Genomic DNA, 144,179 nt, shown 5'->3' with positions numbered 1-144,179 from the left:
CCCACATTCCAAAAACATGCTAGGTTAATTGGTGACTCCAAATTGTCCATAGGTATGAATATGAGTGTGAATGGTTGTTTGTCTACATATATGTGCCCTGTGATTGGCTGGCGACCAGTACAAGGTGTACCCTGCCTCTCGCCCGAAGACAGTTGGGATAGGTTCCAGCATGCCCGCGACCCTCGTGAGGATAAGTATAGAAAATGAATGAATAAATGTTATGCCTGGGTTAGTGCTTCTGCAGTCATCAGTGTACAGAGTGTACTGATACATATTACAGTGCCCTGTGGGGTTCCTGTTGAAACAGGCTCTTTGTTGTCTGTCAGTCAGCAAAGAGAGGGCTTTTTTGTTGAATAAATTACTTTAATCTGCTAACATACTGTATTATTCTTGTGAAGTTATGACTTTTTTATGGTGAGGATAAGCGGTAGAAAATGAATGAATGAATGAATACATGACAGCTTTGTAGTCACTGTTCTTTTTGCCCTGTGCTGAAAAAGACCTTCAGTCAAATGATGGCCTGGCATGAGTAAAACAATTGATTAGTCATGAAGAAAAGTAACCCATCACTTTTCTCCAGTGTGACTTATTGTTGCAGTAAATAATATAATATACTGCAATATAACACAAAACCTTTTAGCAGTTGATTTCTGACACTCAACACACAATGTTTCCTTTTATGCTCTTACATTCCATCACATGAATGTCCTCATTTGGCACATAAAAGTGTCAATGGGAGGACAGGGGATCATTAAAGGCAAAGCAGGCCGTGGAGACCCTGCTGACTTGATGATGAATCAGTGAGTGTGATTCTTTTACGAACATCAAGTGGAACAAATAAAATTAAGGGTGTCATCTGAGGCCTGATTGTCCCGGGTTGGGGAAGAAGACGCCAACAGGCCCCCCACCTTCTCCTCGTATCAAAAAGGAGCTGACTGTCTTTTCCTACAAGCGCCTGGAGGAATGCAGCTTGTTAGGAATGACTCTTTCATTTCGTTTGTCTCCTCCTGGTGACGGACGACTCTTCAGCCCTGCACGCTGTGCTTCACTAATTGTGTTGCGTCCTTTGTATCGGTTCTGTATTTGTTGAAAAAATGGATTCACACACACACACAGAGTGAGCGTAATTTAATCACCACAGAGGATGACTTCTTTCATGTGTTGCTGTGTCATGTCATCAAAACCACAGCGGTTGTTTGATAAAGACAAGATAAGGCAATTGGATTGTGACCCTCACTTTAGGTCAGTAATGATTTTTGTGTTGAGTGCGTCATTACGAGTCCAGATGAGACAGATGAGGCTGTGTTGTCATAATCAATAGTAACTCAAAGTGTTGCTGTCTCACTGAGCAGAGGTCACATATCAAAGTGGTCCGTGATATTTATGAATGGGTTCAACACATGCAATAATGCACAATGTCAGCAAACTGCAGCTCCTCTCACGCTGCATTTTCAATCCAGTCAGTTTTCTGTATAAACACCAACTAGCATTGAGTGAGGGAAACATTTAATTCTAATTCTATGAGATAAAAACTCCTATGTTTAGAGAATGAACTTTCTCAAATACATAACTTAATTCTAGTTAAAGTATGATTTTATTCTCATAGTGTTATATTATTCTTGCATTTCATTCTCTAAATGTTTTTTCCTCAAATAATGCCAATTAATTCTTGTTAGATTATGACTTTCTTAAAAAAAAACACAATTGTATACTTACGAAATGATGCTTTTTTAATAAATATGCAACTATTCTTGTAAAATTCTGTTTGCCTCATATATTTTTTAAACTGCTTTATTCTTGTAAGCTACAACTTTTTCGACAGACTACCTGATTCTCAAAACGTTATGACGTTATTCTTGTAAAAATACAACTTTAATGTCATAACACTACAAGATGGCTTTCTTAAATAATTCCACTTTAGTCTGGGGTTGTTATTTTCTAACCAATTAGCATAATGATAAAGTATGTATTGGGTTATTGTTTTTTGGGTTACTGTACACTGTATTGGGTTGTATTAGGCCACACAGTCAGGACATCAGGAAGACCTGGGTTCGATTCTCTGCTTGGGCATCTCTATGTGGAGTTTGCATGTTCTCCCTGTGCATTCCAAAAACATGCTAGGTTAATTGGCGACTCCAAATTGTCCATAGGTATGAATGTGAGTGTGAATGGTTGTTTGTCTATATGTGCCCTGTGATTGGCTGGCGACCAGTCCAGGGTGTACCCCGCCTCTCGCCCGAAGTCAGCTGGGATAGGCTCCAGCATACCCAAGGACACACCACCATGTCATACTTTTACTGTTTTCTACAATGTTTTGTGATCACTATTATGTCGCATCTGTAAACACATCAGCGGGAGGTTTACACGGAGGACCAACAAACGCTTCATTAATAATGTGTTGATATTTTCAGCAGAGGGAAGGAAGCATGAAATATTAAAAGCTGCCATTTTCTTTGTCAGCTGATGTTTTGACAGCCACTGAAAGTTGCTGGTAAATTGATCGTCTTTGAGTGGCAAATTAAGAGAGTGGTGAAATTTTAAGTAGCTTAAGAAGCTTGCGACCATTTGAATAAGCCGACGTTTAAACGTTTATCTTAAATTACAACATGCAAGTTTTTGTTTATCCTCAAGGATCTCCATCTCAGCTTGAGGCCTCCAGATTGGGGCCGAGGTACCACATCTCATTGTTTGACAATCTCGCAAAGTCACACCTGAGAATTTCAAATAAACCCACAGAGAATGTTAAAAGTCTTATTGTGGAAATGAGATTTGCTTTGTATGCTTAATACCTATTGCAGAGATTCCCCAGACTTTCATTTGAATTAATATCTGCCTCTCTTGTGTTTACATGTAGTGTGCAAATGGAATGCAATGTTTCCTTGCACTCGCTGAATAGAGGAACTATCTCTGTGGTGGGTTTCATGATGCTGAGATGAAACCAGGTAAATCTGCAATTCATTTCACACCTCCCATCTGTGCTAATCAGTTTTGAAAATATTGCAAATTAAAACAAAAAAACAGTTGCTGCGTATAAAAAGAATATTGCAGCATATTCTCATGTGTCATGTTTTGTCTGCTGATTATTTTTTTAAGCTGAGTTGGTGGCTGCACAGCATGACTTTAAGCATGAGATGAGCCCTGAGAGTCCAGCAGACCGTGCTCGTGACCTAATTATGAGGAATCAGCGAGGAGAATAAAGCCGCTTCTCTGTGCTTTTTTCCACTGCACAGCAACAGCTTGGCTACGCTTGAAACAAAACACAAACCTGATTCAGGTAGGGTGGCAAACTGAACAAGAGGGCAACCATTTCAAATATGACCTAAAATGCACCTATTAAAATACATACTTTTTGTCAAGTTGGTCTTATTTGAGAATATATTGTGTTGATGTATATTGTTCATCATAGACTATGACAATTCTTATGACAATTATGCATGTCTTTCAAATCCCTGATATGGATATGATGCAACATGGACTTATTTGATGTGACATACTATGTAACATACGTACATACTGTACAACATGCATTACATGATGCTAAGTGGTTATCCAGATTAAATAACTGGTAGAATTGCTATACTGATTAAGAGATGCCACTGCTGTGTACTGAGAGAAGACTGGAGAGACCACTGGTATTTATTTAACTATTGGTGCTTCTAACATACAGTACAACTGGGTTTAGTCTGAGAAGTTTGATGCTATTCCTTTTTGATTCCAAGGTCATCAGACTAATGACATGCACCTGTCAAAAGTCCAAAAAAATCTGCCCGAGTTAATAAAGCATCCTCTACGGTCTTCTCAGCCTTTTCAAGTGCAGCCTGGCTTTAGTCCAAAAGAACTTGACACAGATGAAACAAGTCTTCTTAAATATGGGTTGGGTTTTTTGTGCATATTTTAAGATTATTAAAGATAATTTCCTGGTTTTGGGAGGCCAGGCTAACAGTAAAAAGGGGCAATAAACAGACTGCAGACTACATGGTAAATAAAATAAATATATAAAAAGTGAAACCTTTTTTAATCGGGGAGTGGGGGAGTGGGGGGGTGTACAGTTTTAGTGTGATTTGTTTTTTTTTATCAAAAATTTCACTTTTCACACAACATTTACAGCTTGTAAATTTGCCTTGTACTTTATCATTCAACCCGAGTGCTTCTTGCTGCTTCACTTGAGTGTGACTGCCAAATAACCCGCCATGGGGCCAAAGAGAGTTGTGAGTGCTAGCAATTTCATAAAGAAAGAGAAATACATATATTGAATTTTATCTCACCGGGATGTAGTATGGGAAGTCATTGTTGACGTTAAAACTAATTCTGGGTGAATAATTTTGGGTCATATTCAAGAAAATTCCATAAATCCATCCATTTTCTATGCCGCTTATGCTCACTATGGTTGCTGGGTTAGCTGGAGCCTAGGACTGGTCGCCAGCCAATTGCACATATATGTGGAAAAAAAAATTCTTAAGCGAATATTATGAGGCCTTGGACATGTATTGGGGCGCAGGTACTGGCATCAAAGTGCAGCTGTTCAGGGAGTACCACATCCACTGTGTGACCTCTCTTAGCTTAATGGGTAAACAGTGAAACTGAATACTGCAGCGCCTTGAGAAAGGCCTGCCCTGCAGTTTGGCATGACATCGAGCCCCTGAATCGTTTTAAACGCCATCCACCGCACACAGAAGGCTTTAAAAATATTCTTTCTTGTATTCTTCCTGAAGATACACTAGCTTCGCGAAGGAAATACAGTATGAAATCAGTGTGAAATATCCACTGGGCTCAGAGTCCACTGGCAGAAAAGGCCAGTTCAGCAGATAGTTTGGATTTCTCTGCCTGCCTGTCTGCTGCTTATCTGATAATCAGTGAAGGGAAAAGGTGAGCATGGAGCGCAAACAAAAGGTGCTTGAATAAACTAGCTCGCGGCCACATTATTCAGAGTCGTGGTATTGTACTCGCATGGCAAGCCTCAACAGGACATTCACCTCCGGAGAAGCTTCCATGCTTACTGACTGGACTCCTTTTGCTCCTTGAAGGAAAATAAAAATGTTATGTGTAATCTTGACTGTGGCATAACCTGGCAAATCACAGCTTTAGACGGCAACTTCTTGCAAGTGAGCATGAATAATTAGTGTCTTTCATTGAGCGTATCTGTGTTACCTTATTGCATTATCAATGAAATATTTTTTTACTCAAGCAACTTTCAACATTTAATATTCAAATTTCCTTATATATGCACATTTTTCATTAGTACCATTGCCTTTATTTACTGATTGGCTGGGACCAATCACATCATTTCCCCCTAACAATATCTGATCAACCTCCATGTGCAATATTAAGGGCTCTAAATGCAATATACTAAGTTCTATGTAAAGTATTTCCATAATTCCTCATATTAACTCTCTAACAAGATCTCAGTGTATAGACTGGTCATATATCTCATCTCGTTTCATATTATCTACATACTGTATTGTATATAACTCTGGGAAAAACTGTTGATTTTGTTAATACTTGGGTTGTTTATATTGTTTATTTTCTATATTGTGTATTTTGTACTGCTTAACTGATTCTGTACTCTTGCTGCTGTGCAATACAAATTTCCCCACTGAGGGACGAATAAAGGCATATCTTAATCTTAACATTACGTTACCAAATATGGTTCCTTGCACAATAAAGGGGTATTGAAATAAAAAAAAAAATCCATTCATACAGCATATGATAATTTAGAAAAGCATATGAATTGTACATTTTTTGTATTTTTCGTTTTGTGAACCACCCAAAATGTGGTTCACACACTCATGGTTCGAATTGGGCTATGTGGAGTTTGCTTGTTTCCTCCCACATTCCAAAAACATGCTAGGTTAATTGGCGACTCCAAATTGTCCATAGGTATGAATGTGAGTGTGAATGGTTGTTTGTCTATATGTGCCCTGTGATTGGCTGGCCACCAGTCCAGGGTGTACCCCGCCTCTCGCCCAAAGACAGCTGGGATAGACTCCAGCATACCCCCACAATCCTAATAAGGATAAGCGGCTAATGTCACCAATTCCCAGCATAGGTCTCACTACTTCATGTTCATCTTGAGCTGAAGTCACTGTTGCTATTTTGGGTGCATCACAAGAAGGTGGAAGTACGTCCTCGCAAGGCAGCTGACTATTTGCATGGATTGACATTTTCCAATTAAGAATGCCATAAACACAGCCTCCTGCCCCACTCCCACTCACAGAAACAGACTTTGTTTGCTTTTCCGAGTTAGAAGTCTTTGCCTTGCCATAAATATCCTCGGTCACTGGTGCATTCCTCCGCCTTCTTCACCTTTTGACTGTTCTGGTGGAGATGCTCTGGCCTGCACTGATGCTTTCATGATCACAGGGGAGCTGATCCACATCCAGTTGTGTCCGAGGCTCCCACAAGACATGAGCAGCCCAGCTGATAACAGGACACTGACTGATGTGGGATAAGGTCCCAGGCTTTAAAGGCGGCAAACGGCGTTTGGCCCTTGCGTGCAGATAATGCTAATGATACTGAGATTAGCACTAATTTAGCGCAAACCAAGACCGTGAACAACGCCTGGCCTGAGATCAGCCATGATAGCGTTGGTATGAGCCTCTGACATTTGGAATCATCCTATGTACTTATTGTTTGATGTATTTCTATACCAAATTCTACAGCATCGGAAATGTAATTAACACTATTTGAACTATCTAGCAAGGACAGCATTTTTCCATGTCATACATTCACATGACCAATGGTTGCCAATGGCAACCAATGGTTGCCAGGCAGAATTCACAAAGCTGAAGCATAACTACCCCACTGGCCAATGACAAAATCATCACATGACAGCCACGCCCACACATTATATTGCTTATTATGCAGTTGTGTATGTACAGATGTATAAAATAAATTTTTCTGTATTATACATTAGCCTTGGTTAGCGGCATTAATCAGTTTCAGAAGGTTTCAAAGAGGAATGTATTCACCGAATACATTTTACCCATAAAAAATCATGTCCATCCAATTAATCTGTTCAGCAAGCCAAAAATGTTAACACAAAACAGGTTTCTATGGTTTTACAATTATAGTTTTACATGCAAAAAACAATTCAAAATGTATTAACATTTAATGCTACGTTTATCTTCACTGACAATGTGAAGGTAAAAGACACATGGCAGCGAGATCAACACAGACAGCACCTTTGTGTTTTCCTATGAATTATTTCTTCAATTCAAGAGTGTTTCTCACCTTGAGTCTCTTATGGAGGCACAATGGAGGCAAAGAAAATTGCAAGTGCCCCATTTTGATCAAGAACATGATCCGAGGAGGCGGAAGAAAAATCACAAAAGTTATATGAAGTCAGTTGACTGTTATTTTATTTTTGCATGCACTACACAAAAAAACAGATGAGTGAATTCTATCTGCGACATGTTTCATATTCACATTATGCCTTTGCCATTTAACATTCATAATATCACAGTCGTCCAAATATCCGAAAGATAGTAAAAAAATGCATTTTTCAGGAAATTCTATGTATTTTCAAGGGCCAAACTGACTTCATTCATTCATTCATTTTCTACCGCTTGTCCTCACGAGGGTCGCGGGGGGTATGCTGGAGCCTATCCCAGTCTTCGGGCGAGAGGCGGGGTACACCCTGGACTGGTCGCCAGCCAATCACAGGGCACATATAGACAAACAACCATTCACACTCACATTCATACCTATGGACAATTTGGAGTCGCCAATTAACCTAGCATGTTTTTGGAATGTGGGAGGAAACCCACGCATGCACGGGGAGAACATGCAAACTGGCCGAGGATGGAATTGAATCGGTCTCCTAGCTGTGAGGTCTGCGCGCTAACCACTCGATCACCGTGCCGCCCCAAAACTGACTTAAATATCTAAAATCCAAATATATAAAATTCAGAAAACACACACATAGTGACAAGTGTCAATAATGTTATATTTAAGAATGCTCCGATAGATTGGCCACCACTCACTATCGGCTGATTTCCGTCATAAATCACGATATCGGCATATGCCGTTATTCGCCTTTCAACACCAATCGCAAAAGTGGATCACCTATAGCTAGCCCACAAAACTCCTGTCATCCTGTCATGTAGTGTCTTGCTTTAACTGACATCTTGGGCAGTGTGGTCATCCCTTTCTGTCCCTCGAAACAAAAGCAATCATGCCGTGGGGAACCTAACTACCTTGCGGGGGTAAAAAGCTTTAACACCTAGCCACTCACCCGTATATGTGTGACGGCCAGATGGCTAAGCTAACAAGATGAACAAACTTTCTCAGTGGTGGAAATTCGCCAAAGTCTCCGTAAATAAGCCGTCTCATCCTCTGGAAGTTTCAGGGGTTGTCTAGTGAGTAAATGTTGTTTTTTTGACAGATTGTTTGACAGGGAAAAGAGGTCACTCCGTTCATTCCGTTGTTCTAAGGAACAAACAAAGGTGCTGATACCAATGCAGCCTCCTTCTGCCTCTTTGAGGCGAGAGACGAGGAAAACAGACATACAAGACATACATGTTTTCATATTTTAACTTGAAACATTTAATCTTGTGAGATTTTGCCACACCGTTGAGATAATAGCCACTGCAGGAAGTATGTTACAGAAACAGGAAGTGAAAAGGAACAACAAAAAGGGACTCTCCCAATGCTAACATTCATTCAATTCCGTTTTCTTTCGCTTATTCGGGTCCGGATCGCTGGAGCATCAGGTTTTCTATGCAATTACTACGAAAATATTAAATTTATAAACAAGGAATTCTACTTCACAGAAATTCACTTATCACAGTTGGGTATGGAAGCAACTAACTGCAATGAACGAGGGAGGACTGCAATGGTTTTATGATAGCGACACGTTCATCTTGAAGTGGATTATTCCGTCTTCCATAATTTCCTATGTGATAAACTGCTTCAAAGAGACTGTGTTTGACTGTGCATTGATTGCTTGCGGTGGGGCACTGCACCCACTGCCCTTATTGCAGAGTCAGCACTAGCATGAGGTACGCCACTGAGCACAGGAATGTGTATAAAGTGAGTAAGAGGACACGTCAGGGTCCCTGCAGTACAACTTTTAAGTTGCCACAGACAGCTGGAATGTTCCACTAGGATGACAGAAGGTGTGTCCCATCACACGCCATTGACCCCCCCCCCCCCCCATCGCCCTGTGTGCCATCCTTTCTTAGCGCCCACTCCCACCTCCACCACACTACCCCACTACAGCAAATGGCAAGGTGCTGCCTAAAGTGAAGATCCAGCAGGTGCTGTGCTGTCAAAAACCACTTCGCACCTTGTGTCTCTCACACAACGTCGCCACAATCACCCGCTCCCCCCCCATCCTCTCCAGCCAGCCCTCTCGGCGGGAGGGACTCTGTGGGATCTGTTTTGTTATCAGCAGGCGGCAGCTTTGAAGTGAGTCGGGACAGAATCTGGACTGTGTTTACTTGAAGGCCTCTCTCTTTTAGCATGTCTCAGCATGAGGTCATTTATGAGGTTCAGATGACACAACTTGGTAAGGTGTGGAGAACAAGACTGGGGGGGCGGGGCCGAGAGCACATCAGTGTCTGGAGCACTTCTTACTCATCAGGGTGGAGTGAGTGTGGAGTTTACCCCCCCCCCCCCCCCCCCCCAAAAGGCAATGGCAGACTTGATGGCAGCTATTAAGCTATTAATATTAATAGCTACTAAGCTATTAGACTGTGCATGTGTGCTGTGTCATGTAGGGGTGCCAGTATTTAGCCGACAATGTCCCGTATTGAAGCAAGAGTCTGTAAAACATCAATGGTTTCAGTTTGACAGCTTGACACAGGCTACGCCAATTGATGCCAACATGTTTGATAGTATTGGTGTTTGATAAAACACAATAAAATCAATAAGACACAAAGTTGACATTTCTAATAGTATTAAAAGTTGGAGACCTGCATCCTGGAATTCTATTTATTCTGCTTTAAGTTAAGCAGGAAAGATTTCTACTGAAAGGGGACCTATTATGATTTTTCCACTTTTCTGACCAATAAATGTTATCATGTTAAACTATACCAAAGTTTCAGATAATGAGGTTTGCGCATTTGGAAGTGAGCCCTGAAAGAAGTTTAGGATGGCTCTGAAAGCCCAGATATAACTTCCTTATATGGAAAAAACTATAGGCTTGCCCTGCCCCCGCTCTGCTGTTGTCGAAGATTTCACCGTGTTAGCAATATTTGTTCAGGTTTGGACTTTCCTAAAGAGGCAAACATCAGGCAGAAGTGGTAGGAGTTGCTGATTCCTGACCAGCAAGAGAAGAATATGGGACTGTTTTGTTAACGTGGGCTAAACTGTTGCTGTTACTTACTTTGGGTAAGTAAGCGGTTATCCGTGTAGCATTATAGAGTGTGCATAAAGGGAGCATCTTACCAGCATGCATGGAAATTACAAGCTCACAGTGGTCTGGAGTTTCTAATAGCCTTTTCCACCATAATCGGTGGATCTACCGGAGTTTCTTTTAAATCCGAGTACTCCTACAAAAAAACGACCACATTTCCACTACCGATGTTGTGCTAAGATTGTCTGCGCTTAAACGCGGCGCTACGTTACCACTCTGAGTTCATACACGGTAATTCAGGGGTCTCCAGCCAGTAGCTCATGAGTTACCAAACCACTTTTCAAGTAGCTCTAGAAAGGGTTTATTCATTTATTATCAACTCCTATCCAGACAAAATTAGAAGGTGGGATTCGGCAGTAGTCTGAAAGTCCTCAGGAGCGCTTGGGAGTGTGACCAATCACAGCGGAGTGGATGTGCCCGGAGGGGGGCCGTTTTAGAAATCCAAGGAAATACAGCTGGAATAGGTGCAGATTCTGGAAGATCTAGAAAGCGTTCTATGCGGGTCATCGTGTGTAGCTGCTCTACAGTAGTCCACAAAGGGCTGAAAAATGAGCATAATAGGTCCTCTTTAATAAAGATATGTATATTATTTTATAGTGTTCATTTTATTTTCAACTAAAAAATAAATTATTGAACTATTCATTGGAATTGGCAGCATAAAACCCTGATGGGAGAATCCCTAGTTTATACCATTTCAAATTCAGCCAGGCAATTATTTGTTTGTTTTTTATGTATGGTGGCTTTTGAGCCTTCGGCCCACAAACGGTGTCTTTAATGTCAATTTTGCTTTTGAGCCCCCAAAAGTTTGGAATTCCTGCTAACTTCAAGCCATGTTTATCCATTTTTGAGTAGAGGAAAATACGCTTCCTCACTTTGTGGCCAGGACTGAGATGAGCAGATTAGTACCACTCCTCTATCTGGCATCATGTACGAGGTTGCACACACACACACACACACGCACACACACATATATATACATACACACACCACTTTGCTTAGATCAGCGTTAAAAAAAGAACTGGCAATATTGAGGAAGCTGCGTCCAAAGCTGAATAATCCCCCCAAGCAGCATGCAGCAGCGCCAAACCGCCCTAATTAGAAAGAAAAAGTAGAAACAAGAAGTTGTGGTTTTGACAAGGCTTGTGTTTGACAATTTCTTTGCAGACGATCGCAGGTTCTCTTCTGGCTCTGTGCAAGGGATGAAAAAAGACCCAAAAAAAATAAAATAAAGGACTGACAGGGAACTTCTAAAGATGAACTCCTGAAAGGTCGTACAATTCTGATATCATACATCATTTTCTGTTAAAATAATCATTATTATAATACAAACATTTTTTGTGATGACACCACTGTACCAGTGACTGCAAAAAGAATGAAAAGATGATGAAGACCATAGAACAGGAAATGGATGCACAACAATTACAACAATTCTGCAAAGATGAGTGGGCCAAAATTCGATTTTTGTACTTTGGATACTGCTTTGTTGCGATTGTTAAACTTCCCCCGATATCAGACTGGAGTAAAAAGGCTGGTCATGTGAAACTTTATAAAAATTTTGAACTGGAATTACTATAAAATAAATTAACCAATCGATTCTGTTGAATATTTCAAGTTAAATAAGGTGTTTTAGGTGTGCAGGAGTAGGTGGGTACATAGTGGGAACCACTGTCATAGGCTTTACATTCTAAAGTTACAGCCAAAACTGACTTATCATTAACTGACAACAAGCTAATGCACGTCTTATGTACTCAAAGCACGAAGAGGTGAGATATAATGCTAGCAGGTACATGGAAATGTTGGCGCCCTATAGGCAGCTGGAGTAATCCGCTTCATACAATCCCTTTAAGACATCGCCTGTACAGCTAATTAAAGTTCATTAATTTAACAGCGTATTTCAGTGATAATTGAGCCCTACGGAAAACATGCTAAAGAATATAAAATAAGAAGAAATGAAAACAATGTGATGCTATGTAATATAAATAAATATTCTCTGTAACTTCCCGAGGCAGCCTCAGCTTTTGCAAACCTTTCTCACATGGGAATTAACAGATCTATTTCACGTCAACCAATTTTCTGACTGCATGGCATTGAAACTGCATAATAAAAGCACATTTGTAATATTCCTTTTGGCCGATAATGCAAGTTTGTTGCACAGGATAAGAAAAAGCTCATTTTGACTACACTGGCTGCACTGTCCAAGAGTCGTATGCACTCATATATTACCTGCTTCAGGTTCAAAAATAATCTGTCTAAATATAATAGAGCTTGAAAAAATCTCATAAATATGCTAAACGTCCTCTTTGTAACAGCATTTGCATTTCTGCTCTTGCACAAAATTGACTCCTGCAAAGAGATGACATTACTAAACATGTTATGCTGTTAAAAATGAGCCGTTTCCACACAGTTGTAACATTTTTAAGGTCAAATATTGCAGTTTTTATCTTGGATATGGGAAAGACAGTTTTGGAAATACTTTACCTGACGCAATGTCCATTTCCTCTGCCCAAAAACAGTTAGAAAATGAAATAATGTCAAATACTGTATATGACGTGTTAAAATACCGATGTCGGACATATATGTCACTGGTTTCCAACTGCCCTTCAAAATGACCTCCACCTGGGAAGTAATAGAGAACGCCTCTTCAGAGTCCAAAAAAAAAAATCTATCAGTGTCGTTCCAAAAACACCATGTGACACACCACCCCGGCTCACCGGTGAGAGTCTCATAATGAGATTTTCCCCTCCCCTCCGCCAGCGTCCCTGTCTCGCTCGGAATACAAATTAATGTCTGCCGTCAGAATATTTGACACACGACATATATATTTAAAGGCTGTCACGTCCAAATGTCAAAATAGCGGTTCTGTCAAAGATCACGTTGCACAATCTTGTTTCTCCGGCGTCTAACATGCCGATGATGTCAGTGCTGGTACTCAAGCGCTCCTGGGTCAAAAGTCACATTCCGTATTATTCGGCGCTGCTGCATCCGCGCGGACTCGCTCAACTGGACCTAATGCGGTGCTGGAGGTCGGCGCTTTGCAAAGGTCACGGTGACGTCGATGTGCGGTGTAGCCTGGTGTAGCATCTCTGTCACTGCCTTCATATGCACACAAAATGACTTTGGGAGAGTAGTCTATAATTAACAATGGCACCAATTATATACAGTATAGACTTTATATTAGTAATGACCCAGCCTTCATCCCAATACAATGGATCTTCTATGGCAGAACAATATGGCTTTTATTGTTTCCATAGGACATCCCAGGTGTTGTACATCGTGGGTTTTGTATGTATTGCACGCAACAAATTAATCCATTTGTATCATTTTGCGTCATGGCGTGCAAGCATCCCAAACATTGTTCACTCAGTCTGTGCATTTAAAAAACATTGAGGAATGCTTTCTTTTGCTTTTTTCTTTTAAGAAAGAACTTTAAGCCAAGTACAAAAGTAACATATGGGTCAACGGTCTCAACGGGATGCACAGGAAGTTGGCATTAATGAGAACTTCCGTCCTGACAAAGAAAGAAGACATCAATGATAGAGATAATGTTGCAAAATGAGTAGAGTTGTTAAACCAGCGGAGTTCACAAATAATTGAAGATGGTTGTTTGTGTACGTCAACAAAAAAGGACTTCAATACGCCAATATCGCAAAAACGTCAAATGTTCATTTATTTTTAATCAGTATATGTGTGTGAATGAGAGGGACCCAAGTAGAAGAGTGAGGTTACAGGGAGACGAGTTACAGGTGGTGGAGAATTTTAAGTACCTGGGGTCAACAGTTCAGAACAATGGAGATTGTGAAAAGGAGGTGAAGAAGCGTGTGCAGGCAGGATGGAACGGGTGGAGAAAAGTGTCGGGTGTGATGTGTGATAGAAGAGTTTCAGCTAAAATGAAAGGAAAGGTATACAAAACTGTGGTGAGACCAGCCATGTTGTTTGGTCTAGAGACAGTGCCACTGAGGAAAAGACAGGAAGCAGAACTGGAGGTAGCAGAGGTGAGGATGCTGAGGTTCACATTGGGAGTGACCAGGATGGATAGGATCAGGAAGGAGTACATCAAGGAGGACACTATTTCAACGATTAGTAGTAAGTAATTGTGAAGTAAAGGAGTTCAGCCATAAATTAGCTATTTAAGGGTACCCCCACAGGGTTCAAAGTTTAAGAATAAAGTAGCAGCTTTTACAACGGAAGTTACGGTAATATGTCCTGAACTTCAATGATGAATGAGTAATTTAATATTTTGATTCGTTATATTGTTATTTATATTATATTATTATATTGTGCATTTGTCGCCAGTCACATGCAAAGTTTTTGTGCGGCTTTACAGGGGTATTTTATGGTTTCACTTCTGAATTTTTACGACCTGAGGGCATTCGACTTTAGAGGTTGCACTGTGACCAATTCCAAGCGTCAAACGTTCATCACTATAAAACTGTAAGGTAATCCTTTAAGTTAATTAGGACTCATTCATGAACAAAATCTTTCCTTCCAAAACATCACTACACAAATTCTCAGATGATCCCAATGATGAACCCCGGAAAGCTCAGAATTAACAGTGAAAGCTTTTTTCAAAGTGAGCACACACACAGACACACAGATTAAGGAGGATCTACAAAGTCTATCCATCTGATAAGACTTGTGGTGTTTTCATGTGCTTTTATCTGCTACAGCTGATGAGCTTCCCTTATCGTGTGTGCAGCAGCAGCATGATTGTCTCGTCGTCGCTGGTTAGCCAAGCACAGAATTAACACAACTAACATCATTCACTCTAATAAACTCAAAAACTTGTAAAGCTCTAAATTTGTCCTAAGCATGTGAAGTGTGTTTGAAAAATTACACTTTTAGCTCTCTGCTGTAGAAGTGAATTATTAGCATAGTGTATCACATTAATGCTTAACTATGTTTAAAAAGTACTGAAAGGCAATTTCATAGATACTGTAGAGCACAGAGGAACGTTAAAATGGAATTGTAAAAGGAAAGGACCTGATTTTATGCAAAAATTAATATACTGCTATTAATGGAAGATATTTTTAATTTCGGTAAATAATATTTCTTTACAACTTTAAGACCACAAAATACCCTAATTGTTAAATATGTAAAATATTTCTATATTTACAACACATGTATCAAACTCAGGCCCGAGGGCCAAATCCAGCCCACGCTGCAATTTCATCCAGCCCGCAAAACTGTTTGGAAAATAGCATTGAGTTGTCCCTCCTCACGGACCTTAGCAAACAAATTGCTTCCATAAGTAAGCAATTTTTGGGTATCTACTACTACCCATGACATTTTGATTTTATAAGTGGAAACATTATTGTATATAGCAGGGGTCAGCAACCCGCTGCTCCAGAGCCGCATGTGCCTCTTCAGTCTCTTTGTTGTGGCTCCCTTTGCAATGCTGGAATATTTTTTCAACACCCGAGTGGGGAAAATGCACATTTTTGTAATGAGTTTTAAAAAAATCCAACTTTGTGTGAGACCATGAATGCATCCCGACTGGTGATTGGATGAGCACGAGGAAGGCAGGGGAAGCCAGTGTTAGTTGAGATGTGAAAGACACGTATTCCCCCCCCAACCTGGTAAAGTAACCATCAATATATCCCCGTCCCCCCAAAAAAGAAACATCTCAGAAGAAAGTAGAGGTTTGAATTCTGATTAATTCTGAATGATTTCAGGGAAGAGCTAAATTTGAAACACTTATATACTAGAACTACATTAAAAAGCCATAGCATTTCAGTATGTGGAATCAAACTATGGAATGGATTGAGTAAGGACCTCAAACAATGCACAACGATGAGCCAATTCAAGAAACAATACAAGCAGTTGATGTTTGCCAAATACAAGGATGAAGAGTCTTGAACCGGTCATGATGTGCTATATATATCACTATATTGGCACTTACTATGGTACCCATTATGTCATTGGATGCTCATATCACCTCGTACTTCGGTACGTGACCAAAAAAAACAAACAAACAAAAAAAAACTTAAATTATATTAGGAAAGCAGGAAGTGAACAAATTACTGATTGCAAAAGTACCAGATGGAGGGGTAGGATTTAATAAGCTTTGCTTCTTCCTACTCCTTTTGGACATGTGGAACTGTTAACTGATTATGTGATGCATTCAATTGTAATCTGATGCATGTTCAAATGAAATAAAACCATTACCATTACCATAAGTGCCAGATTCGGACCAAAATTCAAAATAACTAAAAACAGCAGCACTTTAACTATTACGCACCTTCTGTACAAAATAACACCTTAAAAAGGCATAATACAGTCAAAAGTCGTCATTTTAACTAAAGCAAAACATGCTGAGGAATGCGTAATCTGCCCATTCCACGGATCTAAACTCTTCCAACGTCTCACAGACTGTGACATGTTTGTATACTGTTTAATATAAAAGTACTGTAGCTTTTGCCGGACATTGAGAGAATGATGAAGAGGTGGTCAATCAACAATCACTAGAGTAATGAGAGTACGTAGAAATTTCAAGCAGGAATGAATGGACCCAAAAAAATGCCCATTTCCCCCACCCCCATGTAAAAAATGTCTGTGTGGTTTGGGGGTAATGTCCTGTTCCGCCCCCACAACCTAAAGTAGGCTCTTAGTTTTGTCCCTGTGTGCGATCGAGTTGGACACCCCTGATTTATAAGATGTAATAATTTAGTATTGAGGTATGTATCTATATTTATTTTAAATGTTAATACATTTGTTGTGTTTGTGTGTGGTTTAAATAGTAAATGGTCTGTCACTTGTAAGCACTTTTCCACCTCAAAGGCACTAAAAGCACTTTGACTGTTTATTTACCGACTGATGACACAGCATCATGACCATTATCCTACCCAAGGATACTTCAATGGAGGATTGAACTCGCGGTTTGGTAGGTATATTATTATTATTGTTGAATATGAGCACTTCCCAGGATGCATTATAGTACAGGTCTCCATAAGATCTTCACTTTCATCATGCTATCTCACTGTAATTAATATGACGTTGCTCTTACAGGCCCATTTTGAACTCTTCTGAAGCTCCTGCTTGTGTTTGGGGGGGGGGGGGGGTGGTACTGTGCATGCAGTTTTCAAACTTGACAGCTTGCAGGCTGGAAGAGAGTCCAAGTTAAAAAAAAGAATAAAACCTGAAAGATGACAAGCTGAGGGTGAGGTGAAGCTCCTGTGCTTGGATGCCAAAGTGAAAGCTGAGGCCATGTTTGACCTTGTCCTCCGCTGAGGGTCTGTGGGTTTGGGCCAGGGACAGGAACTCCCCGTACAGACACTGTGTCTGCAATCACTGCTACCGCTCCACACTGGAACACTTTGTTCACTGCCACCAAGGAAAACCTAGACAACAAAAACACACACATTCTGGAAAAATGAACACTCCAGAGGGGTCGTTTTCTGCTCACGGCGTCTTTGCATCGGGTTACGTCTGTAAGTTATAGTCCTCTCAAGGTGGGAAATCATGTCACAAAAAAAATCCCCTTAGGGTATTAGACCTGTTGTTATCAAATCATTTTTAAGCATTTACGGCTAGCGAGGGGGCTTGGATGCTAGAGAGCAATATAACTGCATTGTCACTCCAGATTTAAGTTGTTCAACTTGCTTGGGGGTGGGAGGCTGGGGGGGCAGAAATGAATCACTCAAAGAGTTTATATCCGTACCTCTGAAAATATAAAAAATAAGCATTTAAAGATGATGAATGGCTAACCTATAGAAAAGGGATCCCCACATAGTCAAGACTCAGCATTCACTATATTACATTGCTGCTTTTAAGCATATTGAAATTAGGTTTTGTGTGTATAAGAGTAAGCATACACCTACTTTTGCTTGACAAACAAATAGACGCCATTATGGGCTTTGCAGGACGCTTCTGCAGCTGTTTTGCTGTCTAAAACGGCAATGATTGGGGCTGGACTCCATCAGACTTATAATTGATGGGACAACTTTCATAAGCATGTTGTTGTTTTGGAAGAATGACATGGAAACATTCACATAGCAAGATTGTGATATTCGCCTGAACATTGAAAACTTTCCAATTATATATGCCCGTGCTGGGCAACATAACTACTGTTGTGGAGGCAATTAAAAAAAGAACAATTTGCCAGAAACACAATTACTTCAGCAATGATAGCATCACAGCCAATGGAGTTCTTTCTTGACCGATAAAATGAACTACACTTCACAGCACAGTGATAATCAATATTTGCTATATTTTAATGCGCATGGCTGCCTATGGATGTGGAGATGTGTGGACTAAAAACACGGAAGCGTGGTTGTAGTGCTAGACAGATAATCATGCCAAAGGCGTGATTCAGTCTTTTCAATAAATTATCATTTCATTCATTTATTCATTTTCTACCGCTTTTTCCTCACGAGGGTCGCGGGGCTGCTGGAGCCTATCCCAGCTGTCTTGGGGCGAGAGGCGGGGTACACCCTGGACTGGTCGCCAGCCAATCACAGGGCACATATAGACAAACAACCATTCACACTCACATTCATACCTACGGACAATTTGGAGTCACCAATTAACCTAGCATGTTTTTGGAATGTGGGAGGAAACCGGAGTACCCGGAGAAAACCCACGCATGCACGGGGAGAACATGCAAACTCCACACAGAGATGGCCGAGGGTGGAATTGAACCCTGGTCTCCTAGCTGTGAGGTCTGCGCGCTAACCACTCGACCGCCGTGCTGCCTTAAATTATCATTTATTATCATTCATTGATGGCGAGTACCTACTCATTTTATACTTCAAGTATGATTAATAATGGTGGCGACGACACAGTAGCAATATCCAAGCTTTGTTAGAGTATCAAAACTAGACATTTTTATGGGTATTTGTATTACTCATATTTTTTCACTATTTACTAGTGCCGAAGAAGGTATCCTCCCCATATGGTGGTGATATTTAACCTCAGCTATCTCTGCATAAATAGGATGAAAATCTTTGATAACATTTTCAATTGATGACCTGACACAAACAGATCCAAGACCAAATCCTGGCCTTTAACATCATCTTGGCATTTTCTCCCACACCTTCATCACACAGCTGACCAACTACGGGCAGATAGTGTCACTTCCATCACAGTGGCCCCCCAAAACTGATAGATTAGCCAATTATGTGTGTTGATGCATTTCCTGTGACACTGGGGAAGTTTGTTTGTGACCTTTTCCTGATAGAAATGAGATTTTTTTCTTGCACCTTCAGGCTAAACAAAACAAAAAGGAATCACAGTGTGCTCCACCCTTACAAGCAGTCATAAGCTGCAGTCGTCAACACCACCTGCTTACAAATCAGTGGGCAGGCATCCGTTCTCTTAAACTCTCACACATCTCTTCCCAGATCGGATCATATCATGTCAGGGGGAAGGAGGTGGTCATTTGAGGGGTATAAAAAGCAAGACCAGAGAGTTTCTCATCGCTGTGGTCTCCTAGCAGGTTATCTCTGCCTGCGGCAAGCCGCCACGCGCCTGCTGCACCTGATTGTCTCATCGCCACATTCCAGGTGAGGGAGCTGCGACAAGCCCGGGCAGAGCATCCAGACTGTGATACACTTGTTCTGCAAACGCAGGTGTAGCTCTGCTCCACCGTGGCGCGACACTGGAGGAGCAGGAGCAAAAGCAATGAATGAGAGAAAGAAAGAGTTGTATCAACCACAGGAAGAGGAAGCGTCGGGTTGCCACATCACACTGTCAACAGAGTGGGCAGAAAAAATAGACACTCACTTCTGTGATCCATTTTAACCCTTTAAAGCTTACCCAAGCGGATCTCCAGAAAATAGATTGAAATCATTTTCTTTTCATTTCGTTCACCTTTTCAACATCTGTATATGAATTTACAAGAACAATATAATTTATTTCATAATAGTTATACTAGTTAATAGTTATAATAGTATAAAATAGTTATAAAAATTATTCATATAATTGTTCATAATAATTATTTTTTAAAGGTATTATCATTACCTTTCTTCTGGCTGGGAGAAAACCACAAGGTTCTACTGTCAAAATGGTGGCATTAACTACCTCTTTAAACTGCCTTTTTTTAGTGTTTCTTTATTATTACATTCATATTTTCTCCCACTGGTTTATCATTCATTCATTCATTTTCTACACCGCTTATCCTCACAAGGTTTGTGGCCGTGCTGGAGCCTATCCCAGCTGTCTTCGGGCGAGAGGCGGGGTACACCCTGGACAAACAACCATTCACACTCACATTCATACCTATGGACAATTTGTATTCGCCAATTAACCTAACATGTTTTTGGAATGTGGGAGGAAACCGGAGTACCCGGAGAAAACCCACACATGCGGAGAACATGCAAACTCCACACAGAGATGCTACATGGTGGAATCAAACTCTGGTCTCCTGGCTGCGTGGCTTGCGTGCTAACCGCTACTTACGTCAATAACGTCAAGGCGCAATAAATCAGTACAATGTAAATGACTTTGCATAAGTAGAATTATTCATACTGTGTGCCTAATGTTGTGGCCAGTGAGTGGTTGTATATCTGTGCACCTTCAGTAGACCAAAATACCAAATAATATGGGCAATTTATCTTGACAAATGACAGGTTTTGAACCAAAAGCGATCACTATGACGGCACCCATCACTTTTATCGTAGTACATAAGGGTCCTGGAACCACTCCTGTTATGAATTTGATTCCGCCCCCTCAAGCAGAATAATAACACAGACATGACATTTGACATTAATAACTATCCTGTTTATGTGCTCAGACATTTGTCACCACATGCGGGGGCGGGGCAGTGGGGTGGGGACAAAAGTGAGGTGATGATGTCACTGGTAGCACGGCAGCAGATGTGGAGGAGGATGGAGATAAAGGCAAAGGAATTCAAAATAATATCAGTTTGGGCATGCAGTGGGTTATCACACGCCGAGGGATCATGTTATGACTTTGGTCCCGCTGACTCACTGTGGCTCCACTATGTGGAAATATCACATTTCCACAGGATATTGCCCTGAAATAATAGGAATAATTAAAAAATATAGGATCTTTTGACAAGCATAATAAAATGCAGCACATCTGACATACTGGGTAAGAAGAAATCGGATATGCTAATACAACGGGTACACAATGTGCTCTGCTTGTATTATTATCAGGGTGCTTTGGAGAGCACCCACAGGAAGGAGATGTTCCAGCACGGTAATCAACAACACTTAAGACAGTCACGCCAAAGAAGGTCAACTACACATTTTTTTAAATGCCTTTTCTTAACAATTAAGAAACCAGAATAACACGGCTGAGTAAGACACAGGATGTGATGGAAGGTGGTGGTGTTTTGGGGTGGGGTGGGAGGTGGGAGAGGAGGTGCAGGTTGAAGCAGGCTGGGACCTGCTCCGGCATTAAGTTATGCTTTTGTCAGGCCAAGCCACTTGCCTGTGGCAGGTGCAGGTGCAGGTACCAGACGTGACGCTGCCGAGGTGTTTCTGCTGTCAGGAGGTCGAGCTGACGAGCTGTCAGGACACGTCAGATGACATGGTCACCACCCAGCTCAGCTCCTTGTGTTATCCCTTCCCAACGATACAGTGAGGGCTTGTAGGAAAGTCCCAGAGCTGTAACACCAAATTATAGGACTGTTGAAGCTGATAATGCATCTTTCGTCATTGAAGCTGATAATGCATCTTCAACAGCAGTTAAAATCCAGGACACTGTCTACTTCATGGTTTGCTAGGGCCCAAACTTTAGAAAACACATCACATTTAACATGGAATTTCTTACAGACACACAACGTCCTTCAATTTGCCTCTTATAATAAAAGCACAATGAATAAAATAACCTTTTTAACCCGATAAACATCGGTGTACACTGTTGGTGCAGACTTCTACCAAGGCCAAAGAATCCAAACTGGGGCGTCCACATAACTGCACACCTTCATAAATAACCACTTTCTGCTCATGCCAACATTTTATCTTTGGGTTTCATGCATTATTCATGAAGGAATTTGGGAAAATGTGGCCTCATCGCATTATGTTAGCAAAAGTAAATCCTGGATCTGCACCCATTTTTTTCTACATTGACTCCTTCCATGGCCCAGTTTTGTGGGAATTGGTTGTTTGGAACAATCCAGATTACTTACTAAGAAACAAACTAGATGCACCTTATCAACTTCAGCATCTGAAGAATGGCTCTTTGTCGAGGATTTTATAGTAATAAAAACAACTTACTGCTAACATCCGCAAGAACAAACACAAAAAATAACTTGACTTGAGTAGACCTCCACCAAGGCCACGCAATCTTGCTGTACACCTTGGCTTATGCCCCATAGCGACACAGACGGTTTTGGAAATCAGTATCTGAGTGTAATTTTGGAACGGTACATAGGAACGGTAAAAAACAATTAAAGAAAAAAACATGTTAGGTTGATTGGCGACTCCAAATTGTCCATAGGTATGAATGTGAGTGTGAATGGTTGTTTGTCTATATGTGCCCTGTGATTGGCTGGCGAACAGTCCAGGGTGTACCCCGCCTCTCGCCCAAAGACAACTGGGATAGGCTCCAGCAACCCCCGCGACCCTCGTGAGCATAAGCGGAAGAAAATGAATGAATGAATGAATGAATGAGTAACATCATTCTCATTTGTGGGTGGTCATAACTTTTGTCCTTGACTATTGCCTGTGATTGGCTGGCGACCAGCCCGGGTTGTACCCCACCTCTCGCCCAAAGTCAGCTGGGATAGGCTTTCTTCACCCACCAGCTTTGAACCATTGTTTCAAAACATGGATCTTAAAGTGGCTAAAACAGATGAGACTTGCCTCCTGTGTTCAATGAGGCACCTGTAGCTGCAAACACACACACACACACACACACAGGCAGCAAGTCCAGCCATGTCAGCTATGGGATTCTTGTCATCACAATGCAGATGTAATCAGCTGTAATCACGGAGCAAAGGGAAGGTCAGGCTGACAAAGTATACAAATCATGAATACATTTCAATCAATACAGAACATCCTCTTGGTGCTGGTTTGTGTCACACACACGTGGGCAAAAGGATTAGTCAGCTGGCCATTATTACACCTACAGGAAGTGAAAGCGGAAGATCACATTGACTTTAACTTTAAGACTTACATTAACATTATTTGGTTGAGGAATGCACAGGAATAAAGTGCATAACATTCAATATGTTTAACTTTAAGACACACTAATGTGAGAATTCTGAATTTTGTCAGTTGTTGGCACCTACATCCAAAGTCAGCTGGCATAGGCTCCAGCTCAAAGTGGTTGAGAAAATGAATGCATGCTTATGGATGAATAAATAGAGACAACAATAGGGTGTCTATGAAGGTGTACAGCTAGGATTCAGTGAGCTGCTTAATTAAAAGGCACATATTTTCCAAAAAAAAGTAAGGTATTTAGTAGATGCAGAATCAGGAATCAAAATAATTGCTCTTCCAGTCCAGGGTATAACCCCACCTCTTGCCCAAAGTCAGCTGGGCTAGCTCCAGCACACCACTGCAACCCTAGGGAGGATGAGCAGCATAGAAAATGGAAGGGATGGAAGGAATAATTGCTGTGATTATTTTCCTGGTGGCACTAATTCCGCATGGCCTTGCTATTCGGAATTCATGTGGCTCAACCACAACAGCCCAAAAGTCCAATAAAAAAAAGAAAGAAAGGCACGCTCTCACAGTAAAACATAATTGAATTGCTGCTCTGTACGTACAAGAAAACACATGAATTAAGGAAAGAAAAACAGTGGATCTGTGGCGCTGCAGCCCCGATGCAGAGTTCCCACAAAAGCCATGTATACATGATTACGAATATTTTAAAAATACATATTTTTGGGTTGCTCTCGTCGAGTACAATTTTGTCTTTAAAAGCGGAGCACTTCAGCATATATATGTGTGGACGGGTAAAACTGAGCTTCTTGGTTTGTGTCATAAGAAATATGCAAAAACCCTCCATGGCTCCGTGTGAGTTCATATTAAAGATAATGCACACATCACTGCACACCCAATCTGACTATATTGATGAGCAGATGCATTATAATGGGCAACCAAGTCAGATGTAATTGATTTTTCAAGCTTCTGATTGGTCCAAATTTTAATTTTGGAGGTGCAGCTCCAACCCTTTTGGCCATATTTGCGTAATTCTCCAGTCTATGTGGTCCCTAACAGTAAGGATCCCAAATATTTTGCAGCCTATAAAACACCTGAAGGCTTTGCCACAATGAAGGCAGAGTAAGAACACACACACAAAAAAAGCGATCCGCCTTCAGTGGGCTGTTTGCTTTGCTTGAATGACTTGCAGCTCCACCAGCATGGCAGTGTCAGAATAGATTAGTGCCACGGTCCATCTCCTTCCCGGCTTCACACAACACAATCCTCTTAAAAGCAGCGCATGTCACTCAATCTCCAGGGACGTGCAAGCGGAGCTGCGACGACTGGGAAATCTGCCTGCACAAATAGAGTGAGAATGGGCTATTTGCACAAGTGTATAACACCGTCCGCCATTACAGTGGACATTTCATTTTCAGTGTACTGTATACAGACACCGTCTCGATAGTCCGTGTCCCCACGAGGGCCTGAAAGGAGACAGTTTCAAGCCACTTTGTTAGGCTGATATTAGCTGTTATTCCACATAATCATGGCTGGAAGCTTTTACAGACCCGTTTGGGCTAAGAAAACAACAGGAAGTTTCCCAGTGAAGAGCCCAAAGGCAAAAGAGCTTGAGAGTTTGTCGCTTTGCAAAGCCACATAAGCCTGCACGCAAAACAAAACAGCGTTCTGGCATGACAACAGGCAACAATAAGGTGGCAAAGACAGGACACAAGATGGTTCTCACGAGACACTTTGAGGAATTGTGTAGGAAAAGTACTGTAATTTGTAGATGTGACTTGGTCGTGTCGAAGAGTCAGCAGTAAGTAACCACAAATTTAGAGACAATTAAAATTGTTCATATGGAGTCACTATAGAATTTGGTGAATTCATTCATTCATTCATTCATTTTCTACTGCTTTTTCCTCACGAGGGTGCTGGAGCCTATCCCAGCTGTCTTCGGGCGAGAGGCGGGGTACACCCTGGACTGGTCGCTGGCCAATCACAGGGCACATATAGACAAACAACCATTCACACTCACATTCATACCTATGGACAATTTGGAGTCGCCAATTAACCCACCATGTTTTTGGAATGTGGGAGGAAACCGGAATACCCGGAGAAAACCCACGCATGCACGGGAAGAACATGCAAACTCCACACAGAGATGGCCGAGGGTGGAATTGAACCCTGTTCTCCCAATATAGTGAATTAAAATATGCAATTCTCTATGCTATTAAAAGTCATAGTAATACATGAGCTGAGCTCTGAAAAATAAAACTACGTTAGCCAGTGACAAACATAATCAAGCCAAGTCCAATGGAACTATAATGAATGAACCTTCTTTTGCAGAAAAATATGTCTCCATATGTCTCCAGCTGTGGAGAACATCTTCTCAGCTGGGGTGGAGGATGCATGCACACACAGATCGAATATGTGACAATCTTTGAAGGTTATCGCATAGTGTGTTTGCAAATGTTTCTGCAAAGTGGTTTTATTTCCTCTGTCTGAGTATTCCAAGATGCCCTGTTGTCATCCATTCTCATGAAATGTACCCAAACTTTCTAGAATTTGTGCTGCTAGGGGGGCCATGCTTCCCTCTGCCTGTGCTAGTGAATGATTTTGTTGCAATGGTTGTTGCGTAGCTTGCGTAAGCTTTGCTGCATGCATGTTGATGTCATTCAATGCCCGCTGGAATCAATGAGGGATTTTTTTGCAATTATGATTAAGAGAAATAGAAAAACTGTAAATGCATTCTTGCTCTTTTTAAATTCGCTTGAAGTCGTTTTAAATTCTGCAATAATAACAGAGCTGTTAAAAAAATATACAGAAATACTAGCTTTTGATGTGCATTTTTACATGAATATATCCATAGTCCTTGCTATGGTGTTTTTCACAGGTCATTAAAAGTGCAAAAATAAAAGGATTCGGTTTATATGTTGAAAAGTTTGCCTCAACTTCCAAGAAAGATCAGCTGTCATCCTCGGCAAGGATTTAATACAGTAGTCTACATTTTGAGGCGCATTTCAATCCTCGCATTGATTCCAATCACTTTGTGAGCCACAACAAGGAGCTTCTCCTTTTCATCTCCTAGTCTCATTGATCATTGGAGCTGGGGAGCTACAGGGTGCAGGTGTGATCGTCATCCCAATGCTTCTCCCAGCTACGTGTTTGCACCTGATGGAGTTCTTGTGTGCGAGGAGAGGCAAACATTTCCGTGAGCGTACCCCCGCGTGCTGTGGAATACAGCAAAAGAGTGTTGACAACATCCACAGTCATCCATAATTTATATGCGGCCTAGACACTTCCCTGATTCAATGGAGATTTCCACCTTCACGTAATATCAGCTGGCAATTTACACCACACAAACGGGAGAGGTGGACTTGATGTGGACGCTGTGATGTTGTCAAAGCATTTCTGTATGTGTTTTTTTTTTTGCATCCATTTTGTCATAATGATAGACTGACAGTGGGAGTGATGGCGGCACCCCCTGAGCAAGGCAGAAAAGCCCAACATTCCTGAATCCCGACAAGGACTGCATGTTGAAACATGCGATTGGGAGCCACCAGTGTTTTAGTAAATACCTCAGGAGATAGTGTTTAGATGTCATGGCTGCTGGATGAGGCTGGGAATGATTGACTTTCGACTTGAATTGTTATTGTTTCACTGACTCAAGACAACACTATCCCTAGCTTAAAAATCAAATCATCAACTGGTCTAGGATCCCTGCCAGTACAAATATTTATCCTGGGGCATCCTTAAAAAATCAATAGGATTCTTGCTTTACCATTAATGGTAGAGGAACTGCATAAGCCTTATGTCCAGTGGCAGCGTGATGAGGCTCAGCACCTGATTCACAATCAATAGGGATCTTGCTTTAAAGTGAAAAAAGGAATGGTTTTAACTAGGAGAGGGATGTTGCACTTTAATCTTTGCCTTGAGCTAACTTGTCAGTCAAAAACCAAGAAGATTCTATTTTTATATTAAAGTAACCAATATATTAGTAACAGCATTCCGCAAAGATGCACTTAAATGCACTTAATTTCTCAAAAGTGTCTTTATAAAGGTGATAACCTCAAATCAAAAGCACAGAATGAATACACGGCCACCATCCATCAGTGCAAGCCTGAAGATTAGAACGTTGCTGTTAGCGTTGGTTGTAGATCCAACAAATATGCACATTAGCACTACATAATGTCATCAAACCTGACCTTTATGAGTACCCACAAATGTGAGTTGAAAGTAAAAAGAGGAAAAACACAGTATAGCAGTCTATATGTGCACGTTGGAGGAATGTTGGATGTTGCGTCAAGGATTGGACAGATTTGAACTGTTTTTTTTAAACAAAATACCGTATTTTGAGGAATATAAGTCGCTCCGGAGTATAAGTCGCACAATGCCAAAAATGCATAATTACGTAGAAAAAAAACATACATAAGTAGCACTGGAGTATATGTCACATTTTTTGCGGGTAATTTATTCTACAAACTACTTAACCAAATCAGACTTTACGTCATCTTGGAAGGCAAGTTCTAACAATAAAAGAATAGAGAACAGGCTGAATAGGTGTAAGATATGCTAACACAATGGTTATTCAGCTAAACAAAAAATAAACATGAACAGAAAAGGTGTCCAGTCTTTATGTAACATAAACAGTTTTTTCATTTATAAGTTGCTCTGGAGCAGGGGTGGGCAAACTACGGCCCGGGGGCCACATGCGGCCCGCCAAGCGTTTGAATCCGGCCCGCCAGTTGCTTTCTAAGTATTTCAACTTTTAACATACAAACTGGCAACATGACTTGCAAGTCGGATGTCTTATTTAGTAAAAAAAAATATATAAAATAATTAAATTCAATTAAATGACATAGTTTGATGTGTTCTGATATTTAAAATATGTCATTTTACAGATAAAATTAGACAAATAATTCAAGGAAAATTATAAGCATGAAATAGTGTGTGTTTGTTAAATATATGTTCTGCACCCCCTGACAATTTTGTTAACTCAATGCTGCCCACCAGTCAAAATATTTGCCCACCCCTAAACTACGGTGTGGGTCGAGGGTCAAACAGGACGTGCAGACGTTCATCACACTTCCAAAAAAAATTGGAAAGGAAATTCCCGCTGACAGCCCTAATTATTGAATTATATAAGAATTATGTAAAAGTACCTTTACCCAAACTAATTGCTCTAGCACAGGGGTGGGCAAACTACAGCCCGGGGGCCAAATACGGCCCACCAAGTGTTTGAATCCGGTCCGCCAGTTGCTTTTTAAGTATTTCAACTTTTAACATACAAACTGGCAACATGACTTGCAAGTTGGATTTCTTATTTAGTAAAAATAAATAAATTAAATTAAATTAAATGACATAGTTTGATGTGGTCTGATATTTAAAATGCTCCTGAAAAAATGAGAACATACACCTAATAGTACAACACTTTTACAGATAAAATTAGACAAATAAAATTATAAGCATAAAATAGCGTGTGTGTGTTAAATATATGTTGTGGCCCCCCGAACAATTTTGTTAACTCAATGCGGCCCACCAGTCAAAATATTTGCCCACCCCTGCTCTGGAGTATAAGTTGCAGGAACAGCCAACCTATGAAAAAAAGTGTGTAAAAAACAGTAGTCAATTCAGGTTTATTTATATAGCCCTTAATCACAAATGACTCTCAAAGGGTTTTACAAGCTGTCAACAATCAACGACATCCCCTGATCGGAAGCACCAACCGGGCAAGGAAAAACTCAAAAACACAATTTGGGGAAAAAAGAACCCTTGAGAAGTGACCGCAGAGGGGGGTAATCCCCCTTCCAGGATGACCAGGCTGCGACATATGTCACATTATAAATATAAGCCAAGTAAATTTGAATAACATAATGGTCCATTTCATAAATTGAGTGACATCTGGAGAGTTAGTCTGCCAGGGGTTTTGGGATGATCGTCAGTCAAAGCAGGGCCCTTTGTGACAGCACCTCTAAGTGGTGGACCATCTCAGATCTTGTCGCTCATATTTCCAAAATTGATGTCAATGTACCTAATATTTGATGTAGTTGAGCAAGTGTACCTAATGTTGTGGCTTGTAATGCCAATCGTATATGTAATACTGCATGCACATCTTACATACTGTACTATCATTGTACGTAGAGCATTTGATGGAGATTACTGACATGTCTTCACTTATGTTCAATTCACAGGATATATACGATGACACACTCACTACACAAGTGGTTCTTCCGTCTCAGACATGATCTAATCAAAATCATATAGATTGATTTGAAGCCTCACCCGGGCTGCATAGATTAGCACCTGCCACTCAAACCAGCAACACCTGCTTCCTCTGCACAGTGCATCGCCATCTGGCTCCCTGGAGAAAAAAACCCTGGAAATAAAATGAAAGTCCTGCAATATAAGTGAGAAATCAGAGTTCTGTCCATTTCTCTAAAATAATATTGGAATATAAATACGTGGGCATCACCTTTGACATTAAAATAACACTAAGATCATCAGGAAATGACAGCAGAGACTGTGCCTCCTATAGCTCAGCTCCTTTGGAGTAAGCCAGAACATTCTCAGGATGTTCTATTGCCGCTATATTAGTCCCTTATAGAAAGCATCACAGCCTTCTCAATCACCCGCTGGTTTCATTGACAGAAACTAATACTTGGAACACCTCTCAGATCCCTGCAGACCGTCTACGAACTTCTCCCATTCTAAAGTGTATCAAGTGTACAAGAGCCGCTCGCACGCTCTGTTCGCAAACTCTGAGTGGTTGCCATCAGGCCGTTGACTTTGTTGCCCCAAAGATGTGCAACTTCTCAACACAAAACATCTATAATGCACTCCTCAAAACCAGGACACTAATTTATTACAAAATACTATCTATAGCAAAAGACACACATTCCAAAGAGAGATTGTTCAGTGATTCCAAACAGAACGACACAGGAAACTGAGGTCAAATGAATTTTGTAATGTAACCAATATTTGGGGGTAAATGCACGGCGGACGAGTGGTTGGCACGCAGGCCACATAGCTCGGAGACGCGTGTTCGATTCCACCCTCGGGCATCTCTGTGTGGAGTTTGCATGTTCTCCCGTGCATGCGTGGTTTCCTCCCACATTCCAAAAACATGCTAGGTTAATTGGCGACTCCAAATTGTCCATAGGTATGAATGTGAGTGTGAATGGTTGTTTGTCTAAATGTGCCCTGTGATTGGCTGGCAACCAGTCCAGGGTGTACCCCGTCTTTCGCCCAAACCCTCGTGAGGATAAGCGGTAGAAAATGAATGAATGAATGTGTCCGCTGTTGTGATGTCAGAGGATTACATCTGTGCATACATTTGGCTTTTTCTTTGTCGTCAGTGTCCTAATGCTATTTTTTTTTTCAATTTAATGAAAAATAATGAAAATCAGGACACTTTCATCACTTTCTAAAAAGAACACAAAAATGGGGACAGGATGTGAAAACACAACATGCCTTGTCTTCCTTATCTGATCTCCCGGATTCACAATTTTTAGCATTAGAAACTGATTTATGTGCAATTTAATGTGCAATTCAGTGCTGGTGGTTTTCTTGTCGTTGCTTACAGTGTTTACAGTTTGTACTTGCTGCTCTATGTGCCTTCAACTACCACCTGGGGACAAATAAAGTTTTGGAATTGAATTAACTATGTACAGTATCCTTGCTATAGATTACTCTCTTTTCCCAGGTTTAATGCAGCCAAGCGGCGGCGAGGGAACTTTCCCCAACCCTCATCCAACTTAATTAAAGAGAAAAAGCTCCCAAAGATAATACCCAGCCCAACAGTTAGCCGCTCACCTTTCCCCCTTTTGCCTTTCTTTAATTGAAACATTCATCACTGATTTGCCTGTGTGTCCAGCGCCATATTCCCAAGGAATAAAGTGGATGGAGGGCGGTTCCACGTGGAGTCCACTAAATAAGACAGCAGAGGGTGTGAGGAGGCACTCCACCTGCAGGATTGCAGTGGACATGATAGAGCACGAGTGCCACTCGGGTGGATTAGTTTAGCTCAACGTGCTCGCCTGAATGCTTCGGACTGGACTGGATAACAAGCGCACTGGGCTCGTCTGGTCCTGTCTGCCTCACTGCGTCTCTCGTTGCGGATTTTGCTGCAGCATTCGGGACACGCTCGGTTGCACATGATTCGCGCTTCATTTGTCCACTTCTCACATCCTTCTTGGCCTCCAGGCCATTTTTTTTCTTTTCTGCTTTTCTTTTTTGTCCTTTTTTCTTTTCACATCTTCCTGCACAACTCATCTTTGGTACTTTTTGTCCAAGATATTACAATACTTTCCTTTGGGTCATTTCATGAGGGTGGAAAATTATCACCGACACCTTTAGCAGTTCTTCGAGGGTGGAGATTAGATGATTTTGATATTACTGGGGATTCATTTGCTTGTGAAGCAGCATGCAATGCTCCTCTTCTTTTACACTTACTGCTTACATCTCTCACATTTATATGATTTTTGGCTTTATTAGTGATTTCCGACATACAGATACTGGCCATCACTTCATTACTGATACTGATATTCTCCTTCACAACTAGTGTCACGTCACATTTCATGCAAAGAACACATTATGCTGGTTTTACTGTGAAGCATCTGGATGCACTTCCCAAATAAATACTTGACACTGTGCAAAATAAGCCAAATACTCAACTATGAAATGTAGCTGCTATATCAAATAACATTATTGAACATTTAATCTCAATAAAAGTCATCAAAAATATCATGACCAGTAGCCAACTATACCACGTTCTCCTATTTCTATGTGGCACAATCATCTGTATAAGAACAAAGTAACCTGCAAATTATGTGCGTTTTTAAGTGCCATCAGTCGCTTCTTATTGTTGTGTTGCTGAATAGCGCTGCATGTAACTTTTTAGTATTCACTGCCGCTTATCCTCACAAGGGTTGCAGGTGTGCTGGAGCCTATCCCAGCTGTCTTTGGGCAAGAGGCGTGGTCCACCCTGGACTGGTCGCATATATAGACAAACAACCATTCACACTCACATTCATACCTATGGACAATTTGGAGTCGCCAATTAACCTAGCATGTTTTTGGAATGTGGGAGGAAACCGGAGTACCCGGAGAAAACCCACGCATCTCCTGACTGTGTGGCCTATGTGCTAACCATTAGGCCCCGCACTTGTATTTATTTACATTTTTACTCACTATTTGTAAATATGCAAATCTTGTTTGTTTATCTTGTTGTTTTTCTATTTTATTATTTTTAAAATATTGTATTGCATTTTATATAGTGAGTATTGTTATAGTTTTGTATAGTATATAGTAAGTGTGTTCCCTTTTCTTCTAGTCCCTTTAAAGGGGACCTATTATGTTAATTATCGGCCCTTTGTATTGAGTTGTGGACTCCTATAGAGCATCCACACACAATAACCCACACATAAAGCTTTCTAGAGCTTCCAGATTCTGCACCTCTTGGTGCAGCATTTCCATGTATTTCCTGTTTCCAACCGCATCCCACAACCCGACTCCAGCAACGCCCACTCCGCTGTGATTGGTCACACTCTCAAGCTCCCCCAAGGACTTCTGGATATATAGGTCCTTGTTTACTGAGTGCTGGCAATCTACAGCCCATATAAGGAAGTCCAGATTGCATTGATGTCACAAAACTGTGTGAGAAAAAAAACTCTCTGAAAGGGAGCATTCTCAGCCATCCCAAACTTCTTCCAGGGCTCACTTCCAAACGCACAAACCTCATTATCTGAAACTTTGGCATCGTTTAACACAAGAATACAACATTCTAACTCATACGTAGGTCAGAAAAGTGGAAAAGGTCACAGACCACAATATTTTTTCTGTTGCTATTGTATGCAAGTGAGTACATCTCACAATGGACATAATTTCCAAATTGTGTCCTTGCTATTTAATGAACACCATTGTTATCTAGCACTGCCTTAATTCTCTTGGGCATGGAATTGACCGGCACTGCACAAGCTGTTACTGGAATCCTCCATTCCAACTAAGCCCCATAACTAGTCCCAAGGTTCTTCAATCAGTTCTCACGTCTACCTCCTGCTATTTCTGCACCCGCTATCTGTTGCAAAGCTGTTTTGGCAAAGGATTCCTGCAGTTCACTCCACTGCATGACTAAGCTGCTCTACAGAGTAGGTTAAAACAACATCAATGCACATGCATTTTGAAATGTTTATTGTTATTGTCCCACAAATTGACGGCAAACTATATTATTGTCAAATTTTTATTTATCATAATAACATATAATGATAATGTATAATGTGCCCCGCTTTTAGCCTTGTTTTTAGTTCTGAATGAATGTATGGATGTTGTATTTTAATGCATCGTTTACTCTGTTTTTCACTCAACTCTATTTTTCTTCACTGTAAAGCGTCTTTGATTATTTTTGAAAAGTGCTATACAAATAAAATGTATTATTATTATTATAATAATCGGGGGTGTCACAAGAGCTTGTGGGCTGAGGTACATATGGCTTTGGCAATATATATTTTTCTGAAGGAGAAATCTCATCAAGTTTTAATCTCACGGGAGCTTGTGACACCCCATTGATAGATATAATTTATATCTATAAAGTATATGATAATAATAATGTATTTAATTTATAAGTGCCAACCCAATCAACATGAACAAGCCACAGAAGAACAGTGTAGTAGTCATAGGGAGTAGGTAGTCTTGAACAGGTAAGTCTGGAATTGAAGATGGGGAGTGGGTCGATGCTTTGAATGATGGTAATGAGTTCCAGAGTTTGGGAGCAGAGCTACTGAAAGCTCTACTCCCCGTGGCGCTTAGCGGGCAGAGGGCACAGTCAGGTGGATGGAAGAGGAGGATCTGAGGGAGTGAACTGCAGTGGTGATGTGGAGGAGGTCAGTCAGATAAGGAGAGATGAGGTTGTGTATGGTCTTGAAGGTGTATAGTGGTTTGTAATGTATTCTCTGCTTGACCTGGAGCCAGTGAAGTTGCTGTAGGATGGGGGTGATGTGGACAGATGAGGCAGTTCTGGTTAGAAGAGTTCTGGACCAGTTACCGCAACACACAACAATATCAACAACAACAACAGGCCTGCCTGTTGCTACTTTATTTTAGTAATTATTCATAAATGATGATAAATTGCAAATTAAAGACGCATCGATTCACTTCTTCACCCTACTGCGCAGCATTTGGAGATGATAAAACATGTAGACACACGGCTTTGATTTTTTTGGGGAATATCATATTACTTGTAGCCTTTACCATGTGTTCAAGGTGTGTTCACTGGGCGTTTGCGGCACCTGGTGACAGAAAAAAGAAGCTTTGTTGCCACCATCTGGAGCGTTGCTGCAGTGCATGGACACCTGCAGGGAACACCTGGGCGTAGGCAACTGACAGGTGCAGTCATTCATTGTAACGTTGTGTTCGCTGCTCTCTGTTGGACAATGCAATTAATGCGGTTTACAAGGGGTTTAATGAAGAGCTATGATGTTGAAGTGTTCAGGTATTTTACATTAAAGCTGACATATAAAAAACATCAAAATGCATATTGTGTGCAATGGAGGAAGGGGGACGAGTCACAGGATATACTGCAAAATGGATTTAGTGGTTTAGAGAAGTTAGTGAGTGTAAAGCCGGGCTTGCCTGTAGCTCTCGTTTAAAGCAGTAACTTAGGCTAAACTCATCACCTGGTCCCAACCAGGTTATGTCCAGACTTTCAGCTTCAAATCGTACATAAAAGCACTGAGATGGTGTCACCATTTATTGACAACCCAGTGGACCTGGGAGTAAGAACAATTCGGGAAGCACTATGCCGACAGTGCTAACATTCCCAGATTAAATTCTATATGAGTGAGAGAAGCTCACTTTTTGAGCCATGCACCAGGAATAAAATGCAGTAAGAAATATTAACTAGGCCAATGTTTGCAGATGTGTCACAGGAGTCCTTGCATGAGTACTCTGTCCGTTGATATTACAATATTTGCTGTTGGAATAAGCACTCTGAGGTGTCAATCAAATGCAACAAAACACTTCTTTATGTAACAAAAAGGACGAATTTGTCACAAAGGGTCCAAAAACCTTGTGGTATATATCTTGTATATATCTTGTTAAATTGTCTTTTTTACTCTACTTATACACTTTTTTGTTTTTTAAACTTGACTACGGCACTGTAAGGAGAAGCTCTCCAATTTCGTTGTACATCTTGTATAATGACAATAAAGGCCATTCCATTCCATTCCATGGTCACAACCAGATACAGTGTTATATAATTTAGGGCAGTCAAAATATATAGGCAAACAATATAGACAAAAAGAGTGTTGCTTTTGGCAGTTTTAATCTTTTCCAACAATTCATCATCATCTGAAAATTACACCGGCTGGCTGAGATCGCTTGACTTTTAAACAGAAGTAGAATAATATGATGTCAAACGCGTCCTGTTAAGAAGCGGACTTGACAAAATAAGTCGATACCACAGTTGGGTTTTGTTTGCCTGGGTTTGTTGAGCCACTTTCACAGAACAACCCCTGAGTGGGCTCTTTAGCAGCCCACAGCACCACATACTTCACAACTAATATCTATTTACCTTGGGGGGAAAAGCATGTGCTTCTTCTTCTTTTTTTTTTTTTTTTTTACCACTTCATCGGACAAAAAGAAGGGAGGCTGCGGCTGTCAAAGACACTATAATTCCCCAAGCAGGTAGTCGGTAGTCTAATTTTAGATTCTCATATAACCGAGAGGGAATAACGAACAGTGAGATGCGTTCCAAAGATACTGGAAGGCTTTGAATGGCTTGCTTGTGTGAGGAAGTGATTATTGCAGCACTGCAGCAGTGAGCTATCCTATCCTACCCAAAGTGACAGTGATTCATAAGTCACTTGACATTATTAAAAATGGTCATGACGACTCAAGCAGCTGACCTTTAAGAAATGATTTTCCATAAACCTGTGCTTTACTGTGGCATGGAGAATATTTTTAGAAATAAGCGCTACATCACCAAGGGCACTTAGGAACAGTACAAATCTGGGCTCAAAACTTAGTTTAACGTCTTAAATCCTAAATGCTTCTCCTGGAGTTGGTTATTTTATTACTGGAAGGCCAAAATAGGATCAAAAACAAAAATGTTATTCTTCACTCACTAGAAAGTACAGTGGAACCTTGGTTAGCGTACGCCCCGGTTAGCATGTTTTCTGGTTAATGTAAAAATTTTTGCATGTATATTCCAGTGAGTGTACAATATGTCGTTTGTCATGTTATGAATACACTGCGCGATTCCATCTTTATTCTTGATGTATATTTTTGCATCAGAAAATGCTATTAGCCAGCTAACCAAAATTGCAACTGGAATTTACGTCACCCATCTGTCATCAGCAGTTGACTCTCAAAACATGTTTTTGTACTTTTAGAATAATAGTTTTAAATTCAGTAACAGTAAATTACAAATAAAAAGGCAAAATAAAAAGCTTGCAACTTTATTGAGTTACAGTATTTAGGTTGGAAATACTATTTAGTTCAAGAAACAACTCATGTCAATGAGATGAGGCTGGGATAGGCTCCAGCACCCCCTCCAGCGCGGCCCTTGTGAGGATAAGTGGTAGAAAATGAATAAATGAACTCATGTCAAAACAAGAAGGTGTGGTGGTTGATCTACCTGGGAAGAATTCTGCCTTCCAACAAGTGGCCTGTCAAACCTGAAATAACAAAATGGGTGGATAGTCACACTGCCAACTGCTGCTGTGGCATGTATACTACACCATCCTGACCTGTCTTCTTATAGGACGATGCACTTATTATTTATTACTTGATAAGTGCATAGTCTTATGCAGAACACGTTTTAACACAAAGAGGACAAACAATGTATATGTAAACACAATGAAAGCCAGTGTAAGAAAACAGCACAGAAGCATCTCGGCCACCAGCATCAGTAATGAAAGCGAAATGGAGGGGTGGGGGTTGAGGGGTACCATGTAATGTCGTATCTGCATTCAATCTCACTCCTTGTTAAATGCACGCCCGCTAGCTCACAGGCTGGACTTCCAGCTGGAAATGTTCTATTGAGCTTTGGGCCCATTTCCTATAATCTGCGCTTATTAAAAGCAGAACCGTTGGGCTTTATTCACACGCTGTGCAACAGAACACCACAGATCCTTGTAAAAAGACGCCAACGTGAGAGGGAGAAAATGAGGGAACGAGAGAGAGAAATGGGCTGAGCAATTGTTCCCCATCATTATTATCTTGATTCATTATCCTCCTCATTATTGGCTTCTAAAGCATGAGATGAAACGGCACTTTAGACACAATATTCCACATATGGCAATCGCCTTTCGGCTTGGTGGTGATGTGTTTTCATGAAGTGGAAAGTGGCGGTCATGAGTGATGGTGGACAAACAGCAACAAGCCGAGTGGGAACCGTGAACACTTGCATGACGGGATGTACGACTTTGATGAAAATACAATGCGTGTGATCCCATCACAATCGCTTGGAATTCGCCTATATTTGAAATGAATCAGACCTTTTTAACAAAGAATATTTGTGTGGTTAATTAATCTTTTGGTCGCATGAATCCGTCTAATGAAAGATTCTTCCCATGTCCGCATTAATTGAAGCCATCTGTTCTCAAAAGATACAAGGTATGATTACAAAATGTTGGGAAATATCACAATTGGACTATTTATGAGAGAGACTGTGACTAAAATGAGACATTTTGCTGTAATTTTGTAAGAGGCGATTCTAAAATAAATAAATGTCATGGTTATAACTGTCGCTTTCAGAGGATCAGCTGTACCGATAAAGAGTTTTGTGACTTCCAACTACTTGTGAACATGGCATGAGTCCTGAACGCCTGTGTGGGTGGGGAGGACGGTGCTATCCTGTTTCGTTTTTGCAATAGATTGTTGATCGAACACCTCCTCGTCATTTGTGTGTGTTTTTGGCATTTTCAAAATTTTTTGGGATCTTGTAACGTTTGTGTCAGCTGTTTATTTGAATTGGCTCACAACACATTCTATTATAAAGTCAACAAGAAGAAGTCAGAATTTTACAAAAATATCGTAATAAGAGGTAAAATAACAAAATTTTAGTAGCATAAATTTGAAATATTGAAGAAAAAATACAGTTTTTGAGTCATAATACTATGGAGAGAAACTAAACCACAAATAGTTGTCTCCCAAAAAATATTTTTATTTTTTTTTGGCAAAATTAGGTGTGAAAAAAGTTATGTTGTGTTATTAGAATAAAGTCAAAATATTCTAAAAACAAAATAAAAATAGAGTCATAATTACCAGAAGAAAAAAACGTGCATTTCTATCAGAATAAATGAGGAAAAATAATGTCATTTTAGTAGCACAGAGTTAGAGAGTTAAAATAAAAGAATATTTTAAAGTCATAGTATTAAACACAAACAAAATTATTTTTTGGGGGGGGAATTAAGTTGGAGAAAAAGTTATAATATGAGAATAAAGCCAAAATATTTGGGGAATAAAGTAATAATGTATTAAGCAATTTATGTATATATTTTTTATATATTTTATTTATAATTCTAAATAATTAATTTATAAATATTATTTAAGAAGAAAGCTGAAATTAAGCGGTTAACCAGTTAGCATTTAAATGTATTTCTTCCAAACTTAAGAAGTCAAAAACATACCACTTCCACACGGAATGGGAGGAGAGCTATTTTTTTCAACTCTATCATGTTGGACATGCTACGGCTGACTTCCTGACTTCATGCAGTTTTAAGGTAGTGCAATGTAAGGTAATATCGCATCAATGTCTCATTACTGCTATTCTATAAATATATAGAACTTCTTAGCTACATGTGTTGCTTTAAAAAACATCAAAGTGGACCTTGTATTCATTCGTTTTTCAGTATGTGGCCCTCTGTGGTAAGAGGTCTGGACACCAATGGTGTATGTGATTGCAGCATTTTCCGTTTTTTGGTTTTGGATTATGGAGCGTTTGGACGTTACGACTCAATTTCCCGAAAATGTCCTTGTAAAAAAAACAATGTATTAAAAAGCAGTGTTGATTGAAGAAGTTAGAAATAGTTCTGACTGAATTAATATGGTCTCCCTGCTTCTTTGCGTGGGAAACTCCCTTTTAACAAAATTGACTTGCTTTCCCAAAAGGTCATCTCGGGGGACGGCATGGAAGGAAAAGGTTAAAGATGACAAAGCGTCCAACTAAAGAGTTTGTCTCTTCCTTTTATTGTCTTTCAAGTCCTTTTCTAAATGTAGTTTTTGTCTTGATTGTACACATGCGAGCAGAGGTCATGGGAGAACCAAGCACAGTTCTGCTTCACAATGTGCAAAGATCAATAAATGCATTTTTGTTTGTCTGTACATCCATCTCAGTCTGGGAGAGGCAAAGGTCATAATACAGAACAACGACATCGTATTAAACGTGTGTGTTCTGTTGTTGCATTACTGACTTTGCCATTTCTCTTAACAAGGCTTTGGCATCCTCGCAGACGTCAATGGGATCCACGCTGGGCCCGTTCGCGGTAATCAGCCAGACTGTCTTGCTCTAATTGTTTCCAGATTTGTGTGGGAGGTCAGAGCCCCGGAGTGCTGATCCTTGCCAAGTTTATAAACAGAGCAGTGTTTCCAGATGGCCACTGGCTCCAGACTGGCTAGCAGGTTGATTGGGACCAGAATAATAACAGGTGGAGAGCAGACAATGAATTCCTTGACACTTTTTTTTTTTTTACCACACACACACACACACACTGACACAGACACACTTTCAAAAAATGGTGAGTGGCAGAGACTCCTGACGCCGTCTCGGTGGTTTGAGCTCAGCGACAGAGCAGATCTGAGGAAAAAGTGCGGCAGGATGTTGAGCACATTCTCAGAGCTCAAGCCTGTTTTAACTTTTAAGCAGAGAATAAGATCCTGTAACCCAACTGCCCATTAGGAAAGCCTTTATAAAGCCATGAACATTTAAATTATGACCTTATTAACACTTTATAACACATTAATAATCATTGATGCATTAGTAGCATTTAGGGGAACACAATTAGGCTTAGTGTGATCCCTGGAAACTATTTTGACGGTTTAATAGTCATCTGTTGTCACACTTTGATAATACACTATTAGCATTTACAGCTAGCAAAAGCAGGTCACCCATTCATTTTATAGCTACTCACAGCAAATAATTGTTGGTTTATGCTGCTTATCCTCAATAGGGTCGTGAGGGTATGCTGGAGCCTATCCCAGCTGAGTTTGGGCAAGAGGCGGGGGTACACCCTGGACTGGTCGCCAGCCAATCACAGGGCACATATAGACAAACAACCATTCACACTCACATTCATACCTATGGACAATTTGGAGTCACCAATTAACCTAGCATGTTTTTGGAATGTTGGAGGAAACCGGAGTACCCGGAGAAAATCCACGCATGCACGGGGAGAACATGCAAACGCCACACAAAGATGCCCAAGCGGAGATTCAAACACATATCTTGCTGACTGTGTGGCCAACATGCTAACCACTCATTTCTAAAATGTTGTATTTGGGCTTTATAAAGTGTTCATAAATGCTGTAATAATGCATTATAAAATGTTAATAACTTATTAAATCCATCTACAGAAAAATGTTGTAATCTAGTGAGAAAAAGTCTGAATTTTACGAGAACAATCCATCCATTTTAGTAACATAAAGTTGAAATATTGATATTCCCAAATCATAATAGTATGGAAACAAACAAAACAACCAATATTTGTCTCCAAAATAATTATTTTTGGCAAAAAAAATGTTGCCGAATAATTATTTTTGGAAAATTTGGCGCTGAAAAAGTTATATTATGTCATGAGAATAAAGTCAAAATATTATTTTTTTAAATTAAGTCATAAACATTGACAAAATAACGTGCAATTCTATGAGAATAAATTAGGAAAAATAATGTCATTTTAGTAGCACAAAGTCATACTATTATCAGACACAAAGAAAATAAAATTGGGGGAGCATTAAGTTGGAGAAAAAGTTATATAATATGAGAATAAAGTGTAAATATTTGAGGAATAAAGTGATACCATTTGCAAATCTTTTACAAGCCTTTCATTAGGGTGCCCATTTTGTAAGGTGGTACCATTTCTTTTAGTTCATGACATCTTTATAACATATCAATAATCAGTTTATAAACCTGTCAGTAAAGTACCCTTATTATTGCAAAGCTGTTTGATTTCTTCATTATCCATTGCAGTAAATAAAGTATTAATAAACTTAATAACAATTTGCATTACTCATTTATAGAATACCTATTTTGTGGCTTTACAATTTTTAATATCTTATGGGGTGTATTAGCTCATTAAGGCTTTATTGCATTATAAAGGTTAATAAAGGTTAATAAATCTGTCCCATTTTCTACAGTGTTTATTAACATTTATAGGCGAGAATAGTAAAGTCACTTGACTTCTGCTCTTTCTGCTGATGTTTGACATTTTACAGAGTCTTTTTTTTTTAATGCAGCTCTTGGCTCACTGCAGCTCACTTGGTGAGGACCTTTTCCTCTTTTTGAGGGTTGGGGTGGGGGGTTACGACGTCAGCTGTGAGTTGCAAAAGACAAGATTACCAAATACAGTATATGAGGAAGCCCACTGCTTTTCGGTGTAGTTTTTGGATGCAGAGTCACTTTATAAAATCCTTTTTCAATCTCATCTAATGAGCGTATGTTGTTCTCACATTGTTGCTTATTTTCTTTGACTTCATTGTGAAACCCAAGCATATCCAAAAAGCAATCAAATGGAATCCCCAGGAAATGTACCAAAAATAAATGTGTCAAAAGTAATCTATGTACAAGTCAAATCTTCACTTTGGTTGGACTGGAGGCAGGCGATGATGTGTTCCAGGGATCAGTTGTGACACACACACACACTCATAACACACATTTCCAGCAGCAAGAGCGAGAAGGTTCCCACCGCTATCACATCATTAAGTACAGCATGTCTCTTAATGCCTCGCTCAAGTTTTTGTTTACAGAATTTTTTCCAAAGTCTTTGGGAAAGCTTACAGAGATGGGGCGGACAGGGGAAAAAGGAATGGGTGGGAGGTGGGGTGCTGCCTTTCACCAGTTTTTGCTCTGCTACACTTGTTTGGGGCCAAGGCTGGCCCCTGTTTTTCAGTCAGTGTACTCGGCTCCAGATGTGCGGAGGCTCCAGAGTGGCTGCCATGTACAGTAAACGGCCATCTGAGGGCTCGTCAAGCTGTGGGGTAGAGCGCTGAGGTGTCGTCAGCCTCAGCCACTGATAGAAACGGAAATTTGTACTGCTCATATCCCATGGGGTCCCCGGGGATGGGGAAGGAGGGGTGAGCGTTCAGGGGAGGATATTTGATATTTGACTGATGAGTAGCGACACTCAACACACAGGATGTCCCAACATCCTGCTCATAAGCAGGAAAATGACGACTTTTAAAGTTAAAGTTAACCAATAATAAAATTAGTCATCCTTTGATGAACGACAATCACTTTTTTTGAAATTCATAACTGTTATGCAAGTGTAAAAAGAAGTTAATCACCCTATTTTGAAAAAAATAAAAAAACACAAACCAAACATTTCCAAAAAGGGAGGCAACCGTGCATCATACTTTTCTAATAAACATTAGAGGGGATAGAAAAAAAGAGACAATAACACAGAGAGGGAGGTGTAGGGACAAGAGTGGGACAGTACAGATAGAGACAACAACAACAACAATGTCAACGACGAAACAACAGAAACAACAGCACTACATCAGCAAATGTCTATGTTGGCTATAAAGACCATAATGGAGAGGACAAAATAATAATAACAGCCACAGTGACAGTACTGAATTGACAGTCAAACATATTAGTTGTAAGGAAAATATTAACCATGATAGTGAACAGAATATAAATATATAATATAATGTATATAAATAATATAATATATATAATATAATATATATATAATATAAATATAGATAGTGAACTGTCATGCATATAATTGTAATAACTATAATCTTATTGCTGACATCACCATGACTGTAATAAAACCAACAAGTCAGTGAGTATGTGGGTACTTATGTATGTATGTAGTATGTGTGTATGTATGTATACGTGCATAAACGCGCGCATATGTGTGAATGTATAAATGTCACTGAGAATATATGAAAGGAGCGGGACTGCCTCCCACCACCCAGCAAGTCCTGCACCACACAGCCAGGTCAAGCCCCCACCACCAGAGAGCCCCTAGGCAAAACCTAGGTCGGCCCCCAAAGCAGGAGACCAGCATGGGGCCACAGAAAGGCAACCCTGACCAGAAACAGGGTGCCAGCAGACCAGAGAATATAGATCGGCGATATACCACACCCCACAAGGGCAGACGGACACCCGGTGCCACACACCAGTAAGCCCATAGGCACTGGGATCACCAGCCAGCCCGCCCTAAGTCTGGTGTTTTTTGTGTTGATAACATTACTGACACCAACTGACCAGTGTAGAATACTACACGCATCTTTGAATGCGTCTTCTGAATGCCTTATATTTGGAGGTGTGCCACGATGGCGAGCATGATCATAATGACCTTGCCTGCACTCATGTGGCCTGCCAGGGGCAAAGCCCAAAGAGGTAACATGGCTCCCCCCTTCCATGAACTTCTCGCTCATAGTCCAAGTGGTCGGTGCAGAGCTGGGTGGCGGACACTTTGGTCTCTTGGGAGTGGCTGGACTTTATTCCACTCAGCAGTGAGAGGGGTGGCGACTCTTATAAGGGTGTCCACTTGGCATCAGAACACCCTGGGAATCAGTTTGATGATTGCAAAAAAATTCTGCCCCCTGAGGAGGCATGACAGAAAGTAATTGAGAAGCTCTGGTTTATTGTTATGGTGATGTCATTTCAGATGTAGTTAACACTGCAAGGCATCCATCCACACAAGCAGGATTACTAAAAAGTTCAAATACATGCTGTACTGAGGTCAGTGGAAAGAGGTGGCAAAAATGATGATGTTCCTCCATCATTGTGCTTCTATCACTCAGAACGGCAGCCATTAAAACTGCTGAGTCATGACTGACTATTTGCTTTTCCACTGACGGCTAAAAGTCACATGTTAATGCATTTTAGGGGTGATGGAGAGAAAGATGTTTCTCATTCATTCAGTCGGTGTTGTCTCACTGCTTTGCTCAGTGTTTCATTCAACTCTTGCTTGATTCCTGAAGTTGTGAGCTGTCAGTCAAAACAAGATATAAAGCTTGCCACACGCTCTAGTTATTATTTTCTTTTTTAGATTTAATAGTTTTGACTTGCTTTGACCCACACAGAATGTTTCCGCTGAGGGATAATATTCACGGTTCAGTACGTACATCGGTTTTAAGGTTCATTTTGGAGTTCATTTTGAGAAAACTCCACCCTCGGCCATCTCTGTGTGGAGTTTGCATGTTCTCCCCGTGCATGCGTGGGTTTTCTCCGGGTACTCCGGTTTCCTCCCACATTCCAAAAACATGCTAGGTTAATTGGCGACTCCAAATTGTCCATAGGTATGAATGTGAGTGTGAATGGTTGTTTGTCTATATGTACCCTGTGATTGGCTGGCGACCAGTCCAGGGTGTACCCCGCCTCTCGCCCGAAGACAGCTGGGATAGGCTCCAGCACCCCTGCGACCCTCGTGAGGATAAGCGGTAGAAAATGAATGAATGAATGAATTTTGAGAAAACCGAGAGGACAAAATGCAAAACACAAACCTGCTTAACTTTTGTGCAAACACTTTTAATGTTTTTTTAATAAAATGTTTAAGAAAATACAAACTACGGGCAAGTACTTTTCTAATTTAAACATCAACTAATATGTGATAGTCAACATTTATTTTCAGGAAAGTGCAACAGTGTGGATCTAGAGGTGTGGACTCGAGTCCCCATTCAAAGTATTTAACGAACATGACTGTTATTATGTTGTTTCTAGCAAGACACCAAATTTTACCACGGAACTTGAATGCATCCTTTAACATCCAAATAGGTTTACGAACAAACAATGAGGGTGTGGCTTACATTTCCAGACTGCTGGAAATGCGATTAACATCGGGATGCTAGCGAGGACAATTTAATTTGCATTCACAAATTCCTGTGAATGGAAAAGATATAACACTGTTTTTTTAACGGTAAAATTTTTGCAACCCAGCTGCTAGTTTTTTACCGTAAAATCTACATTTTTTTACAGTGTACGAGGTCAAGGTATTTTATTTGGTAAATATTAAACATTGCTTATGATATGCAATTTCAAGCCTATGGCTTTGGACTTGGCTCGACTGTTCTCGACCAGACTTACTTTATTTGGAAAAAAACACTCCTTTTCGTTTGTCACACTCACACTTCAAACTCTTAATTGGCAACGCAATCGAGCTAGACACATTAGTGTGCATCTCTCCTATGCAGCAGAAATGACCGAGTATGAATCCACCGAGCCTGGGAAAACATGAAGTGGAGGAATGTGCGGGGGGACATCACTGTCTGCCCCTGATGACACTCTTGAGTCTGCATCCTCCATCTTCGACCATGACTCATGCCACTTGTATTTACATTAAGGGTGTATTATTACTAATAACCCTATGGGCCGTATGTGCACGTTGGTCAGCGGGGCGCTGTAAAAGCCTTCATGTTATTACAAGAACTGTCTCGTTTATCCGCGTTGGAAGTGGGTGATTCCATTTACGGCACGCTGGAGAGCTTCTTCCGTGTTCACCCTTTACACATTTTATGCAAGATTCATTGGTTAATAGGTCGGCCAATAGCAAAAAAAAAAAGACAAGAGATGTTTGTCACAGGGTTACATAAAAACTACATAACCATCCTTAATGTATTGGGTAATTACAACAGCTCTATAATAAAATAAATACAAAACCAAAGTACTCACAGCTAATCAATTCATTAACAGCGCTTTACGTAGTCCAGGTTAGCATATGGTTCTCAACCATGCACCCTAGGGGGCCCACCCAACCATTTGCGAAGCACTGGCGTATGTGAAGTTAAAGTGTACGGGCTGTCAAAGTATAATATGCAAAAATACACTGTCATAAATATTAACAATTTACTTTTTACTCTTGTTATCCTTCTTGGTCACGTTGTGACCTTTTCGTCTTGGTTAGACAGAAGCAGAGCATGACCCCCGTCCCAATTTCCTCTGGGACACCCCCACTCCCCCTTGCCCAATAACAAGGCAAGGCGTCAGAGGCGTGATTATTTGCACTGATGTGGGTCTGGCTCCTCAGGGCGGTCGCCTGGGCACAGTCGAACTGGATCCATTGACACGGTGTGAGGCAGAAGGAGCAGAGGAGAGGGGGGGTCGGGAAGGGGGGAGTGGTTGGGTCCTTGAAGAGTGGGGGTGCTGGCTCCAGTCAGTCGGCCTTCCTCGGCAGGTTGATGAATGTCCAGGACTTCATGATCTTTGCCACCCAAGCCAGCCCAGTCAGGCTACAATGACTTACAGTCTCTAAGTTTGAAAAACCTCCTGCCAGCCACCACCACCACCGCCGCCGCCACCCCTGCAGCCCCTGTCCCCCTCCCCTACCCAGCCAGGCAGCAAGGCCCTGCCGTCCAGAACCCTCCACAAACAGTAGAGGTCTATCCTTGATCCAATCATCCACCTCCCTCCACCTTTCAACCCTTATGGTCTGATTGGACTTATTCTACCCGGCGACACACTCTCATAGGCTTGACCACAAGCTGGCAAGCATCGCCTCCACACTTCTTTGGTGCTTAACAGCCACATTTGATATATGTGACGTCTGACTATGGTGGGAAATATGTGTGATTATGTAAGCAAGGAAAACAACAAATAGAATATGTTGTCTTCCTTAAGGTGATGAAGGCTGCCACCAGCCTACACTCAATAATACATGGGATGAATATTTGATTGACTTCCTCACTGCTTAACTCACTATTTGTGTAAAACAGCAAAACAGAGGCAAAAATGTGCTCTTGGGATACCTCTTAAAGTTCAAGGTCATAAATCAGGGTCTTTATGGTTTCTTTTATCAATCATATCAAAATGTTTCAATGGAAAAAAACAATAATTTTAGCAACTAGCAACCATGACATGAGGCTGTACTACAACTGCTACTACTACAACCTAAATGGTACAACTGTAGTTAATCGCTAGGATGTTGTTTGTTGTGATAACATTTGAATATGCTTAGCTCTGAGCCTCGGGTTTTTTCAAAACTAGGCAGTGAATTGTCAAGAAAATTGTTTGATTTTACAATACTTATAATTAAAAATACAAAAACAAATACCAACGATATCTTTTTAGAAATGATATAATAACAATTAAAATGTATAATATATAATAGAAAATAAATTATTTTACACACTGAAAAAAAACGATTAGAATACTTAAACCTAATTTTCTGGCAAATTTTCATCAATATTGTATACTGCCTTGAAAAAGCAAACAAAGCGCTTATAAATAACCATTGTGCACCATAGTGTTTAGCAATGGGCTATATTACAGATGCAAAAGGCATTAAGGTTAATGCTGGTCGGATTGTACTACAGAAAATCTGGATATGACCCACTGTTAACAACACCTCATTTTAATTAACAGGCCACTTAGAGATATTGATTTGCAAGGTAATGAGGGCTGTAGTCAAGAAATGCGCTGGCTCCATTCAAATACGTTAAATAAGTCAAAGTGAAAGAATTTGCTGTATGGGAGCCACACTGCGTTTATATCCCAAAATCACCAGACAAAGGAGAATAGCAGGCCACTGTGCTACCAATGACTTGGATAGTAACACATCTGGTGGTCTGTTAATCATTCATATCAGTAACCATCTTCCAGTGTTACAACAAACTCTACAAAAAGAAGGACATATGAAAGCTAAAAAGACTTAATAATGAAAGACTACACAGAGAGAACAGCATCAACGCTTTCAGGACAGATTTACAAGAACAAAGATGGGAGAGTGTGTACAGTGCAAACGATGTGGATGAAACATATGAATACTTTCTAAGTGAATCTTTATGACAAGAACTGTCCCTGGCGTGAAATGTCAAATATGAAAAAGCCACGGATGACAAAAGGTAAAAAAAAAAAATCCCTGTAAAAAATGCATAATTCAGAAAAAAACATAAAAAAGTTAACAACTTCAATCTGCAAGTTTAAATATTTTATGTGGAGTACCTCAGGGGTTCCTACTGGGACCAAAATTGTTCAACTTGTATCCCAATGACATCTGTAAAGTGACAAAAGACTTAAAGTTGGTATTATCTTCAGATTATACTACTGCCCTTGTTCATTACACATACACATACAGATGTAGTGGTTATATTAAAAAGATGGAAATGAACCCAAGTAAAACTAAAATAATTCTAATTGGTCATAGTAGAAAGGACATTACATTTCCGGGATCATAATAGATGAAAAACTGAGTTGAAAAATTCTAATTAAATAATATACAACATAAGGTGACGAGAAATACTTTTCAATCGCTAAAAGTACTGCAAAAAAAAACATGTATTTTTAAATAAATATTAAAATTTGCGGATTTAGTACATTTACAAACAGCTAAAATAATGCATAAATCTAAAAATAATATATTACCCAAAAATGTCACAAAATACTTTTGATAGACTAGAAGAGGAATATGATCTGAGGGAAAAAAGTTACGAGTGTATTTATTAATATTACAATTATTATTTGGTGAGGCCTTATTGTTGGTAGAGTGAAAAGTAAAGCTGATATAAATGATGATATTGGAGCATGAGAGGGTGATGTGTTTAGGTAACCAGAAAGTGTCTGAAAGGAGTCTTTGAATGACTCTTGAAAGGCAACACTGTCCGCTCACGGTTCATCCGTCTGTTCACTTTAAAGCACATGTGACTTCCGTTGAGCCCCCCCCTCCGGAGCAGGAGACATTCCTGACAAGCTGCTTTGAATGGCGGCCCTGTTGAAATCAGCCTCGGCGGCAGCGACAAGCGATATGCCAAGGGTCCCCCGCTGTGTCGGGGCTATGACCCAAGCTTCGTGCGTCAGTCCCAGGTGACACATAAAAAACAGTGGTCCCCACAGGAGCTCCACCTCGGGCTTCACAATGCTAATTGTGTCTAAAGGTAGCCTCTGGCTGCGTTTCACAGAATTACTGCTAATTGGGGGGAAAAAGTGTGGAATGAGAAGGTACTTAACATGGAGGTGCTTTTTAGTTCCATTGTTTAGTCGGAAAAGGGGCCTTTATATTTTCTTGATTGTGTTCTGATAGACTTTTTGTTTTTCTGGCGCCAACAAATCATCAAGCACATCATTCAAGCATGGCCGCAATCACTTCAAATACCTCACTACCCTTTCATGCCGCGCAATACACCATTATAATTCATACGACAAAAGCATACTTCAGCAATGCTCCACTTGGAGATATGGACGTACCAGACGGTCTCTGCTCTTATCTGCGATGGCTAAAGTTTAAAGTCATAAGCATTTGGCTTTTCTAAGCAGATATTTAACGGTCCTAATTAAAGCAGCACAACGTTTGCGTTAGCGTTGCTAAACACACACAATGGTTGATATGTAACTCTAAAAAAGCAACGTTAGCACTGATGTGCTTTGTTCCGTATTTCCTTACATTTTTGGTTAACTGATTATTTACTGATTATTAAGCACAGATTTTGGCATCTTTGGTTGTTGGATCAGTGTGCTTTCAGCCACTTAGTTTTGCTGCTGCTGCATTGCTACAATTACTAAAAAGGGACCTATAAATGCCCCCAGGGAGCACGTCCCCCTGTTTGAAAAGCACTGTCTTGGGGTGAGTCCAGCCACACTACAGATGAAACCCGCCGCTTGTATCTGCAATCTCGTTCTTTCAGTCAGACATACAAAATAATATCAATATTTGAATGACTTAATATAAAAGTATACTACTTCAATGTCTAGCAATCTCAATTTCAGTTTGCAGTTGGTCGTGAGAAGCCTGTTCTTTTCTTGTTTGAGTGGTAAGAATGTAATTAACAATGTAGAGGCCTGTGCTAGAAACGTTTGCAAGTCACAAGTGCTGTATAAATTATTTCAGAAAATCTAAAAGTTCCACTTTGTTCAAGCAAAGCAACCAGACAGCCAACAAACAGAGAGGATGATGTTCCCTCATTCATCCTGTCCAACAATGTTCTATTTACAGAACAGACTTCTATATTAACCTAGCTACAGCAATATTGTCATTGTAGCAGCTAACATGAAAACCTATATTTATCTAGTGTAAGCGTCAGTGTTATTTTACACTCAGCTCAGAGCAAGTGAATACATTATATGCTATTGTGCAGCTAGCCCCGCCATCTTGCTCACCATCATGGCAGACTTTCTGCTCCATGGTGTACTACACTCTGTTCCATTCATTTCTGGCCGACAGTACTATTCATTTAGCATTCTCGGTGGAAGCTATGAAAAACTAGCTAACTCTTGTCTGAAAAAAGAACTGTTTAGAATGAAATAGTGCGAATAATGCTGTTTTTATGACTATTACTACTAAAAATAACTTGTAAATAAACCCAAGAGGTTGCTTATCTTAGCATATAGGAGACAACAGCACATATCAAACAAACACTAATTTAGGTAAAGGGTAACAAAAATACAAAAACAAGGACATTGTCAAGTTTATTTATGTGATTTGTACAAAATACACAAACAATCTAGCATTAAGTTTCACTAGCTAGCTATTTCCCAGTGCTAAAATTGTAACTTAGCTCATTTCCTGTCGCTAAGGTAACATCTGACTGTTGTTGACGTCATGTCACCGGCTTCCTCAAAGGGAGTCTTGCAAGTTGTTTTGCTCTATAGCAGAATTAGCATTTGTGCAAACGTGTTCAAATGTATAAAATGCTATTTCAGCGGGGACTGAGGACAGATGTAGGGAGTGTTAACACGAAGCACATGTTCAACTTGTGTCCTCCAAATGAATGGGCCTACTGGGAGAGAAAGGCGGGTCTCTGGGGACATTCCAGTGCTCATATTGAAACAACATGGCCAAGATCAACTGGGATCTCAAGAAAAAGGCTGGTCTCTTTTGCTGTCTCTCTACAATAAACGCTTAGGAGGAGCTTAGCTCATCCTCGAAGGAAAACACTGGAGTGGAGAGAGTGATTGACACTCATGATGACTGTGGCGCCAGGCGACCTCACTCTGCGGGCCAGTTGTGGGCTGCATGGGAAATGGAGAGCATCAAGGCCGCAGAGCTCACTGCTTTTTGTGCTGATGTCACAAATGTAGGATTTTTTTTTTCCAAATTGTTGTATATATTTTCCCCTCACAACGTCAGCGCTATTGGCTGAAACTGCCTTGTTGGAAAAAAAATAAAACTCACAGAATCGGGCCTTTCTATTTAATGGCACTAACTTGTTTTATGTGGGTTATTGATTATACAACATATTGTTGTATTGGGACAAGTATTGGGACACCTGCCCATTACGCCCACATAAACATATACATATGCATCCATGTTTCTGAGAACAATTTTTCTTCATTCAACCGGAAGAGGACCATCTCTCTTGTACAAAAGGTCATCCCAATGATATTTAATGAGCTTCTTCCACAACAACCTCATCCAAGCAAGCCTTTATGTGTAGCCCCTTTCACACTGCCTGCAAAATCTGTCATTTTTCCGGCTTCCAGTTTCGCTATTCTGGCACCAACACAAAATGGGGCACGATCAATATTAACATTTGTTTAATTTAATATAAACCCCTTTCACACAGTTGATCCAGCAATTTTCCACCTTTGACGGCAGCATTAGAGCCACTGTGTGAAAGATTGTTTCGTCTGGTGGGGTAGTAGTATTTTAAACTTCAAATTAGATGCCGTGATGCTGCATGAAAGCAGTTTTTCGCTGCCTTTTTCCATCCCACTGTGTACAACACCAACACAGAACTGGACAAAGTTGACCCAGCAATTTTCCACCTCAGAAAGCAGCATAACAACCACAATGGAGACAATTCGGCACAGCCTGTGTGAAATGTTATTCCAAAATTAAGTTCAACACAACACTTACTTCTCCTGCTCTAAAGTCACTATTCAACAAGTATTTTAAACCTCACACCAGATGCTGACACCGTCATGCATCCAATTATGCGGGATGCAGTGTTGCTGTGTGAAAGCACAGTCTTTTCCCTGGCTTTTTTATCTAATGATGTGACTGTGTGATGCCATGTTGCTGCTATGTGAAAGAACAGACAGCCTCACAGTCTTTTTCTGGCTTTTTTCCAATGTTGCTGTTCTGTGTGAAAGTGGGACAAAGTTGACCCGGCAATTTTCCACCTTTGGGATATCATGCAACGAGTTACTATTATCAGAACATCCTGTGTGAAGGTTATTCTATCATACCAGGATGCCAACTTTAACACCCGGCTCACTTTTCCTGCTGTATGTATCTGTATGAAAGTGCACACAGTTACAATACCCCACTTTGCTGGTGTCCTGTATACAAGGCAAGACATTTTGCGAGATCTTTGTTCAAAAGAGGCTATTCTAAGGTGGCCACCTCCTGTTTTGTAACATTTTTGCTTCTGTGGCAATATTTGTGTTTCTTTGTTCATCACTTTGTTAGCTAGCAAGGTACTTCCTGCTTCATGGAGAAAAAAAAACAGCTTTTTTAATCCACAGTTGCAGCAAAATGGGAGTGCCTCATTATCGGCAGCGATAATAACCGAGTGCTTTTAAAGACAGCTCATGGCAGTCTCAGGTTAACTGTATCATAACAATGTTTACAGTGAGTTAAGCCCCCCTTGACTACAAACAGTGGAGTCGTCAAGGCCACCGAGGAGCCAATTTAATAAGCACCAATGGGTGGAATTGCTGCCGCGTCCTTCGGCACTGAGAGCTGTCAGGCTGCACAAAGCAAAAGATCTAAAAAGAGAAGCACACTTGCATACAATAGCTGGAAAAGCAGGAGTGCGGCGGCGCTTTCCTCTGTCAGCGGCCCGCTCTCGCCTCTTTTGTAAGCACTTCCATCCTGTGAAAGCCCCCACGGCGGACCCTCCACCTGCTAGCTGTACAAGCGTCGAGGCCTACACCCGCAACCCCCCCACAACCCCTTGTTTGAGTGGCGCCAGCCGGCTCGACGGGCCAGGGTGCTTTGATTATTTGTGTTAACAGTTCATTTAGTGCCGCCGACACATGCGCCAAAGCCGCCTTCGCTTCCTCGCATCAACGACAAATGTGACTTTTATGAGTTCCTTTTCACAGGGACACCGCCGACTGCCCCCAACCCCCCCATCTCCTAAAACACGGTCACCTAAACCCAAACTCCACTTGCTTATTTCTTGCCTTAATCTCTTCCACATCTTGCCTGCAAGTGTTATTTCTGGCTGTGCTCTTTGCCGTGTTTGCGTTATGAGGGATACATTTCATGACAACGTATTATTGGCTGCTTAAAGACCACAAGATGGGCGCCACTGGGGAGGAAAAGCTACGGCTGAAAGAATGTGAATATCCTCAAAAGTGCATAAGTCATGTTTTCCCACTAAATATCAATATGGTAGTAAATCACATTGTAGAGTATCAAAATACCACTATCACATATTAATACTTTGGCTGTCTGACGTCACTTGTCATGTACAGTCAACATTTTGTATCTCAACTTTCTGTGTGACCAGCTTGTTTCTTAAGATGACTTATAGATCACAAAGATTAAAGATCACGTCAAAATAGCAGCCGGCAGATCTGTAATCGTAGATTGAACTGTGCATTTCATACAGAACCGACCAATGTGGGTGCGCTTTCACACAGGTATCAGACAATTGGATGCCTGATGACATTCAGCTCCGTAACATAAAACCTGTCAAACAACAACTGCCGTCAATGCTGAAAAAAAAACCTGGAAAATCTTGGTGTTTACAGACAGTATATAAGGGGATTTTACTTTGAAAAACCAAACACCCCCCACAAAACGGGCCAGTCGGAGGCATAGGAATAGATCCTGTCTGGTCATGTCACACAGAACTCAGTCAAGCGGCATATTTCTGCAAATGTCACACAGTTACAATTGCTTTCGACATAATAAAGTGGGGTAAGTACATGTTGCGCTTTCACACAGGCTGGACTACCTTTGAAGCCTGCAAATACTTGGCCGGACTTATACCTCCCATTGTATATCAGTGCTTTTTACACAAAACAGCAACATGGCAACATGGGAAAAGCTAGATTATAAGGCTTTTGTTTCAATTAACCAAGTACCTACTAAGAACAGTGTAAAATTGTCAAATTAGAGACATAACATCTGCGCATTTCACACAGACTGCCAGCTAATTAAGACATTGCTGTAAGCTAGTGTACTTTCACACAGCTACACGTTAATAATATAATCCGATGTATGGCAACAGCAACGACAGAGTGAGAGAAGTGAGTCACACCAGTGGTACCAATACGGTACCAGTATTAAAGATATGCTTTCACACAGGCAATGTCCTGCCTCTGTTAGGGCTACCTAAGAGTTGACACAGACAGTGTGAAAGTAGGTTTTTGTTGACTTTCCTTAATGAACCAATGCCCAACAACACACCAAGATTCCATAAATTTGCTGAATCAACAGTAGATCTGTGCATTTCACACAGAACACCAACTAACTGTGTCAGATGATATGATGCGTCAACTGCTTATTAACGCCAAAGTGTCATTGCCCACGCCGGTAACTATTCACACAGGCACTGTCCCGTAACTGTAACAGTTCTGACTCTACATCCCATAAAATTCCAGGGTTGACAATGTTCCTGCATTTTGTGTTGGGGCATGAAAGAAAGCCGCCATTGTTGCAACTTTTTTACAGATGTATGATACCTGAAGGGTAGGTTTTGACACAGTGCATTGCTTGGTGGAAACTCTTTAAAGAGGTCTAGTTTATGATGCAGGATGACTTTTTCCATGACTGTCTGACGCACTGAGCCCCTCTAAGCGCTCTGGTGATAAATGGCGCTATCTTCAAAAGCGTCTGGCTTAGGAGGACAACGGAGCAGAGTGAAATGTTGTGGATATGAAGTCAAACTCCAGAATGCGACCTGCACTTTTTCATGATTTGGCGACAGAGAGATATAATCGTTCTTTATTCTTTAAAAACCTCAACCCCCAAAAATGGAGCCTCAATCTGCATTTAGGCTAGCTCCGACACTGATACTTGGCGGCGGTGAGGGCGAGTGGAGAGTGCTGAGCGAGCAAAAACACGGCGGCCGCACACGGGTGAGCTCACGCCGCCGCTATGCAAGCGCAAGGCCACAGGAGCCATGGAAATATTTGGACATCGCTCTCTCGCTTGTCTCCAGTACAAAGCAGCGCATCAGCTCTTGCGGTGAGAGAGACACGTTTTCAAGTGGTGGGACGTTTCGTGAGGCCGCTCAGCAGGAGGAAATTGCAACCGCAGCCTGACGCCGCAGACTTGTCCTCACTATAACGATGCCCTGTGTGTCAATCTGTGCCTGGGCTGACCCCAAACCATGTTGTATGTGTGTAGAACAGCTTTGACACATAATTACCAGAGATTGAACGGGGGGGGGGGGGGGGGGGGGGGGCAGTCAGTTGGCTCACTTGCTGTCATTAAAATGATTAATTTGAATACAATTAATACTATCTTGTAGGTGATTAAGTATCATGGAGATGAGAACTAATAGGTGTATTCAACATTTAGCATGAAGGAGTAGCAAGTAAAAATAAACACTAGAATGTACAGTATGCTCACTGTAGTGTTCTTCTAACACTGAAGTAATGGTTTAATTATACTAATATATTAATCACTCATTTATCGTGGCTGATTGGTTATAAACCAACAAAGTGAATTTCCACCAAGTCAGATTCCTAAATTGACGATTTCCATAGAAAACATTAGAGCCCCTTGAACATAAAATAACATCCCTATAGTCACCTTTACATTTGTATTACGAATATAGTAAGTAAGTAGAGAAAATAAGCCATTTAAATCATAGGTAAGCTTGTGTGTGTTGCAGTAAATGTGTTCCAGACATGTGGAGGACAGGAAGTGACATCTGTGGTTCAGAGTTGAGTGGATTCCAGCCGCGGCAGTCGCCCATGTTATTATTATTATTAATGCAATTATTATTGTTTTTTTTTTTTTAACCTGAGATTTTACCTTTATCTGAGATAACTCAAACTGCTCTTCCAGCGATCAAATCTGGTGATGGTGGATCTCACCAAACATTACAGTAACATTACTGACACCTATTGGCCAGTTAGAACACCACATAGCATCAACTAATGTACAAATACAGTCATCCCTCATTTATAACGTCTTTTTTTTTATTTTAGTCAGGAAATGCTACGGTTAGGGTTTAATACGTTTTGATTACATTGGAATACTTGATGCTACATCACACAATCCACACGTCCAAAAGGGAGTAGAAAAAAAGCAGAGTTTCTTTAATCCTACCCCCCCGCTTGGGTTCACATCAACGCTAATACACGCCTCTCACGGGGGCTGAGTACTTTCAATTTCACTCTAGACCTGCCAAAATGTACACATTTATCATACTCAACATGCAGTTTGATTTGTGAGTATGCTCATGAATGTCCATTTTGATGCATTTTCCTGGTTTCAGTTTATAGTTCAGTCTGTACAGTACAGATAAAAAAAATATTTTCATATCAGGGGAAGAGGAAAAACATCATATTTTCATAATAATTGAGAAGCACTGATTTAGACGTGTGATGTATATTTTGCCTCCAAGTACATTGGATCTTTATCTGCTTCCTCAAGTTGCTTGCTTTCTTGGCTATGTTAGCATTGTGTTTGTCAGATGCTCATTCGTTTCTTTCCCTGTTTCAGCATTGCGGTTTTGATTTGCCTATTGTAGAACTTAAAGATAATGATGGGTGTGGCCTTGTTTCCGTATTAAGTATTGATAGTGTTGACTGTAGACTTGACTGTAGGAAACTGGCAATTTGTGCTGCATTCATCCAGTAGTACCTTGATATCATCCTGTAGTACCTTGACATAATTGTGTAATTCTCTATTTTCCGCCATAGGGTTTTTAACCTTCGTAAGAGCAGCGTGCAAGGCAGCATTATCATCTTGTACTACCTTGTTGCTAGGCAACTACTTTGGACTTTAGCAGTTAGCCGGTTCACTTGGCTTGCTAGCAGCTGAGAAGCCCTTGTAACTAATTTATTTGTAAGGAATCCGCACGTCTCGCCCATCTGAATTCAAGCTGAGGGTGTCGGCAAGCTGTTCTGATGTTGTGTTCACGAAGTGTAATCAAGAAAGCACCAAAATAGTTAAAACTTGGTAACACTTTACAATAAAAGGTACACAAAATTACAGTAGTTCATGAGTAATTAACCTACCTAACCACTACTCGTTAGCTCCATAGTGACTACTCTAAATGTATGTGCCTTAGTTATTAGTTTCTCAGTAACTACTGTATTTTTGTGTAACTTATTGAAAAGTGACACCAAAAAACTCTAGTAGCGACAACAGAACTCTTGCAATGTATGTCCGATTCAATCAAAGCTATTACTAAAGTGTGTCTGAAGGTGAGAAGATGACAATCCTCAAGGGTACCATCTGATGACACAGCCCCAAGGGGCCGCTGTCAGAGACAGTAGGACCAAGTGGCCTTCACTGTTTCTGTACAGCAGAGGTAGAAGGATTCCCTCCTCTTCCTTCCTCGCATTGTTCCGCATCCTGGCGGGGGCCCTGCCGCTTGCCTTCTCCGCCGCCACAACGGCTGTCACAATAGTGGGCACATGCGCCAAACAGCCGGGCATCGAGGGAGTGACCAGAGGGACACTGGCGCCCGGCCCCCGACAGGATGCGACACACTTCTCACCATAATGAAGCAGTACAAATGGAACGGCTGACTCCACGCGACAGCTCAGCCTGCCGCTTTTAGGGGCCATTGGCGGTCTTGCCGGGAGGCATCACACAGCACAGTTGACAATGTGGTAAACAAATATGGCCGCTAACTCTAACACGCTATGATGTGTCTTGGTTGTATTAATATAATGTATCAGATATATGAATTATGAAAGCATTGTGATGACTACCGATGCTTTATGGACACTATGTAATTCGGGCCAGAAGTAGTCTCCAAAACAAAAGTGTGTTGCCGTTGCTGAGTAGTGCAGGATCAAATTCTTTTTATGACCTTTTATGTTCCATCAAAAGTTATCTGCCGGCTAATTTGACACTGAATTGCTACCTAGTCATCGGATGAGTCATTAGATACATTTGTTAGCGAGCCATTATGTAACTACTATGGCTGAATAGCGACAACCAGGCAACAAAACTTACTAAATTGCCACCAGATATGTATTCCCAGTGCTAAAGCTAACTTGGAAGCATTTTTCTAACTAGCCATTCTATTAGTCATACAGCTGTCAAAACTCGCTATTTATTTATTAATTGAACACTAAGTGGCAAAACTCGCTACCTAGCCATTAGTTAAGTTGCTAGCTGCTAAAGCTTAGTGGCAAAATTTGCTAATTACCCTCATGGCTGCTGAAGCTAAAGCTAAGTAGCAAACACCTGCTAACTAGCCATTACACGACCCACAAGACTGCTTAAAGCCAAGTCTCAAAATCATGGTGGTGATTGTTGTTATTTTTGGGTTGAAACTGGGGGTGCACAATAAATATCAGACCGACAATTATCAAGACAATATATATTTAAAAAAATTATGCTATCATGCCGATAACATTAACAAATAAGAAATAAGTTTATTTCCCAATAAGACGAGACTGTGCCATAGGTGTGTTAACGTGAGCAAATGAAGCGCTCCTTTTCCCTACGTGTGACATACTGTGAACAACAAAAAGCGTTGATAGTCTCAAACACCTCACATGCTTGCTGGCTAATGTTACGCAAACAATTTACGACAAGAGAAACAAAAACATTGACCCTCAATACAAAGTCACCCTTACAAACTACAGTTGAATCTAAATAAAAAAATAGATATATAAAGTATTAGTTTTGAGGAGCAGGGAGTTATCCGTCTGCCATAATATCGTATTTAGCATTTTCTAGAACATAGAAGTAATTTTTTTTCAGTGTGTGCCTGTCCAATGAATGTGAGCTTTAGAATGAATTCATATAATCTAATCTATAATCGATATATCATAAAGCAAAGGTGACCATTCCAGGGTGTACCTGCAAGGTCAACTGGGATAGGCTCCAGCATACCCCACAACCCTAACGGCATAGGAAATGGATGGATGGATATCATTTAAAAAATCTACATAAACTTTCTATGTTTTTGCAAGATTTTACATTTTTTTACCCCTTTTTTCCCTTTAAAAAAAACCATTAAAATCCCAGGGCTGTCTCTATGATTATGAATCCTATTCTTGATTGCACCATTCAATAATGAAGGATTAGGGTTGCTGGATGGCAAACCCCTGCTGTATAATAATAATAATAATAATAAGTGGGATTGGGCTTTTAAAGGTTGCAAACAGTGAGCCAAAAATCTTTTTTATTCAAGAGCAATTAAGTGGATCCCAGGATGACTGGCTCCAGCAGGCCGCCCAGCTATTTTTTCCCCCCTTAGCTTTTATTACCCATTTCCTCTCCCCTTGCGCCAGCAGGAGGAATGCTCACATCGCTCGCTCTCTTTTTTTTTTTTTTTTTTTAACAAAGCCACATAACCAATAGAGACCACCACCACCACCATGATTAAGTGCAAGTCAGTGTTTCCCTAAACATATGAGACCCCTCCCCACTCCCCTCCATCTCTCTCACAAATCATTCGCTTTTCTCCTCTGCAAACACTGAAGAAGTTTTGTGTTGCAACATTTATGTGAAGTAATTAAAAACATCCCCACTTGTAATTTAATAGTGCTCACCAAGCAGAGACATGAAGTCTACACTCTTAGTCCCCTCCCCTTTTTTTTGCTATATATAAATAACCTGGAATGCTGCAAGTACACAATTTTTTTTTTTCCAACAAGTCCTTTTTTGTGTCGTTTTGACCTTAGGTGAGGCTGCAAAGATGACTTCCAATGACTTGATCTATTTGACATATTTGAAATAAAAAGCTGCAGACATCATCTGGTACCGATGGTCTCGGTTGTGGAGCATCAGTGAGAACCCAAATGAGCTTCAGGCGCCAGCACACACGTGCTTTCCATCTGAACACTTTCTCTCACAGCTAAAGAGGAACATTTATCTCACTACTGTAAATAAAACACTTTGAAACACTCACCAGGCAAACACTCTGCCAAAATAAGTCCACCAATTGGAGTAATTAGTTCAAGTAAACACAGCATGTGCGTGATATCTTATAAATACGTGAAATTGTTGAGCATACTTCAATTTTGCTTGGTTGAGAACAAGATCACTGAACACTTTATTAAGTACACCTGCAACATTATATTTCCCAAGTTAAAGTTATACTTGCTAACTAGATTAGTTGCCAAGCTGCTAAAGCTTAGTACAAAAGTTTGCCAATACAACAACACTGACAAGAAAAATGGAAATGAATATGAAGTCATTTATATCACCTGAAATGGGAAATAATATATTATATAAGTTATATAATTATATAAGTGTCAATTAAAGTATGAAATGTAAATCTGATAAAAATAGCATTCAACATATTTTATGGTTTTAATGGTAATTGCCAATATACGTATATGTAATGACCAAACAAGTTTAATTAAAAACAAAATTACATTGTCAAAATTAATTAATTCATTTGGTACTTACCACATGGTAAGTGAAGTCATATTTGCAAACCTTTTCTTTCTCTGTCCTTGGTCATTTTGAAAAGATTCAATGCAAAAACAAAAGGGGACTGTCATGAAGATGCGCACGACGCAACCACAAGGACAGGACAAAGGCTTTTCTTTTTTTACAGTATCAACAAACACACAAGGAGGTGACCTTTTGGCCCACTGAGGGTGAAAGGTCAGAGCTCTGGGAGCAGAGGCCTGGTTCCAAAAGTCTGACCAGGCCACAGACAAGATGTATGTCCCTTCAACGGCATTCTTTCCCGTCTTACGGGATTACTAAATATCTGTTACCCTTCTGGCTCCAGACTAGTGGAGACTAGGACTATGGGAGCTGGGTTATTTAAACAACAGACGGTACGAGGTGTCTATTGGGGCTGAGGAGAATTACAGTGCATGGGTTCATTTTATAATACGGTCGAGCACAGGTTTTCGTCTAATTTTTGCCAGTATTGTATGTAACACACTAGTCTGTTTGCCCTGTCGTGTATCATTCTGCGAAATGAAGTGCTCAAACAAAGCACCCGACGTGATGTCGACTCACTGTCCGTGCATTTCGGCATCGAGTGTGACTGCTAAACCTGCCACAAAACAAAGCAATTTGATAAAAGGTGAGAAACACGATTGAATTCCATCTCACATGGAATGGATATTTGCAACAACAATACATTCCATTTGTATTTTGCATTGTTTTCTGCATGTTAAACTAGATTTATTCATAATAAAAAGGTTTTTATTTTTGGGTGCCTGGAACAGATTACAGTCATCCCTGATTTATCGCGGTTAATTGGTTCCAGACTCGACCCTGATAAGTGAATTTCTGCTAAGTAGCATTCAATATTCATTCATTCATTCATTCATTCATTTTCTACCGCTTTTTCCTCACGAGGGTCGCGGGGGTGCTGGAGCCTATCCCAGCTGTCTTCGGGCGAGAGGTGGGGTACACCCTGGACTGGTCGCCAGCCAATCACAGGGCACATATAGACAAACAACCATTCACACTCACATTCATACCTATGTACAATTTGAACCTAGCATGTTTTTGGAATGTGGGAGGAAACCGGAGTACCCGGAGAAAACCCACGCATGCACGGGGAGAACACGCAAACTCCACACAGAGATGGCCGAGGGTGGAATTGAACCCTGGTCTCCTAGCTGTGACCACTAGACCGCGCTAACCACTAGACCGCCGTGCCGCCCGCATTCAATATTAATAAGTAGAAATTTTTTGGCATTGCAAAATGGTTTATGATCTTCTCAATACGTTTTTAAACATTATTACAGCTGTGTAGAATCAATAACACCCCTATAGTTACCTTTACATTTGTATTCCCCAATATAGTAGATATAATAAGACAGACTCACATGATCGCAGCAAGGACAGGAAGTGACGCTGGAGCTTCAGAGTTGAGTTTTAGCTATAGTGGTGGGTTATGCCCCCCCAACAGTCCCCTTGATGTTTTTATTATTGTGCCTGTTGTAAGATAATTTAAACTTATATGTACAGTTTAAGGGCTGCACGGCAAGGAGACTCAAGTTTGATTCCACCCTCGGCCATCTCTGTGTGGAGTTTGCATGTTCTCCCCGTGCATGTGTGGGTTTTCTTTGGGTACTCCGGTTTCCTCCCACATTCCAAAAACATGCTAGGTTAATTGGCGACTCCAAATTGTCCATAGGTATGAATGTGAGTGTGAATGGTTGTTTGTCTATATGTGCCCTGTGATTGGCTGTGATTGGCTGGCGCCCAAAGACAGCTGGGATAGGCTCCAGCACGTCCGTGACTTAAAAATGTATTTCCCCTCAGAGTTGTTCTCAGAGAGTTCCTTAATCACTCTCAAGTTGAGACTCTTTGCAAGGAATTGGTAGAAAATGAAGTGGTAAAAAATGAATGAATTAATGTACAGTTTGGATTTTACTTATTTTTGATCTCAACCGCCATAATATACAATATCTGCCATATGGAATACATCCACGATTAAAAGCTTCCCATAGCACTTTTAACACAGCGTGCAAATGCTGTCATTTGGCTTGTTGAACAAATTTTCAAAAACAGCAGGTCAGCTTTACAGATGCCACTTCTGCAATGTTAAATACCACAGCAGTACTGACAGCCACCTGAAGAAGAAGCTGTAAAATGATCCCCCTAAGAGAGAACCATGAAATGTAGCACGCTGCACGATTGGTGCGTTCAAGTGTTTGAGGAAATAAGGTAGAAGAGCAATAATCTCAGGTGCCTGAGTAAGAAATTCTGATTAGCCTTGAGGTGAAGATAGTCAAGGAAGAATTTGCTACTTCCAGTCGAATGAGCAGCTGAAAAACATAAAATCGAGAGCAAACGTGCAAAAAGGAAAAAGATGTGCAACCTGAGATGAGCTCTTTCGTATATTTTTAGGGTGCTGAGTGAACTGGATGCAGCAACTTGTGATTTCATATTCATGACTTCCTACATGGGTGAAGGAGGTGGTGGTGGTGGTGGCGGGGTAAACAAATGAAGAGGATGGAGTAGCCGCTCCGCAATGTCGCCTCTCCAAAGTCAAATCTGGCCTTGACTGCAAAGGGGGAGCGAGGTCATCCTCTGCAGCAAATACTGACTCATTTCACACCCACATACACGCACAATAAGAAAAATAAGAACACAACGCCTACACAACAAAAACACTAGCGGGGACAAGGGATGCCCCTTCCTTCACTAGCAAAGTGCTAACCATGTCACTTTACTTTATCAGTGACGGCATAAAGCAGCCTGCAAACATCGCTCAGGCGCCGCCTTTTTCCAAGTTTCCTCAAAGCATCTTGCCTCTCTAGTAGGGGACCCTGGTGTATGGAGGTGCAGCACCCTCTAGGGGACACAGCAGACATGACAGGTTATGAAGGCTTGAGTTTTATGCATCAGCTCTGTGACTCATGGTTAGATGAAATGTACCGAGGCATAATAATAGTAGTCATGCCTTGAAACGGCCTATAACAATAAAGCAGACTGTTTTAGGGAAAGTCATCACTGCCCTGAGATATATAGCCTCATCTTGGCATCAAGACAAATTAGCCGAGGGTCACTTGTGGTGCCAAATCAGTGCAGTGTAGGCCCAGTATACCAGTAGAAATCCTGCAAGCGCTCACGTTTAAAGAAAATCAATAATAATGACTTCAACTTTGCCACTGGTCACATAACCATCATTGAGAAATGCTTAAATTATGGACAAACAGAGCTACTGAATTGTACAAAATATTGACCATGTTTACCATTTGCAGCAAAAATAAATTTAATTCACTTTTAGTTAAAATGAGGCAGGCCAAGGTCTCATTGTAATAAGCAGTACCATCGTCCCTTGTTTATCTCGGTTAATTGATTCCAGGCCCAATCAGGATAAGTGTATTTCTGCATTAATAAATTCAGAGTTATGACATAGAATATATATTTACAATCTTCCAAATACAGTTTTTAACAACAGAGTCACCTTTATATTTATGTTACCCAATAAAATAAGACATATTAGAAATAAATAAGGCAACAGACTCACACATTAGCAGTTTTTTATGGACAGTGTATTTCCTGCAATGGCTATTCATTCATTTTCTACCGCTTTTTCCTCATGAGGGTCGCGGGGGTGCTGGAGCCTATCCCAGCTGTCTTCGGGCGAGAAGCGGGGTACACCCTGGACTGGTCGCCAGCCAATCACAGGGCACATATAGACAAACAACCATTCACACTCACATTCATACCTATGGACAATTTGGAGTCACCAATTAACCTAGCATGTTTTTGGAATGTGGGAGGAAACCGGAGTACCCGGAGAAAACCCACGCATGCACGGGGATAACATGCAAACTCCACACAGAGATGGCCGAGGGTGGAATTGAACCCTGGTCTCCTAGCTGTGAGGTCTGTGCGCTAAGCACTAGTCCGCCGTGCCGCCCGCAATGGCTATTGTCTCAGTAATTTAAAGGGCATTTATAAGACGCAGTACACATTAGAGGTGTGAATCTCAGCACTGAGGACGATTCGATACACATCTCGATACACTGCCTGCGATATGATACGTAGAATTTTGTGGCGATACGATGCGATATGATAATCATTTAGTTCAAATCAATGCGATCCGATATGATATGGTGCAATTTCTTGCGATATGATGCAATTCAACATTATGCAATTAAGCAAAGGGAAAAAAAGGGAATTCAGTATAGTCCTACAAAAAGGATTTGGCTTTATTTCTAAAACGCACTGGGCAGTAAATTCAACTAAAGTGCCTTTTGTCTTTTTTTACTACTCACCACTCTTTTTGCCATCTTAAAGCAACAACTTTCCTCACATTTCCACATTGGCAATTACAATAGCAGTGGTTTAGTGGTGGAATAAAACAATTAAACAATTACTGTTGTAAAAAATACAGTAGCAGCAACAGCAAAGTTAAAGTGACACTTTCAACAGTGCAATCAATGTTTGTTTATATTCCTGTCTGCAAAACATACTGCTAATATGACAGTAAACAGTAGTGAGGAGCAGTGTAAAACAACTTATACCCTTTTAAAATTGTCTCAAAATTCAGGAAGAAGCCAACTGCTCTGGTGTTCTAATGTCACCTGCTGTGCTGGGGGGGACTTGTTGCAGGGACGGACTAATAGTTCCTGGACAGTTTTGAAAGCAGGTGAAGATCCACTGACCTGATTTGCTTGGTTTTCCCCCGGTGTCTGACGAGGAACTAGACAGGGAGGTGGCGGTAGACTTGTCCGTGTTATGATGTACTCTTTTTAAGGGGGTGCTGCATGTTTGCAGTGCTGCAGTTATAGGGCTTCTTAACGCGGCATTCTTTGCAATTGACGGACGTTTTGTCGAGCTTTCTGCCGTTTTTGCGAATCCGTAGTGTTTCCAAACATACCATTTAAACGTTGTGGGGGGGTCAAATATAGAAACTTCCTCGCTGCTGCTTGCGTGCGAACGTCCATGCTGTTTTACTAGTAGTTGTATGTGCCTCACGGCTTCCGTCGGTGCACTCATTGCACCTGGGAAACAGCATATGGGGCGAAGTTGAACATTAATAAAACGGCGCTTGCATCGGATTTTACCGATACCCACAAACGCATCGAGATGAGTAGATTTCACTTGTCAATTGCATCCATACCCGGAAGGAGCCTATGCACTCACATCGCGCACATGCGCATCGATGTATGATTAATATCGAGTCAATAGGAGTCAACCTGCGTAATTTAAACAGGGAATGCCTACGCCCCCTTGTGGCGTAAAAACAAAACCATCTTTTCACATACGTCCAAAGTTTGTTCCACCAATGGCCACAAACGAAAATTACAAAATTACAAAAATGAAAGGATACAAGGCCCACTTTGATTTTTTTTTGTAAACCAACGAATGTAATTTCTAAGAAGTAGGGTCGGGAGATATGGACCTTAGCATACATCACAATGTTTTTAGGATGTATCACAATATGAAGATTTAAATTCAAACCTTAAAAAGGACACCCATTATGCATTTTTCCCACCCTTTGTATTGAGCTGTGGTCTCCTATAGAGCAGTTACACACAATAACCCGCATGGTAAACCTTTTAGATTTTGCAGAATCTGCACCAATCCAACGGTATTTTCTTTGATTTGTGTTTCCTGCCAAAACGATATGTTTTAATTTATTCCCCCCACGGCCCACCTCAGGGCATGCCCATGCCACTGTGACCGGTCACACGCCCAAAGGGCTTCCTAACTATGAACCATAAAAGGAAGTTCACCCCTCTGTGACATCACAAAGGAAGGGGTTTTACCAAGCTGTTTCAAACCAAGCATTTTGAGCCATCCCAAACTTCTTTTAGGGCTCACATCCAAATACGCAAACCTCATTATCTGAAACTTTAGCATCGTTTAACACGAGAATACAACATTCTAACTATATTTATAGGTCAGAAAAGTGGAAAAAGCATAATAGGTCCTCTTTAAGCTTTATTATGAAATTCACTTGTCTCAAATTGTAAAACGTGTATTGGCACAACTGGCTAACTTTTCTAATGGGATGTCAGCCTCTGAACACATTGCTACTAAATCTTCAACAAACTGTAATGCCTGTGCTTGTGATGAAGGAAGATGCAGTCACCCATGCAATTCCAATATGGAAGATATTTTTTTTTATGACACGTGCGTTTTGTATGTGAATGTGTATTTATGTCTAAGATGAGCGATGTCCGAATATAAACATGTTTCACACATTAAATGCGTAAAATACAACGTGGTGAAAATATACTCATCAAGCTCGGGTCACGGACACACAACCACACAAGCTAACACTAGCTCCCATTCACGCTCCCTAAAAGAAGACTCAAACCCAATTCAGTTTAAAAGTTTATCGCCAATTCAACAAGTTTAGGTCGGAAGGGGAAAAATAAATAAAATAAATTCTCAATACAATGCTACTAAAATAATTTTTTTCCTCATATCATAAGTTTCTTGTAAAATAGCATTGCTTGTAAGATTATGACTTTAATTTCATATTACAGCTGCTTATTTTTCAACTATTTCAACTTGTAAATTTTCTTCTAGTAAATCATAAATTTGTGCTCGTAACTTAACGTTTCTTGCAGCGTAATAAAAAAATATACATCATTCATTGTTTTGTTTTTCTTTATCACGACTTCTTATGTCTTGTACAATTATAACTTTTCCCCCAGATTACATATTTGTTCTCTATTTTGACTTGATTCTTTTTTTCCCAAAAAATTACAAATTGCACCCAAGCTACACATTGGACAATCCTGGTATATGGTGCTTGACATTAAAAGCGTTCTGGACATTGCTGGGTTTTTTGCAGTGATTTTTAATTTCAGAAAATCACAAGTTCATACACCTGCCATTCTCACTAGATGCTAAATGCAAGGGTTTTTTCTTCTTTATTTTTTTTCCAGAGCAGAACAGGCTTCAATGTCTGTTACATGTCAAAGAGCTTGAGAACAGAAACATTGGTATTGTGTCAAATACATATATAGATTAAAAAAAAAAATCTCCCCTTGTGACACTTTTAGACTACAGAGCCACAGTTCTTTATTACCGAGCGGCCTGTATGTTTAAAAAAAAAAAAAAAAAGAAAAGAAAGTTGGCTTCTTCTTTTGTGACTTTAATTAAAGAAGTTACACATCATGCCCCCTCTGGTGTACACAATGCTACCAGTGTGTGTGGCGTCATGCTCCACCCCCATCAAGCCCACTCAGGCTGGCTCACACATAATAGCTGTTAAAATGAACGCTGCATAATTGCTCTTGTTGTAGATACTCCCTACTGAAAAGCAAGGTTGCTTTATTTTGAAAGAGCCAGGTAATGAAGTCCAATCCTGCTCTTGCAGACAACATTTTTTGTGTGCAAGGTGAGCCTCTTGATTTTCTTGGTTGTTTTTTTGGACATTATATTTCTAAGTAAGGTTTTTAAAACACAGGATCAAAACAATCCATTATGATTAAGTGCTGTAGGTTTGTCCTTCTGGAGGTTGAGGAAGCTTCATATTTTCTTTGGACATCATTAGACGCCTTAACTCTTGAAGAACAATTTTTATGGTATAAGAATTCTGCCATTTTGCTAACACTGGTATGCTACGTGAGTCCACCTGCAAGACAAAGACAAATGCAAGCTTCAGTTGACATGATCCGATGCGTGCCATGATGGAGAAAAATTCGAGAACCTCTCCAAAAGTGAGTAAACCACTCACATTTCAGCAAGCATTTGCATTATTAGTAGAGCTCGTCAAGGGACAACACTATAGAAAGTAGACTTGGATATAGTTTACAGAAATCAGTGTACGACTCATAAGGCTCAGGGTTTGAGGTTTACTAACGTACATTCGCACAGTCACACTCGCTGGCGTCTGTTACACCAGCTTTTATCGCTTTTTTTTTTTAAAGAAAAAATACCTGGATGGGTGTGAATACGCTCTAAATACAGTATATCAACAAAGTCACTGAACTGATTGCTCCTGTAAGGTGTCTGTAGTCTGTGGCAGACCTGGCAGTGATTCGTGCAAAAGAAGCCGCAACCAAGTTTTGAATACAGTAATTAAACATAATTTTCACTGCAATTACATTTTTGTATTATAAATCCCTTTGTTATTGTTTCAATTAAATATTAACATTTTTTGACACATGGCTTGACCAACTTCAGTTGATGTGTAACATACAGTATCTAAGATATACTGTATTAAGGTTTTTTTTAATGATATTATGGAAGAAAATCACATTTTTGGAAATGGCTCTGTAGCTTGCAATACAAGCTACAGGAACAACAAAAGTGCGGCTAGCATCAAAATTCAAATCAAAATCAAAATTCATGTCTAATATTGCCGCTTTGGAAAAAAACTAGGGGTACTCTAATCGATCAGCCACAGATCGGCTGATATCAGTGGAAAAGGGACGGTATCGACATCGGTGAATACTTGCTTTGAATCACGTCTGCCAATACCCCCCACCTATAAATTCCGCCCCCGCTGCAGCATTCAGAACAAACAAGGCCGAACACTTTCAAGGTGTGGTGAGTTTGAGGCTCGTGATGTCATCCTCCATTAGGCAGTGAGTGGCTACAACGCCCCGGTCACAACCTGCTGTACTTGCAAGTGTGGGCAAAATTTGGGGATGAGTACCGCCTTTAGTAAGGATGTGGGAGCATGCAGACACTACGTAGCACTTTTAGCGCAGGAGGAACTTTCATTGTGTGCAGGGCTGCGTCGGACTCCGGATGATGTGTGAGACAAGTGAGCCTTTGCACTTCGCTTGTAACTGGCGTTGTGCACACTGATATCACGTCTCCTCCTCAGACTCAGAAGGAGTCGGCTGCATCTGTGCTTCAGTAGCCAGCAGATACCTTCTTTTCATTCAGGTTTTCAATTAATAATGGGAGAAGACTATAAATAAATGCATTGTGAAACACAAAACGTGAGTTGTGGATATCAGCATTTTGTTCATGTTCTGCTAAAACAAGCATATTGTTTGGCTTGAAATAAGCCATGAATATAAATGTTTAAAAAAATGAGTAGTTCTTGGCCATTTTCATTTTGTAAAATTAGCTCCCACACACAAAAAAAAAACAACCTTTGGTGACTCCTTTTGGTGCCAGTAGAACAGTTAAACATTAACACTGCATGAACTGTATGTGATGGGTACTGGTATCGGTCGATTTCATTCATGGATAATCGGGACGGGTATTTGCAGTATAAAATTCTGATCGGAATATCCCCAATGAAAACAGTTGCTGAAATGTGAGGGGTGGACTCACTTGTGCGAGACGCTCTAACAATAAGCTAAGCAGCATAGAAAACACTTTGCTTACCATCCCGTTGGAATTATTTATCCCGTTCATGCTAATTTTTGTTACAAATCTAACAGTCGGGGGTGTCTCTGGGTATCTGGGGCCACATTCCACTTTCAGGCTGTATATCCTGTTCTCGTAACTGGTCTAAATTTGTAAAAAGAGAATTTGCATTGAGTGTCAAAGCGGAGCATACATGTGTAGCGAGCTCCGAGTGTAAGCGCTTACTCTCGCAGGTCCGATGATCATGGCGGTCCACAGCGTGAAGGTCATGTCCTCGTCATTCTCCAGGCCCCAGCTCACTGTGCCATCACCGTCGCCCTTTTGACCATCGTCCAGCTCTTCCAACAAGCGAAAATTGCGAGGAATTTTAACTCCTGCAATAACAAACACTCTTAGTAAAAATAAAGCATACTTTCAAAGTCGGGTATAAGGATTTCCACCGGATTACTAGTTAGCCTAGCTGTGCAGTCAACTCTTTCTGCAAACCTGTCAAATCAGACGACATCGTATCCTACGATCAGATAACTAGATAACTGGTCATTCATTATTTGTTGAATTTGCTTTGTTTGTGAATTTATTATTGCTCTTTGACCAAGCAAAAACATGCTTTTGCCAATAATAATATAATAATGTATACATTTCAAGAGCAGTATTTCTTTGGCAATGTTTTTAAACTACATTCTCAGCAAACAACACCATTCTGCACTGTTCTGTTTGAATTCACTTTGCCTATAAAACATCTAAGTGAGTATTGACTGAGTGTAGTTTCTTCCCCAGATAGGAAAACTGGATCAGGTGGCTATGTTGTAGGCCAGTCTCGCCGGTGAGCAGACTTTGATGTCCATATTTAAACAAATGAAATTGGAGCAAGAAGCAGAGAAAACTAGGACTTGTTCTACAAAAGAAACACATCACATTTCTTCAAGATTACTGCTAATACCATCCATTACATTTCCCTCCGCTTATCCGGGTCTGGGTCACTGGGACACTGGGTGCAACAGTCTTAGTCGGGAAGCCCAGACGTTCAGTTCCCTACCCTACGAAGTCACTCATTATTTCAGCCCCTTGTAACGGCAATCTGGTTCTTTCGACCAACACCTCATTCCCAACCCGGAACTCCACCCTTTTCCAACTGAGAACTATGGCCTCGGTTTTGGAGGTGCTGATTCTCATCCCTGAAGCTTCACACTCAGATGCAAACAACCCTAGTAAACGCTAAAGGTCACAGCCCCAAGAAGCCATCAGGACCACATTGTCTGCAAATAGCAAAGATGAGATGCCGAGTCCCCCAAACTGGACTCCCTCAACGCCTTGGCTGCACCGAGAAATTCTGTCCATGAAAATTATGAACTGTGGCATTTGTCTTTGAAATCATCCTTTTTCCCTCCCCATTTCTAGGGAGTGCATTGTTCCTCACAAGGCTCCACTCTTTTGCTGTGCGTATGCCAGCAGCCCCACCTCCTCCTACAGAGACAAAGGCTCTATGACTGATAACAGGACTCACGTCTCAAGCCGTTCCATGGACAGTGTAGATGCTGAACCAATGCACAGAGAAGGAAAACACACACGCATATAGATGGACATATCTCCTGGCACCAGTCTCTTTATTGTAATGTCTAGACCTTTCAATTCAATTAGCTGTTATACTGTCCATACATTTCCTTCATCTTATAATGCTCAGCTTAGTATAGTGTTTTTTTTTTTTTTACTCTCGTCAGCATATTGTACCGCCATAAACAGGTGTACCTAATGTTATGACAGGAGTGAATGTTATGTTGTTAAAATATTCTTAAAAGGTTCTTAGTTTATGAATGTTATAGTTCCAATCGTGTGTAAAGGTCAAAATAGTTACAAATCATGCACAAACGTGCTCAGTGATATTTTTGGGCGTTTCTATTTTCAAACCATCTTCATTAGGGAGCAGAAACGTAACACCTGACAAGGCTGTGGGTGAGGAACCAGCTTTAAACCATGGTATACATGTAAGGTTGACGTTATTATGGTGGAACAATTCAATAAATGTGACTGTAGAGCAACTTTGAGGGTAGATACAAAGGGGCATGGGCTCTGACTAATTACTGTGGGGGATAACTTTGTAACCTTAATAGCGACTGTGATGTTTATCTACAGCGGTCTTCATAACGATAGAGCAATGGGCGAATAAACGGGACCTTGCATGATGATGATTAAAAATAAAATAAAAAAAATACATACGAAACGGCAGATAACGGCGCAATAATAACGGTAACAGCCGCTATTCACGTCACCGGAGAGTGCTGCAAATATTTGATTTCTTGCTACAAACCGCTCACATTTCATTATGTAAAAAATAAATGTGCATTTTTATTATCAACCGGGATAATTACAGAGACAACAGTGGATGGACAGCTAAGATACTGTGCTGTGTCACAATGTTCTCGTAGCCAGGTTAGCATAAGGCAACTAGCACAATCTCCGCCATCTTACGGTGTTCATTTTATATTAAACGTCATATATAATAAAATACAAGTAGCATTTTAATGGCTTTATAATTGCCTTCACACATTCATGACTCATAAGGGTACACAAGCCATCCACAACGCCTCGGCTACCTAGCTAGCAACACAGCAGCCACGCGCATTAAATGGCGTTTTTATCCAAAAGGAGACACTTTTTATACATTTTAACGTACTTCATTGTCAAGCAACGAGCACCACAAAGCAAACTTGGGTGAATGGGAGCTGAGGCACGTATATTCTCTATCAGGCGATATGCTAGATACAAGACTAACAGACCTGAGGAAGTCGCCATCTTCTTCAGCTGAGTCCAGAAGAGCCGAGAAGAGTGACGTCATGGCGGAGGGCGTTCTCCCGAGTAGTGAGGGGTTCCGCTTTAAATAGAATCACAAAGTATGATTTATTTTATTTATTTATTTACAGGAACGGCGCATAGTAATATTTCTGTCGATGTGCCAGAATTAGCCAAAACGCTATTTCCCTCGTTCTAATCCCATTTAAATCAATGCTGTGAATGATTTTTTAATGTGATATCGAGTGTATTTTCTCATTTTTATACGTTTGTTAGCTAGATTATGTCTTTATCTTAAAGGGGACCTACTATGCTAATTTTCAACCCTTTGTACTGAGTCATGGTCTTTTAGACTTTTTAGACTAAACCTTTTAGACTTTGCAGAATCCTGTTATTCCTGCTAAAACGGTCTGCTTTAATTTATTCCACCCAAGGCCCGCCTCCGCACGTGCCCACTCCGCTGTGACTGGTCACACGCCCTAAGTGCTTTCTGACTATGAACCATATAAGGACATCCGTCTTGTGTGACATCACGAAAGGGCAGTTTTACCAAGCCTTTTGAAACCGAGCATTTTGAGCCATCCCAAAGTTCCAAACTTGATTATCTGAAATTTTGGCATCGTTTAACAGCATTACGGTCTCCAAACCACTTTTCGGCATACTTCCATCGCGATATGTGCTGTAAATTTAGGCATTTTTCCACATTTTTTAAAAGGGCAATCTGTTTCATTGGTACAATGACTTTCCAGTAAAATCATTGCATGTACCACCAAAAACTGAAAGGAAACAAAGCTTCAGAAGCAGCTTTTTATTCTCCCCTATCAACATGGCAGCAAAAGACAGAAGATGCTCATCATTTAGGTTATCTCAGGTGCTCAATGCCTTAAGAAATAAGTGACAAAGCATTCCAAATATTAGTGCCAAGTCCCCCCCCCGCACAACCAAAGTGACATCCACTGTATTTGAACAAAGACATGATACTTGCTTTTTTAACAATACAAAGAGAATAACATTAAAATAAACTGATAAGACTGTACATAAACTCAAGGTGTCTTAAGCAAGGAGACGGACCGTCTTCCCAGTTACTGTCAAGAAGTCCTCGTCAGTGAGGGCTCTGAGTGCTTCGTCAAATAACTCCTTGGTGATGGCCTGGAAAACAAGATGGTCATTTTATTGTAAACTTTGACTTCAGTGGCAAAAAATAAATAAAATGGTTCTTAGGATTATTTACCGTTTCAGACTGTCCTCTGAGGTCATCAAGCAGCTGCTGGTACTTCATGGCGGGCGTCTTTCCTTTGGCCTGGATCAGCTTCTTCAAGGCCTGTGCCACTTCTTCCTTACGCTTGCGGGCTGTGGCACTCATACCTGTCACCAACAAGTAGTATTAAGTATTGGAAGTATTAATATCTTGCTTATTGAAAGTTCTGTGTGGTCTACCTGTGGTGAGAATGGAAATGTCCACGAATCCTGTCCTGGGGTCGGTGGCCGACTGCTTGAGGGCCTCTCTGTGAAGCCTCTTGGCCTCCTCCACATCAATGGTCTCCACTTTCTCTGAGAAGCGCACCTTGGCGTGCGCCTCGGACAAGCGGATCAGAGACTCCAACTGCCTCGGGTAGGCGGACACCATTCCACGTCCGCTGCCTATCTTCCTCATGTCCACATAGGCCTGAGAAGCAGCAACGTGCACACGGTCAATTACTAATCATTTTTTTTAAATATGATTTTTAGGTATGTGTGATTAATTTTCACAATATACAGTCGATGTATTCATATCAACATCTTATTGTTACATACATATGTGGTCTATATTTACCATTTATGTAAATTTTAGGTCTGTCAAATGATTACAAATTGTAAGATTAATCATGATTACCATTAGCAACAGTTTGAAATATGCCCATTTTTCCTGTATTTACACACACGTCTATTTTTTCCAAGACTATTCTCTTTAATAGTAGAACATTCAACTCACACTCCGAATCAGTTATGAGCAATCAGGGGTTGTCAAGAGAAGATTAAGTTTTGACAAGTAAAATACTATCTTTGTGGTTGTCAGCGATCTTTTTGTTTCACGTTGAGCAAAGAACTTCTAAGCTTTAAATTAGATTTTTCAAATTTCCCAGCCCTCTCAAACACATCTTGGCTAAAACAAACCTCAATAAGCGCTTGGCTGGCTTCCTCGCTTAATCGGGGGCTGATGTAGGTCCGTGCGTATGCGATGTAGTCCTTCAGCACGGCCATGTCCAGGAACTCCTCCTCTATCTGCTCCTCGCTCTGATAGTACAGCGACACCAAGTGGTGAGCCAGCCTCCGATCGTACGCCTCGTCTTGAGGGTCCAGCATCAGGAAGATGAGGTCGAACCTGGCGGAAGACAAAAAAGGCTTTAGGGGACACGATGGTGGGACTGAGGACAGAGGCGGTCTGGTGGTTGCAACCTGGAGAGCAGCGTGTGAGGCAGCTGGATGTTCTCAATGGTGGTCTTCTTGGGGTTCCACTGGGACTCCACGGGATTGGCGGCAGCCAACACGGCGGTGCGGGCATTCAGTTGGCAAATGATTCCAGCCTGGGAAACAAAATAAGGAAACATGCGATGAGGAGAACGGGTTTCCAACTCACATGTGACTCAATGGTACGAGGCTGGCAGAGACATACGCTACCTTGGCAATGGAGAGCGTCTGCTGCTCCATGACTTCATGGAGCACGGAGCGCGTGCTGTCGCTCATCTTGTCGAACTCATCGATGCAGCAGATGCCATTGTCGCTCAGCACCAGTGCGCCGGTCTGCAGGACCAGCTGCCGTGTCTCCGGGTCCTTCATCACGTAGGCGGTGAGACCCACGGCGCTGGAGCCCTTCCCGGACGTGTACTGGCCGCGGGGCACCAGGTTGTACACGTACTGCAGCAACTGGGACTTGCTGGTGCCGGGGTCGCCGCAAAGAAGGATGTTGACCTCGGCGCGGAAGTTGCCGCGGCCCGTCTGGCTGAAGTCCTTGCGAGTGCCTCCGAACAGCTGCAGCAGAATTCCCTGAAATGCCAAATTCTGTGGTTAAGTACCAACAAAACCAAAGCATTGCAATGGATATCATACAATGAAATACAATGTCACCTTTGACATCTCCATGTTTTTATTATTTTTTGCTCACTCATACATATATATCTGATTATATTGAATCAAAAAACTCCAGCACGCCGATATAAGCAGTCTGCAGTCTACCGGCCATCTATTCCTGACCTCAAACTGAACTTGGGTTCTGCAGCAGGACTATGATCCAAAACACACCAGCAAGTCCACCCCTGAATGGCTGAGGAAAACTGATTACTTTGGAGTTTCCTACTCAACAGATGAAATCGCTGTGACACTGGCTTCCTCTCAGAATTCAAACATTTAGGAGTAAAATAATTCCAAAAATAATGTTTGGCTAAACTGACGACTCTAAATTGTCCATAGGTATGAATGTGAGTGTGAAAGGCTGTCTGTGTGTTCTGTGATTGGCTGGCGACCAGTACAACATGGACCCTGCCTCTCACCCAAAAGTCAGCTGGCATAGGCTCCAGCACACCCCACAATCCTAGTGAGGGTAAGTGGCATAGAACATGAATGTATAAATATGTGCTGTATGAATATCAACATTCAGACACAAGGAGGTTGTGCTGATCCAAACTAACATTTGGCCTTGCCTGAGGTCTCGTAAGTGCCATTCCTGCAAGTTACATCACATGTTAAATCTACATCCGACACACACCTTCTTGATGTCCTCATGTTCGTAAATGCTGGGTGCCAGGGCGGAGGAGAGGCGCTCATACACGTCTGGTTTGGCCGCCAGCTCTTTGAGGGTCTGCACGCGATCTTCTGTGAAGAGCTTCTGCTCTGCCTCTTCATCCAAGCCGTGCAGGCGCTTCTCATCGGTCTTGTGGAAGTGGATGGTATCAATGTGGGTCTTGTACACCGACTTGACATTGCTCTGGCGTGGGTTGACCCGCATGGGGACGGCACGGTAGATACCTGTGACACAGCGGAGCAAACAATGCTGACATGATAAACACGTTACCTGTAGGGCTGGGCGATATATAGATATTTCTAAAATATCGATATTTACTTTAAAGCACAATATCAAAATAGACTGGATTTGTATGCATCTACACATCCTATTCCCCTGAAAATCTGTTATCTCTGATCCATTAGTGTGATATAGCTAATAACATACCATTAATGAAGTCTTTGTGTGCCAAGGAGCCAATAAAAATTGAGCTGCAGTTTGGCTTTAAGGTAGCAAATATGGTTCCTGTTAAGCTGAGCGCAGGGAAGCTCACCAGTGATGTTGACTCTGTCTCCAGGCTGCACTTTATCCACCAGGTCATTGTGGGCATAAATGATGGTCGTGTGAGGTGTCTGACCGGCTGGCATGTCTTCAGGCGATTCCTGAATTTTGATCTGTTGCGCAGAAAAGCGGGGCATCAATAAGCAACCCAACAGATGTCATGACCCCGCCCCTGTCAATGGCGCACGTGGCTCATTCGCATATTGAGACCGCAGCGTAAATAAATCTGCCCGGTTATCAAACGCACCATCTGCTTGTCGGAGAAGGCCGAGCGGTTGTGGACCAGTGCCAGGCTGTGGGTGGTGTTGCAGTTGCGACACACGGCCGGCTCGGCGATGCGCCCACGGTCCACCTCCACCCGGGTGCTGAAGGCGCACACCTGGCACTGGAAGAAAGCCTCCTGCATCTCAGGGATGAGCTGTGAGGTGCGGATCACCATGCCGCTGATGGTGATCAGCTGATCGATGTCTGCAAGGACGACAACACATGCCACACATTTCACCAAAGCAGATTTTTCACAAAAATCCCACTCTAAATATGTGCAAGTGTGATTTCACTTTAGAGGTATTGGCTTGTCGCAGCGTGAGAGGTCCCACTCACCTTCTGGGTTGAGGCTCCTCATGTTTCTGGTCTTTATGGCGCTGTAAGGGCGCACTTGGATCTGGTATTCCAGGATGGAGTCTGGAAAGCGCTCAAAGAAGAGCTCGTTGACCGCCATGTCAAAGGTCGGGATGACTTCCTGTGAGAGATGACCACGGCTTTGTCAAACAAAACTGACAAGGAGGACATTGAACAAAAGGAATAAACAAATCAATTTGTTTTACTTTAATGACAGCGGACATTGTAAGTGTTGTCGGTGCTGTTGTTGACAGAACTAGCATACAGTTAGTAAGTGCATCAATGCTCCTTGAAAAGAATCTTTGGTAGTGTTTTAAATAATCAAACTACAGCAAGATACTGTGTTAATGCATGACCACAGCATGTATATCAGCATTGTTCTTTTTTTCCCAGGGCTTCATAGTCGAAATAGGTGTATCCCAATCACAGCATTGTAACCTTGCCAAAATTAACTTGTTTTTTGTGTTATAATGCACAGAAAAGGGAAAGAAATGTGTTCATGTTTCACATAAGGATTGTGAATGATGGGCAAAATAAAGTGCATTTCCCCTTTAAGACATTTTTCATGCCTTAAATTCATATTATTGGATTTTGGACTGTTTTAGACCTCACGGATACCCTGGTTAATCCCCACCCCTTTACATTAAAATAAACTTTAAAAACTAGTTTACATATAGCTTGCATTCCACAGTTGAACTGCAAGTTTACAACCTTTACCAGAAAATTATCCCCTGAATTTTCAGTTACTTTGTTTTTTACTCCATAATTTCATGTTTTAAAAAGTGAAATTATTTTACTTATATATTTGAAACTGTATTTTTTTAGACTTTATATCTGATAGACTTGCCATGGAAACTTTAAGGAAATGTGTCGTGCTTTGTATAAATCACCCCCAAAATGTCCAGTTGTGCTTCCTCTACAACAATAAAACAACAATAAAAGTTTTACATAATTTCCCAAACTTCATATGGAAAGTTTGGGGAATTTCCAGACTCTTAGAAAATGAGGACTCAAACCTGCGGGTAGCTGATGAGTTGCCTGTAAAGTTCAGCATCGAAGTTCTGCACGTGGCTGCAATTGACATTGAGCACGGGGTCGCCAACCACACTAATCTGAGAACGGACCAACATTTATTTGATTAGAAGCGTCACATCTCATCAGTGTCAGTACTTTATTCTACTAAAATAAAGAAGGTACCTCCTCCAGCTTCTGCATGTAAAGAGGCTCATTGAGGTCCAGGCCGGCGTTCTCATCCTCAGTGGAGGACGGGTCGATGAACCTCTGCAAGAACCTCTGTGAACACATAGGGTGGTTCATCTCATCAAGACTTAAAAAAAAAAAAAAAGAGGAATTTTTTAATTTTTTTATTCTTATACACACCTGAAACTTCTCCTTGCATGCACCCACGTTGACATCCGTGCCCCAAATGACCAGCCTTTGGCCAGCATTGGGCTCGCTTGTGACCGCCGCCTCACCACTGGGCTATGGGTTGTATCAGATTAAACTAAAACCCCATCCACATATGTAATCGAATGACCTTGTAATCTACTAACCGGCTCTGATTGGAGCTCAACTTGGGGAGCCTTCCTTACTGAACCCAGATCTGGACGCTGGCGGGCAGGGGTCCCCCGGATGCTACTCCGCGGGGTGCCCTCCACCCTGGAGCTGGGGGTCCCATACATGAGAGGGGAGCTCATGTCCACATCATTCGGGAGGACTGTAAGGGAGTAAAATTATGTGTCTCAACACAGGAATTACACAACACTTTACCATGCTACCAACCTGAAGGTCGGGGGCTGGAGAAAAGAGACGTGTCCTGCGGTGCCACTGGACTGAGAAGGTCGGTGGCAGGTGAGGTGGGCATGGGCATCAGGTCACCTGCGGAAGAGTCCTGTGTCCTGCGACGCTGTGACGCAGGCGAGGAGGTGGGGGCATCACTACTGGCTGCACATTACAACACACCGGTATTAGTCCAACCACAATCACACTGACAAAAACACAGCAACATACGTGTAGATGGGTTGGTGCTCCTTCCTCTTTTGCGGCCACCAGGAGTTGACAATGGAGATGACATTGTGGAGAGTGGATCTAGATAAGGGAAAAAAAATACATTAAAAATTACTTGATAAATAAAACAAAACCTGAGCAGTTAGGACATTGTGGAGAGCAGTTATAGACATGACAATAGGATAACAAAAAATACATCTGATTTTCTTCAGCCAAAGGGAGTATGAAGACGGTATTGTGGTAAGTGATTAGACATGGAGGTAAAAAGGGTAAATAAGAGAGAAAATATGAGAAAATTTAAATATGCTAATTTGAAGCAATAGTACGCAACAATTAATCTGCATAACATATCGGGGGGAAAAATTACATTACATCTACTGGTGTCAACAAAAATGCAACTTCTTGAACAATACAACATATGCAATTGGAGTTTAAACATGAACGTTTGCCACCGAGTATTGTAGTTTTGTAGTCACTAAATAGGCTGTAACATTCCCATCATGGGGCATCATGGCTGCACAGCAAACAATAACACCACCAACACGATTTTTACCCACTAAAAGCGAACCAACAATGTAATATCTATGTATTACATAGCTAATATATTCAACAAGCCCAGGATAGACCATTTTGGGGTGGAACGATAGTTTAATCACACATAAACCCATGTAAAAGACTCTTCTTACCTCTTTCTGCTTGGACGTCTGTGTTGGCTGCAGCAGTGGCGCGAAACTGGTTGTGACGTACTATTCGCGGGAAACTTTGGACGAATCGCAAGCCAGAATTTGACACTTTTTTCCGGTTGAATCTTCCACTACTGAAGGGGGGATTTCATACGGCTTTTACCCACGGCAACACCAGTTGGCGATCAAACCGTGGTCTTATCTACAAAATTTCATTTAAAGATGACTTCAAAAACTTAAAAAGCTCTAGTTAGATATTTATTAAATTGATTATAAGGTTTTCAAAGGCTATTGTAATATGTTGATATCCCTATCTTGTATGGTTTCGTCTAAGCCGTCACTTGGTTACCACCGTCCTGTTGTTTTTTCTTTTTGACAAATTACTCGAGCATTGGATGTCTTATTTTAAATATATATAATGTCGACAAGCGCTATAGAATAATGGGTGGACATATATATATATATATAAATATACACAGTTTCATTTACACAGTTTTCTCCCTCCGTGCAATAGTGAACTTTACCTTGCACGTGCCCCTATTGACCACAGTGAGGCGCAATTCCCATTCAATACACAATCCATCAGGTTAAACACAGGTCATCAGTGTACTCATTTAATTGACCTGAACTGTGATAGTAGTTTATTGTTTGAATTGCTGGCTATCACATTGGAAGCTATTTCTAACATTTAAATCCTCAAAACTAAATATTACCAATAGCTGTTACTACAATGCATTGCAAACCACATAGTTGTATTTGTACATAGTTTATATGTCTCTGCTGTTATTTTTGTATAGTTTATTTATTCTGATTTACTTTTATAGGGCAGTTGCTGCTCTTACTATATATTTACCTTTTTTTTTACCTGTTATATGACTTTTTATGCGGGCGTGTGTTACTGGCATTCATTGTCGAAAGCAAAGGACGATGACCTTTATCTTGCCATCTTAGCTTTATTACCACTTTAAAGTGAGACGTCTGTGAAGGTGAACCGAAGTGTCAGTTTTGTTGCTTTACCATACGTATTTAGTCATCTTACAGATTTGAATGTGATCTCTATACAATTACTTCAGTTTTAACATTAAGTAAAGATAATCTTAGGAGAAATTTGTGGTCGCTATTAATAAAATACGAAGAAATATTTATTGTGCATGTCTGTCAAGTGACTAAACGACCACAACCTTTGTAGCAGTATGTAAACAACTCAGGGGCCATTCACGTAGTTGTAGTAAAAGGGGAAAAAAAAAAGAAGTGCATGAACGACCACCCCTTGTAACTTCGAATGGGAAGTTACCGGATACCACGTGATCTTCTCCTTACGTGACTGGCTGGCCAGAGGGAGGTGTGCGTGACGTCACGAGAGAACGATACAAAACAGTCCGCCAAAGTAGACTCGACTCAGAAGCGTCAACTGACAACCTGTCAAAAAAGCACATCCAGCGTGCTAGAAAGGAAGACGGACTTCAGGAGAGTTTTATGCCCAGTTTTCTTTCCAACCTTCCACCCCGCAGAGTTTATGTGTGACATATACAGCCTGGACCCCCACTGCGTGTCTCCACCATGCAACATGAGTTGGGCGATGGAGCCTGCTAACTTCTATGACAGCGCCAAGCTGGGGGGCCCGCAGCCGGGGCCGTGCAAGCCGGGCAGCCGCGTCGAGGAGGGCACCATGGCGGAGCTCACCGCCCCTGCCATCTACGACGATGAGAGCGCCATCGACTTCAGCCAGTACATCGAGTCCATGACATCCGTCCCGAACTTGGAGCTGTGCAACGACGAGCTCTTCCTCGACCTCTTCAACACGGTCAAGCAAGAGAAGGCAGACCTCTACGCCATGCAGGGAGCCATGCTGCCCCTCTGCGGCGGGCAGCAGTTGCCAGCGGGCTACACGGGTGATAGGAGGGCCGAGAAGGGTCCTTATGGGGCACCGATCAAGCAGGAGTCCGACTGGAGTGACAGCGACATGTCGTCGTCACTACCCTGCCAAATAGAAACATGCGCTCAGACCTCCGTAAGCCTCCCCATGGGTCAGCCCACCCCTCCGACCACACCGGAGCCCACCTCCGCCGCCAGCTCGGCCAAGAGCTCCCCGCGGAAGTCGGGCCGAGAGAAGGCGAAGAAGGCGGTGGACAGGTTCAGCATGGAGTACCGGCAGCGGCGAGAGCGGAATAACATCGCCGTCAGAAAGAGCAGGGACAAAGCCAAAATGCGTAACTTGGAGATGCAACAGAAGCTGATCGAGCTGAGCTCAGAGAACGACAGACTCCACAAAAACATCGAGCAACTAACCAGAGAACTCAGCGGCCTCAGAGAGTTCTTCAAGCAGATGCCCAACGCCGCCTTTGCGGGCAGCGTCAGCATAGAGGGTCGGTGACACCCCTCCCCACCCTTCTAACAAACTGAACTTTTTATTTTGGATTTTTAGGATATATACCTCAGAGACATTGTCTTACCATCTGTACCAGATGTATTTTAAGCTTACCATAATGGCACTGGAAAATATATGATGTTGCTGCCATATTTTTTGTGGGATTTTTCCTCTTGTATTAAATTATTTTACCACTGCATTTACATGATGTTATATGGTACATGTTTTATAATTCCAAACTTTGTATAAGAGCCAGAGCATGATCTTTTTCTATTGTTTGTATGAAACAGTTTTTGTCTTATCATTATAATAAAAAAACGAATACATAAAACAGCTGCAAATGTGCAAGACTGACTGGTCTGTTGAGTAGTTTGAAAAGTCACACAGTGCAGACTTAATTCAGAAGTAAGCACTTTTATTGATGTAGAATCCAGCAAGGGTTTAAATATTGCCGGGCCAAAAGAAATGCAATGTACAAGGAAGTCGATGGCGCACGTGTGACAGGACGCATGCCATTGGCCTGTCAACTGCTGCTGCTGCTGCTCCACCACATCACTAACACAAACACCACCTCGTCTTCCTGCAGCAGGGACTAGGATATGAGGAGGCCTTCGAAGGGTGGGTTGGGGGCGGGTCTGACAGAGTTCTCTACTTTCACTCAGAGGGAGATTTCTTCCAGGCTGAGCCACAGAGAAGGTCTCCTGGTGACCATGCGGACATAAACAGTGAGGGGGCCCAGTTCTTTTCCCAGCACGCTGTCCACATTGTACGCTGGGACCTGACAACACACGGCCAATCAAAACAACCTCAATCAGTTTGCATTGGTTAATAGCAGTTGGATACCGAAACCCTTGGAGTACATTTGTTTCTCAAAATGACATAATGCATTTTTATAATCATTAAGCCATAAGAGATCGATGCGATTCATTCACACGTTTGACTCAAACGGCAAAGAATGTCCCAAAAACTGGTGTAAAAATATTATACAGGGTGTACCTAAAGCAAGGGGGTCCAAATCTGTTTTCGGCCCTAAAAATAAAATCAATTCATTATTAACCACATTTATTATTAGATATTGTAACACCTACAACACCAACCTAAGATGTTGACATTTTGTTCAGATGGTTCAACATATTGCATACTGATCTACATTGGATTCGTTTTAGCATTCTTAATACACAAAAGGTCAAAGGGCACCCAAATTACACCCCTTGTGCAGCCTAGTGCTCGGGCTATGGAAACAAAACCTGATGGTGTTATTATATGTTGACATATTTCTTACCCATACGTGTCCGTGTGTTATGACACTTTAAATATACACAGATGTGTTGTGTGTGCACTATTCACATTATACACCTACATTACTATATGTTTACAGTTAATACAAGATCACACTGACTTGTTGACTTGTTTGATACCAGCAACATCCCCCAAATGTCTAATCCTATTTGTATCCATTTTCATGCATTCAACAGCGTGAAGCCTGAAAGCTGCATATCATATATTAATTTGATTTAGGAGATTTTAGCCCTTAAAGGGCCACAATGTTTACAAACCCCCACTGTTGGACAGTTGGACATTTTGCTGTATGCTTTGAAGGGGCAATGATAATGGGTAAGTGCCATCTGGTGGACAAAAAATAAAAATGGAAGGCTAGTAATGCAAATGGAAAACTTAACAGATTGTAATAATTTACATTAAGATGTTAGGGCATGTATCTACCTATTTATCTGTCCATCTATAAAATATATATAACTCTACTGTCCAAAAGAATTCAGTTTTATTACAATGCAGACTATCACAGTGGAGTGCGGCACAATCACAGCAGCAGGCACAGCCCAGTGTTATGCAAGTGTGTTAAAAAAAAAACATATTAAAGCAAACCTACCGCCGTACGCTCCAGCGCAGTCGTATCAAGAATGGACATGATCGTCTTTTGCTGCAGCTGTGCAGTAGAAAGAAAGGTGTGGTGACATGAATGTTATTGTTAATGATCCTCTTAAGGCTGTAAATTAAAACTAATTGTCGGACGAATAATCAGTGCCAGATGCTGAGCGTCAGATTGACCCTGAGTTTAAAGAAATAACATATGCATCACTGCGCTGATGGTTTAATCACTTGGCGTGACTTATTCTGCTGATTACACTTACAGTATTTCACATAACTTCAAACTTCCATATTTACTTAATAGGTAACTTTACATCTATCTGTCCAGCTAGCCACCTACCAATCTATCAAGCTTCTAGGTGACAAGACACTAAGTAAGGTCCATTTACTTTAATCAGTAAACTATGTTAGGCGACACCATTCTTGCTGTCATAGAGAAAACTGAAGAAGACAGACTGAACTTTGCCCCAGGCAGACCATTGACAAGTAGCTACACATATGACCGTTGACCTCATCTACCTTAAATTGGCACTGTTCGAAGACATTATCTCTTCTTCTACAGCCCAAAATACAGTGAAACTTCAAAAAGGCCCACACAGTCCTTTCCCTGACATTCGGATTGTTCATTTCCAAACAATTTCTCCCTTGGGAAATAATGCAACATACTGTCATCTTTTTTAAGTTCCGCGGGCCAAAGTGAGTCCATCATATAAACTTTATTAACTGTACAAACAGTGTAAAGAGATTACTGGAGAACACAGCTAAATTAAACTAAAATCAAGTAAAACGACTTACTTTAAAGCCAGACAAAATGGAGTGGGAACAGGAAGGTGTTTTCAGAGCGTTATGGGATTGGCATGCAGGATGATGGCATGTTGGAATTTTAAATTTTAGTTGAACTCCATATGGTCCAAGCTTTGGAGGTTCTACTGAATGGACAAACTTTAACATTTCAGTTTATGTAAGTGCTTTTGTGAGTTAACCAATAGGGGCGCTACAAAAAGTACAATTTAATACCATGTTCCCTCAAATACAGGTAAGGGCCAGAAAATTAGAATATTTTCATAAACTTGATTTATTTCAGTCATTGTGTTCAAAAGGTATAACTTTTACATTATATTTAATCATTGCACACAGACTGATGCATTTCAAATGTTTATTTCTTTAATTTTGATGATTATAGGTGGCAACAAATGAAAATTCGAAATTCCGTGGGTCAGAAAATTAGAATATTGTGAAAGGGTTCAATTTTGAAGACACCTGGTGTCCTGCAAAGGGCTTTAAATGGTCTCTCAGTCCAGTTCTGAAGCTTACACAAACATGGGGAAGACTTCAGATTTGACAGCTGTCCAAAAGGCAACCATTGACACATTGCACAAGGAGGGCAAGACTCAAAAGGTTATTGCTGAAAAGGTTGGCTGTTCTCAAACCTCTGTGTCCAAACACATTAATGGAGAGGCAAAGGGAAGGAAAAACTGTGGTAGGAAAAAGTGTACAAGCGATAGGAATCACCGCGCCCTGGTGAAGATTGTGAAAAAAAACCCATTCAAAAATGTGGGGGAGATTCACAAGGACTGGACTGCTGCAGGAGTCAGTGCTTCAAGATCCACCACCAAGAGACGCATGAAAGACATGGGTTTCAACTGCCGCATACCTCGTGTCAAGCCTCTTTTGAACAAGAAACAGCGCGAAAAGCGTCTCACCTGGGCTAAGGAAAAAAAGAGCTGGACTGCTGCTGAGTGGTCCAAAGTTATGTTTTCTGATGAAAGCAAATTTTGCATTTCATTTGGAAATCGAGGTCCCAGAGTCTGGAGGAAGAGAGGAGAGGCACGTTGCTTGAAGTCTAGTGTGAAGTTTCCACCATCAGTGATGGTTTGGGGTGCCATGTCATCTGCTGGTGTCGGTCCACTCTGTTTCCTGAGATCCAAGGTCAACGCAGCTGTCTACCAGCAAGTTTTAGAGCACTTCATGCTTCCTGCTGCTGACCTGCTTTATGGAGATGGGGATTTTACGTTCCAACAGGACTTGGCGCCTGCACACAGCGCCAAATCTACCAGTGCCTGGTTTAAGGACCATGATATTTCTGTTCTCAATTGGCCAGCCAACTCGCCTGACCTTAGCCCCATCGAAAATCTGTGGGGTATTGTTAAGAGGAAGATGCAGAATGCCAGACCCAAAAATGCAGAAGAGCTGAAGGCCACTATCAAAGCAACCTGGGCTCTCATAACACCTGAGCAGTGCCAGAAACTGATCGACTCCATGCCACGCCGCATTAATGCAGTCATTGAGGCAAAAGGAGCTCCAACCAAGTATTGAGTACTGTACATTCTCATATTTTTCACGTTCATACTTTTCAGTTGGCCAACATTTCTAAAAATCCTTTTTTTGTATTGGCCTTAGGTAATATTCTAATTTTCTGACCCACGGAATTTCGGATTTTCATTTGTTGCCACCTATAATCATCAAAATTAAAGAAATAAACATTTGAAATGCATCAGTCTGTGTGCAATGATTAAATATAATGTAAAAGTTATACCTTTTGAACACAATGACTGAAATAAATCAAGTTTATGAAAATATTCTAATTTTCTGGCCCTTACCTGTAGTGTCTCTACTCAGCTGCAGTGTTTATTAGAGAAAGTGAGGTCTTTAATTGTGTCAATACATTCTGCATAAACAATTAAATAGTACTAGATACATAAAAACAAATTTATCCCATATGTTTAAATAACATATTAAAGTTATAATATATTATTGTAACTTAAATATAGTTTTATTGTATCTACAGGTACATATCAATAAATGAAGAAAAATCAAGATTTAACACCCCCCAGGTTGTTCTTTTTGTATATCATCTCCTATACCTCCTATACCTCCTATACCAATTGTGGTATCAAAGGCAATTGTAAAGGTTATGTAATGCACTCAATTGTAATTGATGTAATTGATGCATATTCAAATGAAATATAAAACCAAGATACAGTCATGTTTATGAATTAATTGAAGCACAGTGTCCTATAAGAGTGGAGGCCACTATGAGGAAATACGGAAAGGCATACCTACCTTAACCTTTATAGTGCAGTTTTGTAAATAAGCAGAGCTGAGGAAGACCTCCATTTCGACGTGCGTGTCAGGCTTGTCCACAAGTGACTTGCACGAGACACAGTGGAAGCTTTGACTGTGACAAGGGGAACAAATAATTATCCATTTCAACAGCCTGGATGATGATTATTGTAACCTGTGATAAGTCTTGTAAACTGTACCCTCTAGAAAGTATCGTATTGTATCTGCTTCCGCAGTGGCTGCAAACAGGCCAGGAACGGGCCGTGCTCTCATCCACGGCCACTATCACACCTGCAAAATACATACAAAAACATGAAGACACACGCATATTAGAAACTGCCAGCTCATTTCACTGAACTTCATTTTTAGATGCAAGAGTAGATGGTAGTAGATATGTCAGCCAGCATTAGTGAGGAGGTAAGAAACATTTTATCTGAGATGGCGATGAGACATAAAACAGACACATTTGACTTCCCCCCACAAACACAAACACACTGCTCTAAATCAGAAAGCGAATTTAACACTGATAACAAGTTCTAGCACATTCCGGCCCTGGCCCTCTCCTCACTCATAATTTTCAAAAGATGCTATTCACACTTGAGTGCAAAAGATAGTGTTGAATGTTTATTTCCTCAGCCACCTGAGCAAACATGTACGCACGGAGTGGGCCAGAAGAAGCAAGAAGGGGTCACGGTGTGGTCTTTGCCCTCAAGTGTGACACATCAAGTCGACAGATGCTGATTATTATCAGATTTAACTTTTTTCCTTCTCTCTTTTTTCGGCCACGTTTGCACAGTTGGAAGGAATAAAAGAAAGCAAACACTTTTAGCTGATGATGTTGGCCGTCACGCTGCTGAGGCAAATTAAACTTAAGAGGTTGTTTTTAGCAAACATTTAAATGTGTTCACTGAAAATGGACACAACTGAAAACGTGTGTTCCCATCGTGCATCAAAAAAAAAAAAGAAGACGCATTAAGTGACTCAAGTAACACTGAAAGTGTTCTTATTGAAACAAGTTGCAAGGGCCTTGAACTGATCAACATTGCAGATTCTTTTTTTTTTCTTGAGAGGGGACTATCTTGATATAGCGGGAGTGGGAGTGAGTGACCTGTGAGAGTGCACAGCGAGTTGGGCGTGACCTCCGCATCGAGTGGATCCAGTCTCACAGGTTGGGCCAAGGCGTCGGACGACAAGTCCACACTGTCATCATGTGACGTGACATCGATGACAGAATGTTCCACACACAGCAGGACACCTCAATATAGTAAAATAAAAGTGAATGTTAGCATAAAAATGTGGGTTTCTGTGTATTTCCACATACATTTTCCCATTAAAAAAAAACAACGAATGAACATGAATCCATTATAGAACCCCCAAAACACAAAGCACGTTTTTTTTATAGTTTTGCATGTATAGCTTTACATGCAGAAAACAATTCTAAATGTATATGCATTTAAATGATGAATGAAATGAATAAATGAACATTTAAGGTTACTTTCACCTTCATTGAAGACATGAGTCTTGACATGACTGTTCCCAGAGACAACGTGTGGCAGAGAGATCAACACGGACACCACCTTCCTGTTGTGCCATGAGTTAGTTCTTGAATTCAGTGGTGTTTCTCACTTTAATAATGTAACCCAAAACTGAGTCTAAGAAAGTTGCAAGTGTCACCACCAGCATTTTGATAAAAAAAAAAAATATTAGAAACAATACTGAATACAAAAAACTCATGACAAAAAAGGAAGATGGTGTTGAAGAGGAAGGTGCTGATCTCGCTGCCACATTGTGTCTTTGGGAACAATCACATCTTTAATGAAGGTAAAAGTAACCTGATTACATCATAACTGACTTCCACTTCCTACCATTGTTGCCAACTCAGCAACTTTGTCACTAAGTCTGGCAACTTTCCAAACTTTCTTGACGGCATATTTTCTCAAAAGCAACTTGCGACAAATCCAGCGACTTTTCCTGGCGTCGTTGCAGACTTTTCTGGTATTTGGAGACCTAAAAGTGAAAGCATGTATTGTTCTGCACTTTCTGTTCTCAACCAACAGCAGTGAGTGCTGCTAAGAAGTCCGTTCTGCCCCGAAGCAGTCACCAGCGGTCAGTGCACACAAAAAATCCAAACCTACTGTATACATGGCCCTGAGAAAAAGTAATTGCCACCAAACCTAATAACTGTTTGGGCCACTCTAAGCAGCACAACTGCAGTCAAGCATTTGCGATAACTTGCAATGATTCTCTTCAAACGCTGTGGAGTTTGGACCCTCTCATCTTTGCAGAATTGTTGTAATTCAGGGTTTTCAAGCGTTGGACTGCTTATTTAAGGTCATGCCACAGCATCTGAATAGGCATGCACTTTTGTGGACAAAGATTCATTTTTAGCAATGCATTATGTTTTTACACATGTACAGTAGTAACGGTGTAACCTGCAAGTACTTCATCGAAAATGATGTACTGATATAAACTGAACCCCCTATAAGTTATTGAACTAAAATAGCCTTGGCCTGTGCTACTACTACTAATAATAATAACTGTACTTTTTCATTCAGCAGCTTCTAAAGAGAGAAAGACTGGTACGTAATAAAGCACTACCATGTTCTTTGATGGCATCTCTGAATGACAATCGGCACATGGCAGTCGATTGGAACACTTTAAGGACGGAGGAAGTGAGCACACAGGAAGTGTTCACATACACAGCCATCGTTCGCCTGCACGGCTTTACGGAAGCCTCATCCTGCAGGCTCGGGTCCGTCAGCACCAGCCAAACCTCACCTTGACCTATATGGCTGCTCTGAAGCGGAAAGAGACAGAAATATTCACAGCATAACCTAGAAAGCAAAGGGTGTGAAGGGAAATGTTAGATAATCTGCGCTCTTCCGGTTTTAGCTGCGCTCTGTAATTGCTTTAACTGGATGATTCACTCAACAAGTTAGACAAGAGTGTCTCTTTACTAGTGCAGCAGCATACTCATGTCTATCCAGGCAAAGTCCACTGCAGGTTGCTATCTCGTCTTGGTCAAAGTTTAAAGGTTTGGCAAATCAATAGTGGAGAACGGCACATTATCATACACACAGAGATATGAGCACTTTTCTCGACGTCAGAGGCCAATCTTATCAGCTTGAGGGTCAAATAATCTCAATATGGTGCTTTGCGCCGCTTGAGGCACCGTTTTTATCATCCAAAAACAAAAAAGAGAAATACAAACACGAAAAAAGAAATACAAATGTACCTGTATCCTCTTGTAAACAACAGTGGCAACAAAACTGCAACAGTACGTTTCATGTTCAGTCTGGAAGAAGGCAAAAACAAAAGTTATTAGTGCTCACTGTGGATTTGTTATGATACCTGGCAACCATATTTCACATTTTTTGTGTGCATTACAAATGCTTCACCTGCAGTATGTCTCGTAAAGTTTGTTCTGTAGACGGAACGTGGAGTGTGGACATGCTCTGACCTTCGAGAGGCTCGACTGAGTTCTCCTGACCCGACAGCAGGTAGCAGAAGCTGGGAGCTGGGCCCGGAAGACGACTCTTGAATAGAAATATGAACACATGAACATACTTTGAAATTTCCTAGTGATTTCTTTGTTGCACCACTGTACCCAATCCAGGACAGATTCATTGGTTCATCAATGCTACTGTGTAATGATCAGAATTAGCTTGAAAGTCACTCAAGGAGCTGAGATGTTAACAAAAGTTTTTAGCGTTTGATAGATACTTCCTGTTTTCCCAATGACAAACAGGCGTTGCCTTTGTGTCTCTGAGGTCTGGGGGGTGGACAGTTGACAGACAATGATGCCATAGTGACTCAAATAATTCAAAGAATGTCTTCTACTTGTACCTTTATATACGGTGTCATCATTTTTTTATACAACCTTTGACAGTTTTTACAGTGGAACCTCTCCACTAGACAACTAATAATCATCTGCTCCAGGGTCAAAATGCCACCATAAAAAATGTTACTGTAGAGACAATTTATAAAGCAACACAAGTGTCAATGTAGTGTAAAAATAAGCTCACTTTGGACTTAAGGCTTTAAAAAGATGTTTTTCTCAGTTTGAAAAATTGGTGTTCTTAAATGAAGGTTCGATGTTATACCCTCATATTTATGTTGCAACTACAACCTGGATTGAAAAATTATTAATTCATTCATTTTCTACTGACAGTGCTGGAGCCTATCCCAGCTTTCTTCTGGCGAGAGGCGGGGTACACCCTGGACTGGCCGCCAGCCAATCACAGGGCACATATAGACAAACAACCATTCACACTCACATTCATACCTATGGACAATTTGGAGTCACCAATTAACTTAGCATGTTTTTGGAATGTGGGAGGAAACCGGAGAACCCGGAGAAAACCCATGCATGCACAGGGAGAACATGCAAACTCCACACAGATATGGCCGAGGGTGGAACTGAACTCGGGTCTCCTGGCTGTGAGGCCTGCGTGCTAACCACTCGGACGCCTAATGGAAACAACATACTTCAGATTAATCAATTGATAAAGTGATTGTTGCAACCCAAGTGTAGTTCTATTTCACAGCAAACCACAATAGTATACAATATAATACAAGGAAAAAAGGTTTATTGTTTTGTAAACGCATAATTGTACTATGTCGTGCAGGTGTCCAGCGGGTAAAAGTTGGAACTTACACTGGTCAGGTTTGGGGTGTTTCCATGACATTCAAGGGGCATCAGTGGGGGCCACAGACTGTCTATCAGGCTGAAAAGACTGGAGCGCCTGAGAGAGTGAGAGCGAATTTAGATTAAGGAGTGAGGCAATGAAAGAGTGAGTTTTGGGTGGGGTATGATGTGGGGGTGGGGTTGAGGTTGGGATTTGTTGCTGAATAAAGGACTTTAGTGAAAATTTGGCAAGCGGTTTCACTTCTGCTGGAAGGCCAGAGCTGTTAAGGCGGCGTGCTTGTTAACGTCACATAGCGAGAACGTGCTCAGGCTGGCAGGGTTCATACGAACAAGAACACTTTTTACAAGTGGGATCTGACACTGTCAAGGCGAGTGGAAAGATTGGTAGCGCACATACACACACAAAATAAAGCAGACAAGTAATTACATGTGATTGTGCAGCTTGATTAAGCCTGCAGTAATGACAGACAACTCATGCTTGATGAATACTGTAGCTGTTCCATCAAACCGAAACTCTGAGGAAGAAAGCAAAGGAAAAGGAAAGAAGAAACTCCAGCACGAGCTGACAGCAGCCTTCTCAATGCTACTTATTCATCCGTGCGCTTGCCCGTCTTATCAGCAACTTAGTCAGCCTTGTAATCATAGGCTTCCTTTGTATGGAACTGGTTCTGCAGCCCATTCAAGTCCAGTGAGACTGCTTGAGGATGAGTAACTACAAACTCAGCGACACTTGCTATTCTGCTGTTTCTAGTCATTTTTACTTGCAGATTTAAAGAAAGCTGTGTTTTTCCATGTCATTTACATGTGCTACCAAGCCGGCTCGGCCCAAACAGGCCCAATGTTTTGTATTTTGATTTATGTGACACATGTCAAATAGCATTGACGGGAAAAAAATGCTGCTCCCCGTGACGGGCAACATGAGTAAGGTACATTGCTAGCATCGCTGCCAAAAGAGGCAAAAGGCTGACATTTACAAGGCCTTACGTTTGACATTTGAATAAAATATGCCTGCTCTTTTTTTAAGCGAGAGATTGATGTGGAAGACTGACAGCTGTGTGTAGAAAAGATACAAGAGGCTCCGAGTTAGTTCTCTTAGCCTGAAGACAGGTCCGAGGGTATCGATGTGCATTTTCAGCCCACAAGCATATTGTAAAAATATAATTACTTTATTCATGAGCTATACTGTAGGGTTACAGTTACTTCATTTCTTTTTCACTTTAACAATCTCGTTTAACTGTGTTAAGTATACAAACCTTTAGTACACTTAAACCTTTAAACACTTAACATTTAGTCTGTGCTACTGACACGTGTCTTAAAAACATTATAGATTTTATAAATGTAAATCCCTGTGACGTCACAGTGAGCCGGACTTCCGTATATGAGCGTTCCCGAAAACAAGCTGTAGACTTGCCCTCCATGCTCTGCGAACTGTGAAGATTTCACTGTGTTAGCACGGAGTGTGACCAATCATAGCGGGCTGGGGGTGGAATAACTTAAAACAGACCGTTCTGGAAAGCCAATGAAATACAGCTGAAATAGATGCAGATTCTGGAAGATCTAGAAAGCTTTCTGTGCGGGTTATTGTGTGGAGCTTCTCGATATGAGTCATCAACTCAATACAAAAGGGCCGAAGAATGAGCATAATAGGTCTCCTTTAAAACTTATTTTCATACCTGGGAAAGGTAAGGCTTGTGTTTTACTCTATTACATTAGGTTATTACATATTTTCATACTTGTATGACAGTTAAGACATGGTTTGTAAGGGTTATATGATGGGGACAGTTTGACTCTGGAATGGTTTGCTTATTTATTATGGGAATTTTCTCTTTTTTTTTTTCTCAATGTGAATTTGTGAATTTGACTGGTGTCCTTGTCACGCTTTTGTCCCATTTTGGAGGTTCCACTGAATTTCCTTTAATATTCAAGAAAGCAAGTTACCAAAAATGTGCAACTCTTCCGTATACAAAGAACCGAATAGCAACTGCCCTCTATGAAAATAAAAGCCTCCTTTAACCAAGCCACTGAAAACCTTCTGTCTTTCCACAGGAGCCAACAACATGGCCCAAGTGTAAGCACCTAAGACGGGCCATCCATCACAAACTGTCCACAACCTCGAGGAATATTATAGGACGTAAACATATCCACCCCCATGAGATGTTCTCATGTCGGTTCTTCTAACTGGTTCTAATCTGGGACCCTGTCCGCTGTCGCTCACAAGTCCACCTCAGTATCCCCTTACATGTAAACAAAGTAGCACGTCGAGACAGGACGACATGATGAGGTTCATGTAAGCTGCAGACAGAGGAGCAATGAAGGGTGCTTTCATTCATAAGATGTTAAAGTCATGTATGCGACGACTGAGCTTGTGGCTCAAGCGGTCGCACTTGCTGACGCTTTTTGCTATCCACACTTTAAGCAGAAGCCCCTATTAAAAGTACTGTATGAGAATGTTACATTAATGGTTACCTGCTGAGGAAACTGCAGTCAAACTGAAGTGAAAAGCTATGTACAATGCTTTAAAAAAAAAAAGAAAAAAGACAAGACTCAGTGAGGTGAGCGAGTTTCACCTGTCTCGGGTGATGCGCTGCACCACCTTCAAACCTCTGAGCATGCATGTCTTCCCCTGCCACGCCTGGTGGTACTGGCGCAGGGCATCCTGGCAGGGCAGGATGTGTAGCTGGACCACGCTGAACATCCCGTAGTTGTCCTGGACGAGAACACAAATCCTGGGAAACACAGTCAACATAAGGATTAGCATTGGGGCTACACTGACAAGAAAAAATACAGTCAATTTATTCAAAGAAATATTTGTCATTATACCAAAATAAAGTTAGAATACTATACTATATTATTATTATATATGTATGAAGTTATTTTGCCCCCTGAAATTGCGCATCATGATGGCGGATGGAAGCAGAGTGCACATACGCGTATGTGAGACAAAAAAAGATTTTGGTTTTCAAAGGCTGTAGTCTTAAGGTTTTGAACAGATTATTTCACTTTTCACTTGTTTGCAATAGATTGCGTACTCAAAAAAATGTTTGTCCCACATTTCTTTCAAGTCAAAATGATACAGGAGTAAAGTCAGATTTTTACAAGATAAAAGCCTGAAATAGCCAGAATCAGAACATCAACAATAAAGTAGGTTATTGTGAACAAAAGTACAAGAATAATAAAGACGTCATTTTAGAGAGTGAATGTAAAAATCCCCACACAAATGTAATTTACAAGCTTTTGCTATTATTACGATTTTATTTGTATAATATTGTGAGCTTATTGTTGTAGTAGTGGTAATATTTTTTTCTTTTCAGCATGCTCCTAATATGGTACCTGCCTATGATAACTATTGTAACAATGCTATGCTTTCAACCCTCAAGGCCTTTTTCACAGTAACAAAAGGCTCGCAGTTTCAATATTGCCAAATTTTCAACCAAAACAGACTTCAATTTTACTACTCCTAAATTATTATTGTGATCCTCACAGAGTGCAAAATAACTACTAATATAATAATAACCTCTGTGACAAACCAATAACACAGAGCAAAGATGTCACTGACACCTGAGAGTGTTTATGCTCGTGGCTGGTTTGACTGGCTGCTGCTGACAGAAAGGAACCTTTGGCCTATAAAATTACTAAGTTAAGTGTTGTGTATTCATGGGAGCAGAAAGCTGGAAGCGTTACAGGACCCACTATCTCTGGCAGTCAAGTCCAGACACAGCCCTGCACCAGTATGGAGGAGTAAACACTGGAGGTTAAATCCCCCGGTTAAACGAGCAAGGCAACGGGAGTAGGAGGGAGAAAAATGACTGGGAAAAAGGGAGGAGGGAGGACTGTCAGCAGACCCATCATGTATGTGCATGCTTGCAAAAAAAATTCCAGGCAGTGGGAAGTTTCAAGATTGTTTTCAACCACCTGATTGGCACTATAAATGTAACTGTTTGTAAACATGAGGTCTGTCTGTGTTTGTTTAGAGAGTTCTGAAAATAGATGTCAAAATAACATTCTTCACATGACTTTAGGTGCTGTGAGCTTGTGGTCTAACCAAAGTTATTCCTGATTGTTTGCATTAAGTCAGGACCTAAATACAGATCTGGTTCACAGCTAAGAAAAACAACATATGGATTGAGGTTTCAACAGATCCCACCCGGGCCGATTTCTTGAAAAAAAATTATATTAGCACAATGTGTCAATAACAGCATGGCCACACCACACCACACAACAAGAGAGAAACATCAGGATCATTTCTAAAAAAGAAAAAATAAGAATCTTTTGAGCACAACATACCCCAGCTGAAAGGGGCTAAGGTCCAAAGAAGAAAACATTTTTGCAGCTGAAACAAGCCGAGTTAAACTTCTTTACATTAGTGTGTTTTGTTGGTGTCAAGCAATGTAAACACAGCACTTCCTTCCCTATAAAACATTTTCAAACTTCCCATTGCACATTACCCTGAGAATAAAAAAATAGTCTGTAAAATGTGGAGTCAACTGAAAGCTTGCCACAGTGTGTGATCGCTCACATTTCAATTCATTCGATCGACTTTGTTTACACATTTTTCCTGGCTCTTTCTTTCTGGCACTTTCTTCTGTCCTCTCTGGTGGTAGCTCGCTAGAGTCATTATCCTAACCTCTGATCCATGGACATCAAATGTGACTTTTTTTTACTTCATGGTGACATTTAATGTTGTATTTAAAACAAACAAGCAGGAGTAAAGATGGTTATCACGTTCATGGGGTACGTGCTACCTTACTTTTTTAAAGTGTCACTTAACAACCTTGCTCTATGCTCTTGCGCCCTCTGCACTGATTTTGCGTAGCTCATCAAAGAATATTTGCTATAACACTTAGTATTTTTTATAACTCTTCATTTTAGAGATTACTCATTCATTCATTTTCTAACGCTTATCCTCACGAGGGTTGCAAGGGTGCTGCAGCTATCCCAGCTGTCTTTGGGCGAGAGGCGGGGTACACCCTGGACTGTTTGCCAGCCAATCACAGGGCACTTATAGACAAACAACCATTCACACTCACATTCATACCTATGGACAATTTGGAGTCGCCAATTAACCTAGCATGTTTTTGCAGGAAGCCAGAGTACCCGGAGAAACGCATGCGAGAACATGCAAACTCCACAGAGAGATGACCGAGACTGTAATCGAACTCGGGTCTCCTAGCTGTGTGGCCTGCACGCTAACCACTCGTCCACACAGCAAATTAATATAACTCTAAAACAAAAATCTAATTCAATTTCAGGCTTGTGTTGAATAGTACAAAATGTGTTTCACACAATTAAAGGCAAAGTCCCCCTATCCGCAAAACAGGTGGGACAATGTCACACATTTGTTATGACACAAGACAAAAAGATCTGTTTTACTGTTTTACACAAATGCTGAAGCTGGAATTTTGTCAAAATATTCAGTCTGGCCCAATTTTCCAAACGTTACATTTTTATGGACAAAAACATACATTTGCGTATGGACACAATGCCAAAACATGCAAATATGTGCATCCTTGTACAGCACTTGGGGGAAGCATGATGTGTTTTAAAATGTGCTTTAGAAATAAACCTCAACCTTAATTCAGAAAACTATATCATCAGCAATAGCAAGATTTATTACTTATGAGGTTTTTGTCTCTCATAATAATAAAAAGTTTCCTTTAAAAACAGCATTTTGTGTTCAACTGTGTGGTCATGAACTCATATTTAAATTTGTTTGAGGATCTGAAACATTTAAGTGTGACAAACATGCAAAAGGACTTTTAGCTGTCCTCCTTTTAGCTGTCCTCAGTCTAACTTCCTAAAATGTGAGACCTCTCACTCCTGAAAAACCTCCTGCCATTGGTGAGCTTCTGTCGTAGGCTGTTTTGAGGGATCTGTTATTGTGAGCATTCACAGAATTCTAAGCAGTTTTCTTCCAGGAACTCCTCACTCTGTGCAAGCTGCACACACACACAGTCACACTGTGTACGCTCCCCAAGCACATGGACATTACTTGGCAACACACGAAGAAAGTGACCTATGCAATAAGAATACAGCAGAGAGGCCTTATTGGTGCGGGGGGTGGACAGGCGGGATTCCTTTTTATGTGCTGTCCACCAATCAGTGCGAGGGGGGTGATAAACATGGCTGAAACAGGATCCTTGGAGCACATTGTGTTCCTTCACCACTATAAAAAAAGAACTAGACTCTTCTCACTTCCTGCAAACACTTAATCTTTTTGTTTATTCTATTCCAAATTTACAGGAATCTTCTTCAGTCGTAAATATCGCCCTCCCTTTCACTGGGCACGTTAACAAAAAAAGGATCAAAAACATTGTGACTCATAGAGGCTGGGGACTCGATAGGAGAGACAAAGTGTCCTAGTCGTCACATAGAACAGGACCACCAAGGTGCAAATTATTATTATTTTTTTTTTACACGAGCATCCTGGAAAAGTACAATGGAAGCAGAATGGTAAAAACCTCTTCTAATAAAACTTTTGTGTGTAGATGACGTTAGAAATGAGTGGTGGAGGTAGAGTGTGTGGCCTCCTGGCAAATATGCAGCTATGAGCAGGCAAGTCCTTGTTATCTGGATGAACCTCTGCCCCACCTCCATCCCGTAACTACTAACTAAACCTGTTGACTGTGGTTGAGTTAAGAGGAAGGAAAGGGAGTGTTTCCGGCCAGAGGGCGGTGTTTGTTTACCAGCCAGGGGGGCAGCATGGCAGGAGCAAGTGTCAAATTACAACTGCTATACACTTGTCAGCTGACCTGGTCTCCTCCTCCTCACTACCCACCCCTCTCACCTCATCCCACTATGACAAAACCAATGTCTTTATTTTATTACTAGCACAGTTCAAGCATGCTCAGAGAGGGGCCAGGCAACTAAAGGTCAGATTGGATAGCCCGACTTCAAATGGCACATTCACTGATTCATTAACCACAACGAGACCACTCTACTGAATCTGGGTGACATTTCAATGTCATGTGAGATTTTAGAGAGCCTTTCTGTTTTACCTCTGAAGGATGGACCTCCATCCATCCATTTCTGTACCGCCTATCCTGTTCAGGGTCTCAGCAGTCCGAGGACATTTGAATTGACCAGAGAATGCTGAAAAGACTGTTATGTAAACCAGTCCACTACCAGTGGAATACAGTTTGTACTAATTAAGTTAATCAATCACTGACTTGGGTTGTTTGGCTTAGTTGGGGACCAGAGGACAGAAGGGTCAAAACAGCCTTGAGAACATACTGGGTGTCCTCTTCCAGAATCAGCGAGTCAAGGCACCCTTAAATCAGGCATTGAACACTCTAAACTGCTCAGGGGCCCTTCAGCATAGCTTAGTACCTTTCCACCTTCTGACTGTGTTTGGTTATGGTGCATGACAATTCACCCTTTGGAGAGGTTAATTAATTACAATCAATCAATCAATCAATACTAATCATACTAATATTAATCAATACTAATACTAATATTGGCGACCAGTCCAGGGCGTACCCCGCCTCTCGCCCAAAGACAGCTGGGATAGGCTCCAGCACCCCTGCGACCCTCGTGAAGAAAAAGCGGTAGAAAATGAATGAATGAATAATACTAATACTAATCCATAGTCAAATCGACAACTACCATTGCATTCAGCATTCTCCCTCTCTCACAGTGATAACAGAAGTTTTATGGCTCTTCTTCGAACCCTCCGCAAAGCAGTGTTATTTATGGAGTTTTTCCCTTGAGGCTTCCTTGCTAAGGGGGCGTTTACACAGACTATTAACTGAAAAGTTTGGCATTTGTTTTACATGACTACAGCGTTTGATGCCATGGGATCGACAACCATGCATTTTAACCCCCAATTACATATTTATTATACTATATGTACAGTATGTTCTACTACTGAACCGCTGATCATAGTAAAAGGGTGAAAAATTGTCAAAACATCCACCCCTCCTGTGTGGCCTGTGTTATATTACTTTTCAAACAAATTGGATTCATTTGAAATTTCACCCACAGCTCAAAGTGCTCTACAAAACACCCACTGTAACTTTAGAGTGTTTAGCCAAATCACTAACAAATTTGGTACACTGACAAGCATATGTGTATACAATTTGATCAACAGTGGCTGATAAACATGGCCGCCATCAAACTAAATGTCTCTGGACTTAGCAACTACTTGTCCATAACTCATTGACCATTTGTCTAATCATTATACAACTATGAGGATATCTGTATTGCATGGATGCTTGCATGTCTTACAGTAATGTGAAACAATTAGGACATGACATGGTGTCAATTTGGGATGCACCCCGGGGGCCGAGTGGTTAGCCCACACAGCTAGCAGACCCGAGTTCGATTCCACCCTCGGCCATCTCTGTGTGGAGTTTGCATGTTCTCCCTGTGCATGCGTGGGTTTTCTCCGGGGACTCCGGTTTCCTCCCACATTCCAAAAAACATGCAAGCAAGGTTAATTGGTGACTCCAAATTGTCCATAGGTATGAATGTGAGTGTAAATGGTTGCTTGTCTATATGTGCCCTGTGATTATATATGCCCCCCCCCCCCCCCCCGACCCTTGTGAGTATAAGCAGTAGAAAATGAATGAATTGTGTCAATTCTGATAAAAACGAAAGCAAGTCAAAGAAATAATCTCACTTTGAAATCTGCAGGTTACCATAGCTTTTCATACAACTAAGGCTCTTTGACACAGTTTTGAGAATATTCCAAAAAATAAATAAATAAACGGCTACAAACCTGTTCTACCCAGTGCAGTGCGAGTGGGCAACAATTCAACTGTGGCTTGCTGGTGCATGAGATTCTCAAAACATCACGCTGTCTTTTCTCCAGAATTGGCGTGCATCGCTCACAGTGGGGCTGGATTCAATTAGACATGTTTGTGTCTTTTGTCAAACAACGGCATATGGCTACAGTGTGCGTACTCTGTGAGGCCTGAGAACAATAGCCCTAACCACTGGGACACAATGTGCCACCAAGGAGTAACCCTCCGCACTGTGGTGCACAAGCATATGAATCAGATGAAATATATTTAATCCCTTCAAAACTCTTCTGGCATGACAAACTTCAGTCAGTGGGAAACAAAACGGTCCAAAATTACCTGCTTTTGCCTTTCTGTTCAACAGGAGGAGCTGAGGAGGACCTGGAGGAAAGCCTAGAGAAGACTGGCACAGGGATGGAATACACTCTCTGGACCATCACCATCACGTCCTGGCTCACAGAACCAGCCTGGCCCATCCCCTCAATAGATTCCAGGAGAGAGTGGTATCTTGGTAGGATACCAGGATGCCCATCAGAGGCTACTTCCTGAGGGTGATAAAGATGTACAAATTGTACAGATGCAATGAACCACTGACACATGGTATTCCTTGAAAGCAGCAATAAATTGAAACATGTGTTTATAATATTTGCCGAATGACTGACCAATGCCTGAAGTATGACATTATTCATGTTCTTACACATAAAACTTGAGAAAGCACACCTGTCTGGTATCATTTTCCACAGAACCCCTGCAAACTTCCAGCATTCCAAATCTTCGGGACAGAGGATAAGGCATGACCCTCTTGCAAGCCGCAAGCAGGCCTTTTGAGGTGGAGTTGCTGACTTTCCGGCTAAAGTGCGTATTGAGAATTATATCACAGCCTAAACTCTCCAGGGAAAGAGTTTGCCTGCAAAGAAAATGAATGAGGCTCATCAGTTTCCAAACATTTGGTCCTCCCATTCACCTGCATCAAGTTCAAACGAGAAACAGATTTTATGAAGAAAAAAAATAAACCAGATGGGAATAAATAAGATTACAGGAATGTTGGGGCGACATGTCAAACTCTGATATGAAAAGTTAGAATGCAGAACAGATGTACGTGATCTTCCCTGTTACCATAATAAACATTGAACAATACATATATATAGAAAATTATTTCTGAGATGTAACCAGTGTTGGGCAAATTACATTACTTCAAAAAGTATTTCGTTTAAAGCCTCTTTGTGACTCTCTTGGGACACTACAATAATAATGCCACAGTATTTCACCGCCGGTAACGGCTTTATGACGCAACAAACTAGTTACTAGTTACTTTGATTACCTGTTACTGGGAAACAATAAAAGTAACACCGTTATTTTTAACAAGGTTATTCCAACTGTGGTTGTTACAATGCTTCTTGCCAGAAAAATGGTTCAGTATACTGTTGGTAAGGCCATTTGTAAAAAAAAACATGCATTTCTTTGATGAGCAGCACCGTGCTACATGTAAAATGTGCCAAAACTGTGGGAGTTCTTTGGGGAATGGATGATTAAGGTCTCATGAATTTCAATGAAGAAACAAGACATATTGGGCATTTTACAATGCATTCTTTTAACAAACATTTAACACACATGTATTATTCCAACAAGAAGCTCGGTCACACACTGCTACGAGACGACATTCCACTCCCAAGTTTTTAGACACGATTGTGTTTGTTACTCCTGCATAAACAGCACGCCCAAGCTTGTTCTTCAAGTGTTGATTTGGGTTGAGTTCAGGACTCTTGGCAGGGCGCTCTATTCTATCTACTCCCAAATTCCAGCACTAGGCTGTGTGCAGCGCACTGCACTGTAGTGTAGTGTTCCACCTTGGAGGATGGAGTTCGTTCCCAGACTGGAAATATGTGATTGACACTAGTTGCAGATAGAGGATTATCTCCACCACACACACACACAGATGACAAGCTAGCCTCTATGAAACAGCAATCAGCAATCAACAATCAACTTTCTATTTGTGTTCTCCTGAACCTACAATCAGACTTCTCTAGGCAGAAAGATCACAGAACATAACATTCATCTCTCTGTTCAAATAATGAGTAGCTGCACCATTCTTGTTAATCACCTTGAAAATTGGTATGGGCATACTTGATGCCAGCATTTCCAGGAGGCAACTGGGAATGTTGCTCTGGGTGGTGAAGATGGCTTCACTGAGAGTATCCACTGATTGGAACTGACGTTCATTTTTATAAACTTCCCTTGCCATCCATCCCCAAATGTTCTCAATTGGATGGAGATGAGAGAAACACAAAGAATAGTCCAAAAGAGTGAGGTTATTAACAGCCTATTTCAGTTCAAAGCTTGTTAATTAACTGCCGACTCAAGAAAAAAAATTGTCTCACACCCATTTCTTCATTTTGTAACTTTATGTAGGACTCTACTTTTTTGGAATTTTGCCACATGAGACATGAACACACATGACTTTCTCTTTGGTGTGCATTCTACAGATATGAAAACAGATAAAAATAGGCTGCTCATTGATGCACTTACTAGGGCACACCTATTCCACATACAAAGCCCGCTATTAAAACACGACTAAAACTTTCCGACAACATTTACAGCAAGAGGCACATTCATGATAACATGTAAAACAGTATTTTGCCTGACTTTAGTCGTGTTAAGCATTCTCCGAACTTCCTTCCAGGATGCATTGATTTCACATAGCAACAAATATAGCTCCACTACACTGAACGTTAACCCAAAAACAAAAACACAGCGGCATCTCTAGCCTTACCTTTCGGTAGTGGCCTTTGGCATTGTGAGCGTGGCGATGACGTGCTTTGAACGAGTGTGTGGTGACTTATTTAGCTGTTTTTATATCTTTATAATACATTTTGATCAGGAGGGTATTTGATAACACACATACTTAATACCTTTTATAATATTTTTTACAGACTACAGTTGGCTAGCTTCTCAAACCTAACAGCTTCGACTGCTCTCTTGTAGACTTCTTCAGAGAGGTCATGTGATGTATGAGGTATGAAATACTAGCCAACTCTAGTGTGGAAAAACAAACTGTTTAAATGTATGAAATGAACCTCATTGGATTACATAATTCATACTGCTTAAAAATACAACTCCATCAAATGCATGTTCCTTACAAATGGACCATCATCTAAAAGGGAAATAATCAGGTTTTACAATAGTTAACATTTATGGGCAAGAGGCATTGTTATGACAGAAAAATCAAAAAAGTTTTTTTTTTGTTTATTTTCATAAGATGTATTATTTTCTAATAATTCCCATGCATGTGACATTCTCATAGATGAAAACGTGCAGTTCAGCACAGCTTCCTTCAGCCGCCTTCCAAATGTGACATCATCTACGGAACAAAACATTCGCGCCTGTCACAATCGGGCGCCATGATTGTTGGTTGAGGACATGAAAAACACAAGTTTCTATTATTTGACATTACTTTCAGTGGGTTCGGTTTCACTTGTCAGTGTGTACCACAGTGGATATGCATGTATTTAGGGGGAAAAAAACAAGCAAAACCTTTGTGCTCGAGTATTTGTACATTTGTACACCTGAAAGAGCCTGAGTGGCACCCTTCCTGATTATTAAAAGAACTTGAAAAACAGCCTCATAATTACATAGCACATTGTTTATAGTAACACTGATTTACGGTTTAAGTCTTTCCACATGTGACACAGAGGAATAGAATGGTGGCCGATTGCTGAGTCAGCGCCAAGTGTACTCTGTGGGTAGCTCTGTCATGCGTGTTGCAGCTTGTATCTGACGTGCTGATCAATAAAGAGCATGTTCAAGTGGAAAGAACTGTTTGTTTAGATGTGTACCGCTGGAAGATAATCATCATAAATCAAAGTTTAATTAAACTCGTCTTTGGTTGTTTTTTTTTGTGTAATGTTCAGTTCAGTATATTATAATGAAGTAATGAGTTCAAAATGAGATATTTAGATGTTAAAAATTCATTTTCATGTACACAAATTAAACATGCGTGTCTTTAGAAAAACTCAAATCAGAGGTGAACAAAACATATTGGTTAATTATAAAATAGTCCCAAGTGTATTTAATTTAATTGCAAGACAAAATGTGTATTGTCCTTTGACTACATAATCCACCACCATGATGAATCCCATCAAGCGCAGCAAGTGACAAGTTGGCATTGCAGGAATGTTGAGTCTATGCAGTGTGCAGTACTGTATTCTGTAATAAAGATGTGTATTTAGTGAAAACTGTAAGCTTTAGCTGTATAAATGTGGACATAAGCCTGACCCATTTGAGGCTAGGACTAAAAAAAATATTTAACATTTCTGTTCCTATATTCATTACTCTATATACTATATGTAAGGACTTTACATTAATTACAAATATTGATTTTCTTCTGTAGAGCACTCACTGCATGGAATATAATAATTGGAGTTCATTACAGGGGTGACCGTAAATAATTGTATTACCATAATACTAGTAATACTAATTATAATCATAATAATCTTATGTATATATCATTTTATTAATTATTTTCCCTAAAATGTTATTATCCATCATTAGAAAACAACTACTTTGTGCTACATTTTTAAACACTATCTAAAAGAGTTCAGAGTGTCAATATTATTTCTCTCAGCAGTCCTAAAAATATTATGAACAACTGACAGGGATAAATCTTCATTAGGAGTAAATATTTACGGTGAATAAATACATCCCGAGCAGCTATTCACCAAACAACTTCCATTGCTTATGAAAACCCTCCGAGGAGGAAGTCACTGTATACGACCATGATTATCATCAATGCAACAGTACACAGTGTACGTGGAGCAGAAAGTACAGTACAGCGGAACAGGAACAGGAAGTGTCTTCCTATTGTGAACAGGTGAGTGGGCAGCTGACAGGTAGGTGTCTCAAGGAGTGGCCCGGCTGCTGTCGTCATAGCTCAGAGGTGAATAATCCTTGCAGGTATTTCCGCTCAAACCGCAGTTTACTCGGGGCAGGGAGTGGGAGGAAATCGGGGTGAGGGGAGTAAGTCAACCTACGCACTTTAGGAATGATAGAGGAGATAAATCCCTAAGGTGTCACGCAGGAAGCTGGTGGAATTTTACTAGACATACCGCAGCACTAGAAGTGGGACTTTTTCCCTCACTTACAACACTATATACATTTCATGAAATACATAAAATATTACAAATATCCAGTAGATCAGGGGTGTGGAAATGTGACACGTTTTATATATTTATATATTTTATATATAGTTTTATATATTTTATATATATATATATATATTTTATATATTTTTTTATTGAATTGGTTTGGTTTCCATTTTTACTTTCTAAAAATACAATTAAAAATAACAGCAACAAAAGAAAAAAGCTAAAAGGCAAGAAAAAGAAAAAGTTGAAACTAATGACCTAAATAATAGACTTATATAACATATATATAATATATTATAAGATGTTTACACACACACACACCTGATCAAAATTAACACCAATTGAAAAACTGTAAAAATCTACATTTTGCACTGTTTTAAGGGGAACTATTATGCTTTGTCCACTTTTCTAACCTATAAATGTTGTTGAATGAATAACCTATAAATGTAGAATGTTATTTTTCCATATTAAACAATGCTAAAGTTTTAGATAATTAGGTTTTCACATTTGCAAGTGAGCCGAAAAAGACAAGGGTCGGCGTGGTTCAGCTGGTAAGTGTGGTCGTCTCCCAACCTGAAGTGTGTGTGAGTTTGATACTCCGTACTGCTGTGATCATGAATTGGTGTTGGACATTTGTGTAAACAGGGTGTTCAAAATGAAGTTTCTAGTGGCATGAAAGCGATGGATGAAAGACAGTGAACACGAAGGCAGCACCGGGCGAGTTACGCTACCAAATGTGAATGGATTATGGATGCTTGGGCTAAGGTATCTGCTTTAACTGCTGTCCGAGCTTTGGAGAAAGCAGTCGTGATTACTGAACAGCCACCTGATCACGAGACTTTGGATTAGCCTTTTTAGACGATTATGAAACAATCACAAGTAAAACTGCTTGCATTGCAGTGAAAAGTGAAAGAACCGTCCTGGGTTTATGGTTACGATATATCAGAATACACTTTGATGCAGACTGGTTTATATGTAACTTAATAGCATATCTATATTGGATTAGCCCTATTAAAAATGAAAAATATCAAAATGGCACACTTTCATTTTTCGGTATGCAGCCCTGAGTGGGACAGGTTTGGTCACCAGTGATGTAGATAGATATGCTTCATTATTTAAAGGAAAAATCTTACAAAGGTTGTCAAAATAAAGTGAATTTATAGATATATGTTCATGGGCCTTCGGTTCTAACTTGGGATTTTAGAAACTGAAAGGTGCTGAAGTCGCCATGTGTTTCCAATCTGGTGTCTTTGGCTCCTTCCACACTCTTGCTCCCAAATGCTTCAGAAAATAATCTAGTGTTTTTTCCCCCCAGCTTGCTGGAAATGACCTAACTACTGCCAGGAAGAGGAATGTGAAGCATTCCCTGGAGCTGCGCGTGACGTCAGAACATTGAGGAGGCCCCAGAGCTTCCGCCAGCCTGGATATTCCAGAGCGCACTCAATCTCCAACTCCCAACAGCTGGAGGCAACTGCTGCCTCACTCCCACTACAAAACAACCCCTGAAAGCATACACAGCCCACGCCTCCCTGGACTCCATGTGAGGGGCTGCAATGCACAGCTGGGACTTTAGTGATGATACTGGGAAATGCAGGCAGGAAAGGCATGGCTTTACACTGAAGCACTACTGCTGTTCTATCCAGTAATGTTAGAATTAGTGCTGTTAAAACTTGAACTAATTAATGCACATTGATTATATTCATTTGCACATCCATGGACATCTTGCATGTTAATGAAACACTATGATTATGTGATTGGTTTTACCGCCATTCTTAATCATTGTAAATACATTGCTAATTGTAAGTGCTCAAATGTTTTTTGAATATTTGACCATACATCCCTGCTGGCTGTTGTCAAACAAACTTCCTGCTTAGCGTTTCCAGTTCCCCTTTATCCAACATTTTGCTCGTGTTGTGTAATTGCCTCTAAAGTGTCCTTCTTGAACCGCTGCCCAGAAATGAACTGGTTAAAGATCCGGGTATCGCAGGAAAGTGTTTTACTGAACATGCATTTTTCTGTCCCTGTTGGAGACATTTTGGGGATTGCGTCAAAGGTGCAAGTTGTTCCTCTTATTTCATCTCTCACAGTCAACTGTATTTCTGCAACCGGTGCTGATAATGTGTGAAGTCAGCAATTAAATCTGATGCTACATTTGCAGCGCAAAAGTCTTGAGCCATTAGTTGATTTAGCTATGTTATAATGGCCCTACATATGTTGTTTTTTCTGGATAATCTGAGGGTCTGATTGGTGTTGGTCACAGTTAGGAGACAAGTTTTAGAGGAAACAGGCCACAAAAAAAACAAAAAACGAGCATTACAGCAAAATGGAGACTGTGGAGAAACATGTATGACTACTATTTCTTGACATGTTTCCTCAAATGTTTTAGGTAAGTGAGAAGGGGTCCCTGGTGTGCCCTCCCATGTGAAAAATAGAACCTGTCTTCATTTTAAACACTAACTGAAATGGAAGCCTTGTCCTACTACATATGACAAAATGATTGTTAGGAAACATTAATACAACAAGTCATTAATACAACAAGACTGGCAGCTACGGCCATGACTTCTGCACTGTACAGTATGTAAATGTATTGGCTCACCATGGTGGGTATATGTGGATGATGTCTGTGGGCGCAGGACTCAGCTGGGCTGCAGTCTCCCGACAGAACAATACTAGCACGAGAGTGCCTTCCTCAGAGAGAGTGCAATGGTGTTGGTGGCCCTCCATTGCATTCAGCGGGTGGTGCTGGCAGCGCACCAGTTGCATGCTGCACTCCTCCTGAACCTCCAGCACCTTCAGAACCAGCATACCATGCCTATCCACTTGAGAGCGGAAGAACAAAACAACACAGATGTTGAGTGACAAGTTAGTTTCAGCTTTTAGTTTTGTGCTTGTAATAAACTCTCTAAAAGACTCATATTAAGGCAGTTGTTCACTTTTAACTTCTTTTATTCACTCTGGATAATGGGGAAGTTGTCTTGGTAACAGTAAATCCCATTATGACTTGACTGTGTTCTTTTGCCATAATGAAAGACCAGGAGCAATAACAATTGAGAAGAGCCAATCACCACAATGACTTTAAAAAAAGAGCTAAATGGCCTGCTGTATTAAAGGGGACCTATTATGCTCATTTTCTGCCCTTTGTATTGAGTTGTGGATTCCTATGGAGCAGCTACACACAATAACCCGCATAGAAAGCTTTCTAGATCATTCAGAATCTGTATCTATTCTAGCTGGATTTCCATGGATTTCCAAAATGGTCTGTTTTAATTTTTATCCACTCCGGCCCGCCTACAGGCATGCCTGAGTGACCAATCACAGCAACGAACTTGTACCCGAGCACACTCAAGGAAGGAAGTCTGTTTCACTGTGATGTCACAGGGAGCTGGTGTTGGGAAAAAATACTCTCTGAAACTAAGCGTTCAGAGCCATCCAAAACTTCTTTCAGGGCTCACTTCCAAATACGCAGACCTGATTATCTGAAACTTTGGCATTGTTTAACACAAAAATACAACATCATAAGAACATTTATAAGCCAGACAAGTGGAAAAAGCATAATAGGTCCCCTTTAAGCTGTTAAATCCAATACAAAACCCAACTCAGCTCCTTGAGCACTTTTGGGATGTAAAGTTGATTACATTGGATTGTGAAATTGCAGCATGTCAGCTCATACACAAAGCAGCTCTGTTGTGGCCACAGGGGGTATTTTCATGTGATGTGTTTAAACAATATCAAAGAGCGCACAAGAGAGCTATTACCTTTTTAAACATGCATTTGTCAAAACATGAATATGGGCTATATTTCTGATATGTGCACGGTGTCTCACGTGACAAACTGATAAGAATCAGAAAGGTATTGCTCAGGCGTGTTGTAAGAAAAGAATTATGTCAGGTGGAAACTAAGGTTACACTTGTGTATGTTAACGTGTGCATGCTCATGTTCAATAAGCATGCATATGAACAAAGTTTTTCACACTTGAAACACTTGATTTGAATATATACAATTGCAGTCAAATGTTTACATACACTCATTATGGAATGAATGTCATATGAATTACAGGCCCTTAATGATTTAATTGTTTAGAAATGGCTTCAAAACACTTTCACACTCGTCGAAAGTGACAATTTTCCTTCTTCAGATCATCACTGCACTGAATTCCATAGAATCTCCCATTGTTCACTCAGTATTGGACAACCCAATGAGTGCTGTCAAACAAATCCTTTAAAGCTGCTAAAGAGAAAGCTACAGTCAACCATGATCAGCAATGAGAAATTAATAGGGTTTGGCCATTCTGCAACCCTTTACACAATTTATTCATTTTAGAGTTGGGTGACTGTTCATACAAAATATATTTGAGGCTGTATTCAGAGTATTATTCTGTCTATGTAAACAGCTGGCCGGAAGTGTCTCTCTTCTTAGACATAATGTACATAAACTCACTGACCGTAACATTAGGTATATCTGCACAGTCTAATGAGATCCTAGGAGCGTTGTAAAAAAAAAAAAGATCTCTCTTTACAAAGTTAATAATGCTCAATTTTAAGGTACTCACTTAACAGTATTTTTATTATTGCGGTAACACAAGGAGATGTTTCAAATATTTTGCCACTCAAATGTAGCTAAATAAAAAGTTAGCAAAATGCTGGAAACATTGCTGGAAACAGCTCTGTGTACTGTCCTACACCCCTGAAAACCACAATGTCACACATTGTAAACGCTTGTAGATCTAATTACATTACGCACATGTATCATAGTATTACACAAATCTTCCTGCCAAATCCCCCCTATCACCAAACATCACCTAAGATCACACATATTTTTTTTCCACAATCAACTGTCAACTATAAGCTACTGTTTGTATCCTGTACATCTAACGCAGAAAGGTAGTTTGGTACACCGCGGAAAGGAAAACAAAACTGGGCAGATGGTTTCCTGTAACATATAGCGAGTTCAGAGTTCAGAGCCGAAATGATTGACTGACTGATGCTTCCTCAACATGGCCTCTTAATATGTTAACCTATATCACAGAAAAAGAAAAAATCCCTAACCAGTTTCAACCAGTTGTTAGGTTTGTATTGCACCTTGTGTTTGTTGTGAGTTGGAGCGATGCCTCCAGAAGCTCACAGCTGACCTTTGCCTGCACTGTAGTCGATTCAGCCTCTCTGCAAGACCTCCACTGTGCAACACATACAAAAACACACAGGTGATTACATGTGTGATAAGGCACATATGCAACACTGTAGTTCTCTCAAAAAGCAATCTACTGGAGATTTGAAGATATGTTGGACTATGCAAGTGATCTTTTGCAAGCTTATGAAGAAGCTTGTCTGTAGAAACTTTGCATTTGCACAATATCTAGCACTCACTTGTACCCTTTCATGAAGCAATAGCATGAAATGTTCTTGAATGAACATGGAGAATACTGCTGACTCAGGCTTAGTGAAATAGAAAGCCATTGGCACACTGGAAGTGGGAATCTTCACTGCACTTAGGATTTGATTACACTGCGTGAGTGCACAACAATTGCTGAAGCAGCAGAAGCAGCATCAAATATCAACAAGGAAATAGTAGTATTCAGGAATAGCTTTGTGTCTGTCAAACAAAAGCTTACATCATTTTAGAAGAACACTTAAATCCAACCTTTGAAACTTCCTGGTCTTTTTGGCCGAGTCATCAGGGGTCTTGGACTGTCTGTCAGATGCTTTCCGAGGAGTCTGCAGCATCGCGTGAACACACCTGACCCAGTCGCTGACAGACCTTTTGCTGCCCTCCCCAGTTTGTCCTTGTGGGCTTTTGGTGTCCAGTCTGCTAGTGGTCAGGGTTTCACCCTCATTGTCACCGTCAGACGCGTAGCCTGAGATTTCAAGCTGCGCCATTCATGTGAAAAAGTAATGAGAACATTTTATTAATTAGTTACGGCAATCCTTTATGCATATTAATGAAAAATGTGACTAAATAACTAAAGAAAAATATTATTGGCTCCAACACACTAGTAAGTCACATAAATGTGTTGCACGCTTTCTAGATCTTCCAGAATCTGCACCTATTCCAGCTGTATTTCAAAAACTGTCTGTTTCAATTTATTCAACACACGGCTCGCCTCCAGGCATGTCCACTCCACTGTGATTGGTCACATGCCCGAAGAATTACGAACTAAGGCCGAACCGCCGAAATATAAAAGTTGAGAAATAAATAATAAACCCTTTGGAGAGCAACTTGTAAAGTGGTTATGAGCTTTTTTGCGGGACTATCCATGTTTAAAGAACTCAAACCACTGACTGGTGGTGGGGAAAGGCTATTCGCAACTCCAGACATTGGTGAGCTTGTAATTTTCACCCTGCTCCTTGTATGCACATTCTATAATGCTACACAAACGCTTACCTACACATAATAAACATAGTTAGGACAATTATAAATTACAGCTTATAGCTTGCGCTTCTGACTGCACAACATGAGCCAAGTAATGTTGGAAAGACAACAGACTTCAGCAGCAGTTTGGCATATAGTCCAGCTTTGCCCATGTTCACATAACTGTGCCATATTTTTCTCTTGCTGGCTCGGAATCATGAACTACAACCACTTCTGCCTGATGCTCTAGGCAATTTAGCTGTCCCTTAAACCTGAACAAATATGTCCTGGAAGAAGCCAATGCTCTTTGCTAACACCGTGAAATCTCCAACAAAGCTGTGTTTCTGTGTGGGTGTTTTGCTGGGATGCAGGGCCTACAGCTTGTGCTCACTGTCGCACACTGTGATGTCACAAAGAGTTGGTGTTAGAAAAAAACTTTTCAGAGTTTTCAGAGCCAGCCCTAACTTCTTTCAGGGCTCACTTTCAAACCTCATTATCTGAGACTTTGGCATCGTTTAACACAAGAACATTTTGACTGCTGTTTAGCAGAATATATACATAATATATATATATATATATATATATATATATATATACATACATATAAACATAAAGTAAGCCTTCAAACCCAACTCGTGAGTTGCATAAATGGGCTGCTGTAAAAAGAATGGAAACGATTTGGTTAGCTACGCTCCTCTAGCATAATAATTAAAAATACATTGTGACTATATTTTTTGTTTGGACAAAAGATGTCTCGCTACTGTGAATAGTAACTCAATACTCAATAGATAACTCGAGTAACACCGAAATTAAATACGATAAATAATGGTGTGAGAGCCATCTGCAAGGGCTTTAATGCGACATTTACAAATCAAAATACCCTTTTCTTTCTTTTCTTTTCCATTTCTGCTCAATATTTGTTCCCACTTGTGGCTCCACAGTCACTGCTGCTTCCTCAAACTACTGTGTTGGTCAAACAAGATGTGCATACATTAACTGTGTGTCAAAAATATAATAATAATAATAATAATAATAATAATAAACATTAATGTTGGTTAAAAGGTAAAGTTTTTATCTAGTAAACAATGTTTTTTTTCTGCCACTCAATTACTTTGAACACTATTTCCCTTTATTAGCAATTGTGCATTAATTTCCCCAATTATTAATAATGGACTTGTTTCAAATGTTTTAACATTTTCAAAACCCCCAGTCATAAGTACAATAGTGTCCAGTCATTATATTTTTAATTGAATCATGCAAAATACGCATTGGTCAGGTCATGGCGAGGTGAACAATTCCCAAGCCTTTTTTTCTTTCTTTTTTTTTGTTGTTTTGCTGTGTCACGATTGACTGCAACTGATGCAATCAGATCTCATGGAAAAATCCACATGAAACCCGAGTTCCTGTCATGTGTAGACAAGACCAGCATACCAAGCTCTCTCAGCCAACATGCTCACTTATTGAGTCAACTTGACCCTGCTAGGCCCAGCGCCAGGTGACGTCACACTGAAGCCAACCACAAAGAGAGAGAGGGTGAGAGAGAGAGAGAGAGAGAGGAACACTATGTCCCTGGCCCTTGATCAAAAATGTTTGTTAACCCAGCGCTGAAAGCATTCAGAGTACACCACGGAGCTCTTCCTGAACAAACAGTAGTAAAAAGATGTTTATAGTCTTTGCTCTGACGTCGTGGCCCAAGTCCAGCTATGCCCTCGTGTGGGCAAGAGCTGGTGAATCTTAAGAGTGGCCCGTTTTAGGAGCTTGGACCGAGCCAGCAAGCCTCATCTGGGAAGCGGTCCTTGAAATGCAACACCGCCCTCACAGCTCCTCCTATCCACTTTCAGTGCAAGTACAATAACACAGCATTTTGGCAGGCTTTAATCTAGTGAGTCAGCCACGCATTTATCTGGAATAAGAAACTTTGGATCAGGACCTGTCCGTCTGCATCCCGTTAGATCCAGTTTAAATTACGATTGGCAGTGTCCAAGCAGGCTTTCCAGTAAGAGCTGGAACTATATGAACTAAGCAGCTGCATTATTCTGTCCCTTTGGAACACATGAATTGCAACCAAGTCAGAATCGCAATGAAAAGCATGCAGTATAAGAAATGTAAATATTTGCAAATAATCCATTCCATACCAGATCATCTAAGCATGACTCTCTCCCCACATTCAAATCCACAATCTAAATAGCTTTTCATTGCACTTCCTATGCTCCAGTTTAACATTCATTCATTCATTCATTCATTGTCTACCGAATTTTCCTCATAAGGGTCGCGGGGGTGCTGGAGCCTATCCCAGCTGTCTTCGGGCGAGAGGCAGGGTACACCCTGGACTGGTCGCCAGCCAATCACAAGGCACATATAGACAAACAACCCTTCACACTCACATTCACATGGCTTTTGCAATTTATTTTAAGAAATTCTTCTCTCTAGTACATCTGGGACCACATGCCTTCAGATAGACCATCTTCAATTTCATATGACCCACAGAGAGCTGATAGCAGCAAAATAAAGTGTGACAAGAGGAAGTAGCAGGGGGTCTGCGGCAGGGATGCTAATCTGTTGACGCGTTTCCTTTTGACATGTAGCCTCCAAGAACTTCCTCACAAAACCCTTTACTTCGGTCCTAACATTGTCCAATTGCCTTTAATATTGACAATTAGTTTTAATAATGCTGTAGTCCTTTTAATGTTACACAGATAATGGGTTGATATTTTAACGTTACCTTCAAGAAAACTACAATGACAAAATATAATACAGGACAAACAGACATTCTTTATTTAACTGTTTCATACCTTTTCATGCATGAACTAAGCATGCTGTTTTTAACTGTTGAGTTTCTTTCCACAGATTGAACCAAAAACTATAAACAAACTAACAAACGTGTTGTTCTGTAATGGCACATGTAAAACAGATTGCAGAATATTTGTTTAATGTTTACTAAAAAAGAAGTGCATTTCCCATAACGTGCTTAGTGTGCTCATCCAGAAAGTTGGGAATTTCCAAAATAGTTGCCACTATCATGTTGGACACACAGTCAGGGGATCGGGAAGATCTGGGTTTGAATCTCTGTGTGGAGTTTGCTCCGGGTACTTGGGTTTCTTCTCACTTTCCAAAAAATATGCATGTTGGAGACTCCAATTTGTCCATAGGTATGAATGTGAGTGTGAAAGGTTGTTTGTCTAAATGTTCCCTGTGACCAGCACTTTTTAAATTTTGCATATTTCTGCATATATTCCAGCTGTATTTCCTTTTATTTGTGCTTCCAAAAACACCTGTTTTAAAATAATTCCCCTGTATTAATTTTTGGTTTCTAAATTGATTTGTGCTTCTTTGTTTTTTATACAATACATAATAAATAAATAGCACATTGCTCTCTGTGCCCTCCTCACCAAATTTGGTTTGTGGGCTCAAAAAGGTTGACAGCACCCACACCACCTCACTGATTTGTCCCATTTTGTCTGATCAATTACCTGCGGCTGCAAAATGCCGTTTGTGGCCATGAGTTTGTGCACCACGGCACTCCTTGACATTCTCCCCATGCTTGCCCATCCTTTTACAAACACTGCACCTGAAAACAATCCAGGCCTCCAGGGCTTAGAGGCCCAACTCCATTGACATATACAGTAGATCTAAGAGAGTGAACACACCTCTGTTAAAATAGCAGTTTTAGTGTAAAAACAGACAAAATGGCCCATTAGCTATAAAAAAATATTTTTTTAATTAAAATACTAACATTAGGAGCCACAACGTTCCTTTTCTGGATCTATGGTTAGCATCTCACTTTTCCTCATTAGCATTTCATGCAGGAGAAGAAAATGCACAACCAAGGCACAGAAAAAAGGAAAAGACCTGTGTAATTAATCAATCACTTCAAAATAGTTTGAGAAGTAAGTTGTGTGTGTGTTCGACTTTTCATGTACTGCTGTGTTTGCATACTATTTCTGGATAAAGCAGTCCTGATCTGTCACATTACAGGGGCAGCTCTTGTGCACATCTCCCTTTAGGGCTCCCCGCTGATTTTCAGATTGCCTTTAGGCATGGGCTCTATCTTATTTTTATGTGCACACTCGGTTTTCTCCCACATTCCAAAAACATCTTAGGTTAATTGGCAACTCCAAATTGTCCATAGGTATGAATGTGAGTGTGAATGGTTGTTTGTCAATATGTGCCCTGTGATTGGCTGGCCACCAGTCCAGCGTGTATCCCGCTGCTTGCCCGAAGACAGCTGAGATAGGCTCCAGCATACCCGCGACCCTAGTGAGGATAAACGGTATAGAAAATGGATGGATTGATGGACTGGTTTACTTTACTGGCTTTGTGAATCATACTTATTCAATTGTATTTTTAATTACCTTATTTGAAATTTAAAAGGGCAAAACTTTTCCAAAGAGACCTAAAGAGTGCAGTGTGCATCTCTTCAATTTTTTATATTTTCTGTAAGAAATTGACTTATCTTACGATGGTACATGATTGTGTCACTATAACAGTGCGGTAAGTCAGCACTTAAGAAGGTAGATAGCCCCATCTACTGGATGAGCATAGCAGTGACATATTACATGCATTGTTGCATGTACAAATGGATGCTGTATACGTACGTCTGTAGGCTTAATCTGATGGCTTTCAGCTTCTTCTGCGAATGATGTCGACTCGCAGTCAGAGATTTGTTGCCCACTGTCTTTTTCAAAGTCCTCCCCATCTTGGTCGCTCTCTGTCTCTATGACAGGCGGGTCATCTACAGCGCAGATGGAAGTTTTTTTAAAAGGTAATAATAGTTTAAGAAAACAAAAGCACATATATTCAGTGATCCCTTTTTGTTTGTGAGCTTAAGTTTAGATTAAAAAAAACTGTGGTGTGAGTGCCACTGGTCTGTGGATTCCATTTGGTGCTGCTCATGTCAGAGTTTTTTGCTGTTTTGTTTAGTTTGAAAAAAGTATAACATCATAGCTGATCCCCGTAAATTTGTGATTCTGTATTCTGCTTAAAAATAGGGCATTTTTTCTCCAAAGAAAACAATAATTCTTCCGGAGTCAGTAATAATTTACAAATATGTGTACAGGTAATACAGGTAAAATTTACCACTGTTAAAAAAAGCTCAGATTTTATTTTATTTCACTGAATTTTAATCAATATTTAATTCGCCTCATACATCTCAAGCCAATTAACTCAGAGTACAAGTACAAAAAAATGGTGGTTCCTGCAAATATTTTTGAGGTGGTACATTGTGTAATGTGAATTGAAATATTTCACCAACCCAGTTTACCTTCATCAGTGCTGAGCATGTGCAGTGCTTGGGTGTACGACTGAAAAGGAGTCGAGGGTCTCCTTGCACTCGGAGGCTTGTCATGCTGCTGCCGGGGGTCGTCATTGTCAGATTGTTCACTCTCGCTGGAGCTCCATGCAATGTGTACCGGATCCTCATTACAGTGCTCTGCAGTAGACGAAAGAAAGACTTAATAATGGGATACAGGCACGTTGGAAGGATTAGAGAGCTGTATCTACAAATCTGCTTTTACAAAGATCATAATGATTGAGCTCCTCATTTAACGACTGGTATATATGCCATCCTGATGATGGCAGTCCAGTCCTACACCATAGTAAATCACATAAATATTACCATATGCTTCTTTTAAAGTGCTGCTGAATTGGAGCTTGAATTTTGGAAGGGGTGTTATTCATACATAGACATAGATAGACGCCAATCAAGTGGGTTTGTCCACTGCTGCTATACTTAAACATCGCCGCCACATTGAATGTGTACAAGTAAATGTACTCACTTTCATAAATTGCCTTTCTACAAAGAAATTTAAGTCAATGCATCTCGTTTATAGTTCACACATGCACTAATATACTTGGTAAACAGTTGGGCACCAAATATTTGAGAGGATCAAATACATTGTTTTTGGTGCCTAACTATTTCCCAAGTGTATTGGCACTGATGTGAATGTATAAACGCACACATAAACGTGTCTATTAACTTAAATTTCATGTAGAAATGCGCTTTATGAAAGTAAGTATGAAAGTATTTACACGAATTCATTTACAGGGCAGCCTTGACACATCCAATATGGCGGCGACGTTGGCGTACGGCTCAGCGGTCGATGAGGCGTCTATGTCTAAGGTGCTATTTACCTAAAAGTGGCGGATGTGCTAACTTTCGCACTGCAGACAGTTTTCTTCCAGATGTCGTCTCATCCTACAGGTACCAAAAGTAGAATAATGAACATTTGCATAACTAAAAAACGATAATAAGTATATTATGGTGTGTTTTTCACGTTTGTAAGTGGAGAGTCCAAAAAACTGTCTCCACATCTTTCCCAGCTCCTGGCGGAGGATGATGACGAAAGTGCCGATGGTTTTCTGACTGCTCTGGCACCACTTTCAATATTATCCGGAAATAAGACGCATTTTAAATCTTTGGAGTACTTTTTGCGCTGCAGAAAAACATACACAAAGAAGGGACATTGCATGTGTCTTTGTTAAAAGTCTAAACTTTAACTGAACTATGTAGAAGCAGAGAAGCTAACTTGCCATGTTAGCATTATGAGGAAAAGCTAGCTATCTAGCAACACTAGCAAGCAGTTTTCTTACCTTTCGGGAAGACATGCTGGGGATGTAACGTTTTGGCCAAGACGGGAGCCTACTGTGGCTGCATTTTCACACGGCATGATATAATTGAAGTGCATGGAATCAAGCAGACGTTTGACAGTATTGCCTGATGTTTGGGACCCATGCTAAGTGGTGGAAATACTTCGCAGAAATAGCTAATGACATGCGCTTGATTTATTCACACGCTTGGACTGACTACCCGCCCGTGCAGTACAGTACTAGCTACGTTGCAACACTACAAGAATGTTTACAAAATAATAAATACTCCGCGTTAGTGTGTTAGTATTTACGTTAAAAATGCACCTTTGTTATTTCTATTGTCTGCATTATGTGGTGCTGTGTTTTTAATTTATATGTGACAACATTGGACTCAAACATCATTTATTACAGCAAATCCATCCGAATCTCAACAACTTTCAAATAGCAGGTTAAAACATACAAAAAGCTCACGTGACATACTTGTTTTTCTTATTAAATATGTAAAAAGGTCAAGTTATTCACAAATAAAATGCAGACATGCAACATGGGGAATGGATAACGAGTTGAAAATAACAATAAAAAAAGAATATTTACCATTCATTAATTATTGACAGCACATGTTGTACATTCCTTTTCATTTGCACAATATATGACTACAAGCATGACGGTGCACTGCCCTGTTGTCTTATTAGTAAAATGCAATATTAAGAAAGGCTATACTAAGTACTTAGTGGAATATAGCATGACAAAATGCTCAGTGAACCGACTCGTTAACACCAGAAACTAACCACTAAAAATCAAAACAGAACACAAGCTCCTGCTGAACTTAAAATGTTGCATTGCTAAGACTTCCGAAAAGTAAAGATTGCATCATCCTTCTTAATGGTCATGGCATATTCATAATGAAACCGTTGTGGTTGATGTGACGTATCCTCAAACACTTACTAGTTGTGAGCAATTAAACAGCGATACAATGTCATTGTACTACAATTGATTCACAATTAAAATGTCTGCATTGTCTTCATAAGGACGCAATGGAGAATCTATTCCTAAGGCTCAATAATGATAATAAATATGGTGAGGGTCTCTGGACAGATTGTCCAATACACTCAAAATGTCAGTGCAACACGTAGAAAAGGAGGTTCGATGAGAGCTACGGCGAGCCCACTCAGGGCCTTTTCTTATTGCGGTCTTGTGATTAACATGAGGGATATGCAGTATAAAAAATAACAAACAAAAATAATATGAAAAAGGGACGGAAGCGGGGAAGCTAACACTTGCACCGGTCTAGAACTTCAGCATGTCGTCACATCTAGCAGAAGGTTTGCACTGACAGTCTTTGTGATGGTCTGAGTTTGTATGCTGTCGGAGGTTGTGACCAGAAAAAAAGTCACAAACACATTGAATGGTGAGTGGAGGGATACAAAAGAGTACAAAAAGAAAAGGTGATTCTTTTTCGGCAGCTCGTTTCTATATGCTTAGTCTCTGAGAGAACGAAAAATTCAACCATGGGAGAAAAATCCTTTGAAGAGTTCTCACATATTATTAAATAAGAGTGTAACCGATGACGGGGGAAATCAGTATTCGTCCTGTTCCTCCTCCTGCTGCTGATCATCTGGCCCCTCCTCTTGACCTTCCTGGTCCAAATCTGGTCCATCTCCTTCAGCCAGGTCCTCAGCTCTCTCCTTCAAAAAGAAATTTTAACAGAATGCTCCCGGGCATGGACAAGAAAGAATTTTACAATGAAACACTTGGACTGACCTGATCGTCTGAAGCGTAGAGCACTTCCATTAGCCGTTCCACAAAAAGGGCATTTTCCTCACCCTGCTCCTGACACAGGAGCTCCACCTCTCGCAGTTTGCTGAAGTAGTAGTCCCGCTCCTTCTCCACTCCTTCCAGTGCCACTTTTAATGTGTTCACCTAACAAAAAAAAATCAAAAATATAAATATATATTGATAACATAATCAGATAAAAGCAGTCCCATGCTGAAGTTTTCCTGTCTTATTATCAACAAAACAATGTTGGTGCCAGCAAATCATACAGTGCTTTATTATTACTGGTTGTCATTAGTATCTCATATCAAATAATTGAGAACCACTAAACTAATGGAAAGATGTCAATGGAAAGTAGAGCCGTAGCTAGTTGAGTGCATACTGTACATACAGTACATGATGGCAGTTGAGATATGAAGATGTGAGGCTTACCTGGTCAGTAAGTTGCGTGACCTGCACCTCCAATTCTTTCTCTCCTTTTGCAGGAGTGGATGCCGCAAGGAGTTTTTTGGCTGAGGATGGTCTGGAAGTTGGTGTCGCACACTTTGGGGTTGTCGAGCTCGACCTTGATGCTCCTGTAAGTAGGAAAAGGTTGTTTGTTTTTTTTAAGTTTCACGTATTGAGAAATGAAGCACGTTTATAGTGGAGCGTGCCTGCGGTGGGGGAGCTGGCGGCATGGTGGGACTTTTTGGGCAAATTGAAGATCTGCTCGCCGGGGTCAGGAGGGGGGATAGCATCTTGACCCTGTCTGGCTTCCACCGGGTCGTACTCTTTGCCGTCGTAATTGGCATCAAAAAATTTCTTGAACCACTGGATGAAATCCAGATTGTCTTGAAATCGGCCTTTTACCAGTTTCTCCACAGGGATGATCTGAGAAGGACAATTCAAAGTATTTCAATTATACTGAAGTGTTTGAAAGTAAGAATTTTCAAACACACCTTGTCCACTTTGATTCTTTTGAAGGCCGCTTGCAACACTTTGAAATTATGAATGTACTCGTGCTCCAGTTTAGCTTGAAACTTGACCTTCTTAAGACTGATGCAGCCAGGAAAGAGAAGATCCATGAACTGGCAATAGGCTGCTCCTGAAAATATAATTGCAGGAAAAGAAAATGCACATGTTACATCAGCAACAGTGACGCTAAATCTCCACCCCAAGTACTCCAGGGCCAGATTGGAGACTGTGTTTCCTACAAAATAAAACTTTGTTCTTTTAATTGTGCTTTTGATGCAGTGTTGTTTTTGGCAGCCATTTCGGATGACGATGCTTCTTGTTCTAGTCAGGTTTTAGTCTCTATGTGACAGTTTTACCCCTGTTTTATTTGACGTAATCTAAAAAAAAAAAAAAAGTTTTAGTCAATCAAAACTAAGAACATTTTAGTCTCATTTTAGTCTTCTAAACGTCTACTGGTGAAAACAAAATAACATGTAGGTATAGCATATCTTAAAAAACATAATACAATCATCATGTATTTCAGCATCATCGTGTGTTTCAGCACATCATTTTGATATAATAACTCGTCTAGCATGTTGAAAAAATTGAAAGACAGAAAAAAAAACAGAAAGCTTTCTGTATCTTACAGATTCTGCACCATTTCTATTGACCCAAACGGTCTGATTAATTTTCTCCACCCCCGCCCCACAGGTCATGTTTGGGGCTACATGACGTAACTGGGGGACCACAGCTACATATGATAACAAAGTACATAAACTATATAACATATCGCTAAACATGATGCTAACATTATAGAAGGCAAGTGTAATGTTCATTAAAACGGATACGGAGCAGCAACAGGTCAGGAAATGCTATATTTTCCTCTACATGCATGTTTCAACATTACCCTTGCTGTCCAACCAAAAATCCCTGCATGTTCTACAGTCATGTAACAGTAAACTAATGAATTGACGTTAGCACAACAAAGCTAACTTTAGCCTGAAGTTTAACAAAGTTTGCAGCAGGACTTGCATGGAAAGCTTTAGGCTTACTATAAAATTTATCACAAGGGTTTAAGCATGAACCACTTTTTTAAGGTCATGCCACAGCATCTCAATAGGATTCAGGTCAGGACTTTGACTAGGCCACTTCAAAGTCTTCATTTTGTTTTTCTTCACACATTCAGAGGTGTCTTGTCAGACCACTGAGTATTTACCCAAAGCTCATTGGAATTATCAATATGTTTTCTGGCAAAATTGAGATGAGCCATAATGGCCCATTCAAAATGCTCCCGTTGCCCACAGTCAACTGCCACCGGCATGTTGAGCAGGAAGTGTGCTGCATACTAAGCTACGATGCATTACTCTGTTTTAGCTTTTGACTGAAGTATTACATAACATTTTCCATCCAGTCTTGTCAATGAAAATTCACACACGATTCGTAACGTTTTAGTCAGTGTTATGATTAGCTCGTCACTGTCTCGTTTTTGTCATGGAAAAAAAAGGTTTGACAACGAAATAATTACGGCACCCTCATCGTTGATGAAAACAACACAAGAGAACACCACCTAGCTTTGATTGTGAGAAACTGGAATGCAGCCACACACAGTCACAAACAAGCAAGTAGAGAACACAAACAAAGTAATGAAGATGTAGGAGTTAGCCTACATCTTAACATGTTGGCAGGGTGACTTCAAATTGGATTACTTTGGTCTCACCGGGAGGCCATGGCACGCCACAGGTGTATTTATAGCCTGGCCAAGGTTTTTAACCACCCACAGGATCCCCTTGGTGAGTGCTTGGTGAGTGTTTATGCAAGATGAAGTTGTTGATGGGGTGAAGGTTTCTCACCTGAGGAGAGCTGCTCCACTTTCGTGTAGTTTAGGCAGAGGATGTCGTTGACCCAGGCAGTGATGTCATGCCTGCTCATAGTCTCCTGGGTTATTGAGGTAGAGTACACGTTGACCGCCATCCCCCAACTGCAACACAAAAACAACATTTGAGCCTATAAGACTTCAATAAAAGCCTGCAAGACTTCAATGTAACATCCCAATTGCAAATTTGGGAGAAAATGTACTTAAATATGATGTGTGATCTTACACAAGACGTCAGCAAATCTTGATTTATATTTTAATAATGCTCATTTTTTTAAACTTGTTAAAATTGTGACGTGAATGCAATTTGAAACATGGTCTGTCCAGTTAATAAATGTCTTATGATGGTGACAGTTTTAGCCCAGAAGACATTATTCCCATCTCCATTATTTCTAGAAAACATTATCAGGCCAATATGACGATATATGACGCAATACTGATAAATCCAATAACATCAAAGAATAGCTCAGATAACCAATGAAAAATAATGCTCCAATGGACAAAATTACTCGTACTGTGCTTAGGCGGGTTGGGCTGAGCAAATTCAAATGCCTTTTTGGTGCCGTACTGCAAACAGCCTGTTGTAACGTCCCCTCAATTGACTTATAAACAAACATTCCACGATGATGGGGAAAAAAACATTGACCAACACATTAAACCTTATTTGCCGCATGAAGCACCAGCATCACTAGAACGCATGTGGCCCACGGCGTGATGTCATGGTAATGGTTTCATTTGATCCGAACATACATACAAGTTATATTGGAATACATCACATAATGCAATTCGTAGTTCCACAAAATCCAGAGGGGATTCAGTGATACCTTATTACTTGCCTGAAATCAATAACCAATAAGAAATTAATTACATAGTCACTACAATTTCCTTGATCAAAACATGTCTTTATTTACATCAGTGTAAAAAGACTAGGTAATCAAAATGCATCCTCTTAATCTGACCCTCTATAGTCTAGTCATTGGGACAAAACCTTAAGGTTGACACACAAACTAGGGTGGAAACATTGTTCAATCTTTAGCAAGCCACACAAACTAGGTTCAATCTTTAGCACTGCAAAACAGCAACACTACTCCATTTCACTAATGATAAAACAATCCACAGCATTGACCAACAAGGGAAGACAGCCTGTTCTTCTGCAGGACTTATCTAATATGGTGCTGACACCGCTTGCACAATTTCTGACAATTCATAGCAATCAAATTCAGCAAAATATACAATACTGTTCACCATTTGCATCAATCAATATGTTCATGATAAGGCATTCATGCTCAGCTTGTAAACAACACTGACCGGCCACAACATATATTTTTATTCTTCCTTTCCATACATAATAACGCTCGGTTCTAATGATTATGTTTACAAACATCTATACAGTACAATAAGACATGGATCTATCTGTTTATCCACAATGAATACAGGATTTAGAATTGAGCCTAATGTCGTCAGTTTCCATTAAGATGCATTCATTATAATACGCCTTTCAACGACTTATTTCACTATTAAAAAGTCCATCACATGTAGACTGCAGAAGCATCAATAATAAAAGTGGGACAGCGTCTCTCCTATCAACAAAGCGGATGTATCAAGGAGAGCGGTGCTAGCATCCTTTATTAGCCGGGCGGAGATCACCGCGGCCCGGTTGGACGTGTGGACGTGTACGTGTGTCCGGAGGACAGCAAAATCAGACCTTACCCTAACGATATCAAACAAATCAACAATAAACGACTGGGTATTTGTGGGAGTTATGATGAGAAGCTCGTCATAAGGACCATTGTATTGTCATTTGACAAGCTGCGTGGTTTAAACGTGACGGTGTCATTCCGCAGCCATGACGACGCTATAACGTCCATGCAATCACATAATGGTAGCCTGGTGGTCGTGGATGCTAGCTAGCCGCGCAGAGGCCGAACATGACAGGCGCACACGACGAGCAGCAAGCGGCCCCTATTCCGCCACCTAAAAGCGATGATATCTACCTGAAGGCTCGCTCGCCTCGCACTGTATTCTTCCTGAAAGGAATGATGTTAGTGCCATTGTCCGGGACGATGTCGTTGTTATTCTCTCCATTTGGGGAAAGGGCTTGGGTGGGACCGGGCATTTGCGTCTCGGATGTGTTCGAACAGACGCCCTGTTCCTCACTCTTGGAAAAGACACGCAAATGCGAGAAAGGAGGAAGAGAGGGCCTCAAAGAAAAAAGAGCCGCACCACTCGGAAGGATTCTTTTCCTTCTAGCTTGTCTGCTGCTGCTTATTCTCCACACAAATCTGCCCCGATGACGTAGCTTGCAGACCGGGTCATGTGACGAAGGCACTCCATCCAAAATGCGTTTATTACTACGCTCCTGAGTGCTTAAAACGCAGCATTAGCTTGCAAGATCAATGCTAATTTGCGACTTCGCCAAAGTACAATCCATTCACTGGTGTCATGTGTTGGGTTTAGATGATTCAATTATAGGCGTGGATTCAAATAAACAAAATGGAGCACTGTTTTGATTGAGGAAATCAGCATAGAATGAAGGAAAAGGTCGATCGGAATAGCCATAGTATAGATACTACTAAGGGTAGTATCGTATCGATACCAGCGCGAAAAGATTGATATTTTCCAGTTCTCTTGTGTGTTTATTTTCTAAATGTTACAATGCTGTCAGGAAGTATGCTATTAGACATAGGAATGCTTTTTGGGTCAAAAGTCCAATTAGAGCCAATAGCAGTTCTTCCTTATGTTTAGTTATTTTGCACTACAGGTGGTCCTTGGGATACGAATGAGTTCTGTTCTCACGACAGACAACATACAGGAATACAAAAAAGCCAATACAAGAAAAAAATAAAATTAAGAAAAACAGTAAATCACTAAGCTGCGTGTATTGGTTTAATTGTCCATACGTCATTGAGCATTTGTCGAGTAATTATAAAACCTAGACAATGTCTGCAGTACATGCTCACATGCCTTCCAGAGCATTTGGAGCACAACCCATAGAGCGCACCATAAATGTAATTTCTGGACACACCTCTAAAGTTGCAAAAAACAGAATTCCGACCACCATCATGCCATCCATTCTTGGAGACTCCAGCTCAGTCAGCATTATTTTCCTTTTTCCAATGTATAGTACCTATTCACCACCATTCACCACTCTAATCACTGTTGACACATTTTCAATGGTAAAAGCAGGTACAGTAATCCCTCGTTCATCACAGTGAATTGGTTTCAGACCTGACAGTGATAAGTGACTTTCTGCAAAGTAGGATTTATTCTTTATAAATGGAATAATGACAGTTATGCCATAGAAAATTACTTTACAATCTTCTAAATGTGTTTTTTTAACATTATTAGAGCTCTCTCGACATGTATGTCACAGTAAATGTGTTCCAGATGTGTGGACAGGAAGTGACGTTAGGGATTCAGAGTTGTAGAAGAATTACAGCCACAACAGCAGCCCGCATTATTATTACAATTATTATCATTATTATTATGATTAGGGATTTTCCGATCAGGATTTTATGCTGCCAATACCAATACCGCTGGCACCCACAACTCACCTTTTGTATTTCACAATTAACTTATTTCTAGTCTTCTCACATTATTAACCGAAAACCTGAATGAAAAGAAGGTTTATCCACCTCTGCTGGGTGCCTTCTGAAGCGCAAATGCTCACACGTCACATCCTCCTGAGTCTGACACAGACCCACACAGAACAAAAATTCCTCCTGCATTAAAAGTGCCAAGTGTTTGGCCCCAAATTCCGCACCAATCTAAAGCTTTTCAGAGCTTTTTTGAGGCACATTTGAGCTGATCAGCAGAGGGGCTCAGCGTTTTTATTATTGTGCCTGCTGTGAGATCATTTAAATCTGCAAGAAAAGGCTGTTGTTCCTGCGATCAAGTCTCGTCCTTGTCTCACTTAACAATACACCTTGTGACCAAAGTAGAAGACTCCATTCACAATCTTAATTGCTCACTTTTAGTAAATTGTGACATTTTTATGCTTGAAAATGCTTAATTTAGGCAAAAACAATTGCTTAAATATTCATGGCGAGGGATGACTGTACTGTATAGGGGCACCAGCAGGAGCTCTGGCTCTCATGCAAAAACATATTTTTTCATTTGTATCCATTTTATATCTATAGTACCTGGTCAGTTGCGGTTCCATCTCCACTTTGCTGCACTTTGTCCTCCTCCTGTGTCCTGTCAAATAAAATCAGGGTGGAATAAGAGACAGGTTTATAGAAGTAGCATTAACTCATTAAGCAAAAGAAGTGGATATAAAATGGGATAGTCTTGCTACAACAGCAGCATTATTTGGTTTGTGGTGCTAGATACAGTAGCCAGCTATGGTGCCACATAGGAGAGTGACTTGTGGAATAGCAGGGTTATATGAATCATCATATCCATGGTGAGAGTTGATAAATTATAAGGTCTATTTTGTTGGTACCCTAAATAATTGTATGGGGTTTTTTTTGCCAATGAAAAAATATGGACAAAATAATTTTGCTAGCAAGATATGTTTTGGGTGAATACTTAATTCACCTTTCACTTTTAATTCATTATTGTACTCGTCTTATGGTTGTTTGCATTAAAATATCACTGTAGATTATTATTGTATTTGTATGTATTCATGTATATCACGGGTCACAGTGGATGGACTTTTTAAATTGTATTATTATTAATAAATGTAATATATATATATATATATATATATATATATATATATATATACACACATATATATACACATATATATATACACACACACACACATATACATACATATATATATATATACACATATACATATACATATATACATACATACATATAAATAATAGCATAGTGACAGTCGGTGTGCACAATCACAGAGCTCAGGCCTCAACAAAATAAGAGCCGTCAGAGGGAGTTCACTGATATTAATTAATTAATTGGTCTATGATTAATGTTAACAAATATTGATGGCATGCTTTCACTTTAATCCACAAAACAGGAACCTATTGCGTTTCTGGTATGGACAGTGAGATGTTAATATAATAATAATGTTAATATATTAAATTGGATTTAATATATAGCTGACATGTTTTCACTTTAATTCACAAAAAACGTTATACGTGACAAACATAAATGGAAAATGTTATTAGTCACCTGCCCCCCATACTGCTCAAAAATAGATTGCCCCGAAACACGATAGTGAGTTGCACTTCCTGTAGTTTTTAAGGCAGCTGTAGCAATAGCACGAGAGCTAACTCACTTCGCTGCTGAACTACAACCAAACAAAGCAAATCCATGAGCGTTTCTCCAAACTACACACCACACCCAGTGCTAAAGATGCGTAATGCTAAGGTAACCAACAGCTAGCTTAACGATAACAGGTTCTTTTTTGCTCCACTACACACTTTGATAGAAATATGACAGCAGACGTATGCACGAATTAACACTAGCTAATAACCATCAAGGCTAAAGCAGCTAACACACACGGGAATACGCCGCAACGTGTCCATTTCCTCATCACGTTTCTCTTTTGGATGAAAAAAAAATACTAAGCGAAACAGCTTGCACTCACCAGTGAACTCCAGGTAACGACGTGTAGATAGAAAAAAAAGAAAAACCTCTTTTCCGGCTGAGTCACCCCACCCTCTAAACGCCCATTCAGTGTTTTCGCTGAGTGAAGAAACGGCAGCTGATTGGCGAGGATGTAATCGAGGTTTCATCTGATTGGCTGCTTATATAACATCTGTCACAAAACCGACCAATTGTATCCGGGTGCGTTCATCATTTGTAACAGCCAGCAGCTTTTTCACAACGTCCTCAAGAGCTTCTTTAAATCAAAAAACGCTGAACAATTATGTATTGCTGATGTGATGGGAATTTGCTTTTATAAAAAATGCAAAAAAATTCTGCTAGTCCCAGCTAGTATTCTTCCTATATGTACCACTAGTGGTATTCATACTTCCGTTTGAGAATCAGTGGATTAACATGTGTCCTTATTTTTTCAACATCCTGGACATACAGTAAATCCAGCTACAGTTAAAACTGTGTTGCTCACATTTGAAAGATCAAGGAGTAGTAGTGATCCAGTACAAAAAGTGAGGCTTCATACAGGAAAAAAACAAAACTATTTATTGTTTTCATCAATTAGGTACAGTCTTGTGATTTAATTACATACTTGTTAAGAATGGGTCATGCTGATTCTGTAGGTATCAAAACAATGAAATTGCACATATTAAATGTGCAAATCCAGTATAATAAAAGTATAATAACCTTGGAAATGAAACAGACAGCAAGATTTGTGGCATTACCGCTTTTATTATGCATCATCATCATGCAAAAATCACTGCTATGAACTTAGCTCAAAAGTCAAAAAACTAGCTATACTGCACACATTGATGGTATTACGTAAACTCGAATGCATCTGATGCTTTTATGCCGTGTGAAAGTGTTGACCCTGACACATAAAGCAATAACCAAAACATTAATTTTGTACAACACTTTTTAATACAGTTCTGATTGTAAACAATTTGTTCGACACTCTTACCAAAGTGGATTTTTAAATTTTTAATATAGTACTATTGTTTACATAATTTATTCAACAATAATTACCACCTTAAAGTGTGTTTTTCCTTAGAGTATTGATTCATTTGAAATTGCTTAAGAATGGGAGTGCTTTGTTGTTGGCTACATGCTGCACTGACAGCTTGAGTGAACTCCACAAAGAGGTCATTCAAACAGCTAAGGCAGTGTGCATTATTCTTAATAGGACTAATATAATAAAACAATACAAAAATCACGCAACAAAAATAGTAAGAAAGTGACCTTGATGGCATTATATATTTAAAAAACATAAGCTAGTAATCAAATGACACACACACACACACATACAACAATACATTTCTACAGTCGCTGGACAACCCAAATACATAAAGAAGGATGTGGTTGATATGGCACCTGTGGTATAGAGTAATAGAGTCATTATTAATCTCTTTACTTTCATCAGCTCACAGTTTCACCTTAAATATGAGGTTGGTTAAAAATATATAGCATTTTTACACATCTGTATGTTATATTCTAGGCTAGAATTGGGCCAGAGCCAGTGTTGTTGCGTCCAGTGTCTTCACTTATTGTTTGCTTTTGATATTGCTCACCTGTGAAAAGCACAAAAAATGGCAGAAATTTGTAATTGAGGTAGTCATGTTAGCCAGGAAAATACAGTTGTAGGCAGAAAGCAAGTTGATGAATTTCCTGTGTCCACAGATTTAAAGGGGGACCTATTATGCTAATTTTCGGCCCTTTGTATTGAGATGTGGACTCCTATTGAGCAGCTACACCTGATAACCTGCACAGAAAGCTTTCTAGATCTGAATCTGTACCTATTCCAGCTGCATTTCCTTGGATTTCCAAAGCGGTCTGTTTTAATTTATTCCACCCGCGCCTTGCCTCCGGGCATGCCTACTCCGCTGTGATTGGTCACACTCCCAAGCGCTCCGGAGTACATCCGGACTACTGCAGATCCCCACTTTCTTATTTTGTCAGTATAGGAGTTGATAATGGATGAATGAACCATTGAGAGCTGATTGAAAAGTAGTTAGGAACTACTGGTAGCTCATGGAAACCCCTGACTTATGGTGTATGAACTCAGAGTAGTATTCTCATACCACTGGTGTCGTGGAGCTCAGAAGAAGCTGGACCTGAGGGCGCTGCCTCCACCTCTCCTGCCTACTCATTGTACTGAGTACTCCTGAGTACTCATTGTTGGACACACTTTGTCAGAAGCACCGCTGATATCGTGGATCTCAGGAGAACAGGGATGCAAGGGTGCTGAGTCCACCTCGCCTTCCCGAGGATGAGCATTCATTGTCGGACACACTTTGCCAGAGGCACCACTGGCGCCGTGGAGCTCAGAAGCCGGACACGAGGGAGCCATGTTTACTAAGTGCAGACAATCTTGACACATCGGTAGTGGAATGTGGTCATTACATGTTTTTTGCAGGACTACCCGTGTTTAAAAACACTCGACCCCCCCAAAAAGACATCGGTGAGCTTGTAATTAGCATGCATACAGGTAAGATGCTCCTTGTATGCACGCTATAATGCTACACAGACAAACGCTTACTTACACAAAATAAACGTGGTGCTAACGCGGTCACAAAAGAGTGCAGCAGAGGTGGGAGGAGGTACCCTCATATAAGGAAGTCACTGTGATGTCACAGGGAGCCAGTGTTAGAAAAACTCTCTGAAACTGAGCGATCAGAACCATTCCAAATTTCTTTCAGGGCTCACTTCCAAATGCGCAACCCTCATTATCTGAAAGTTTGGCATCGTTAAACATGAGAATATCAAATTTTAACAACATTTACCCTGGGCTCACACTGAATCCGTTGTGGCTCCGGGCCTGATCAAGTCCTGCTTGCCCCGAAGTGACACTCACACTGACGGGCCGGCTGCAGAAACCCACAGCTTGACCAGCGAGTGCTCCAGTGTCTGTGTCAACACAATAGACCCCATTGTGCAACGGAATCACCACAGATTCAGTGTGAGCCTGGGGTTATAGGTTAGAAAAGTGGAAAAAGCATAATAGGTCCCCTTTAAATGTTATTTTCTTATGGAGTGCAGACTCACCAGTGTCCTGGAGCAGCGCAGTCACTGCTGCATGTCACCTGTGAACCCCACACACAGAAGATGCGAACATTAGTCCAATCAGCTTTTGCTCTGTGTAAAAATAGAACTCACCATGCAGGGTTTGTCCACCTCCTGCCTGTGCTTCATGAGCTCCTCCAACTTGAGCTCATCCTCCAGCTGCTGCTCAAGGTCGTCCTCGAAGCGTTCCTCCTCGTCTTCCTCCGCTTCCGGCGCAGTCTTGGGCTTATAGCTGAGGAACGGATCTGAGGTTGTTGTTGCTAAGATGTCGCCACGGCTGAAATCTGAATCCACAGTGCTCTCTGTCTCACTTCCACCCTCTGAGGAAAAAGACGTCGCTCGGATTGAGGGTTTGTGTCATAATTAAACACGTAAAACATAAAACAACACTTTTGGTGTTCAAGGGACATATATTACTGTTAGAACAGGATGGTTGGAACTTGCATTATTCAAACTAGCCAGCAGGAGGCAGTTTAAGCTTCTAATTCCGACAGTCCACTTGGAATTATTTGTCTTATTTTATCTGTAAAAGTGTCATACAATCTGCTATATGTGCTTGTGTCCCTTTTTAAAGGAGTACTTTAAACATCAGACCATATTTTACTGTTTTTTTTTAACTGAATAAGACACCTGGAATGTACATGAATAAAGGATGTGTAATACACAATATGAACTATAAACAATGAAACATTGGCTATTAAAGAGTATGTGAACATCCCTTATTTTTACTTCTCAGACAGTGCAGTGGGTAGGTAAAGTTGTTTATTTGGCACCAGGGGTGAGGTCATTTCTGGATCGCTGCTGGTGAAAAGCTACTTAAACCATCAAAAGGATGTCTCAGATTGACTCTGACTACTTACAAGTCATGTTGCCAGCTTGTATGTTAAAGGTTTAAATTAAAGACTTTGGAAGCAAGTGGCGGATTCAAACACTTGGCGGGCCGGATGTGGCCCCCCAAACTGCAGTGTGCCTCATTGTTTTTAATTAGGCAAAATTATGGAAGCTGGTTTCTGCCACTCAAAGAAAAAAAATATCCCAATGGTACTCTTGAAATAAAAAGTCGAAAATATGAGATTAAAAAGTCCAAATTTGGAGATAAAGAAAGTCATAATTATGACTATGATTATAAAAATTCTAAAACTGCACATGTGCCCCCTTCTACATTGGTGCCTTCATCACATGGCACTCGCCACACGCACAGTCTTTTTTTTATCTCATAATTATCACTTTTGATGTCATTCATTCATTTTCTAATGCTTATCCTCATGAGGGTTGCGGGCGTGCTGGAGCCTATCCCTGCTGTCTTCGGGCGAGAGGCGGGGTACACCATTTTATTGCATAATTTACACTTTTTAGTTCATAATTATGTCTTTCTTATCTGATAATTTAGACATTTTATCTCAAAATTGAAACTTTTTTATAATCACGACATATAATTGGGGTATTTTTTTCTTTCAGTGGCGGAACCTGTGTTAATGTTGGATGTGAATGTGTGAATATTAGGAAAATTCTGGCATATTCTCGAGGTGACAATGAATGGTGTCATTTTAACCTACCGGAATTTAACTCTTTAACCAGTGATGACATTGTATTGGTGATGGAGTCAGCTGCGACAAGGAGGTCGTTTCTCAGATTTCTCCTGGGACCTTTAAAAGAGAAGATAATTGCTCAGAACAGATCACCGCAATAATGTGTGCATGTATATATAGTATATATCTATGAGGGTGCAATGGTACACAAAAGTCACGGTTCGTTTCGATACGTTTCTATTACAGTTTGATACTTTTTCGATGGTAACCAGAGGGGTGCCGCTGTGTTAGATATTGTTTGCTACACACATGTACTGAGTCTAGCCCCTGTATTGAATGATTCGATACAAATACACATACTGCTGCATCCATAATATAAACATATAGGAAACTGTTACGTTACCCTGAGCGAAGGCCTCCTGAACGTCGCCTCCTACGCCCATGAGGGAGTCCTGAGGTGTGTGAGTCGGGGTGGTGCTGGCCGAGTCGGCGTGGATGGGTGTGGGGATGGTCCTGCTAATGGTGTGGCTGGGAGAGGAGCGTGGGGAGCCGGGACCCTGAGTCTGCAACATGTTATCACATTGGGACATGTTTCTCGGGGAAAAAAAAAACTTGGTTGCACCTCAGAGCACATCACTATTGCTTTCAAGCATTCCAGTTAGAAATGCGGATAATATGCGGAGGAACTGTTAAGTCTGTTAGTTATTAGCATGTCATCTACATGCAGCCTATGGTGAGCAACGTGTATCATACAAAAGTCAGACATGAAATACTGTAATACCGCAATTCTTCATAGCAGAACAGATGCTGTTACTTGGAGAAATAACAGCAGCACAGTTAATACCGGAAATGTCCCCTACTGTCTCCTATTCAATTAACTACAGCTACAAAACCTACTTAAAGCATTAAAAGCTGTGGCTGTAGGAAACCACAAAATGTAGTTTTTATGACCACCACAAGATATCACTAGCTGCATTTGAGCCTTTCATGAGTGATTAGCATCCAGCAGCTGTACAAGCAGGCAAGATAAGAAGCAGAACATATATGGCATCTGTAAAGCTGATGTTTACAGATAAGCATTCTGGAGCAAAAGGTGCTAGGCATGTGTGTGTGTGTGTGTGGGGTGGGGGTGTGGGGGTGGGGGGGGGGGGGGGACTAAATGTCAGCGAGGAAGTAATTTGTCGTGGTTAGCATGATGGCCACACAGGAGATTTGGAAGCTCTGGGTTCGTATCTCCATTTGGGCATCTCTGTGTGGAGTTTGCATGTTCTCCCCATGTGTGGGTTTTCTCCGGGTACTCCGACTTCCTCCCACATTCTAAAAATATGCATTTTATGTTAACTGTAGACTATAAATTGCCTACTATATGAGGAAATATAGTAGATTAGATTTGACATTTTCCTGTCCCTAAGAGCTTAGCTGTTGAGGTGCTTTCCAACAGACTCACTTTGCTGTTGTTACTATTATTAGTAGTATCTATTAGTATTTATTTATTTATTTCACCTGGCAACAATTAATGTGTTTATTTCAAACATGCTCTCAATATATATCTACTCCCCCGACTGTTTTCAAACTTACAGCTTGTTTCTGTTCCTCAGCTAGCTGTAAAAAAAAGAAAAAAAACAAACAAACATAGCATGATGAGTATTTTGTTTTATAAGAAAGGCCCGTGTGGATTTAAAAAGGTATGTGCCATAATTATGTGGTATTTTGAATGAATCGATATTGATTCCCTCAGGATATCTGGTGGTATGGGGTGGGGCTGGGGTGTCTAAAGTGTGGACTGGGTTTCGTTTTTGGACCACAAACCAGACTTGATTGCCAACGTGTTGCTAGTGACACTTAGTGGCGAGTGTAGACTACAATTCCTAAACATCTTATACGTCCTTGAACTGCATGTGTATTTTAATTCATTTAGAACATTTTGATGTTTGAAAATGCTTCATTTAGGTCAAGACTGCATAATAAATAGGCTGTATTCAACCATAAAACTGCGATTATAAATCAATGAATTTCTTAAAAACTGACACAGAATGAGGGAGGAACGTTTGAACGGCATTGGAGCAAGGGACAAATGTATATAAATAATTTTTTGATGATCTCTCACGCAAACTACAGCACAGTTGGTATGAATCACTGCGTTACAGCAGATCAGAGCTGAGTTAATGATCAATTGTCAATTAAAGGGTCAATTGTGAATGACTTCAGATGGACCTTTGGGCTCAAAACGTGGGAGCGATTAATATTTTTGAAGATTCCAAAAAAACAGCAGACTCCTCCTGTCATAGAGAGGATCTTTGACACAGAGTTTTAACAAAAAGCACAAGAATAACGGTGACAATATAAAGAATGATGTGTGAAAATAGATGGCGGGCTCTGTCTCTGGTACCTTGAGAAGCATCATTAGTTGCTCCAGCTGCACCATGAGTTCCCTGCGACTCTCCTGCAGACTCGACATTCTTTGTTCAAGCTCATCTTTGCGTTGCCTGATGAGAAAAAAAACCTTTCTGTAGATTGATGATCGCATTCTGTTGTGTCAACAGTAAAATGTTCAAGTTAAAGTGGGAAAACTTCATGTAAGGCTGTCGTATCTTTCACGGATGTGCATAGACATCATATGAGACTAGGATTGGAAGTACTGTGTGAAGTTAACCAGATCGTTGACCCAGAGAAGCTATCTATTGTGGCTGGGCAAGTGGATACACTATACCGCTGTGCGTCCATGGACGTCTGGAGAACCAGACTGTACAGCTGAAGGAGTACGTCGCTCGCCGCGGGAGAAGCCGCTGCCGTGGCTGGCCACTGTACAAAATGTGCTTTGCGATTTTTGTCATGTTTGCATGGAGCTAGCACGTAGACATCCGTACGTTGGGATGTAACTCCCCCTTTAAGGGAGGATGGAGAGACCCCAGTTACCTGAGAAGTCGTAACTCAGCCAGTAGAGTGGGGTTCTGCTGACCCCGGTCAGGAGGCGGCTGTGAGGCCTCCTCATGCTGGAGGCGCAGTCGTTGGATTTCCTGCAGGATTTCTCTGTGACACAACCACACATACTTTAAGAAAAGTGATATTTATGGTATGCTTCGCCAAAGAGAGCCTTTATAGTAGTGTGATTTAAGTCTAATGACTGTTACAAGGGTCAAGAGAAGCTAAGGTGTGATCTTAAACATGTCATTTAAATAAATCCGTTCCCTGATGCGGTAGCATATATCAGTGCGTGTGACCATAGATGACAAGTGGATGACTTTACAGTGTAACACACTTAGCTGGGTGTTGGTGGCAACATGAAAAGGAAAATAAAAGGAAAAAAATGCGGCATTAGCCTTTATTTGTCACATATTTGAGACCGAATCATGTAATGTCCCTCAGCCTATGGGCCACAAGTAACAACAATAATGAGAAATTTATAATCATTGAAAATTATGATAGCTTAATTGGCGACTCCAAATTGTCCATAGGTATGAATGTGAGCATGAATGGTTGGTTGTCTATATGTGCCCTGTGATTGGCTGGCGACCAAGAAGACAGCTGGGATTGGCTCCAGCATGCCCGCGACCGTTGTGAGGAAATGCGGTAGAGAAAATGGATGAATGGATATTAAAAATGGATATGAAAAAGTCCATTAATGTACTCCACTAATGTAAAGTTTCCATTTTGAATTTACACATATTTTAAGGAAGCATTATATTCTTCCTCACAATATATACTAAATATTATCACATAACACAAAAACACAAGAAAAGGTATTCTAATTATTGCATTATAATGCTATATCATTATTTCTTTGAGATATTTGAAGTAGCCAGAAAAATGTTTTGCAATGTTTTTCCTTAGTTTTTCCAAAACAATTGGTATTTAAAAATATTGACAGAAATTATGATGAAATGTGGGCTGCACGGTGGTGCGGGCTAGTGTAAACGCCACACCGCTAGGAAACCCAAGTTTCCTCTGGCATCTCTGTGTGGAGTTTGCATGTTCTCCCGTGCACGCATGGGTTTTCTCCTCCCACATTCCAAAAACATGCTACGTTAATTGGCGACTCCAAATTGTCCATAGGTATGAATGTGAATGTGAATGGTTGTTTGTCTATATGTGCCCTGTGATTGGCTGACAACCAGTCCAAAAGACAGCTGGGATAGACTCTAGCACGCCCGTGACCCTTGTGAGGATAAGCAGGATAGAAATGAATGATGAAATGTAGTTATCTCATCACACCCCAAAAGGGACAGACCAAAAGGGACACCCCCCCAAAAGGTTCCATGACCCCTGATTTGAAATACTCTTGAGAAACTGATAATATTTATTCATTTATCTGTACTGTACAAACTGAACTCGAAAATGAAACCAGGAAAATGCAACAAAATTGAGAGCGGTGACGCATACAAGTGTATTCAAGAGTCATATTGCATGTTGAGTACGATACATTTGTACATATTGGCAGGTCTGTTCTTGTTTTAGTTGTTCCACACTAAATGCGCTTGAATACTACTTGACAACTTTTTAGTGAAAGGATTTCAATGCCAAGTTTGGGAGGTCAAAAGGAACCAAGAATTCAAGTATCCCTCACCTGTTTTTACTCTCCAGCTCGGCGATGAGCTGCCTCTGCTGTTTGTTGGCATCCAGAGAGCACGGCAGGTCTGTGGGGACTCTCTGCTGTTGCTTGAAGCATAGACACAGCAAAGACACTGTGGGAACTCAATATATATTTGCATGATGTCATACTTATGCCTGGCTTATGTCATATCTCAAGGGATGGGGTGGGGCGGTGGGGAACAAAATGCACCTGACTAGACAACCGTCATGATCAATCTCATGTAGACTGACCATCACCGGCGAATGCATCCGTCCTGATTTTCCATCACCGCTAATGTACGTTACATAGCAGTGCAGAAATGTAGTCTATATAGATGTGTCTCACCACGGCATCAGCAGCCAGGCGAGCAGCATAGCGGGTGATGAGGCTGTGCTCCTCGTCTTGATGGTTGCTGCTCTCTAGCAAACTGATCAAAAAACAGAAAATAGAGATGACATCACAACGTGACACATCGTATACACTGAAAAGCATTGGAACACTGTGATTCAAAATTGTTTCTGACATATTAGTGTGCATTAGAGTAGATGGTAACCCAAATACATGAACATACAGGCAGATCTGGACAAAAGGTGCACAGTTGTATTTTCACCGCCCCGCATCAATGGTTCAGTCCACCGGGACGTTACTAGCCGCAGCCCACTTTCCCAAGAATGGGGATAATGCTGGGCTTCACAACGTCACAGTACATGTTGGAATTCATGTTTTCCCCTCAATGAACCGCAGCTCCCCAGCACGGAAAGCACTCGTGCATCTCCGGACCATAACCATGTCAATTACCGATTATATTAACAATTCATTCTTATTTTATCACTCTCATAAAATTTGTATCTTATCCTGTCTTTATTTTAAAGGGGACCTATTTTTTCTACTTTTCTGATGTATAAATATTGTTATAGTGTTGTATAATCATGTTAAACCATGGCAAAGTTTTAGATAATGAGATTTGCGCATTTGGAAGGTAGCCCTGAAAGAAGTTTGGGGTGGCTTTTAACGCTCGGTTTCAGAGAGGTTTTTCTAACACTGGCTGCCTGTGACATCACAGTGACTTCCTTATATGGGCTTTCCGGAATACTGTAGACCTGCCCTTCTCCACGATGCTGCACTGTGAAGATTTAGCAAGGAGTGTGACCAATCACAGCGGAGTGGCCGTGCCGTGGGTGGAATTAATTAAAACAGAAAGCCAAGGAAATACAGCTGGAATAGGTGCAGATTCTGGAAGATCTAGAAAGTTTCCTGTGTGCGTTATGGCATGTAGCTGCTCTATAGGAGTCCACAATTCAATACAAGGCAACAAAATATGAGCACAATAGATCCCCGATAAGAATTTAATTTATTCCTTTTCCTTAGCACTCCACAAGGTTTATAACAACCAACCCCTGTAGCTATGCAGAGACCTTTTATCAAAAAAAATTAAAACAGCCTGCATCTCAGCTTATTTTCTTGTGTCCTTCAGACCTAAGCTAAATAAAAAGGCTCAAAGACCCAGAAAAAGGATACTCCGGCCAGCTGCAGGGGCGGCAGGGCAACATCTCTAATGCTGCTCGACCATCTTGAGACTAACATCAGCGAAAGGTGGCCCACTGGCCTAAACTGAAAGTGTGACAGGCAGCAATGCCCACTAGTGATTATATCTTCACTTTTTCTTGTTATATTTTTGACTTTATTATCATAATATGATTTTAACCAACTTCATTTTCTAAAATTGCAACTTCATTTTTTGTTTTGTTGGATTCTCATATTAAAACTTTTTTCCTAATTGTTCAAATGTATAGTATTTCTTTCTTAATACTATTATGGCTATACTCTCTTAATATTTCATCTTATATTCTTTATTATTATTGCTCCTTTTTCCATTTTTACTGTTGTTATTTTTAGTTTTTGCTTGTTAAGTCGTATTTTGAATGAAAAAAAAGGCCTCGGGCCCACACTTTGGATATCCCTGAAGTATTTTTTAACAACCTAATTTCTTTTCACACATCACATGAATACAGTGTGAATGACAAAATGTGTGAATGAATTATCAGGGGTAGGATTCTTTACGCTCTGCTTCTTCCTGTCCAGTTTCATGTTGAATTGTGCAAATATAACCATGCAACATTATTTAATATAACTTCTTAAGCATGTCTGAAAGAAATAAATCATACCATACCAATAAAGGTACGCATGCAGGAGATTGGACACGGTGATGTTTTTTTGGAGGCACACCCACTAACCGTGTTTTGGGGTTGTTTTGAAGTAGCTTCACATACAGCCCAATGAGAATGTGTTCATCTGCGAGTCTGTCGACCGCATCCAGGTTGCAGTGTAACCTGGATGCGTGCAGGGGTTCATAACAAAAGCAAATCAATAAAGAAAACAAGATGACATTACACAGGAAAAGGCAAGAAAAAAGGGGAAAGGCAAAAAAGGATGACAAAAACAACAAAAGAGATTTGAGGAGGCGCCTGCAAAGCAGCCATTCATGGGTGAGTGGAGAAGAACAAGGCCAGATTATGTTTGGGAGAGCCACCACTGATGAAGGCCTGGAGCACAATTAAGGACATGCAAAAACATGACAAGCTGCATGCAGTGCTTACACTCATATCCAGCCGGTGCTCTGTTGTTAATAATACTTCTACATGATACAAGACTGACGAGACAATGCACAAAAGATGTCACTATTTATGATGGAAAGCTAAACTACCGAAGCACGGGGTTTAATTTGATACTGTAAGCATTCAGCTAACAAACAATGGGGTCCCCTGTTTTTTTTAACGTGAAAGGATTTGCGTACATAATAACGCCACCTTGGTTTCAGGTTCTTGCCAACAGGCACACTCATGTATCACTATTTCCCCTTAAGTTATGCAAACATCAGAGGATGCACACTCCACTTCTCTTATCATCCACATTAGCATGCATTGTAGCATCTTCACACAAGAACACCTGTGTCACTCGCTTACCCTCTACCTTTCAACAGATGTTGGGCAATATCCTGACTCCTGCAGTAAGTACATCCAGCAGGAGGGAACCGACACAGAAATACACACAGAATTGTACACGGACTGCTGGGAGTGGCGCGACAACCTGAAAAGAAAAAAAATCAGGACATCCACTGTGTGTACTCACTTTTTGGTGGAGTACGGGTTCCCTGATGTAGGCATGGAGTTGGAAAAGGAGTATTCACTAGGGGCGTTCATGGGTCTTGGTGGCCTATAAGGAGAGCGTATATATATATACACGTATAAGTGTATATATCTCATATATGTATCTGAGAAATATCAACTACTAGAATAAACAAACCCCCGAAAATGTGCAATGAATTAATATAGAGGTGCAAACCAACCAACAGCTGCTACAAGTACACAAGAGTGGGTGAGTAGTGGGCGATGAAAAGACATTAGAACAAAAGTACAAAAAGTGATACAAAGGGACACATTTTGGAACGTGTTAAAGAATCAGAGGAACACTCACCACGTGTCCCTAGAGGAAGGAAAGTTCAGGAAAAAGAGAGAGCACAGAAATGACTTTGATTGCTTTTCAAAATAACTACGTACATTATAAATACTGTTAAGATTGTATGAAATGTATACTGATGGTTTGGTTGTTTTATTTTAGAGTACTCACCAAGTAGGGGAATGAAAACCACAGGGTCTTTAATAAACACTGGCTCAAGATTACACTTTCCACGACTCGTCTAGACTTATGAGAAGTGGAATTACTTCTTGTGAATCATTATTGAGTACTAAGAAAACGAAATATCAGGAGAATGCCAACTGAGGTGAAACAGCATTTAGCCACTATGGCCCCCACCTGTGGAACAGCCTGCCGCAGAGCCTCAGGACTGCAGAGACTGTTGATATTTTTTTAAAAAGATTAAAGACACACCTTTTTAATCAGGCTTTTAACTAATATTTTTTAACTTTTCTTACGTTTTTATCTTTTTAGTCCCATTTTATGCTCTTAGTCTTTAGCTTTTAACTCCAGTATTTCCTCAGGGGGGTCCTCCACACTGGGGGCTGTGTCGGGTCTGCTGAGGGGGTGCCATCCCGGCCTGCGGCTCCTCCCAGTGTGGGAGGGAGGGGCTTTCTTTGTAATTGTTTTTCCTTTTAATTGTGGTAATTGTTTTTAATTCTGTAAAGCACTTTGTGTTGCATGTCTTTGCAGGAAAAGTGCTCTACAAATAAAGTTGATTTGATTTGATTTTGATTTGATCATTTGCGTATATATATATATTCAGATATGTTGGCTTGTCGTCAAAGCTGACGTCACGTGACGGCGATGAGGCAGCAGTAGGTTTGAGACGTCATTGTTCTAAGCTGGGATTCTTAGATTTTAACACTGTACCGTTTCAGGTCACCCAGGCTGAAACAATAAAATACTTTTCCGTTTTGCCCCGAAAACATTTCCATGTGCATAGCCCCTTAGGCAAGTGTTCGGAGATGCTGGCCTCCCTTGGCCGGTGATACGGCCAGCGTGCGTTCATCAGTGATACGGCCATCGTGCGTCCATCAGTGCATCTTACCTGTCAATAGCCACGTTTACATGAGGAGTTTTTCCTGTTCCCGAATGGAATCTTTCCAAATGTCTTTTCCGAAAACATATATGCATGGAATAACATGTATGTAATATACATGGTATACATACATCTCTGGTCTACATTGTGTCTCGTGACTGAAAGGCTCCAGATTTGACTTTCTGGACTGCCATCGGGGCCCCCAAGTAAAAGCAAATGTATGCATGGAAGTGGCTCAATCCTCCAGTCTCTCCACTAATGCTGTGTGTGAATACACTACAAAGTCAAATTCTGTGCCAAAGCCTGCAACAATGTGTTTAATCACCTTAAGCTCAACTTTTCCTTATAGGTTTTCCGGCTAAATTCTCGTGGGAAACACTTTATCAGGCTGTTTATGTACGAGGGGCCACTACCTTAGACACAAAAGCTCAAGTGATGGCAACAGTGGCTACATTGTGGTAGTTTGCAATCACTCCCAGCGTTATAATTAAGCCTCATTGATTAGTTGACCCCCACAAGATTGACTGGAATCATTTAAGACTTAGAGGAGGGAGCTATTAAATCATTGTGAACAATAGGACATTTATAAAGGGAGTAGAAGAAGAAGAACGTACACAATATGTGCAAGGTTGAGAGGTTTCTCCGGCATTTCAGGGAACATTGGGTGAAGAGGCTCTCTGCTGGATGCACAGCTTAGCGACTTGCTGAGGGCATGGGATAGCTTCTTGGCGGGTGATTTCTGGACACAAAACATACAGTAGCTTGAATGCAACCATCAGCATCCTTACGTCATGGTGTAGCGTTGCGAAAATAGCTGTATTAACAGGTCCGGCTGCGG

The 144,179-nt window shown here is 40.7% G+C and overlaps 6 protein-coding genes across 13 annotated transcripts in view; 1 reads left to right on the top strand and 5 right to left on the bottom strand.

The window, feature by feature from the left end:
• Window positions 1-67,894: 67,894 nt before the first annotated feature.
• On the bottom strand, window positions 67,895-73,243 carry ube2v2 (ubiquitin-conjugating enzyme E2 variant 2). 2 transcript variants are annotated; one of them, XM_058067747.1, is made up of 4 exons: window positions 73,100-73,242; window positions 70,551-70,699; window positions 70,344-70,469; window positions 68,098-68,631 (listed from the first exon to the last, which is right to left on the bottom strand). In XM_058067747.1, the coding sequence occupies exons 1-4, from the start codon at window positions 73,113-73,115 to the stop codon at window positions 68,485-68,487; spliced, it is 438 nt and encodes a 145-aa protein (XP_057923730.1). In that variant the 5' UTR covers window positions 73,116-73,242; the 3' UTR covers window positions 68,098-68,484. The 2 variants fall into 2 exon arrangements, with proteins under 2 accessions (XP_057923731.1, XP_057923730.1); XM_058067748.1 differs by lacking the exon at window positions 70,344-70,469 and having other exon boundaries at window positions 67,895-68,631; window positions 73,100-73,243.
• A 675-nt stretch (window positions 73,244-73,918) lies between these two features.
• mcm4 (minichromosome maintenance complex component 4) lies at window positions 73,919-80,828 on the bottom strand. The gene is made up of 17 exons (XM_058067745.1): window positions 80,742-80,828; window positions 80,059-80,136; window positions 79,831-79,992; window positions 79,602-79,765; window positions 79,429-79,530; window positions 79,246-79,341; window positions 79,065-79,160; window positions 78,031-78,169; window positions 77,678-77,898; window positions 77,423-77,543; window positions 76,855-77,114; window positions 75,771-76,136; window positions 75,549-75,676; window positions 75,267-75,474; window positions 74,550-74,778; window positions 74,344-74,477; window positions 73,919-74,261 (listed from the first exon to the last, which is right to left on the bottom strand). The coding sequence occupies exons 2-17, from the start codon at window positions 80,120-80,122 to the stop codon at window positions 74,166-74,168; spliced, it is 2,586 nt and encodes an 861-aa protein (XP_057923728.1). The 5' UTR covers window positions 80,123-80,136; window positions 80,742-80,828; the 3' UTR covers window positions 73,919-74,165.
• A 1,287-nt stretch (window positions 80,829-82,115) lies between these two features.
• Window positions 82,116-83,437, top strand: cebpd (CCAAT enhancer binding protein delta). Its single transcript, XM_058067374.1, has one exon. The coding sequence runs from the start codon at window positions 82,255-82,257 to the stop codon at window positions 83,110-83,112; it is 858 nt and encodes a 285-aa protein (XP_057923357.1). The 5' UTR covers window positions 82,116-82,254; the 3' UTR covers window positions 83,113-83,437.
• A 133-nt stretch (window positions 83,438-83,570) lies between these two features.
• On the bottom strand, window positions 83,571-119,743 carry spidr (scaffold protein involved in DNA repair). The gene is made up of 20 exons (XM_058067371.1): window positions 119,517-119,743; window positions 119,201-119,359; window positions 119,058-119,121; window positions 118,189-118,356; window positions 117,524-117,660; window positions 112,221-112,447; window positions 111,662-111,756; window positions 109,180-109,402; window positions 102,163-102,349; window positions 101,782-101,987; window positions 95,272-95,430; window positions 92,714-92,801; window positions 91,455-91,592; window positions 91,292-91,351; window positions 90,655-90,853; window positions 89,165-89,311; window positions 88,257-88,347; window positions 88,057-88,171; window positions 84,995-85,051; window positions 83,571-83,884 (listed from the first exon to the last, which is right to left on the bottom strand). The coding sequence occupies exons 1-20, from the start codon at window positions 119,529-119,531 to the stop codon at window positions 83,765-83,767; spliced, it is 2,655 nt and encodes an 884-aa protein (XP_057923354.1). The 5' UTR covers window positions 119,532-119,743; the 3' UTR covers window positions 83,571-83,764.
• A 504-nt stretch (window positions 119,744-120,247) lies between these two features.
• On the bottom strand, window positions 120,248-129,768 carry mapre2 (microtubule-associated protein, RP/EB family, member 2). 2 transcript variants are annotated; one of them, XM_058067372.1, is made up of 8 exons: window positions 129,656-129,768; window positions 128,235-128,289; window positions 124,070-124,197; window positions 122,225-122,370; window positions 121,940-122,156; window positions 121,719-121,861; window positions 121,275-121,433; window positions 120,248-121,198 (listed from the first exon to the last, which is right to left on the bottom strand). In XM_058067372.1, the coding sequence occupies exons 2-8, from the start codon at window positions 128,252-128,254 to the stop codon at window positions 121,091-121,093; spliced, it is 921 nt and encodes a 306-aa protein (XP_057923355.1). In that variant the 5' UTR covers window positions 128,255-128,289; window positions 129,656-129,768; the 3' UTR covers window positions 120,248-121,090. The 2 variants fall into 2 exon arrangements, with proteins under 2 accessions (XP_057923355.1, XP_057923356.1); XM_058067373.1 differs by lacking the exons at window positions 128,235-128,289; window positions 129,656-129,768 and adding an exon at window positions 126,087-126,393.
• A 619-nt stretch (window positions 129,769-130,387) lies between these two features.
• dtna (dystrobrevin, alpha) overlaps window positions 130,388-144,179 on the bottom strand; it is a 24,466-nt gene continuing 10,674 nt past the window's right edge. For 2 of the 6 annotated variants that reach the window (XM_058067762.1, XM_058067759.1), the window contains exons 9-22: window positions 143,956-144,080; window positions 141,955-142,038; window positions 141,789-141,827; window positions 141,060-141,155; window positions 139,171-139,252; window positions 138,820-138,911; window positions 137,172-137,285; window positions 136,645-136,741; window positions 135,834-135,857; window positions 134,659-134,818; window positions 134,283-134,372; window positions 132,820-133,046; window positions 132,709-132,746; window positions 130,388-131,234 (exon numbers count right to left, since the gene is read on the bottom strand). In XM_058067762.1, coding sequence (XP_057923745.1) covers window positions 131,231-131,234; window positions 132,709-132,746; window positions 132,820-133,046; window positions 134,283-134,372; window positions 134,659-134,818; window positions 135,834-135,857; window positions 136,645-136,741; window positions 137,172-137,285; window positions 138,820-138,911; window positions 139,171-139,252; window positions 141,060-141,155; window positions 141,789-141,827; window positions 141,955-142,038; window positions 143,956-144,080 — 1,272 coding nt within the window. In that variant the 3' untranslated portion in view covers window positions 130,388-131,230. The remainder of the gene's footprint in view (window positions 131,235-132,708; window positions 132,747-132,819; window positions 133,047-134,282; window positions 134,373-134,658; window positions 134,819-135,833; window positions 135,858-136,644; window positions 136,742-137,171; window positions 137,286-138,819; window positions 138,912-139,170; window positions 139,253-141,059; window positions 141,156-141,788; window positions 141,828-141,954; window positions 142,039-143,955; window positions 144,081-144,179) is intronic. The other 4 variants (XM_058067761.1, XM_058067760.1, XM_058067763.1 and 1 more) reach the window with 4 other exon arrangements.

The sequence above is a fragment of the Doryrhamphus excisus genome, chromosome 3 (genome assembly GCF_030265055.1).
Source record: "Doryrhamphus excisus isolate RoL2022-K1 chromosome 3, RoL_Dexc_1.0, whole genome shotgun sequence".
NCBI lineage: Eukaryota > Metazoa > Chordata > Actinopteri > Syngnathiformes > Syngnathidae > Doryrhamphus > Doryrhamphus excisus.
Note: the sequence above shows the minus strand (reverse complement) of the source record. Positions and strands in the feature narration are given on the sequence as shown.

Coding starts and splice junctions, on each gene's coding strand:
- ube2v2 (XM_058067747.1), bottom strand. Junction 70,470..70,550: donor TGATCATCGGACCTGCGAGA/GTAAGCGCTTAC, acceptor TTACAAATTTAG/ACCAGTTACGAGAACAGGAT. Junction 68,632..70,343: donor TAAATAATTCCAACGGGATG/GTAAGCAAAGTG, acceptor TTTGTCTTGCAG/GTGGACTCACGTAGCATACC.
- mcm4 (XM_058067745.1), bottom strand. CDS start 80,122: ATGTCATCTCCATTGTCAACTCCTGGTGGCCGCAAAAGAGGAAGGAGC. Junction 77,115..77,422: donor AGACAGAGTCAACATCACTG/GTGAGCTTCCCT, acceptor GCTGTGTCACAG/GTATCTACCGTGCCGTCCCC. Junction 75,677..75,770: donor AGACGCTCTCCATTGCCAAG/GTAGCGTATGTC, acceptor TTTGTTTCCCAG/GCTGGAATCATTTGCCAACT.
- cebpd (XM_058067374.1), top strand. CDS start 82,255: ATGTGTGACATATACAGCCTGGACCCCCACTGCGTGTCTCCACCATGC.
- spidr (XM_058067371.1), bottom strand. Junction 109,403..111,661: donor CAACTCACAACAAACACAAG/GTGCAATACAAA, acceptor TCCGCTCTCAAG/TGGATAGGCATGGTATGCTG. Junction 95,431..101,781: donor GAACAGAAAGGCAAAAGCAG/GTAATTTTGGAC, acceptor TGTGTTTCCCAG/GATTTGTGTTCTCGTCCAGG.
- mapre2 (XM_058067373.1), bottom strand. CDS start 126,208: ATGCCCGGTCCCACCCAAGCCCTTTCCCCAAATGGAGAGAATAACAAC. Junction 121,434..121,718: donor TCACGCAACTTACTGACCAG/GTAAGCCTCACA, acceptor TTTTTTTGTTAG/GTGAACACATTAAAAGTGGC. Junction 121,199..121,274: donor TCTACGCTTCAGACGATCAG/GTCAGTCCAAGT, acceptor TTCTTTTTGAAG/GAGAGAGCTGAGGACCTGGC.